At 39.0% G+C, this 144,179-nt stretch overlaps 1 pseudogene; it reads left to right on the top strand.

Annotated features, from left to right (window-relative positions):
• The first annotated feature begins 26,046 nt into the window (after positions 1–26,046).
• LOC149229317 (DNA replication licensing factor MCM7-like) lies at positions 26,047–127,942 on the top strand (annotated as a pseudogene).
• Positions 127,943–144,179: the final 16,237 nt, after the last annotated feature.

The raw sequence follows: 144,179 nt of genomic DNA, 5'->3' as shown, positions 1-144,179 counted from the left end.
TGGTTCATGTACCCCTATGAAAGAGGAACTTATCCCATCAAGAGAGGAGCTATCCCATCCAAAGAGGGGATTATCCCATTGATGGTGGACCTGATTAACTTCCTCTTGAGCACTATAAATACAGGCATTGGGCCAGAAGGAGGGGAGGTTGAAAGCTAAACATTTCTAAGGGTAGATGCTGCTGGAATTAGGACTCCCATTTAGAAGCTTGTGAGGAGAGATTCCCATCCTTTCTTGTTTCATTTGGAAGTGGGTGAGCTTTGTCAAAGTAAAGGAGAACTCTTGATGGACCCTGGGAGGGACTTGCACAACACCAAGGCTCAGGTTGTAATTGTTCCTTTTGTTTCCTATTAATGCAAATGAGTCCATTCTTCTCAATAACTGGTTATTTATGAGTTGTTTCATGTACTCCTTGGTCTATATGTTAAATATGTTTTATCTTATGAGATTATCAAGTGCTATTTAATCGTTTGATTGTTAGTGAATGCAGGTTTCGAAGTGAAGGAGGATCTCATCCAGATCGGTGAGGCTGGACTACTACAACAGCGTTGGACTACAGGTAGGATCTAAACACTTGATTTCTTGTATGGTAAATGCATGTTTAGAGAAGGATTGCTCTTGTTTGTCTTGTTTGTCACTAGAGAGTCTTAGACTCCTAGGGAGGTTGGTTGTGTCCGCACTATCGACTCTTTCCGCCTGACAATAGGAGTCTATGGAGTCACAATATAATCCAGCCGACCTAACAATAATAATATAAAGCCACAAAAATAACAATAGAGGGATTCTATGGGCACATTAATAACAATATGGGGGTAATGGGGGCACAACAATATAAATAAGGGGTATAACTACAATAGTAATGGGGTAATCACTAGTATTATAGGGACCCAACACAATCTATGTAAAATAATTTCTTCTTGGCACACTTATGACCTTTAGTGTCTTTGATATCACAACTGTAACAAAGCCCGTTTGCTCTTTTTTCTTCCAATTGTTGTGGTGTCAACCTTGTAGGTTGTGGATGGCTAGGGGTAGCAAAACTTCCATCTTTATGATTATGAGTGGTAGGATTCCTTGTTGCCATAATTTTGCTTTCCATTTTTCTTGCCAACCTGAATGCCTTCTCCAATGAATTTGGTTCCCAAAGGTGAACCTCATGTTGGATGTTATCTTTTGAAGTCCCTATGAACACATCAATCCTATGCTCCTCTGGAATATCTTTTACCCTTATATTCAATTTTTGGAAGTCCTCAATGTGCTCCATCATTGAACCCTTTTGTTTGAGATTGATCAATTGGCTAAAAAAAATGTTACTTTTTGTATCCTCATAATGTGTTATCATTTCATTAGTAAAAATAGCCTAAGTGACAATTTGTTTACAAAAGAAAAGACATCGATACCATACAAACTAATTTGGTTTCAAATATAAAGTTGCAATGCGTACCTTTTGTGTTTTTTTCACATTATGGAGATCGAAATATTGCTCCATCTGTAGTATCCATGTTCTGGGATCCTTGCCATCAAACTTTCTCATATCGATCTTTGGAACATGTTGGTTCTTCGATCCAACATTAGAGTCTATGAAATCATGATTAACATTTATTTTGTTCTCATCATGAGTTTGCTTTACTACCCTTTCGCCATTCGCAAGCATTTCTTGTAGAAACTTTGTCAAATTTGTCTTCAAATCTGTCTTCAAATCTTCCATGCCTTTCTTTAAATCATCCATCTTAGCTTCCACGCCATCCATCTTAGCTTCCACGTCATTCAACTTAGCTTCTATGCATTTCTTTAAACCATCCATCTTAGGTTCCACGCCATACATATTAGCTTCTATGTCTTTCTTTAAACCATCCATCTTAGCTTCTGTTACTTTTTGTGCGAGTGAAATTTGTTTCACTTGGTCTCGTAATTTTGATATATCATGTTGCATTTCTTCCTCTTCTTCATGAGTCATGCTAGAGCTTCCAGGTTGCTTACTAGGTGTTTCCATTTTCTTTCTTCAAGGCATCAATTACCGATAATAATGCTTCACTATGCCCTTTGAATTCCTTCAAACTAATTTTTCAAACCAAGCTTACTCAAAAAATAAAATAAAAAAACTACACACCTTTTTTCACTTTGTAGGAGCTCGATATTGAATCTGGTGTATCTCTGTAGTTTTGGATCTCCAAGGTCTGAAATTTCTTCTTACGGTAACCCTCTGAGTAGTCTTTCTAACCCCACAAGTCTGATCAATATTGGATTCTCCAATGAGGAGTTATTCCAAATCTCCCACGATGACCTGAGTGCAGACTAGTTCAGTAGAACGAACTTGTACGATGTTCAATGGGTCATTGTTTCAACCTTTGGTTCTGAACATGTTACCCAAAACACTACGGTCCGTCCTCTTTTTGTAAATTCTTACGAAAATTCAATATGATGCTCAAAGCGAAAGCTATGACAATTTTCCAAAGGTCACCTGTTTGGAATGTAATTCAGGGGTCTGCAAAAACCCTAACTTCCTCATATTATATCTCCAAAACTACAGCGAGACAAGATCTGAAATCTGGGCCCGAGTTTCAGAGCGATTTCGTCTCAAATGGGTTTTTGTTTTCACTTTTGAAACTTTGTAGCGAAAATGTTATAGTGAAAATTCCACAATGACCTTTTTTGGAGCAACGAAACCCTAGAATCCAAAGTTTTGATACCAAATGTTATGAAACCATCTCATAAAAAGATAGAAAAGATAGATCAACGCCTTAGAAATAAGCCTCTTCAAGGGGAAACCCCCTTTACATTACACAAATTAACAATTCTTAGATGATTCAAATGAAAAAACCTCCTTTCTATATATAGGAGTCTAAGGGGTCACAATATAACCAAAGCCGACCTAACAATAATAATATAAAGGCACAAAAATAACAATAGTGGGATTCTATGGGGTACAATAATAACAAAATGGGGACAACAGGGGTACAAAAATAAAAATAAGGGATACAACGACAATAGTAATGTGGGAATCACTACTATTATAGGGACCTAATAGCCCCATCAAAGTTTGACTAGGTTCTTGGTCCCGTCATCACCATCAGTATTACATATGGTTTCTACAAGTGCAAATCCTTGTACTTCAGGTGTGTTAATTAACCGTTTAGCCTAATTTGGAATATGAATTTTTATATTATTTTATTTATCTTACTTCAAATATATTTTCTTTTTATTGTGTTGTCATCTTATTATAGCTCAATTATCTCCCTTGTTACTACAATGTTTGGGGTATTGGTATCCTTATATTGATCGGAATGGGGAGAGATTGGAAACAAAGGTCCTAATGAATGATCAAAGGGGTGGAAAATTATGGGCCATAGAGAAGCATACCAAGATCATGCTATGTTATGAGGGTATTGAATTTCATATTGATGGTACATATAGACATATTCATTGCCAGAGGGCTTCTGAAAGAGGGATCCCATTTGATTCAATAACATGCAGATTTTGTAAGTTGGTTCTAGAATGTGATGACTTTAGGATTCGATCATTAGAGAACTTTTGAGGTCTAAAATGGGCCTCCTAAGAAAAATGTACAACCAAAAGAAACTTTGTAAGAACCAATAGGATTAAATATGATTATGTCAACCATGGGGGATGATTCACCATTTTTGGTGTAAAAAAGTAAAAATATTTAAAAATAATAAAATAATAAAACTACTTTTTCAACTTGTATTTTCAACTTATCTCCCTAAGGTTTTCCTCAAATTTCAATATGGAGTACTCATTGGATGTAAAATTTAATTCCTTATCCAAGGAGTACCCATGCTGCATACTTTCGATGGACCCTCTTACATGAAAAATGAGAAATACATGAAAAAATGTGATTACAATCACGTTTTTTATGTATTTTATATTTTTCATGTAGCAGGGTCCATAAAAAGTATGCAACATGGGTACTCCTTGGATGAGAAATCAAATTCTACATCCAACAAGTGTTACCGCTCAAAATTTGAGTAAACCAATGGGGAGATAAGTTGAAAATACAAGTTGAAAAAAGTAGTTTTTTTTTCCTTTTAAAATTTGATGATGTAATGTAATATGATTTTATTATTTCCACTATTATTTTATAATTTCCTTAGGAGGACCATTTTAGATCTCAAAGTTCCCCTAACTTATTGTGAATCAATGTGCACCAATAAAAGAAGTCAACAAGATACAGGAAAAGGTAGAAGACTGGACTATTTGACTCAAAATGAACTAAAGAATGTTGCAAGGGTTACAAATACTAACCATAGATCAACAATTCTAGCACTTTGGTGGGAGAGGAAAAAGGTTGCTACACTCTCTATTATAATGAGATCCATAAAGGAAAATATGTTTGAATCGACAAAAAGGAAGGATGTCTTTAGGTTTTGGAAGGATGTGTGTGAGGCACATAAGCAAGGAAAATTGCAAGGTAAAGATGAAGTTTGGGAATTTGTCAAGGATATCTTTCATAACTTGATGCATGCAAAATTAGGAAGAAGGTATAGTACATCCAAAATATCCCTTGATGATATGATAAAGTTATGGGGAGGTCCTAGATTACATAGCTTTATTATCTTGAATCTGGATGGTCCTTCAATATCTACGACTTTAAGGCAAGTTAGAAAGTCATTAGCATATATTCCAGGGGAGCACAAGCACATTTTTGGGGTAGTCAGAAAAGTTTATTCTTCTTATAAATCCAAGAATGGTATAGATGGCACAATTCCTGTATTCCTTGTTGAATATGAAACAATTGTGAAAAAATATGTTAGGTGGGTAACAAAAAGTGTGACATTGGTGGGGTTTTGTTGTATGAAAGAAGAACATGAATGCCATTCAAATTTCTTGGTGAGAGTTGGTGAGGGAGTTGTGGGCTATGATATTATAATAGATTCTTTTAAGAACAATGTTATTGGCAATTATGCACATGTTATTATTGCAATCCCTTTACATGAAAAGCTTAATATTTTGGTTGTGGTTGTTCATCCAACATGCAATGGGTTCAATACAAATTTTGTTTATCAACAATGGGAAAAGGTAGAATCTATGTGGAAGAAACACATGAAAAACAATTTCGGGCCTATTTTTTGTCATTCCTCGAATGGGGATAGTAGAAGTAGACAACTTATGTTCAAGGATGATTCTTCAACATTAGGTCTTCAGTATAAAATTCCTTGGGAAGGGTGGAGGCTAACTGGGTTGTACAATGGTTTCAATGTAATAGGATTGCATGACAGATATTATGTTATGAAACCAGCTCAAGAAAAGATAGAAAAGATAGATCAACGCCTTAGAATTCAGCCTCTTCGAGGGGGCAACCTCCTTTACATTACATAAATGAACAATTCTTTGATGATACAAATGAAAAGACCTCCTTTCTATATATAGGAGTCTAAGGGGTTATAACATAATCAGAGCCAACATAACAATAATAATGTAAGGGCACAATAATAACAATAGTGGGCTTCTATGGGGCACAATAGTAACAATATGGGCACTAAATGGGTACATCAATATAATAAGTGGGTTATACTAATCACAATAAGGGGTTACACTAGTAGTATAGGGGGCTAACATGCCCCTCTCCTTCAAAAAGCGTTGTCCTCAATGCTTGAGTAGTTCTTGATGCTTCTGTATAAAATTCTTGTCCTCCCATGTGGAATATTTAGTAGGTAAGTACTTCCGCTTGATGAGATACTCTGAAATTGATCGATTTCGTAGCTGTTGGGTTCTTGTTTCTGTGACTGCTCCAGGTTCCAATATGATTTTTCCTTCCTCTTCAATTTCTGGCAATATTGCTTGAATTGGGATCTTTTGCAACTTTTGAATTGAGATCTTTTGCAAATTTTGAATAAGTGGCCATACTTCTTCGTCCTTCTTCCATTCATACCTTGCTTCGTTTATCCAATCTGGTTGGATAATATAAATAACACAAAACAATGCTTCCACATCCTCATCCTTGAAGAGTCTTCCCATTCGGTAAGGTTGCCATTTTTTAAGTGCATGTAATATTGCCAACATTTCCTTCTCATAAATAGCTTGCTTGAGATGTAGCGGTAAAAATAACCAATCACCTACATCAAAACATTTTTCACTACGATGTTGATCTACCTGTTGTTTCGTTTGATTTTGCACCGAAGTGGCATTATCCTTTACAAGTTGGAGAACTTGTTGTTGATGCTCGATGTGATCTTTCACTGCTTGAACCTTTTTCTTCTTGATATGTCCTTCTATCTCTAGAGGTTGAGGAGTGGTAATTTCTTCCAATCCTTTACAAGATATGGTCGGATTCATTTCTTGATGCTCAATGTGATCTTTCACTTCTTGAACATTTTTCTTCTTGATATGTCCTTCTATCTTGATAGTTTGAGGAGTGGTAATTTCAAACAATGAATTACAAGAAATGGTTGGATTCATTTCTTCTTTCTCATTGTGATCTTTCACTTATTGCACATTTTTCTTCTTGATATGTCCTTCTATCTTGAGAGTTTGAGGAGTGGTAATTCTATGCATACTTATATAAATTCTTCCTTTCCTCTCCGATAGTGTATTTGCATATAACTAAGTCTTTCTTCCCTCGATAGTGTATATGAAATCAATGAGCTCTCTGATGGATCCGATGGCTCTGTCTGCTTCCTCCAATGGCTTTGTTTGCTTCCTCCGATGGCTCTGTTTGCTTCCTCTAGCTCCTCAAATATTGCCATATTGACATCAATGACAATCTGTGTCAACAGTGTGAAGATATAGATAGGATGGATTGAAAAAAATTGGGTTCCAAACAACACATTTCTTCAAGGCATGTTCAAAGGTGTTTGAAAGAGTTGATAAGTACAAAAAGTGGAAATTTAGAGAGGACACTAGCTACAGAGACTTATCTAATGATTGTTGTTGACTACATTGACATATTTTTGTCTCATAGTTTGAACCTTTGGGAAAGAGTGTGAAATTATTCACGAGTTCATCATTTCTTCTCATGATGGTTATGTTGGGTACAAAAAAAATCTCATACTAATATAAACATAAAATTCATTAGCAGAGAGACATATCAAGATGTGAAAATTTCTTTCCATTTTGCAGTTTTGTTGATCATATTGTTTCGAGATCAATACTCTAACTTTCCATGTGTTTTGCACCTGACTGGGTCAAATGTATGTGAGAAATTCTTTAGCAAAATTTGGTGGGATAGTTGGAATGGAGAGGGCCTATGATTTCACTGACTTGCTTCATGTTGTTAGAACCCTTAATAGAGTTTCTGAAGAAGAATAAAATCCCCAAGGGCTTCATTTTAATAAATCTCATAAGAAAGAAGAAATCATTTGGAATAGATTGCACCAAGAAACAAAATAAAACATTCACATATTGCAGTAGTATGATTTAATATCCACAGATGCTAAAATTGTAGAAGCCCTTAAGATTTGATTGAAGGATGCACAAGACATTTTATCAACTCTTGGAATGAAACCAGAAAATTACACTCAATCTTCTTGGTGGGTTAAACCATGTACAGAGGATCAAAATGATTCAACATTCCAAATTGTGGATGAAGTAGTTGATGATTCTCCGCTAAGTTGTTCCAACTCTATATTCAAATCTTCATCTTCATTGGTAGACAATTAAAGTGAATTTCAAATAATGGAAAGTGAGTGGGGACACGAGTTGCATGAAATTTTAGATTCCATTGATGAAAATGTAAGAAAATCTATAAAACCTGTGGTGGATCTTGATGGTAAGGATATGTTCAAAGCATGTTTGGTTAGTGAGTTGAATGGAAATCCGACATTATCCAAATATAGGTTGAAAAAAGTGAGAAATGGGGCCTACGTTAGGAGAGATGAGACGGCTCCACAAAAGGGTGTTTCAATTGGCTTTGGAATTGGATCAGATTGTGGGGTGTTGTTTGAAAGCAACTCAATTCCCTCCACTTAACATACTACAAGAAAAGGCGTTCCTCGAAGTACGAAACAAGGTATTTCTTGTGGAACATGGTACATTGGAAGGGTTCAAAGAATAAGGAAGAAGTATGGTAAATGGGTGTTTGACTACCATAATGACATCAAATTTTTGGATATATGAGAAGGCATTGAGCTTCAATTATGTTGGTATAGATGAATAAAGGGGAACACATGTATAAGTATGATTTTACAGATCATGCTTTTGTAGAACTTGAATCTATTATATCAATCACACACTTATCATATGCTGCTAGGCATGATACATACAAATTAGAATAAAGTGATTACAAAATTTTTTCCAGGTTTTGTGAGAAAATGAATAAGGTTAATTTTCAAAACATTCTACTTTCACTTTCCTTATGTACTTCCATATGTTGTATCATTTATAAATAATTATTGGTTTTATTTTTTTTATTTGTTTGTATGAATCTGATGTTAAATTTGTACTTTTTGGCTTTAGGTCTAGTGAATAGTTCAAATGGTGAATGTTCTGGATAACTCAACCTTTTTTTGCTACCTTGTTTTTGGTGTAAATTTCTTTCACTAATCATTCATATTTTTGTAGTTGTGTTTCATTCAAAAATTAATTTGTTATTTCCTCCATAAAAATAATATAATTAGATACCTATATAACTATATGTACCCCTTACCTCAACACATATATACAATTTGGAGATAAGGGTATTCCTTACCTCAACTCTTGTGTTGGATGCCTTCTAGTGTGGTTCCTATGGAGTTGGTCCATTTAATCATGAAAAGCAAGAAGAGGTGGTTCCTTTTTGGTGAATATATTTTGTGGATAAGTATGTGGTTCTTCTCACTAATGTTAATGTTTTCCTTTAATTTTTAGATTAATGCTTCACTTGCTAGAAAGGATATCAAAGATTTGATGGCACAAGCTTCAATTGGGATGGTTTTTTCTCACTCAAGTCAACAGATTTACACCAAAGCAACGTCTAACACATGAAGTGAATTTTATTTTTAATGTTTATGTGGTAGTTTCCTTTCCTATTTTTTAAATTGGACATATAAATCATAGTCTGTAGTTAAAATGTGCCATAAGAGTCCTTTTGGAAGTATTTATATTTTGGCCATACGCATGGGGTCTACAAGAGTTAAATTACACTTGGTTATTATTGACAATTGAGTCCTCAATCATATTTTGGGCATTTCCTTTCACTAAACGACATTAAAATTAATTAGTATCTGTAAATGCTTTTGGACATGTGAAGGTAGTTTGTTTTTAAATTGTTTGCAACTTGATTGAGATATGTGCTTTTGGTAGATTAGAACGGTGATGGCACTTTGCTTTCTTATTTTTTCCTATATTGATATATATCTGTTTGATGGTCCTTGAAACATGTGTGTCTAATCGAAGGGGTATTTTAAGGTGAATGGTATCTGATTTTTTGCATCTTTTGGATTGATAAGAATTTGATAGGGTGAAAGGTATGCAAATTTTAATTGATTTTATTTTTCCAAAGAAAGAATGCATAAGCTTCTATTTCATGGCTTGGAAAAGGAAATTACATAGCAAAGTGATTATAGCATGTCATATCACCCCGAGAAAGGAAATCAGGCCATCTTCTCGCACTTTTCACAAACTTTCATACAAAATATACTTATGATCTCTCCCGAGAACACAAATAGAAGAAAAAAATATGCTTTGATGAGTGAGGCAGGTTGTCAATGGGAGAAGAAGATGAGGAACAACCAAAGAACATAAAGTACTTCTAATTTAGTGTTGTCACATTTTCCATGTAGAAGAATGCTTTATTATTGTATGCAAATAGATTGTTGACAGGATTTGGAATGGGAGCCATATCTTTCACAACAAGTCTCCCACTCCCTCACATGCCCTTCCTCCTCCAAAACCTTTGATAAGGTAGCTACTGCAGTAATGTTGTCAAGCCTCTGATGTTATTCATGTGTTGTGGTAAATCAAGGTACCAATATATATAGTTGATGTTATCACCAAAAATTGATCATATAGCCATAAATTACTAGATGGATCGAAGTACACCATGTAGGGCCAATGTTACCTAGTGAAATTGCTTTCATTATAAGAAATTACTTAATAAACCACATTTGTTAAGTTATTTCTAGTTAAAACCATGAAGAATAATTAAACAAATAATTATTTGTTTAATTATCTTCTAGGAATAATTAAAAAAACCATTGTTTAACTAATATTCCTTATCATATTTGACCTAGTCATGATAAATAAATAGATAAATCATTATTTATCTTATTTTTCTCTAGGAATAATTAATTAACCATTATTTAGTTATTATTCCTTGTCAAGTTTGACTAAATTCCCTAGGAATATTTAAATAAATAATTATTTGTTTAGTATTCCTTAACCACATTCCTTGAGATGATAAATAAATCATTTATTTATTTATTATTTCTAAATAAAAGTATTTAACTAATATAAATACTTTTTCCCTCCAACCAAATATAATAAAATATTGCAAATGGTAAATTCTAGAATTTGGTTAATAATATTTTATTATTTTACATTATTTGAGAGTAACCTAAAATTTTGTTATAATAGAAGGGTTTTACATTCATTCTTCACTATTGATCATTTTCATTGTTGCACTCACTGTTGTAGCTCTGATTATTATCATTGTTGCACACCATTTTTCTTTTCCATTTGAGTTCTCATTGAGCTCAAACATTTTGTTTTCTAGGTTTTACACATTATAGAGGAGAGAGACTCTACAAAATCTGAATACATTGAGGATGGCCAAGAACCCATCCCATAGAGGGGGATTGGTAACATTATTTGTTCCCTTCACAGTTGCCATTTAATAAAGTATATTCTTTATATATTTGGTTTCCATTGGATTATTGGGGTTACTTACTCTTATTTGCTTATTTCATTTTGTTGTTTAACTATTTCTATTGCATAGATAAGGGCTTTCACAGGTTTTGTTTCTATCATTTGATGCAGATCCACACTGTTTAACAACCATTTTTACTATTAGGGTTGTTTTTCATCCAAAGCCTAAAGTGGTTTCTTTTCGTACACCTTCGAGAAGAATACTACTTAACAAATTGGCGACTCCACTGCGTTTTTAATTCTGATTCAAAAAACTGGGTGACCTTTAGTTTCCATCTTAGGTTTTTTCTTTTTCAGTCTCTTAATGTCATTTACTATCATTCTAACCCTAGATCAGTCAAATTTCTAATTTTTGTAAGTTTTTTGGTTATTTCCACAAGTCACAGGAACTAACAGTGATAGAGACAAAAAAATTTCCCGAGACTTGCCACCCGAGAACTAAGGAGCAGAAATCAAACTTTTCTGCCCCAAACCTACGATCTGTAGGTCAAGAACGCACTTTTTGGCCCAAAAAGTGCAATATCCCCCTAAACATGTAAGTACCTGTGATTTTAGGGTTTCTGGGATTTTTTCTGATCTTTTTCTGGGTTTTGCTGAGAGGAGTCTGCTGGGTTGGTTAACCACTCCCTTAACCCACTTAGGCCTTAATCTACTATGTTTCACTCGTTGAAGTGGAATTTAGCCCCTTTAGGATTCTAGTATGCTTCCACCTTTATAGGAGGAGTTTAGATGAGTAAGACATCTAAGTTTTTGTAGATATTTCAGCCATATTTTCCAAATTTGTACCTTCTTTCTTCAGATCTTCAAAGATAGGTTGTGTCCATACAAAGTTCCCTCTAAAACCTTGTTTGGTCATTTGCCTTAGGGTGCCACTGTTTGCCCTAGGTTTCACACCCATCGCCCTATCTTTTGCAGCGATTTTCCTCACTGGTTTTTGTTGTTGCTGCACCACTTTCCAGTAGCATAGTGTCATTTGATCCCAAACACATTGACGCTTAGATCTCTTGGCCTTTTTTGTGTGTTTTCAGTCGATTTCACCACCAACCAACATAGTGTTTGCAAACCCAGTTTGGGTAGGGTTTATATAGTTGATTTGCTATGTATTTTTTGTTTTTAATTTCATTTTATTTCAAGAATCTTTTTTCTTTTTCAAACAGGATCTAGGCTTAATTAATAAGCACACTTGCACACACAAGCACACCATGAGTGAAGGGTTGTTGGTTTACACCACCAAGCCAAGACTTAATTAATTTGTCTCCTCGAACAAAGACAAAGACATTTTGTTTATCTCCCTTCACCATTTATGTGCCACTTGTGTCTTACAATCATTGAGCCATCAAGGCGCTTGTCATGGAGACTCTTAGGCTTTCATCCCCAGTTTCTATTTAGGCATATTACTCCTCCCCGCAGGGTTCGAGTTCATCCTCCCCTGAGTCCCCATACTGAATCTTATTTTCGTTCATTTGATTCCTCATCTGATTCCGAGCCTCCTTCACCACATACTATCATCATGTCAGGACCCACTATAGGTACACAAAACCATCCTGGCGTTGGTTCTAGTTCTACCCCGGTAGTCACATCTAGCGGAACTGTTACATGAACCGTTTCGGAAGTTCCAATGCTACCTTTGATGGCTAGGTTAAGCCTCCCAGATTTTAGCCAGTTGATTAATGACCCTATACACCATGATGTTGTTTGGCCAGCTATGTCGACTAAGCTTCTCTCCGACATTCCCAAGTTTGAGGGTAATTCTGGAGAGAACCCCACCAATCACATCTGCTCCTTCCATATGTGGTGTTCATCCAATTCCATCACCGATGATTCCATTCGTCTTTGGTTGTTCCAATGCATGCTCAATGGAGATGTTGAAAAGTGGTATGTTAACCAACTCGCCACTTCTCATTCAACTGTCATGATGCTTGCTAAAGAGTTCCTTTCATATTTTCAGTTACCTCTCTGATACGAAAATAGTACGGAGCTCTTGAATGCATTTCGTCAGTCCTCTACCACCCGCCTTTCTGATCATGTTTAGGAATGGTGCAGAAGGAGGAAAATGTATCATGCTCCGCCTTTCGAAGACCATGTCTACCTCAATTGGTTTCTTAGGACTCTTTTAGTGCCTATTGCCAAAGATGTCGCATCTCACTTTCCTCAAACAAAGGAAGAGGCTCTCCAGATTGCTCTAAGATATGACTTGATTTATGCTCAATCTAATTATGGCTATTCCCTTATACCATACCTCCCTCATCTTGGTGGTGCCAATGCATCGGGGGAATCTCATGCCGCCGATGGTATTGTTGGAGCTACTTCACATCCTTCACCATATACTTAGCACAGTTATGACTATCTGCAGGGGGGCACTAGTTCCTCCAACACTAATCCCCTCCTGCTAGCAACATGTATTAAGGACAAAGAACATCTTATCCATTTACCCAACCAAATCAGTAGATGTTAGGGCCAACTATTACTCAACCTGTCTACCAAACCATTGCCCCCTCACCATCTTACACCAATACACCACAGAGCACTCGAGCCCCTCAGGCATTCGCACCACAGCCTCCCATGCATCCTCAGCCCTAGCAGCCACCGCCACCTCAAGGTCAAGTGTATGCATAGTAGAATGTGACCAATCCCAAAAATTCTAAGAAAAATAATAAGGGAAATGGTAACAAGGGTAACTAGGGTAACCAAGGTAATGAACCCCAGGGGAACCAGCCTAAGACCAACAACCAGCAATAGGGCGACCAGCCCAAGAATAACAAGGCTATTTGTACGAGCGAGTCTTATGCATGTTATGGTTTACATGGCCATTATACTCATGAGTGTCCCCTCTTCCCCAGATGCACCAAATGTGGGAAGCCCAAGCAACTTTTAGAGGTCAACTGCCTATGCAGGAATCGCCTCAGAATCATGCGCCATCTCAACTGGCCGCACTCACAAATCCTTTCGCTCAGCAAGGATTTGTTGCTACTCAACCTTAGGAAGGTCAAGTAGCCCATTGTCCCCAACCTTCTGGTCCTGGTGACTAATAGATCTTCATGATGAATTCTGACAAGGTCAATACCTTCGATATCAAATTGCAAACTCGGTTGCGTCAATATGACAAGCCATCATCTTCATTTGCAAATGAGACCAAAACCAAAGCATCTATGGAGCCTCTGACGACACCAAATGGTTTGTTGTAGATCCCTCAACCTAAAGTTGATTCAATTCCTAAGATCCCCAAGGGACCTTTACGCCATAACGTGGCTTCTAACTGAGCTGCCCATACATACAATATAGAAGGTGACTTGGCATAATCACCTGTTGCCATGTCGATGTTGGAGGTTCTCCATTCGTTCCCATCTCAAAATAAATCTCTACTAACTGCTTTGCGAGTAGTAGATCCTTCAGATGATCATTTGATTGTCTTTCCTATTGATATGTCAGAACATCCTCCATTACCTTGATATGTTGCTTTCCATATACCATTTCAAGTTCATAATTTCATCAACTCCTGATGAATTATTGAAAAAAGCACATCCACCTGCGTGATTGTCTGTTGTTGTTTGTAGAAACTCAAGTCAGCCGAACTGGCCCCATCCACCATCACCTTGTGTGCTTGGGACGGTCACCCCTCCCAGCCTCTCAACATGTATCGCAATTGTCTAGTGACTCTTGTGGGCAAGACTATTCATGTAGACATTGAGCTTATTGATGCCCCTCTAGATTACAACATTCTCTTGGGTTGTAGTTACACATACGCCATGTCAGTTATCGCATCTGTAGTTTTTCACAAGATTTTCTTCCTCCATGATGGGAATATCTTCACTATCGATCAGTTGACCTACTACAAGCCATCATCCTTAACCTCCCATGAGCCCTTTATCTCATCGTTGTCTGCCAAGCAGTCTGCCACCCCTCTCATTAGTTTTTCACCTAGAGCCTACAAGGATTCCACCTTGTTGGGTGCTTTCCCTGGTCCTCCCCCTCCCATCTCTGAGCCTAGCTCTTTGAACGTTTACATGTTACAAGTGTCACGGGCTGCTCAAAAGAAGTCTAGTACCTCTAGTCAAAATCCAACTACTTAGCACCCTGTTATTACCATCTCATCTGATCCGTTCGGATCCACCCCCCATGACCTCCTCCTTTTGTGGGTGCCTCCCTTTTGTTCCCACAAGGAACTATCCCTCCAAGTCTCAACCATCCAGGAGTTGTTCTGCTAGGAAATTACCCTGCATGATAGATACCTTTCTTGTTTCCTCCTCCTGGAATCCTTTTTGTCCCTGTCATGGCTTTATTGAGTCTCCCTAATATGACTTTGGGGATCCCAGTTTGGTACATTGATCCCCCAACGAACACTCTACCTAGTCAGCTTAGACCATATCATGCTTTGACCTCGGTTCAACCGGTTCCTACAACCTCTGCCACTGCTTCAGTTCCACGACAACCTCAATAGGAAACCACTCCTGTTGCAAAAGAATCCAAACAGGGGGGCAAAGCCAAGAAGAAGGAACATAAGAAAAAGGCTCCCCAAGCACCTCCAGCTCATAAGCCTCCAAAGTAAACACATCCATGTGCTTTGTATGATGTTGTTGGGCATGCCACCTATAATTTTCCCGAACTTCCTCATCTCAAACCTTTGGTTCATGAAATTTTTCCTGAGTTTAATATCCCTAAGGTCCAAGTTACCTTACCATATTCAGACAAGAGACTTAAAACGTTGCACACAAATTACTCTTGTGCCTTATGCAATCATTATGGTCATTATTCCCATTTTTTTCCTTGTCTCAATGAATTTCGTGATTGCCTCCATGTGCTTCGCGACTTTGAGGCCACTTGTAGTCGATCATCTACTCCTCTACCTATGGATTCTGGTACCACTAGTACACCAAAACAAGGGGACTTTAATCCCACCATCGTGATCCCTCCCCCCTATGTTGATATGACAGACACCACATCCCATATCCTTTACATGTCATCATTCTTGATTTCTTCGCAAGAAAACCTTTCTGAAGTTTCTGCATGCGCTTCTATCGAACCTCCTTCGTCAGAAACTCGGGTCTCAACATAGGTAGATTTTCCATCTACTATATCGTCATCTACCATTTCATATGATGTGTATGTGAACGTTATTTCTTAGGATGATGAATTAGGTACCATCACCGCATCATGTAGTGAATCTTCCTCCTGTCTGCCCATATTCCATTCTGATGAGGACATCATGGAAGCCATGAATACCCCTTATTACCCTTGGGATGATTATCACCATATTGAGTACTTCTTTCCATATTTTCGAACCCAAAAGTTTGCTACCCCTCTTACTCGTGCTGATCGACAATGTATCCAATACCAAGCCCCTCTTGGTACTGTAATTCATGTGAGTTTCCTATTCTTAAATTCTTTTGTTTTTCACCTTGGGAATATAGCTTCATCCTGGTTTTATAAGGAGCCATATTTTCATGGATGTAAGTTGTTGACACCTAATATTTGGGATTAGGAAATTCATTTAAAATAATGTAAATAGAAAATAAGGAGATTATGAATATGAAGAGACACTGGGAGGTGAAGCCCAAGAACCTGTCCCTCGATGTATATATCCATGAGAAATGTTAATGCAAAAACATAATTGAAAATGTGGAATTACCTCCTGGCCTGACATGGTATGAGATCGAACTCCATTTTAGCTTTTCTGCCCTTGTAACTCCCTCCTGTTCTACCCCTTTTGCATAATTAACACCTCTTATATTGCTCCATTGCTCAATTCTCTGCACCATGTATGCATTTGAATGTGTTTGTATGCATTTTGTTGCTCCTATACACCTTCACTTCCCTAGTGGTTGAAGGAGAATCATTCAACCATATTAAACACACACAACAAATTAACACACAATAATCAAACCAACAACACACAAAATACAAACTGGCGGAAAAGGCAACGAGCCATCATATGGTCTCTCATGCTCATTTAATTCTCTCTTATTCAAATAATTTAATAATACATTTAAATACATGAGAAATTGGTCTTAAGATAGTGCGTCTATCTTAGACTCACTTGGTTGAGACATTTTCTCAACTTACACACTAATTTAGGAGAGCTAGTTGGAGAGAATCTCTCATCCAAAAATAGACTCCTTAGTTTGAGGAGTTCTCATGATTTTATTAATTTAATTTGATATTTGGATTTATTAATTGATTATTAAGAGAGTGAGGCTAACATTCCCCCCCTCAATGATAAATCCAAAATGACCAAGGAACCTTATTCCAAGTTTTCAAGTCAATCCTCAAAAATCATTTGCCTGAAAAACCGCAAAAGTTGGATGCTGAAAAAAATCAAATCTTAAGAGAACATGAATCAGCTACATGTCTGATTCATCTCTGAATTTTTCTTGACAACTCCATCATGTGCAAAGCCACAAAAGGATCCAGCTTTCCTTTGCTTGAAAACAACATCTGATGTCCACTGACACAATTTGATGAATGCCCACTGGCGTGTTTGCTGATGATGATCACCCACTGGCTAATGAAGATGCCCATTGGCTGCTTCGCTGATGTTGTCGAAACGTTCAGTCTGACAACCACTTGTCAATTTCATTGACATTTCCCCCCTTTGTCAGCTGAAAGGAGAGACAATCATCTGCGTTTGATATCTTAAGTCCCCCCCTTTAGGTGTAGGAGAGTTTCATTGGTGTACTCCCTCCTTCAACTGCATGAGAGTGTCATCTTCATTTGACTATTGGCTACAATATGTGTGAGTGAATTCGATTGTAAAACTTGTACAATCTTCTGGTTGTGGATGACCATTCCCAGGGATCAATCCATGAATAATTTATCTTCGATCTGGCTGACTGTCGTTGGTTGCAACATTTCTCTGGCCACAAGGGTGAAAAGGATGGAAATCAAAACACTGATCTTCCAGATGACTCGTTCTTTGACAATGAGAACATTTCGGTTTGTCTCCAACTTGAGTTTGTGTGCATTTCTATTTGTCTGCAACTTCAGTTTGTGTGCATTGAAGTTGGTCTCCAACTTGTAGAGAACTTGCTGAGGTGATATGTTCAAGTAATCCGGCACTGACGAACTGAATGGGCTTTGAATAATCAGGGATATGTAAGTTGTCGTTATCTTCGACATATCTTAACTGTGTCAATTTCGATTACTTTGGATTTCTTCCCATGGCTTGATGATGGGCTTGGAAGAAAGTTGCACTGGAACAACTTCAACACTTGAAGCTGGTTGGATGAATGAGTTCGAATAATCAGTTGTATCTAGAAAAGACTTGGAAGCAACACGCTTCTCTTGCAACTCAATTCTCTGCAGTTGCGATTCTAGTTGAAGGAACTCAATTGCTTCATGTGCATGTTGAATATGCACTTGAATGTCGGCAAGAGTGGTTTTGTTGATGTGCACCATGTCATCGGCTGATGATATCATTAAATTGTGAATAATTTGGGACAACTAAATGTGTGTCGCCATGTTTCCTTGCTTACTTTGAAGTCAGACTCGCTTGTCATAGAAGTCGTGCTTGAAAAAATTGCTCACTTGAAGAATAGAATACTAGAATTCACATGCATTTGCTTTCACGCTCGCTTGATGTTGAGAGTTTTGCACTTGCTTGAACTTACACTCTTGATTGATCAAAATAAGGGTGTCGAATACTATCAAAAATGCACCCAAGAGAAATGCTTACAATGATTTGAATGACAGTTAAAAACAATGGATTCACTGGGTTTAATTGATTCTCTATCAATTCAAAGCTCGGGTGTTAGTTTCAACCGAGAATGCACCCTTAAAATTCAACTCAATTTGTCTTTGATTACAAGCCAACTTACAAATTCTGATTTGCAAGTTACAGTTTTGTATTGAGCTTATTAGAAATGGTGCAAGTGCAATTTCCAAAAATTTGTTGTTGAATTGCTGCAAAAATTGTTGATGGAGATGACAGCTTGATTGGATGTTGATGTAGAAATTTTGTTGACAACTGGATTATGTATTGTTGCTTCTTGATTGCTTGCAGTTTGCTTGATTACATAAGCTTGAATGGAATTGATTATGTGCATGCAAGTTGTTCATGTGTTGTATGGTACATGTGTACCATATTAGAAAGATACCACATGAAGGTTAGTGTCAAGCCTAGACACAAAACAAAAACAAGATCAAGAATCATGCGCCATCACAAACATACACATGGTGTACCTAAGATCCCCTTATTCAATTTTGGGCAGATCTAGGACACATCAACACCACAAAAATTATGTCTTTATTAAATATTGAAGTACATCAATCTTCACCTTCACAACATCATGAATGAAATTTCTCAAGAAATGAGAATCCAATCTCACAGCCCCTTGAAGCAACTTGTCTTCAAAAATAAATGTACACTGACTCAATCTGCTAAAAATAAAGCTTTCTTCAAAATACAACAATGATCTTCCCTTTTAAAAAATTTCACTTATCACTCCAAATTAAAAAAAAAAAACATCTTCTCTCTCCAAAAATCATCAACCTTATTCACCTTTATGACTCCCAAATAAAAATTATTTTATCCACTCAACCCTCACTTTGACTTTTAAAATTCTACTTCAATTTAAACTTTTCACTGACTTTGAAATGGACTTGATTGAGTCACTCAAAAAATTACAAACTAAAATCACTTCAAAAAATCTCTATTACATACTAACCTTCTCAAACTTCACTTATATCCAATAATCTCCACTTATATGTTTCTCCACTTTCTTAAAACTATCCAATTCATGTGTGATAAACTATCCAAATCACGTGTGAGAAAGTAAAAAATTATCTACTTCAGAAATTCACCTTTTTCACACAATCCAACCGATCATTAAAATTCACCTTTACACACAATCCACATGATCAGTCCTCATTAATACAAAAAACTCCACAAAACACCAACTATATATATGGAGACTGAATATTAACCAATAGAATATTACGTAACTTTTAAATCTTTCTCATCGTTGGTCTTTTATTTTTATTTTTTTCAGGGCAATGGAAAACTCTTCAGCAGTGAACTATGCAATCGCGCATGTTGGACTCATGAATCAAGTTGTTTCCAGTTGTGTGTAGATTGGTTTAATGAACCTTTTTTGCATGTGGACTGTTGTTAGATTTGTGAGGAATCCTTTGAGTGATCCACAAATTGCTGGCAGTAAATTGACATGTGAGTTGGCTATTGAAACATTTCCACATAGGTTTAAAGTTCCACGTTCCAGATTACGCTACTCTCTGTCAATTTCCAGTGTCTCCAGGCCATTGAAATGACATCGAATTGGGATATGCGGTAGGTGCAGAGGCCATCATGCTGTTGTTGCTCACAATGCCTGACCTGGATCACCTCAAGAAGGGACCAATAGTCGTTATTCGCAACGCATTGAAGCCGATGCTCTCTGTGGTGCCATTCTGTCTGTTTCTACTGATGGATATCTACTGGAAATATGAGACTAGTCCCAGTTGTGAAGGGCATCTGTGTAGTCCGAGCGAGCATCTGTGCCATCAAAAATCCATCATGAAGAGCCAACGTAACTTCATGCTTATTGCCTCAGCTCTCCTGCTCTACTAGCTTCTGGTTTGTGTCACGGGCATGAACGAGAAAATTGAAAAGCTGGAGCTCCTGGAAGACCGGGGATTAGTAAGTGGGAAATTTCTCTTTCACGACAGAGGCTTATATGAGCAGCCCATGACATAACACATTAAATTTTTTTTGATCTTGCAGAAAATACTAGATGTTAGATATGCCCAATCACTTGGCCATGCGAAATGTCCAGCCTTTTCATCCTCTAAGAATGTATTAGAGCGTTGTTTAGTGGTTGTGTATATGTTGCTCCACACATAGAGTAGCAAGCATTCCCTTCATAGCTCAGTCCAAGCCAAACACTTAACAACCACCATTGATAGCTCTATAGATCACGTTGCTCCAAAGCAACACATATCTCTCTTACAATAATATAATATTCATGAGATAAATCAACTGTAACCTTGTATGCATTCTCTATTGCAAAATACTCAATTTCAATAATAATACGCATGCAAAAATAATGTAACATAGTTTCCTATTGAATTGGTTTCACAATGAAACAAAAAATTTACATGGCTTGATATATGGGCACGCAGCCCTGGCCTCTGTGTCTTCTCACCACACTCGCTCCACTTCTGCAGCTTTCCAACATGCAGCCCTCATGCAATAAGCAAATAAATGGATCTGAACCTTGTTGGCTCTGATACCACATGAAGGAGAATCATTCAGCCATATTAAACACACACATCAAATTAATACACAATAATCAAAACAGCAACACACAAAAGACAAACTGACGGAAATGGTAGAGAGCCATCATGTGGTCTCTCATGCTCATGTAATTCTCTCTTATTCAAATAATTTAATAATACATTTAAATACATGAGCAAGTGGTCTTAAGATAGTGTTTCTATCTTAGACTCACTTGGTTGAGACATTTTCTCAACTTACACACTAATTTAGGAGAGCTAGTTGGAGAGAATCTCTCATCCAAAACTAGACTCCTTAGTTTGAGGAGTTCTCATGATGATATTAATTTAATTTAATATTTGGATTTATTAATTGATTATTAAGAGAGTGAGGCTAACAGTGGTTTCTAAGATTCAATCTCTTTTCATTCATATGTCGCTTCGTATCATAGTCTCGTTCGACTGTCATGCGATGTTCATCTCCTCCACATCACACTGAGTCGATAGCTCCCATCAGACTGTATCCTCATACTTTGCCACTGCCTCTCCTCTCACATCGGTACCCCATCCACCACAACAGTTGACTCCCCTCGCATATCTTGACACCTCTTCAAAGTTGACTCCTCCCACAAACAGTCGACCTGCACTATTGTCTTCAGCCCATACCATGCTCAAACTCTTGCGTTCGAGCCACAGTCCCATATTACCACTCTATTCCATACGTTAATTCTCCCCACCGTTAATACCTCTAGTTATTGTTGAAATACCACTCTTGGTTCTCACTGCGATCAATCGACCTCACTCACTCATTGCTGGCCTCACTGGTCCCTCTCCCCACTATGCAGTGGACGCAAATATGCCATACTAAATTTTTTGTGTGGTACATACCTCCAACACACTCTTGGTTATTCAACTCCACTGAACGCTACCACTGCACCACCGCTTCCCTCTGTATACGCAGCCCCTCCTCCACTTTCCATACAGTCAGTTTCTCCTCCCACTGGTCATGTGTTGACTCCCATCCCCATAAAACCCTTTCCTATATACACCCTCCCCCATAAAATATCTCCCCCATATGTTCCATTCCATATATAACCCTCCCCCATATAATACCTCTATCCCATATATATTAGATTGCCTTTTTACACTAGAACTGCATTTGTTTTGCCACCAAAAGTACATTTTTTTTTTTGCAGTATACATTTTTAAATTGCATTAATTGATATATATTGTTGGAATAGTTATCTCTGGGAAAGAGAACTATCCTGAATTATCATAGAAGATAAAACACACTATCATTTTCAATGAGTTGTGGAAAGGAGTTTATGTAGGAGAAGGAGATAATGGACCTGCAAATCCCACCTCATATAAGGAGATAGCCATTTGGGAAAATAAGAACATCAAGGCCTATGCCTTGATTGCAACATCTATAAATGAAGAGGTGAGTCACCATATTTCACCATTTTCAAATTCTTTTGAAGCCTTATAGAAGTTGAAGGAACTCTATGAATCACATTATGAACTTGTAGTTGTCCAATTGATGATTAAATTGTTTAGTATTGAATTGAAAAATGACAACCCTCTTGTTTTAGCATCAAAAGTAAGATCTATTATGCATGATATCAAAACCACTAGTTTTCAAATAGACATTCCTCTTATAGCTTATGTCAAGGCACTATATCTCACTTATTCAAATTATCTTGAGTCATTGCAAACAAGTGGAAACCACAAGGAGATTACCTTTGACTCCCTTGAGAATAAGTTTGTTGAGAGAGAGAAGGCTTTTGGGAAGAAGAAAACTACTTAGTGTTCTGAAGAAGATATGTATCTTACACATAGAGAGAAGAATCATGCTCAAGATTCTTCTAGAAGAATAGGTGGCCGAAGAGGAAGAGGAAGAAGAAATTTTAGAGGTATGGGGGGCAGATAGTTTCAAGGAGAAAACTCTGATCTTCATTGCATATGTTGCAATAGAGATGGACATGATGCATCCACATGTAAGTTTACTTTCGCCAAAATAGAGTAGGAAAGAAATGAAGCCAAAGGTAAAACCGATGATAAAGAGAAAGATAAAGCACCCAAATCCTCTCACTATGTTGTGGCACATTGTAATATTGGGGTAATTAAAGACTTATTTAATGATTCACTTGCTTCAGAAGCAACTTGCCACATGACCTTTAGAAGATATTTTTTTTTTAGAATTTACTAACAATGTTGATGGAGCAGTATACTTTGCAGACAAATCAAAACTCAAGACATTAGGGCTTGGCACCATCAGGCTCAAATTGCCTTGTCTTCCAAACTTTCTTATACATGTTGTTTTATACCTCCCAGAGTTGAGGACAAAATTTATATCCTTAATCCACATCCTCCAGTAATGACAATCCATTCATATGTTTGATGACAAGGTTGAGGTCAGAAAAGCATCAAATCGCTCACTTTTTATGACGGGGATAGAAGAAGAAATAATTATGAAGCTGCAAGGTACCTCTGTGCATGCACAAAACTTCTCATATAATTCTCATTGTGAGGAAGATAAATTTACATCAAGTATTTTATGGCATGCTAGATTTGGAAACTCGAATTATGAAAGCCTTCGTATGTTGAAGAAAATTGGTGTTATTGGTTTTCCTACAATTTCTACGAAACTTAAGCAATGTGATGCTTGTATTCTAGGAAAGCATAAAAAACAATATTTTCATGATTGACATTTGAGAGCACATAGAAAACTTGAACATATTCATTCATACTTATGTGGCCCAATGTCTATTCCTTTTGTAAATGGAAATAAACATATGATGACATTTATTGATGATTACACAAGAATGTGTTGGGTTTATTTATTGAAGAACAAGTATGATGCTTTTCAAACATTCAAGAACTTTCATGCATAGATTGATAATGATGCACAATATGATATTGGCTCTATTCACACTAATAATGGGAAAGAATACACTTCAAATGAATTTTAAAACTATCTTTGCCACCATGGTATCAAACATCAAACAACTGTGCCTTATAATCCCCAATATAATTGAGTAGCTGAAAGAATGAACATGAAAATCCTAAATATGGTACATTCTGTTATCTCTCAGAAGTCTTCCCTAGAAGTTATAAAAGAAGGAATAATATGAGGTAACCACAAACCTAATCTTTCAGACTTGGGTTCTAGCCAACCTAAGTCCAGAGAGGGCTCTCTCTTTATAATTTAACTTTGTTTTGGGTAGGATTTCAGGCTAGTTCTTAGTGCTCATGATGTTTTGTTTTGATTAGGTGGTGGAATTAAGAAAACAGATGGGTAGAAAAAATATTCAGGCCATTGGGCTATGGAGTCAATCAAAGAGTGGCTTAATTGGATCTGATCAATCACTAAAGTAAGAGTTCACAGGGCAGGCTAGCACAACAAAAATCAAATCTGCAGGTTCAAATGGATGAGGTAGTCCTAACCAGGGAAAAGTATAGTGAAGAATCCTTAATCGAGATTAAGATGAAGAAAGGAAGGATGATCAGTAGCAAAGGGCAATGAAGAATCCTTTACTATGGACCATAGGGCGGAAAACTATAGAAGTAAGGCATCAATTAAGAATTCCCAGACCAAGATAGTTTAGTAGAAAACATATAGAAAGTAAACAGTTAAAACAGAGAGCATTTAAGCTAATTCTGAGATATCATTCCTTGTTTACTTTTCAAATTTCATAAGAAAAAAATGTGAATATTTATAACATGAAGAGAAAACAATATTTAAACATGGAAAGATAATACTTATTTGTTCCAACTGTGCACAAGAATCCAGTGAAATGTCTTTAGCTTTATTTCATATCCAGCAAAACCAGTCCAGTCTTGAGTACAATAGCTCCTTGGCTCAATATAAAATGTCTACAGAAATGTATTTTAATCCACCCTAATTACTTCATTTTGTGAAGTGTTTATACAAAAATTGTTATAAAATATCTCATAACAATATGAGAATTATTCTAGGAAACCAAAAATATCTTCAAGCATGAAGATAGAGACAGATGGAGAACTGTCTTCATGCTATCCCTTTTATTGTGACTGTGTTGGTTGTTGTAATTCGGATTTGGCTCTGTCAGTTTCTTGATACTTATGTGCTAGATTCACTTTATATCTTCTACCTACTGATACTCTTTACATGTTCTGTTGTGACTCTGTCTTACCTGTTTTACCTGGCAGCCATGTTTTACCATATAGATTTACTACAATAACTTTATAGTAAATCTGTTAGTTTCATCCACCATTCACTATCAGGTAATTTCATCCTTATCATATTTCTATATATTTCGTCAGCTTCTGTATACTTGGCAAAATTTGCTCTACTGGAAAACAAGTGCTTTACCTCGTGCTCTATGAAAAACAGATTTTCCAAACTATCATATAATACCTTTCCAGTGATCAAAGATTTTACCCCTAAAATACTAGCTTGGCTTCTGGTCAGCTTATTTAGTCTTTCAATATAATCATCTTGGGTCATCAGCTTGTCATGTATTACCATGGGACTAGGGAGTCCTTTTCTCTTAAAATACCATACTTTGTCATAAATCTATAAATGTCTGCTTGGATACTCTGGCATTTTTTCTCAAGACTGAGCATAAGGTTCCTTTTAGTGAGAACCTTCTTGATTTCTATGATCATTCCTATTCTATCTTCTATTTCAAGTTCATCAAGATGATTCTTGTTTCTGTTGTTTAGGAATGTTATCAATTGGCCGGATTCTTTAGGCTTATTTCCCAATTCTTCCATTGTTTTGTGGATTGCTTATGTAGCCACTTTTACTAGCTCAGTTTGTTCAAAAATTACTTGAATAGAAGGCCAAACATCATTGATGGAATCAATGATGTTGGCCCAAAGAATTTCCTTCATGTCTCCTAGTGGTTGTTGCAATGTCAAGTCCTTTTCAAGGACTTTTATTCTTTCTCCCTTCTTTGATTCTTTTGAGTTTCTTCCTTCTATTGTATCTATGCAAGTTTGCAATTAGTTTCCAAACTTGACACTTGTTCTCTAAGTTTTTTGAGCTCAGTAGCCTGGATGGTCATTTCTTCCATGGCCTTTACCAATTCAGCTGTCTTTTCTGTTGATGTCCCTGTGCTTGTTGATGTACATGTAACTGGCAGAGCAGTAGCTGGTGGAACTGTTGGTGCTAATGAAGTAACCAATGTGGAGGGTACTACTATAGAAACTGTAGGAATTACAGTCTGAGGAGTTGTGGCCAACTCACTTTGTTTAGACTGTATCAAATTATCTAGTTCTTTCTCAGTTTATTTTAACTTTTCATTCAGCTTAAGGACTAAGTCCATAAGCTCTTCCTCTTTCTGAGTTTCCAATACTTCAGCTGTCTTAGGATGATGTAGAGGAGGAATTTTGAGCTGCTTCTTCAGTGCAGCTACGTCATCATTTTTATTTTTAATAAGCTTTTCTGTAGCTTTCACATCTTTGGGATCATGGCCCAGTTCTATTACTAAGTCCTCTAAGGACTTTATTCTGGTATCTTTGTCCTGGGAAGAGGCCTTCTCTAACTGGAATTGCATTGATATATTATTCAACGAATTTTGGAGTTAGTGAGCTGTAATAGCCTTACTGGTCAAAGTGGAATATACCATTTCCCCAGTTTGCTTATGTAATTCTATTTGGTCAATAGGATGGATATCCTTTGCCAATACTTTAAAGTCTGTTTTCAGGTAATCTACAATTGTCCTAGGCTGCTGTGTAGTAGGCTTCATAAAAGTCATCTGCATTTTTCCTTCTTTCACATCAAAGGCTGACATTAGCCTTGACTGATTAGTAGGAGCCATTCTTAGGTAATGTGCATAGCTTTGGGCCTTCAATTTCTCATTTCTGGCCTTTATTTTTTTATACTTCTCTCTAATGTCTTGACTCTAGCCACTTGGAGATCTGAAGGAGGATACTTCCATACTCTGTTGTCTCTCTAGCATTTGAGCATGTGAGGTGGAGGGTTCTTGTGTACCTCTTGGGGGAGTGGTCTGCCTTCTTTCTACTCTTTCTGTACCTGCAGTTCCTGTTGTTTCTTCATTAAACTCCTGTTCTAAAAATGGATTCAACCTTTGCCTCTTGACATAAGTTTGGGAAACAAGTTTGCTAGAAGGAGTGGTCTCCTCTCTATCTCTTTTAGGATACCTTTCCTCATTTAGAGGAGTCTGTAAAATAGGAGGATTTCTCAGATATGTTCTAGTTGAGCAAGTTCTTCTGATATCTCTGGCTGTTCTGATTCCTCTGGCTGCTCTGATGGTTCTGGCTGCTTTGATGGTCCTTATTCTATTGTTTGCCCACTGTGTCTCTTTGATTCCCTTTGAGATTGGGACTCTCCTGGCACCTGTACAAATGAATCTTCATCAAGTCTTCTTTCTAAATCAATCAATACATTATTGACAACAACTTCTGTGGTATCTCATTCTACCAAAGTTTTTTCCACCCATTCTAGTTGATTAGCATACTGTTCAATTTCAAGAATTCTGTGGTAGATGTAAGGAGATAATTTGTTCTTTTGTCTCCTATTGCAAATAAAATCTAAAGGGTCATATCTCCAGATAAAACTTTGTTTCAGTTTCAGCCTTTGGAGGATTTCCTCTAATTCCTTTCTTGCTTCCCTACTGTTACATATGAAGGGGCCAAGCTGATTTTTTATCCTAAGTTGAGCTTTCTTCTTGGCCTTCACAAAATGGACCTCATCTGAATTGATAATTTGCTTGTAGTACGCCAGAGCAAACAATCTCATAGGGAGGTATCTGGGCAGTGTGTAGGGAGCCAGCTCACATCCATATATTCTGATTTTAATGTGGTTTTGGTACAAGTACCAATCCCCCACTCTATATTGTTTGGACAATTGTAGGACCCTCCAGATATCTGCACTGATTCTGGGGGGAGGGCTTCCTAGTAACATAGTTGCCACTGGGTGCACATAGAGATCTATGAAATCAGTATAAGAATATTGAGAGTCATAGAGGTGGATTAATGAAATCTAGAAGACTACCGATCTAGGGTTGCCTCTGGTATCAAGCTTCTGGAGTGTGATTGGGAATTTGTCAGCTTGATAATATAGGAAAATATTATATAAAACTGAAGAATGTTTGAACACTCTTTCATTATCCATTCTCATGAATTGATCATGCATCTTATCAGCAATGAACTTAGCATAGTCAAACATGATGGTAGGGGGCTGTCTAGGAGAGTAAATGGACATAAAGGCTATGATAATATCATCAACAAATTAACTTGTAGTATGGCCTAAAACACTGGATATCATTTCTATGATGTCTCAACCAAGATCAGAAAATATAATCCACATGTAAGGGGGAGGGTCCTTTGGAATGTATTTCTCTTCCCTAATGAAGATCTGGAATAACCGAGAAAGTTTTATTAGGAAAGTGTAGGGTATCTGTTAAGAAAATCTCCAACAGAAAGAGGGGTCAAGCTTTGGCTTGGTTGTAATTGCAGCATTTCATTTATGGACTCAACAGTGATGGTAAACAATACAGAATGGTCGGGGGTCATAACTGCCCCTTGGCTGGGAATATAGTTCATACGGCAGTAATGGATAATATTTGGGAAGATATGAACTCTGGGGAATTGGTACTTGGGTAAACCTGACTCCCAAAGTCCTATGTAGTCTGCATGGTTCAGGTACTGGTCTCTGTACCTGTAGCATAGTTTCAAAGGGGATTCTTGGACATAGGTATCTTTAATCTAAAAATCTTTATCTGCCAGTGGGAGATGGTCTAAATCCCTGTGAGGAGTAGAAATTGATAGAATGTTTAATGCAATTGGAGCAGACATCCTTGGTTCTTATGGATTCAAGGATGGGGGTGAATGGTTTTCAGTGAAATTGGGGGAAATTGGTCTAATTCAGAGTATTTTGGAGTCATTGGGCAACTATTTCACTGAATTACTTAGTAATTTGAAGTAATTGAGTCCAGGTTTGGGAATAAAACAGGGTTTCTCAGGGAATTTGGGTAAATACCTAATTTTGGCTTTGAACGGAGTAATGGTGACTGTGCACGGTTTGCAGGAAGTGTATGCGACTGAAAGGTGGTCTGGAGTTTCAGCAGGTTGGCAGTTGGACGTGGGTTGACGGTTGCACGTACTCTGGTGCTTGCATGGAGGTCTGAGCAGTCTTTTTCACGATAAAACAAATAACAATAAGTTTTTTAGTTATATTCGTAAAGTCAACTATTTTGGCGGGTACACTGGGAAAATGACACTTGGTGTTAAGCGGGGGTTGCGACATTTTTTCATTTAGCGGGAGGCGGTAAGTGGGATTGTATCGCACTGCTTTTGGGCTAAAGTGGTTTTGGGGGGAGGCCGCCTGATGCCATTCATTGGGCGCCATGTAGTAGTAGGGTGAATAGTGAAACCACCCATATCAAGCATGTAAAGGTGGGCCTTTGGAGGCCACCCGATATCAGCGTCGACCACTAGATCAAAAGGGGTTAGATTGTACGGTGATCGGGGTGATGATTTGATATGAAGTTTAATGGAGGGGCTCGACGGGGTTTTAATGTGGCAGGATTTAATTAATGAAGGATTATGGAGGTTTAATGACGTCGGGAGTGATTTCATTGGCGGGGTCGATTATTAATTAACTGCAGATCGATTAATTAATCTCTTTTATTCGGCAGTGGGTCTTGGTTATTAATTACTTTTTGATCAACTTAATTAACCCATTAATTATTCACTAATAAAGTTTATGTTTCAAACTTAGGGGCGAGATATTAACATAGGGGTCTTTAATAAAGTATACGGGAAAGGGGTACTTTTGGGATTTAATAAATATAGTTAGAAGTTAATATGAAATGAAGGCGGAAAAAAGACGTGCGCTAAGTATAATGTGTTTTGAAATTTATTTATTTTTCACATAGAGCATTATAACTTAGACTAAATGCGCATTTGTGGGTTTTTGTGAAAAAGGGGTTTGCTTGGGGGTGATTACTTTCCCTAGGAAAATGGTGCTTTTACCTTAGGAAAAGGGATTTTTTAGGAGAAAATGAATTAATTGAAAGGGGTGAATATTTATGAGGGGATTTTTAGTACTTGGGACCTATAAGTTATTGGGCCAAGGGTCCGGTCCCTCCATAAGTCAGAGAAATGCTCTGAGCCCCTTTAACTTAAGGTTTTAGGTACTTTAGACTTTACTTACGGGAAATTAGTAAAATTAAGAGTGAAATGAATGGGGAAATTAATCACTTGACTTTGTGTAAATGCTCAATTATCATCCATACTTTAGAAATTTGATGACGAAGGTAAATGATATGATTTTATCTAATCAATCATCACAATTCAGCAACCATGCAACTACTTACCCATCTACTCATCCTACCATTTTTCCTACTCTTTATTAGGGTGCACTTAAGCTGGCAAAACCTTATCAAAACATTTTCTTTTCTTTTACAAAAGTAATCTATCTAAGTCTATCCTTATTACATCTAAGGGCTCAGATTAAATAGTTGAGCTTCTTTTATTTACTCTTCCTATCTACTTATCTGCCAAGATTAAACAGTTTGGTCAAATTTTATTCTCTATCTATAAATATGAAATTGAAAGCATGAAATAGCCAAGTTTAAACATTTTGACTATTCACGGATTGTGGCAAAGGTAACAAGCTGCATATAATCTTTTTATTTTGCATCAAAGTAAATGGTAGTGGCATTTTGACTTGCACACTTTCATGGTCTTTTTCCTTTTTTCTTGGGGTTCATTTTTCATCTTTTTTGACCTTTTTCATTCTTTTTGTCCTTTGATTTTTCTTTTAGGACATACCCTCTTTACATTTTTTTAAATTTTTTTTGATTTTTTGAATATGGAAAACATTTGCAGAAAGAAAAGGTATGTACATATTACAAATTTGACCTCAGCCATTCAAAAATTATGACTCCTATTGGTATAGGAACATAAAAGTGACTCCACTTGGGGATGGCATTTCTTGATGAAATGTCAAGAACTAGTAGATCATTGGCCTTCTGAATTACTGTGATTTTACTCTGCAATTTTTCCTTTGACTTTGCTGCTTTATTGATATTATGAAAGTGAAACTTATGAAGCTTAGGCCTTCTCTTCGGGCTTCAACTCCAAAATTTACCATCCTGTAGCACGGAATGTGTCGATCTTGCGGACAAGATAGACCTTCCTAGAATCTAAAGAAGACCTAACGACAAGCAAACCAACCAGACACTATCTTTCTCTAAATATGCTTTAATAAACAATAGCAAACAAGTGTTTTTAGGGCCTACCTTTGGTCCAACGCAAACTTGTGGATGCCCTCGATCCTTTGATCCAAATGAGCTCCTTTTCGCGAATCTGCAAACACAAACAAGGCAAACAAATTAAATAGCACCTGAAAAGCCAATTGCATAAAACATATTTAACATGAAAGTCAAGGAGTCCATGAAACAAATAACATAAGATACTTGTTGAGAAAAATGAGTTTGATTGTATTAATTCAAAAGAAGAAGAACCTTACAACCTTTGCCTTGACGCTGTACAAGCTCCTCCCAGGGTCCAACAAGATGTCTCCTCTACTTTGACAAGTTTCACTCACTCTCCAATGGAACCAAGAGGTATGTGATCTCTCCTCTCAAGCTCAACCAAAGAGTCTCAATTTCACCAGCATTTACCCTCAAAATGTTCAGCTTCTAACCTCCCTAGTCCTCACCCCAATGCCTATATTTATAGTGTAATGGATGGAAGTTACTAGGTCCTCCTTCAAAGGGATAAAGCCCTCCTTCAAAGGGATAGCTCCTTTAGTCAAGGGATTAACTCCTTCTCTTCTGGGATGCATGAACCACCTCAGAGTGAACAATCCACATCAAAAGTCCTTCTAGAAAACTCTAGAATTAACCCAAAGTGAGTTTTTTTTAAGATAAAACTTGCGCCTTTTGACTTTCACAGGGGTCCGCACCTACACCGTTAGGAACAGAGCGGGTAGGTACGCAGCTTTTGTACACAGAAGGTGCGGGACCACAGGTGACCATGAGAGAAAGTGCGGAACCAGAGTTACATTGATATTTAATGTCTTTCTCCCACTTCTAAAGCTTGATTTGAAGAGTTGAGGTCTTAGACTTGCTTAGGAGGACAATACAATATAGACCCATACTGACTGCAAATAATCAAGGTGACGATATTTTTGTGTAACAGATAGCCCCCTAAAGTGTGAAGTCTGTAATAGATGAGGATTTCATTTATCATATAGGAAGAGTGAAGTACTTTATCATTTCGAGGATTATCTTGTGGAGAGACCGGTTGGAACCTGTAAAAACATTCAATGCAAGATATATATATGAGATCATATCATCGCTGAGGTAGGCATTCCCATACTCAGATCAAAACTAACTAGAAACCTATCTACTGCTCTGATATAGGAATGATCTTGTAAAACATCATAAGTATAGACTCGTGTGAACACAGTATGGATGCAGCCATCTGTTTATGAATATTCCACAACATAATGAATACAAAATTCCTCGTAGCCTGGATGGTGGAAACTAGATCCAGGGTCTTCATTTCTACTTCCCGAAATAGTACGATTCTATCCATGTGAATAAATGTGTTGATGTTGAACATGGTAGAAACCACTTGATTACCAGTCAATGATGTAAACTGTTAACAAGTGTGAGAGAAACCACCAGTGATGTCAATGGCTCTCAAAGTACCCAGTACAATCCATGAGATGTGAGTAAATGTGTTGATGTCAAACATATCATGGAATCCTTCGATCGAAATTCAATGATGTAAACTGTCGTCAAAGGCAAGAAACCTACCATTGAGGCATGCAGATGTCAAGGTACTGATGATTTCTAGATCATCTTTCTAGATAATGAGCTGATGTCGATAGAAAGCGATCCGTCGTAGGCAAGCCCACAACACGAAATCATAGATCAAGTTGAAGAAATTTAGTTGCAAGGACTGACTCAGGGATGGTCAAGATGGATGACAGATATTTTGCAGATGAATGGCTTATTGGCAGTGACCTCTTGAACACATAACGACACGACAGATGGCTTGGTGAAAATTGACCCAAAGTTAATACCCAGAAACCGGCTGAAGACTTTCAATGTGGTTTGATCAACTGTTAGGCAAAGGATTTCCCAACCCAGGTGAATAAAAGTGTCGTGTTCAAGAGTGGTTATAAAGTATGACAAACAGACTTATTTTTCTCTCTTTTCCCCCACCATTTCTGGCAAGTACCTCTTTATTTTTGACAAGCTTGAGGAGGATAACATTTGCTTGATTATAAGCTCATCCTTCGGATGAGTCCAACTTAGTTTAGATTCGAACCCTAAGAAGGAGTGGTTCATTCCTGTTTGTGATTGAACAGGTCCTTTACTGTGAAATTTTAACGAGTCCAGTATAGGAGAAACTCGGCGTTTTTCAATTTTAGAGAGTCTGAAAAAACTTAAGAAGACTCCAGGGTTGACCTTTTTCGTAAATTTGTGTCTCCCAAGTCCGAAAAAGTATAAAATAATACTTGAGAGAACCGCTTGATGTTTTACGACCAAGGAGTACTTTTCGTTATTAGTGTCACTGATCCGAAAAAGTAAAAAAGCGATCAAAGACACGTCGTTTTATAACCAATATCGAATTTGAAACGACAAAAATCCGGCAATCTTTTCATGTTTTTACAGTTGGAAAAGAGCTGTAAGTGGACCGTCTTTTAATTCCATTTTAACGAGTGTAAAAGAAACGCTTGGCAATCTTTTCATATTTTAGGAGTCAGAAAAGGGCTTAAAGATGACTCTACTTGTTTTTTCGTTGAAAATGATAGATTTCGCCTAAATAATCCTTTATTCTGCACAGAAACACAAACATTACTCATACCTGTTTGAAATGGATAAAAGCGTTGCAAAATACCTTTTCAAAGTGAAACATAAACAAATTTTCGATTTATTTACTCAAAAAACTTATAAAAAGGGCCTTTGTCAATTCATTTTTACTGTTCGAGTTTGGGTGAGAAAATAGTGCTCTTGCTTAGAAAACTTCCTATGAAGATTGTGGAAAATCCAACTGTCGGAATCGAGCGCCGTCTTCTCCAGGTAATCCACATTATCCTACTCTTCATTTTCAACCGTTTAGTTTTTTGATTTAGTCCCTTATTTCATTTTTTGGGAGGGTTTCTAAGCGCAAAACCCGCGCGCGGGGGTCCGCAGGTTTACCATTGCGGACCCGCGGACCCTGACTTTTTCTCCATTGGGAAAAAGCTCGGTGTCTGCACCTTCCGTGTAGACAAAGTGTGGACCCACGCACTGTGTCTAACATGGAGGGTGCGCACCCTGCAGCAAGGGTTTTGAACCCAAAATTTCTCAAAAATGGACCAATCAAAATGTTTTCTAGCAATCTAATTAATCTTTGTCCTTGATGCAGAGAGTACATCATGCTAGATTGGCGTGAACGAGAGCATGAGGACGTGGATACTGCCGCATGGAACCATCAGCCTTCACTTGATGCTTTGAGGGCGTGCGGACTGTACAAATTCTGGACCATTCCTGGCATGAGGGCTCAGGTAGATTTTTTGCAGTGGCTGGTTGACAGATGGAGCATACAGGACCAGTGCTTTTTCATTGGCGGGCACCGGCTCCAAATCGAGCCGGAGGACATTTATTTCTTGACTGGTTTGCCTAAGAGAGGCGAGGACTTGACTCTATTCAGGACTAGGCCAGGTGGCCAGTCTGTCGATAGCCTCCGGTTAGAGTACTGCAACAGCCAGGCTAAAGACAAAGGGATAGACATAAAGACCATATGCCGTCCTGAGCTCATGGTGTTTGCGTTTACCATCACCAGACTTTGCGGAGCTGCCGCATTACATGTTGCCACCGAATCCTAGATGCGTATGGCAGTCGATTGCTTTCGAGGCACCATCTTTAGCTAGTGCAATGCTGTGCTGGCCAATGTGAAAGGCCAACTGACCAGGGCCAAGAGCGGACGACTAAAGACCTTTGGTTATGGGGCTTTGGTCGTGAGTTTTGGCCTAGAGAGGGTTCCTATGCTGATCCCACAGCATCTTACTGTTGGAGCTGGGCTTCCTCGAGAGCCCAAACTGATGCAATGGGTCGCAGTCATGGCCCGTCACCTGGACGAGAGGACAGAAGTTGCTCGGTTCAAACCTGAGTATTTCTAATGGTTGGAAAACCAGGTCTTTTGCATTCAGGATTTCCCTTACGCTGGGATAGATTTCCGTCGTGACCCAGACATGGCTCTTCCACCAGGAGAGCAGTGGGACGAATCAGGTAAAATCCTTTTCAACTTTTCCTATTTTAATATTTTTTTTATATATTTTTCATCGTCTCAAAACTGATAGTAAAAATTTCAAATGCAGATGTGGGTCCACAGTGACCAGCTGCTCTCTGGCCTTTCGAGAGGAGGCAACCAGTTGCACCCGCGCCAGCCCCATAGGATGAATCAGCAGAGGTTTTGGCCGAGTTGGAGGGTCATCTTGAGCGGTTGACAGGGGATATTCCTGAGACCACTATAGACGACATTCCTCGTCGACTTCAGCGCTATGTGATTGGAGTCCCGGGACCTTTTAGGAGGTTCCTTTGTAAGGTGGCCCGAGCAGTGGTTTCTTATAGAGATCATCACCAGTGATAGGATGATTTTTGTGGGCACATGTGACATTTTTGTTTTTTGTACTTATCATTTTTGCCGATCATAAGGTGTTTTTCAACCTATGATCGAAGACGATGTATTTTTTGACACACTCCTATATATATAACACTATTACTGGCTTATCTTGTAAATCATATTATGGAATGGTTTTAAATTTACATGTATGATTATTGCAAATGTCTATTTAACATTCGAGAAGCAATTGCATCTGCTAATGTATTTAAAGACCTTGGAATATGCTGATATTCAATGTAATCAAACTCACGTTCCAAGAGACGCACTCTCAAAAATAATCTTAATAACACTGGATTTCTAATGGCATACACTCTATTAAGCTGTAATACAACGAGTTCAGAATCCAACCTCACTATCAAACTCCGAATCCAAAATGAAATAGATTCAGATAATAACTCAATCACTGCACTATACTCTGCAATGTTGTTTGTTGTTTGACCAAGGCTTACCCCATGCATAGAAACTAACTCGTCAGAGGGCGAATAGATAACCCAAGCTGCGGAAGAGATGTTCTGTGTATTACGACAAGCACCATCAGCAAATCCAATGTATGTTTGGAGAGGCATCGAAATCTGCAATATCAAGAGTAAAACCAAGATAAGCAGGAATAATGACGGAAAAACACTCTCTAAACTAAGCACACTTTGTAAACTAAAACACACTAGCTAGAAAGAAAAACTATCCTAACTAAAAATCTCCATACCCCATTTGTTTAAGCATAGTACCTCTTCAAGTAAAGGCCATTTCTGGGTTTACCCAAAGAGTCCCCATCAAAGTCTACCAATTCATAGGCCCCTTTTGCTAGCTTTCGCTTAACAATATAGGGACCATGCCACATAGGAATGAATTTCCCAATGCCTAATTTATCATTAGCTTGATCATACAATAACACTAGGTCTCCTTCCGAAAAATTTCGAGGGGTCACATTCCGATCATACTGAGCTTTCATACGTTTTGCGTGAGTCTCGATCGCCAATGCAGCATCACGTCGATTCTCATCTAATTGAGCTAAGTATAACAAACGATTTTCCTCTTCGGAAGTAGCTGGAAGTAACTCGATGGCCATTTGCAGTGACGGGATTTCGCACTCAATGGGTAACATAGCTTCCAAACCATAGACTAGTTGGAAAGGAGTGAACCCTGTTGATGTTTTTACTGAAGTTCGGTACGCCCAAAGCGCTGAAAAATGCATTTTGTTCCAATTAAACTGATGAATCCCAATGATTCGTCGGATCATGATAACTAAAACTTTGTTGATGGACTCAACCAGACCATTCGCTTGTGGATAATAAGGAGTTGAACTATCGTGACGTAAACCAAATTGGCCTGTAAGTTCGGTCATCATAACGTTTCGAAAATGACGCCCATGATCAGTGATTATTGCTTGTGGGACACCAAACCTAGCAATTATATGATTGAACACGAAAATTGCAGCTGTCTTGCCATCTGCCTCGAATGTAGGCATCGCCTCGGCCCACTTAGTAAAATAATCTACTGCAAGGATGATATACGCATGCCCCCCGGCTGAGTGAGGGTTACATGTAATAAAATCGATACCCCATTTGGCAAAAGGACCAACGGCAATTATAGGGTGGAGAGGAGCAGGTGGAGCGCGCATCTTACGATAAAAAATCTGGCAGTTGTGGCATTTTCGGACCGCCGTAATACAATCTTTAAACAAGGACGGCCAGAAATAGCCAGCACGCAATATCTTTTGGGCTGTGGCATACCCAGACATATGACCGCCACATGCTCCAGAGTGACAGTCATTTAGAACCCTTTCAGCTTCTTCGTGAGTTAAGCAACGTCGAAAAATAGAGTCCGCCCCATGGCGATAAAGAGTATCTCCAATAATTTTGAATTGTTGGGACTGGAAGCGAATTTTCTGACGTTCCGACCTTGAAATTTCCGGCCGAAAGGATTGGGTTTGGAGATAGACGATGATATCCCCATACCACGGATCTAAAGTGCTGATTAGAAACAAAGATTCGTCCGCAATGGGCTCCTCTGCCACAGTTTCTGTGTCAGCACGTGGGAAGTCACACATTAACTCTGCAAAAACTAAAGATTTCTTAGACTTAGATTTCTCAAACTCCAAGTCGAACTCCTGCAGGATAACGATCCATTTAGAGTACTTGCCCCCTAGCAATTGTTTGATCAAAATGTAGATCATAGGGTTGCAATCCGAAATTACCGTAGTTTTACGTAGTAAAATGTAGTGACGAAAACGTTGGACAGCTTGAATGGCTGCCAATGCCAATTTCTCCACATGTGAGTATTTTAGCTCAGTTGGATTTAACGTGCGACTAAGGTAATATATCACATGTTCCGTTCCGAATTCATCTTCCTGAACTAATACCATTCCAATAGTGGAATGGGAGGCGGAAAGATACAAAAAGTAATCCTGGTTGTAGTTGGGAGGATGCAACAACGGTGCATGGGTCAACGCATGTTTGAGAGCATCAAAATATTTCTGAGCTATCTCATCCCAAGAGAATTGAGTGTTCTGTTTCAACAATCATGTAAAACCCTTTGTAACCTCGGCGTAGTTAGGAATGAATTGTCGTAAAAAGTTTGCTTTCCCGTGCAAACTTTGGAGTTGGCGAAGACTCGAAGGAGGATGCAAATTGATGATAGCTTCGACCTTCGAGGGATCAACGCGAATGTCGGCCTTCGAAACTACAAATCCTAGCAATCGACTCGTTTCTATACAGAAGACACATTTGTGTGGGTTCTGTTAGAGTCGGTCTAGTAGCCCTCCATCAGCGATCAAAGCTCTTTGCATTTGCATAAGTAGGTGTCTCATCAGTGTCATCTCATTGCATTCCATTAGGCATGCCATAACCCTGATGGAGGAGCTGGTGTCTTTATTCCCCTCTTGGCACTGCTGGATCAAGTTGTTTCAGTCAATAAACTCTTTTAAGGTTACTTGTCTTGTCTTGAGGTCAAAAGTCCTAGGTCTAGGGTTTGGGTCCAATTTGTCTCTAAGGTCAGGTCTTCAAAAGTCAATAAATGCCCAGCAGGCCAGAGGGATGACTATCAAAGTGTTTCTTCAAAAGATTTCATCTTGTACAGCTAATTTTTACCTTGGATTTAAAAACCCTGTTTTTAAAGCCCAAGGTCATTTTCTCAAAATTTTGTAAAAAATTGTAAAAATTCAAAATTCTTTGAAAGTCAGCATGCAGCCCTGGTCCCCTTTGCCAAGATTCCTCAGAAGCTATCCCTGCAAAAATTTTCAAGAAAAACATCAGTTCAACCAATTTCAGGACAAAAGGAAACCATAAAATCAGCAGTTTTCAAATTTTGAAAAAGTGTCATGATAAAAACATTTGAAAGAGGGTTTGAAAGGAAATTAATTTAAATCAAAACCTATAAAGCTCCTCTCTCCCTCCCTTTAGTCTTCATTGTGCCTCAAAGTAATAGTGAAGAGTGGAATTGGGCAAAATTGCATAGAGTACCCGCGCGCGACCCGTCCAAGCTTGCGCGTGACCTGTTGGGTGAGCGCGACCCGTCAGGCTGCCCATTGCAGTTCAAAAACAACACAGGCGCGACCCATTGAGCGCGCGCGACCCGTTGAGCCTTGCGCGCGACCTGTTGGGGATTCTTCCATCAAAATTCGCCTGCAAGCTACAAAACAACTCCGGATTGCTTCAAGGTTGCAGGTAGGCCTCCCATCATTAAAATACATTGTCTGCCAAAGCTTGAAAATCATGAGGATGTATTTTAAAGTCATCATTTTGAAATAATGAATCCAATGTATATTTGCTTAAGAAACTCAAAGTGTTAGTAAGGCTAGGGTTTGTCTTGCTGTTTTCAAGGTCATCCTCTTCACCCCCACTTTTTCCCTACATCCCATTTCCACCTCCCTCATTATTTTTACTCAATCTCTCTACCAAAAATACCAAAGGCCCTAAAACCCTACCCCTATTCCTAAAAATCAAGAATCTAATCCTAAACCCTGTTTCTCATAAAAACTTTGCAAATGATAATTGTGTGATGGGGTGTATCATGATTCCTACCCTTAAACTCCCTATTTCATATATTTTTCCCAATTTCCCTTAAAAGTCTCCCTTCCCTAACATTTCCCTTGTGCTATTTGTCCCCTTGAAACAACATTTCAACAATTAAACTAGCAGATTTTTTAGCAGAAGCAGCAGTACATTCCAGCCACTTTGCTCTCAAAACCATGTCAGAAACCAAGACTGACTATGAGCAGAGTGATGACCATGAGTCAACTCCAGAGGTTGAGGTACAAAGGAGGCCTCACAGGGGTGGTAAGAGTGGTCACCATAAGAGAGAGGAGCCCACCTCTTTGACCGATTTGCAGGCTTGTCCAATTGCAGTCACATGTTTCCGCTATCTGTCATGTTATGAATTTTGTGAGAGGATCTCTCAAATCCAGCATCACAGGGAATTGGTCCGCTTGTTTGTTTTGCATTTGCATGATGGGCATGTGAACCTGGTAGGGGTGGATTTTACATTGACACCTGAGATGATTGCCCAAGCAACAGGGATACCTAATATTGGAGAAGTATGGAACAAGCGCAAACTGTTGGATAGATTTCAGTATGAGCCCTACATTAAACCTGCCTTTATGAGACACATGACTGGTGTAGTTCCTTTCAGATTTTTGAGGGATGAGTATGTTCCCTTGATGAGGCTTATCATGCGCTATTTCACCTGTGAGGGCAGATTTGCATCTTTGTATTCGTACCATATTCGCTTGTTGATGCATTTCACACGGGTACGGATGATGAACATACCAGTTTTCATATGCCGGAATATTGAGAGGATGGTGCCCTTGGTGCAGAGAAGGAGTCCAGTACAGGAGCATCTATCATTATGGTTTGATCCAGCTTGTGGTCATACATCAGTTGGCTCAGCAGGGTATCCCATGGGAGGATTTTATCTCTCGGGATTTTTTCACAGCATCAGCACCATCACCCCCTGAGATAATTCATGAGGAGGGAGGGCCTTCACAGCAGCATGATATTCCTGAGACCCAACATGTTAGCTCTCCTCCATTGGTCACATACCAAAGAGGCCACAGGGCCTTATTTGCAACAGCTCGGCGAGTATTTTCTCCACATCAGGTGGAAGGGGTCTCGCCGTCTTCATCAGTTCAGCGAGTGTTATCTCCACACCAGGTGGAAGGGGCCTCGCCTTCTTCAGTAGCACAAGTACCAGAGAGAGGCAAACATCCCAAGATTGATGAGGGGCCATCAGGTATTCCAGGCATAGAGGTGATTGATCTTGACATCATTTCTCCTAGCCTAGAGTCAAAGGAGATCATTCAGCACCTTAGAGCTGAAAATGACTCATTGTAGCAAAGATTGGACATGGCAAATTGGACAATCACCTACTTGGAGCAGCGCAACAAGCAACTTGAGGAGGAGCACACTCTAGATGAGTTGCGGAGGATCCATGAGGACCGCAACTTGGCACGCAAGAGACCCGGTGACTTGGTACCCGTTGAGCGTGAGGCTATGCTTCTACGGGTCAACGCTCATTTAGAGATGTTGCTGGCCAAGGCCAATAAAGATAAGGACCTACTCCAGAACATGAAAAATCACTATTGGGCCCGAATGCATGTATGCAAGGCAAAAATGAAGGTGATCCAAGGGCGGTTGACCAAAGCATTAAAACGAAGGAAAAGGCCCGACCCCCTCCACATCTTGGCTAAGGCTTCTTTGAAGGAGCATGGTGTTAAATAATTCACTTCCAGCACAAAATTCTAGAAATTTTGATCATTTTTGGTCATTTATGATTTTTTGGGCAAAAAACAGGTTTTTTCCACCAACGGGTCGCGTGCCGCGCGCGACCTTTTCGTTGGGCAACTCTGTTTTGGGAAAACTTAGCATTTTTGGATTTTTCATGCAAATATACACTTGCTCAGCAATTTCCAAGAAATTTCACCAAGTTTTGGGCCTCTAGAAAGTCAAAAAACATGCAAAAAATGACTCGCTGCCACCTTTTTGACACACAGGAAGCAGTCTTGGGAGATTGCAATTTTGGAGGGGCAAATTACCACCAAATTCAGAAATTCCACTTGGGTGGGAAAGTAGACATCTAGACCTTTCCAACAAGCTCACGTTTGCCTCATTTGGACACCAGGAAGTACGTCAAAATCAGCCCCAAAGTAGCGCGACCCGTTCAGGAAAAGGGCGCGACCTGTTGGGCAGTTTTCACAGGATTTCATCTACAGCTCAGGAATTCGCCCAGTTTTGACCAGTTTTGACTTGTGATGGGATTTTTCACCATCTTTGATGTAATTTATGTATTTTCATGTTGACATGACACTTATTTACCTATTCTAGAAGATTCATTCATGAAATAGCAAACATTTAATGAATGAATTGTTTTCCTAGCTTATAGAGGCAAGTTGTTTTGACTGCCTAGATTGTAGTGCTTAGTTTAGAATTGGTTAAAACAGCTCCTAGGATGATGAGCTCGACCCCTAGAGGCAAGGGAAGAGGTTGGCTTGCCTATATTATGTAGTTTCTTAGTCATTTTCAAAGGTTGGAGAGGTTGGACTCTTGAGGGAGAAGCTCTATTGTACTACTCATTGTATCTCTGCAATTTTGGCAAAGGAAGAAAGACCAGGGTTTTGCAGTCTTTTTGGGATTCCTGTGGTTACATGTATTGATGGTGTGTATCTCTTTGTACTTGTGAATTTGTTATGTGATTCATCATCTTACTTTTCCTTCTGCAAATTAGGCGAATGAAGTGTTAAAGTAGAATTCATGATTGTCATGCTCTGCTTTTAAGTTTTCTTAATATTATATGTTTTCATCTGTCTAAAGAGAACTCTTGAAGGATTCTTGCTCTCTTTAGCTCCTCACCGGTCATTCCTATCCATCCATTTAATTTAAAGGCATCAGTACAGTCTCCTACCTTGCCCCAAAGAACCCCCTGCAAAAACTGTGTCCAATCCCCGCACCCAGAATTGCCTTTCCCCAACTTTCCACCAAAATCCTAAAAATCCCAAATTAAACCTTTTGATCAGTTTACTAGCCTAAAATCAGTGTTTCCTCATTGGCTATCTCGCCCGTTGAAGATCTTTACCGAGATAGACCGGAGAGAGCCCTCTCCTACCCCGTAGGGCTAGCTACGAGGCTAAGTGGTTTGATGTTGCCTTGGAGTTTACCTTTCTCAGCCTGAGGTGAAATTTCAAGCGCTAACATATTAGCGACCATACTGGGGAGAACACATTGTTTGTTGATTGATGTGTTGGTTTCATAAGTCTTAGACGGAGCCTGATGTTATGCCAGGTAGCCTTCGAAATGCTTTTGCTTTGCATTAGCGAAAGTAGATAAACGCTGCTTCAGTCAATCTCCATGAGCTTGTGAATACAGCACTTCATTTGCATTTCACCCCAGTACATGTATCAAGTTCAGATTTGATTGTTGATAGTGGAAAACGATCAGACACTGACAAGGCTGAAATCATTCACTGGCGACTCCTTCACTGAAAACTCCAGAGATCAATGCTTCATGGTGACTTCACTGCAGAGAGATCAGTAGCTTTGAGATTTTCAAGATGGATCGGATTGCAAGAAGATATGCTCCTTTGAGTCGAGATCACATTCCAGGTTTTCCGAATAAAATTCCGAAGGTAGATTGGTCAAGGAATTTGCCTACATTTAATGATGATGGTAAGAAGGATGCTGCTCTTCATCTAGTTAGATTTCATATGCATATTCGCAAGTTGAAGGTGGATTTTCCTGAAGATTGCTTGATGAAGATATTCCTGGCCACTCTGGAAGGTAAAGCCCAATCATGGTATGAAAGTTTGCCGCCTGCTTGTATTTACTGTTTAAAGGATTTTCATGCTATGTTCATTGAACGATATAAGGACTCTTATCCATCATTAAATTTAGTTCAAGACTGTTGCAAGCATGCTTATAGTTTTATTGAAAGCCTTGAGAAATATTATGAAGATGATAATTTTATGGACGTTGAGATTATGGAGGCTCTGAATGAGAATCCATTTTGGCAGCACACAGAAATCTTAGAGGATATTTGTCAAGATCAGCAGGCTGAAGATTTTCATATGGTTGAAAATGAGGAAAGAGCAAATGTTGTTTCAGATCGGTCCATAGAAGAAGACATCATGCAGGTAATGCAGGAAAGTAATGTTCCAATCTCAGGAAGTGATGATGATAAATCAGATCGAGAGATAAATTGTGATGAGGTAAAACATGTTGTTCCGGATCTCATAAAAGAAAGTTGTATTGTCGCGGCTGCCTCAAATGAAGAAAATGGAGTAGCAGACCTAAATGCTCTCATTTCACCAATACTAGATCTTCATGAGGAGGTAGTTAATTGCCTCTATGAAAAACAAGACAAGATCTTCGTTCAAGTAAGTGAAAAGGTTTCTCTGGATGAATCTATGATAGCTGATAGAAATGTTAGTGTTGGGTTTTACGAAACATCTGAAAATTCTTTTCTCATGATTGATGAATGTAATGAGAATCTGGTTGTCATATCCTATGAGGATGACCTATCATATTGTCAGACTACCGAAGATCATAGCATACAGGATTACCTTTCAGATTCTTCATATGTTTCATGTGCTGAAATGTTTTTCCAAGAAGAGATCTACTCATCCATTTGTTCGGAGTTTTTTGAAGCTTATGAGCATACTTTTACTCAAGCACATGATGAAGGCAGATCAGAATTTGAAACAAAGGATACCTTGTTCTTTCAACAGGAGGTGGCAATGTCAAGTCTTCATGTTTTCCAGGATCCAATGGCAGATTTGTTACAGTCAGCAGTGAAAGTGATTATTGTTGTGTTCAGTGATGAAGGAGATCATGGTCAGCTATGTTTTTGGATGCCCAGTTACCAGTATCTATTGTTGATCATGAGATCTGATAAAAAGAATCAGTCAAGAAGGCATCTGCTTGATTGGTTGCATTGGCATTTTGATATAGTTTGATGTATATTGTCTTGTAAGAAACATAGGTGGTTGTCATCATGATTTCAAATCTTGATGGACTGCTGCCTTTCAAAAAGCTTTGTAAGTTCTTGTTTTAGTTAAGTCAGTCATGAGTCATTTGTGAATCATTTTTCAGTCATGTAGGTTTCATAATTGAGTCGGTTTGAATCAAGTTTCAGTCAATAAATGAGTCAAAGTCTTGTATCGTTTGCCGAAATAATGACTCCATTGCCCAATGATTATAAAGCACTGGTCTGCTCTCCCAGAGGTCTAAGGTTCTTGGTACCTCCAAGGAGCTACCATCCCCATTGGAGCCAATGTTAGAGTCGGTCTAGTATCCCTCCATCAGCGATCAAAGCTCTTTGCATTTGCATAAGTAGGTGTCTCATCAGTGTCATCTCATTGCATTCCATTAGGCATGCCATAACCCTGATGGAGGAGCTGGTGTCTTTATTCCCCTCTTGGCACTGCTGGATCAAGTTGTTTCAGTCAATAAACTCTTTTAAGGTTACTTGTCTTGTCTTGAGGTCAAAAGTCCTAGGTCTAGGGTTTGGGTCCAATTTGTCTCTAAGGTCAGGTCTTCAAAAGTCAATAAATGCCCAGCAGGCCAGAGGGATGACTATCAAAGTGTTTCTTCAAAAGATTTCATCTTGTACAGCTAATTTTTACCTTGGATTTAAAAACCCTGTTTTTAAAGCCCAAGGTCATTTTCTCAAAATTTTGTAAAAAATTGTAAAAATTCAAAATTCTTTGAAAGTCAGCATGCAACCCTGGTCCCCTTTGCCAAGATTCCTTAGAAGCTATCCCTACAAAATTTTTCAAGAAAAACATCAGTTCAACCAATTTCAGGACAAAAGGAAACCATAAAATCAGCAGTTTTCAAATTTTGAAAAAGTGTCATGATAAAAACATTTGAAAGAGGGTTTGAAAGGAAATTAATTTAAATCAAAACCTATAAAGCTCCTCTCTCCCTCCCTTTAGTCTTCATTGTGCCTCAAAGTAATAGTGAAGAGTGATTGAAGAGGAATTGGGCAAAATTGCATAGAGTACCCGCGCGCGACCCGTCCAAGCTTGCGCGCGACCTGTTGGGTGAGCGCGACCCGTCAGGCTGCCCATTGCAGTTCAAAAACAACACAGGCGCGACCCATTGAGCGCGCGCGACCCGTTGAGCCTTGCGCACGACCTGTTGGGGATTCTTCCATCAAAATTCGCCTGCAAGCTGCAAAACAACTCCGGATTGCTTCAAGGTTGCAGGTAGGCCTCCCATCATTAAAATACATTGTTTGCCAAAGCTTGAAAAGCATTAGGATGTATTTTAAAGTCATCATTTTGAAATAATGAATCCAATGTATGTTTGCTTAAGAAACTCAAAGTGTTAGTAAGGCTAGGGTTTGTCTTGCTGTTTTCAAGGTCATCCTCTTCACCCCCACTTTTTCCCTACATCCCATTTCCACCTCCCTCATTATTTTTACTCAATCTCTCTACCAAAAATACCAAAGGCCCTAAAACCCTACCCCTATTTCTAAAAATCAAGAATCTAATCCTTAACCCTGTTTCTCATAAAAACTTTGCAAATGATAATTGTGTGATGGGGTGTATCATGATTCCTACCCTTAAACTCCCTATTTCATATATTTTTCCCAATTTCCCTTAAAAGTCTCCCTTCCCTAACATTTCCCTTTTGCTATTTGTCCCCTTGAAACAGCATTTCAACAATTAAACTAGCAGATTTTTTAGCAGAAGCAGCAGTACATTCTAGCCACTTTGCTCTCAAAACCATGTCAGAAACCGAGACTAACTATGAGCAGAGTGATGACCGTGAGTCAACTCCGGAGGTTGAGGTACAAAGGAGGCCTCACAGGGGTGGTAAGAGTGGTCACTGTTGGAAATAATACTGAGAGGGGGGGTGAATCAGTATTATCAGAACTATAAAACTTTTTCAATGCTCAGAAACATATACGCTACTTTCGTTAAGTGAACCAGCGTGTACACGCAACTGTGTCTAAATAAAACAGCGTATAACCAGAAATCTTATAATTCAGTTAGTTTATCTCCAGTTAAGTGCATAAGGACATTATTCACCATATTAAGAGTAAACAGATGCAGTAGAACAGATCACACAAAAACCACACACATGAACACCATGATATAAGGTGGAAACCCAATGTGGGTGAAAACCACCTGCTGCAAGTCGTCTCTATCTTTATTTAATATGAAACTTAAATTTACAATCTTTTTGTACTGGTGCAGCCTTATACCAGTACGCAAGCTACAACCTGCAGAAGGCTACAACCTTCTCTCGTTCTCCAAACTTCCTTGGAAGGGAGCTCCAACCCCCTTTGCTCTTGTACTAGCCAAGATACTAGTACGTAGGTGTAGGCCTACAATCTTCTTTCTTTCAGGTACCACCTTTCATACATTTTCAGACTGGATATTCCTGAAGCATAACATTACAATCTGAAGACCACAATTCATTCAACTTTCACAATAGATCATTGAAGCACAAAACATCCAATACTAGCATCATCAATCACTGAACCACTGAAACCCTGTCAATCACCTGTTACCAGAACACAGAGCAGACTACAGAACTCTGCAATAACAGTCAGACCCAACTGTAAACCCAAAAATAAAAGATATACGCTACTTCAATGAGAGAAAACCGTGTCTACACGCGCTTTTACCAAAGCCAACCTGCGTACAGATCTAAAAATAAATTCTCTCAACTTGCAGCTGTACCAGACATCAGTTAGACCCAGAACATAACATTGCGTCAGTATGCAGATCTAGAAATACGCATAATCAACCATATCATAATAGTGCATTTCAAATCATTAGATCCCGATCTATCCTTAGATCTAGTCTTCCATCAACCGAAGTGATCTCTCCTTAGCTTAGATCAAGCAACCCAGAACCTGCATAACAGATCTCTTTCCTTTTCAGATATTCAAGCCTTTTAAAAAGATGTCTTTGCCTAATGATCTTCTTCTCCTTATATAGCCTTAGGCCTTGCTCAATACCAAGGGCCAAACCATAGAAATCCAATACCATCAACTTAGAAACTAGGGATCAACACGCCTGACGAGGTACTTTGGTCCAAATACATAGGCTCAAGTACCGAGGACTAACTACCACGGACCAAAGGGAAGCTTCCCGACATATACGCCCTTTTCTGTTCATATATCTGCGTGTATACGCGCCTTCGTATATATTTAACCTGCGTATACGCGGATTTGTATCCAAATAGACGGCGTGTATACGCAACTTGGACTTAATTAACCTGCGTATATGAGATTTCTCTTCATTCTGTAGTCTGAACGGAGATCTGTCATCAAAGAGAGTTGCCATCAAGGACAACACCTGTATCATAGCGCCACACCTGTGCCAAAATGCCAACAATCTCCCCCTTTGGACTTGATGGCAACCTCAAGATCCTTAGAATCATTCTCCCCCTTTGTCATCAAGGGCAAAGGGCTGTGCTCCCCCTGAGTACATGCTGATACCTCTGCTTGGCTGTGCTGAATCATGCTCCCCCTGACTGTAGGCCAGATCTGCAAGAGATGTTCTTCAACAAGAACCAAGAGTTATACACCATAAGGGACCTTCCTATCACCAAAAGACTCAATACATACATCCATACTCCCTACCAAGAGGGGACACATCAGAAACAACCAATTATATTACATCATTCATCCCAGGCATAGTGGGGAAACCAACATAGGCCGTTACATGACCTTGACACCATAAAAGAGATATCACAAAAGAGATACATGACATAGAGACAACAGATCTAGACCAAGACTTATGAAAGTCACCAGCAGCATCTGATAAACATCTTTTTAGATCAGCAACCAGGATTTCTTTCTGAGCTCCTTCTCCTGAAACCAACAACCAAAACATCTAAATGCCAACAATGCTTTATGAGACTTTTAAGCTACTCCCCCTGAACCTGTGCCTGCTGCACCCCCTGAAACTGTGTCTGAAGAATTCTGACATACCCATCTTAGACCTTTTCAAACCAGAGTTTGCCCTTGCTGTTCAGAACTCCATATACGCGATTTATCCTGCATAAACCAGCGTATGCACGCGGATATACTTCTGCAACAAGCGTACAACATACACGCGACTTACCCCGCAAAAATCGGCGTATATACGCGGATATCCCTTACGTAACATGCGTATACCAACTTTTCTATAGAACAGACAAGCTTTAACAGCAGGATGAAGCATCAACTACTCCCAGCTTTTGTCTGAGATATTCAAAAGTTTCCCTGGGCAGTGGTTTTGTGAGAATATCAGCAACTTGTTCCTTAGAAGGAACATACTCCAACTTGACCTTCTGCTCAAGCACTTGTTCCCGAAGAAAATGGTACTTGATTGGTATGTGCTTGGTCTTTGAGTGCATGACTGGATTCTTTGAAATGCTGATTGCACTTGTATTATCACATAAGATAGAGACTGGTGGAGTGCAAGTGATTTGAAAGTCCTGCAAGGTCTGCATCATCCAAAGAAGTTGTGTGCAACAAGATGCCGCAGCCACATATTCTGCTTCAGCTGTAGATAAGGCAATCGAACTCTGTTTCTTGCTGAACCAAGATACTAATCTGGAACCCATGAAGAAAGCACCACCACTTGTGCTTTTCCTATCATCCACACTTCCAGCCCAATCTGCATCTGTGTAAGCATGAAGAGTGAGATCTGTATTTCTAGGATACCATAAGCCATAGTTTTGGGTCCCTTGAAGATACTTGAAGATTCTTTTGACTGCCTGAAGATGAGTTTCCTTTGGGTTGGCTTGAAATCTTCCAACAATTCCTACTGCATGTGTAATATCTGGTCGGGTACCTGTCAAATAAAGCAAACTCCCAATCATGGATCTATAAGTGGGTTGGTGAACTGCTGCTGATTCATCATTTGCACTGAGGCTGCATCCTGTAACCATGGGTGTACATACTGGCTTTGACTCTTCCATGCCATACTTCTTCAAGATCTGCTTGAGGTATTTGGTTTGAGACAAGAAGATACCTCCTTCATTTTGTTGGATTTGCAATCCAAGAAAATATGTCAATTCTCCAAGTAGTGACATTTCGAATTCTTTCTGCATAATCAAGGAAAAGTCTTGACTCATAGTCTCTTCATTGCTGCCAAAGATAATATCATCTACATAAACAACAAGAATTAGCAATTTGTTATTTTCAACTTTTATATAGAGATTGCTATCTGCTGATCCTTTTGAAAAGCCTTGTTGGTGAAGATATTTGTCCAACCGATAGTACCAAGCCCTTGGAGCTTGTTTGAGACCATAGAGAGCCTTTTTCAATCTGCATACAAGGTTTGGATCATTCCCAAGAATGAAACCATCTGGCTGCTCAATATATACTTCTTCTTCTAAGTCTCCATTCAGAAAGGCTGATTTCACGTCCATTTGAAATACCTTGAAGTTTTGAAAGCTTGAGAGAGCAAGGAACATTCGGATGGCCTCAAGTCTTGCCACAGGAGCAAAGGTCTCTTCAAAATCTATTCCTTCTTGCTGCGCATACCCTTTACAAACAAGTCTGGCCTTGTTCCTAATTACTTCTCCATTTTCATTCAATTTATTCTTGAAGACCCATTTTGTTCCTATTACATTCTTATCTTTTGGTCTAGGAACTAATTCCCAAGTGTTGTTCTTTTCGATCTGCTCAAGTTCTTCATCCATTGCTTTGACCCAACATTCATCTTTGCATGCCTCTTTCACATTTTGTGGTTCAGTGGAGGAGAGTAATGCCAAATAGCTTGAAGCTTCTGCAAGTGTCCTTCTTGTTTGTACTCCTGCTTCTTTCTGCCCCACAATCTGAGATTCTGGATGATTCTTTTGAACATATCTGGATGGAGTCTTCTCTTCTATTCTTGTCTGCTCCTCTGGTTCTTCTTGAGGTTCTTCTTCATCGTTCCGTCTTTGAGGGTAGCCTTCATCTTCTTCAATGTCTTCATGATGAACTTGCCTAGGAATATATCCCTTCTCATCAACCACTACATCAATGCTGTCAACAATTCTGCCAAGTCTTTTATTGTAGCACTTGTATGCTTTGCTATGTGGAGAATAACCAAGAAGAATTCCCTCATCTGCTCTTGGTTCAAGTTTTCCAAGTTGCTCATCAGTATTCTTAATATAACATTTGCTCCCAAAGATTTTGAAGTGCTTCACCGAAGGAGTCTCACCACTCCAGAGCTCATGAGGTGTTTGAGTGTTGTTTACTCGGACATTTGTTTTATTAAGAATAATAACCGCAGCATGTGCAGCTTCACCCCAGAAAGTTGCGGGAGTACTTGATTCATCAAGCATAGCACGAGCCATTTGTTGGATTGTTCTGTTCATTCTTTCCGCAACCCCATTTTGCTGAGGAGTTCTAGCTGTAGAGAATTCTCTTCTTATCCCATGTTCTTCACAGAAATCGAAAAATTCGTTTGAGGTAAACTCCCCACCTCTGTCAGATCTGAGGCACTTAATTTTGTGTCCTGATTCATTTTCAACCAAGGCTTTGAAGGATTTGAATTTTTCGAATGCTTCATCTTTGTGCTTCATGAGCCCTAACCAAACAAATCTGGAGAAATCATCAATGAATAATATCAGATATTCTTCTCCTCGAGGTGTCCTCTTCCTAAATGGACCACATACATCTGTATGGACTAGCTCGAGAGGCATGCTAGCTGATCCTTCCTTCTCTGGAAAGTTAGTTCTGGTTTGTTTTCCAAACTGACAAGATTTGCATATGGTATTGTCTGGAATTTTGATATCTGGAAGACCACGAACTGCCTGATATTTGCATGCTTTCCTTATTTGTGAAAAGCTTAGATGCCCCAACCTCCGATGCCATAGCCAATGTTCATCATCCTTGCTTAAGTAGCATTGTTGTCTTTCCTCAAAGATATATAGATTATTTGGAGTCCTTCTTCCTTTGATCACTGTTTCACCTGTATCAAGATCGCGAACACAACATCCATTTGATCTAAATATTACCTCAGTTCCTTGATCGCACATCTGACTAACACTCAGAAGATTATGCTTCAATCCATCAACATATAAAACATTTCCTGCTTTGACCTTCTCTTTCAACGGAGCAACACCTTTTCCTTTTATGGCTGCAGAGATATCGTTCCCAAAAGAAACTTTCTTCCCCTTTTCTAATGTGGTATATGACTCAAGCTTTTCTTTGTCCCCTGTCATATGCTTCGAACATCTGCTGTCAATGTACCATAGACTTTCTTGACCTTCTGCATAAAAGGCTATCCCACATCTTTTTGGTTGTGATTCTTTTATTCTCCATGTTCTAACATTTGAGGTTTGTTCCTTCTGAGTTGTCTTCCGGAACCTGCTCCTGCATTCAGAGTCTTCATGACCAAAGTTATTACAAATAGAGCATTCAACTTCATTTTCAAGAACCGAAAAGTTGTTATAAGTCCTTTTCATGGTTCCAGTCATTCTCCCTTGCTTTTGAGCTTCTCTAGTCATGATTGTTTTGTAGGCAACACATTGAGCTGCTTTGTGACCGAAGTTATGGCAAGAAAAGCATTGGCCATTAAAGAAACTTCTGCGATAATCAGATCTATCATCCAACCGATTGTAGCTTCTATTCATTCTTGGAGCAAATTGGGAAGATTTTACCTGTGGCTGATTGTAGCTTCTGTTTTTCCTTAAGGCAGTTTGTCCCCGAATTTCTTGATGGTCTTTATTTGTTCTTGAGGTAAACTGTCCTTGATTCACTTGATGACTTTTATTTGGCCTTTGCTCGCTTCTCCTTACTGCATCAAGATAACTTTTAGAGGTAGAGGCTTGAGATGTTTCTCCATTATATCCAAGACCTGTCTTGATCAGAGGAGATCGTTGTACATTGATAATCTCATCCAAGGTTTCAGATCCTTTAACAAACTTAAGATTAATTGCTTTGGTTTTCTCAATCTCCTTTCTAAGACAAACAATCTCACATTCCAAATTTTCAAGATGTTTTTCCTTTTCAGCTAGTTGACCTTATAGAGAATCAATAATAGCACTCTTCTCTTCTAAACTAACTTTGAGATCATTCATTTCTTCATAAAAGCCTTCTACATCTATAGCATCCATGTAGTCATCATCTTCAAAAGCCATTAAAAGTTTATATCTATTACCTTGTTCATCTTCATCACTATTTGAAAGTCCATCACTATCTTCATGAGTGTAATAGCTTTTCTTCTTTTCATATTGTTTCTTGTTCCATTTAACAGGTTCCTTTCCCTTGTCATTCTTATCTTTGTGAGGACATTTGGCAGCATAATGACCTACTCTTCCACAAGCAAAGCATTTAAAAGGTAACTTACCTCTGAACCTTCCAGAACCCCTTTGAAGATTTCTGACAAAATTTGATTCCTCTTCTTCATCTTCTGGCAGGTGACTTGCTTCATAATAATCTTCTTTGCCTGAAGCCTTGAAGGCAGCTTCTCTTCTGTCTGATGGACCTCCCTTTCTCATTTCATAAGCGGTTAGAATTCCGTGAAGCTGAGACATAGTAAGAATTTGCAAATTTTCTTTTTCTTCTATGGAAGACACTTTAGATTCAAACTTGGGGGACAAAGATCTTAGAACCTTTTCAACCACAATAGCCTCTTTTATTTCTTCACCCAAGTTTTGCATACAATTGACAATCTCATCTACCCTAAGGAAGTAGTTAGCCACACTTTCATCATTATACATTTTGAGAGTCTCATACTTAATCCTGAGAGTTTGAAGTTTAGCACGCTTTACCTGATCGTCTCCTTCATAGCTCGTGACCATTTTGTCCCATATTTCTTTTGCAGATTTATAGTGCATTACCTTCATGAATTCTGATTGAGAGATGCATCCCAAAAGAGTATTGACTGCTTTCGCATTTGTTTCATATTTCTTTTTCTCGGCTGCATCTGTGGGAGTAGCTGAAGGAAAAGTGTAGCCTGTCTCTACGATGTTCCAAACTTCTGTACCAAGAAACTGAAGATATGCAGTAACTCTTACCTTCCAATAATTGAAGTTTGTCCCATCAAAAACTGGTGGCCTGATTGATGCTTCTTTCTCGTAGTTGCTCATGATGAACGATCTACCTTCAAGCGGTCAAGCTTCTCTGAAGGACCTTCTCTGATACCAATTGTTGGAAATAATACTGAGAGGGGGGTGAATCAGTATTATCAGAACTATAAAACTTTTTCAATGCTCAGAAACATATACGCTACTTTCGTTAAGTGAACCAGCGTGTACACGCAACTGTGTCTAAATAAAACAGCGTATAACCAGAAATCTTATAATTCAGTTAGTTTATCTCCAGTTAAGTGCATAAGGACATTATTCACCATATTAAGAGTAAACAGATGCAGTAGAACAGATCACACAAAAACCACACACATGAACACCATGATATAAGGTGGAAACCCAATGTGGGTGAAAACCACCTGCTGCAAGTCGTCTCTATCTTTCTTTAATATGAAACTTCAGTTTACAATCTTTTTGTACTGGTGCAGCCTTATACCAGTACGCAAGCTACAACCTGCAGAAGGCTACAACCTTCTCTCGTTCTCCAAACTTCCTTGGAAGGGAGCTCCAACCCCCTTTGCTCTTGTACTAGCCAAGATACTAGTACGTAGGTGCAGGCCTACAATCTTCTTTCTTTCAGGTACCACCTTTCATACATTTTCAGACTGGATATTCCTGAAGCATAACATTACAATCTGAAGACAACAATTCATTCAACTTTCACAACAGATCATTGAAGCACAAAACATCCAATACTAGCATCATCAATCACTGAACCACTGAAACCCTGTCAATCACCTGTTACCAGAACACAGAGCAGACTACAGAACTCTGCAATAACAGTCAGACCCAACTGTAAACCCAAAAATAAAAGATATACACTACTTCAATGAGAGAAAACTGCGTATACACGCGCTTTTACCGAAGCCAACCTGCGTACAGATCTAAAAATAAATTCTCTCAACTTGCAGTTGTACCAGACATCAGTTAGACCCAGAACATAACATTGCGTCAGTATGCAGATCTAGAAATACGCATAATCAACCATATCATAATAGTGCATTTCAAATCATTAGATCCCGATCTATCCTTAGATCTAGTCTTCCATCAACCGAAGTGATCTCTCCTTAGCTTAGATCAAGCAACCCAGAACTTGCATAACAGATCTCTTTCCTTTTGAGATATTCAAGCCTTTTAAAAAGATGTCTTTGCCTAATGATCTTCTTCTCCTTATATAGCCTTAGGCCTTGCTCAATACCAAGGGCCAAACCATAGAAATCCAATACCATCAACTTAGAAACTAGGAATCAACACGGCTGACGAGGTACTTTGGTCCAAATACATAGGCTCAAGTACCGAGGACTAACTACCACGGACCAAAGGGAAGCTTCCCGACATATACGCCCTTTTCTGTTCATATATCTGCGTGTATACGCGCCTTCGTATATATTTAACCTGCGTATACGCGGATTTGTATCCAGATAGATGACGTGTATACGCAACTTGGACTTAATTAACCTGCGTATATGAGATTTCTCTTCATTCTGTAGTCTGAACGGAGATCTGTCATCAAAGAGAGTTGCCATCAAGGACAACACCTGTATCATAGCACCACACCTGTGCCAAAATGCCAACAGTCACCATAAGAGAGAGGAGCCCACCTCTTTGACCGATTTGCAGGCTTGTCCAATTGCAGTCACATATTTCTGCTATCTGTCATGTTATGAATTTTGTGAGAGGATCTCTCAAATCCAGCATCACAGGGAATTGGTCCGCTTGTTTGTTTTGCATTTGCATGATGGGCATGTGAACCTGGCAGGGGTGGATTTTACATTGACACCTGAGATGATTGCCCAAGCAACAGGGATACCTAATATTGGAGAAGTATGGAACAAGCGCAAACTGTTGGATAGATTTCAGTATGAGCCCTACATTAAACCTGCCTTTATGAGACACATGACTGGTGTAGTTCCTTTCAGATTTTTGAGGGATGAGTATGTTCCCTTGATGAGGCTTATCATGCGCTATTTCACCTGTGAGGGCAGATTTGCATCTTTGTATTCGTACCATATTTGCTTGTTGATGCATTTCATACGGGTACGGATGATGAACATACCAGTTTTCATATGCCGGAATATTGAGAGGATGGTGCCCTTGGTGCAGAGAAGGAGTCCAGTACAGGAGCATCTATCATTATGGTTTGATCCAGCTTGTGGTCATACATCAGTTGGCTCAGCAGGGTATCCCATGGGAGGATTTTATCTCTCGGGATATTTTCACAGCATCAGCACCATCACCGCCTGAGATCATTCATGAGGAGGGAGGGCCTTCACAGCAACATGATATTCCTGAGACCCGACATGTTAGCTCTCCTCCATTGGTCACATACCAAAGAGGCCACAGGGCCTTATTTGCAGCAGCTCGGCGAGTATTTTCTCCACATCAGGTGGAAGGGGTCTCGCCGTCTTCATCAGTTCAGCGAGTGTTATCTCCACACCAGGTGGAAGGGGCCTCACCTTCTTCAGCAGCACAGGTACCAGAGAGAGGCAAACAGCCCAAGATTGATGAGGGGCCATCAGGTATTCCAGGCATAGAGGTGGTTGATCTTGACATCATTTCTCCTAGCCTAGAGTCAAAGGAGATCATTCAGCACCTTAGAGCTGAAAATGACTCATTGCAGCAAAGATTGGACATGGAAAATTGGACAATCACCTACTTGGAGTAGCGCAACAAGCAACTTGAGGAGGAGCACACTCTAGATGAGTTGCGGAGGATCCATGAGGACCGTAACTTGGCACGCAAGAGACCCGGTGACTTGGTACCCGTTGAGCATGAGGCTATGCTTCTATGGGTCAATGCTCATTTAGAGAGGTTGCTGGCCAAGGCCAATAAAGATAAGGACCTGCTCCAGAACATGAAAAATCACTATTGGGCCCGAATGCATGTATGCAAGGCAAAAATGAAGGTGATCCAAGGGCGGTTGACCAAAGCATTAAAATGAAGGAAAAGGCCCGACCCCCTCCACATCTTGGCTGAGGCTTCTTTGAAGGAGCATGGTGTTAATAATTCACTTCCAGCACAAAATTCTAAAAATTTTGAGCATTTTTGGTCATTTATGATTTTTTGGGCAAAAAACAGGTTTTTTCCACCAACGGGTCGCGTGCCGCGCGCGACCTTTTCGTTGGGCAACTCTGTTTTGGGAAAACTCAGCTTTTTTGGATTTTTCATGCAAAGATACACTTGCTCAGCAATTGCCAAGAAATTTCACTAAGTTTTGGGCCTCCAAAAAGTCAAAAAACATGCAAAAAATGACTTGCTGCCACCTTTTTGACACACAGGTAGCAGTCTTGGGAGATTGCAATTTTGGAGGGGCAAATGACCACCAAATTCAGAAATTCCACTTGGGTTGGAAAGTAGACATCTAGACCTTTCCAACACGCCCACTTTTGCCTCATTTGAACACCAGGAAGCACCTCAAAATCAGCCCCAAAGTAGTGCGACCCGTTCAGGAAAAGGGCGCGACCTGTTGGGCAGTTGTCACAGGATTTCATCTACAGCTCAGGAATTCGCCCAGTTTTGACCAGTTTTGACTTGTGATGGTATTTTTCACCCTCTTTGATGTAATTTATGTATTTTCATGTTGACATGACACTTATTTACCTATTCTAGAAGATTCATTCATGAAATAGCAAACATTTAATGAATGAATTGTTTTCCTAGCTTATAGAGGCAAGTTGTTTTGACTGCCTAGATTGTAGTGCTTTGTTTAGAATTGGTTAAAACAACTCCTAGGATGATGAGCTCGACCCTAGAGGCAAGGGAAGAGGTTGGCTTGCCCATATTATGTATTTTCTTAGTCATTTTCAAAGGTTGGAGAGGTTGGACTCTTGAGGGAGAAGCTCTATTGTATTACTCATTGTATCTCTGCAATTTTGGCAAAGGAAGAAAGACCAGGGTTTTGCAATCTTTTTGGGATTCATGTGGTTACATGTATTGATGGTGTGTATCTCTTTGTACTTGTGAATTTGTTATGTGATTCATCATCTTACTTTTCCTTCTGCAAATTAGGCGAATGAAGTGTTAAAGTAGAATTCATGATTGTCATGCTCTGCTTTTAAGTTTGCTTAATATTATATGTTTTCATCTATCTAAAGAGAACTCTTGAAGGATTCTTGCTCTCTTTAGCTCCTCACCGGTCATTCCTATCCATCCATTTAATTTAAAGGCATCAGTACAGTCTCCTACCTTGCCCCAAAGAACCCCCTGCAAAAACTGTGTCCAATCCCCGCACCCAGAATTGCCTTTCCCCAACTTTCCACCAAAATCCTAAAAATCCCAAATTAAACCTTTTGATCAGTTTACTAGCCTAAAATCAGTGTTTCCTCATTGGCTATCTCACCCGTTGAAGATCTTTACTGAGATAGACCGGAGAGAGCCCTCTCCTGCCCTGTAGGGCTAGCTACGAGGCTAAGTGGTTTGATGTTGCCTTGGAGTTTACCTTTCTCAGCCTGAGGTGAAATTTCAAGCGCTAACAGGTTCAACCGAATACGATAATGCCTACACCTCATAAAGATTGCTCGTAAATGGATGAGGTGATCAGCTTGATGTAATGAATGAGCAGGCAAATCATCGAGATAGGGTTGCACAATGTGCTTGATGTCATGAAACGCATAAGACATCGCCGTCTGAAAAGTTGCTCCGGAATTCTTAAGCCCAAAAGGTAATTTGCAATAAGCAAACGTCCCCCATGGACAAATGAAAGCCGTTTTTGGTTGATCGGCAGGTAGAATGTTTATTTGATTGTATCCGGAAAAACCGTCCATAAAGGAAAATATTTTGCTGCCGGCACAATCATCAATGATTTGATCGATATAGGGAGTTGGATAATTGTCCTTTGGACAGGCTCGATTAATGTCCCTATAATCGATGCATATTCTTATTGTCCCCTGTTTTTTGTTAACCGGAACATTATTCGATACCCAATCCGTTAACGGGATCGGATAAATGAAACCTGCTTTCAACAGTTTTTCAACTTCTGCTTTGATTGCAGCAGCTTTTTGTGGGTGAATTTGACGCAAACGTTGCCGGACGGGTTTAGCGTCTGGGTAAGTCTTGATCTCATGAACAACAATCGTGGGATCAATTCCTGGCATTTCCTTATAGGACCAGGCAAACACGTCGCGGAATTCTTGAAATAAGGCCTTATATAATTGAATTTCGTCAACTGTACATGAGGCACCTATATGAATGTTCTCAACAATTCCGGGCTTAACCGAAATGTCAATGGGAATAGTTCGAGAGATGTTTCCCAAATTTAACTCTGAATCGGGATGTTTCATTGGATTCTGAGGTTCCTTGACATATTTAGTCGTAAAGATTGATGAGAAATCATTTTCAAAACGATCATCCTCAGGTAAAAACGAAGATCTGTGATGGAGATCTTCCCATGGTAAATCATCTACACATAGGATTTCACGAATTTGCTTATCAGAGTGAACAAGTTCAGAAAACGTAGTTAAATCCGAGGTTGATGTGAAAAGTGATTCCTCATGGACCACATTCATTAAGTCATTTTCGGTTGAACACAGGTCGGCAAAAGACTGCACGGCTTCATAGGCAATTTCATATGGACTCAAAGGCATGGAATTACCAACTGAGTCTATTTCAGATTCAGAAGGAACGATCCAAGGATCGTCATAAAAAATAGTGTCTGAGGTAATCATATGAATGGTTGCAAATGAAGATGATGCATTGATTGGAGGAAAAGGAAAAGTTCCCAGTAAACCGGAATCTTTAACTAATCCTACTCCAACATCCTTATATGGGATAGTCGTTTTACCGACATGCTGAATACTCTCCGAAGAGGCTGGGTTGGATGAAAAGTAAGCCAGCTGGTCTATTGTTATGATCTTTCCATTATGTGGAAACTTTATGACTCTAAAGATCGATGAAACGACCGCTGTCATAGCGTATGACCAACTTCGACCCAAGAGAAGGTTGTAGTCTAGAGGGGCATCAACCACCTCCACATCTAGACTAACGGTTTTTCCTTCAACCCCTATAGGCAAATCCTGTAGAATGCCAAAAGGATGAAACCCATGGCCATCAAAGGCCTTAAGAATTGTCAGGGATTGATTTAGTGAAGGAGAACCAAGCGATCTCCAACACTGTATCGACATAATACATGTTGAGGCTCCCTCATCAATTACAGTCCGATGAATAGGCCTGTTTTTTACTATCACTGGGATCTGGAAAGCCATTTGATGAGGCAAACACGGTGTACTATTTTCTAGATCAAATATTATTAGGTTCGGGTCCTGAACATCAACAGCTCCTATAGTCGACAAAAGTAATTTACATTGTGCTGGGCATGATTGCAGCACTTCCAAAGCCGACATTGTTGAGGGTGAAACCGCTAAATCCTCAACAATGTTATAATTCTAAGCCGCTCTCGCATGTGGATTGAAAGCTGACTTTCGAAGTATAGCCTTGGCAGGCGGTTTGATTACTAAGTCTGGATTAGGTTTCTCGATCTGTAGTGGATCGGAACCGGGAGCTGAGGTTGATGGATTAGAATGAGAAGATTCTGCGTCTTTACCATCAATAGGACTTTTACTGCCATAATCTTGCGATCGAGTCGCAATCCTTACATGGGACATCATCAATATGGGTTCTTCATTGGCACTCAAGGAAGAACCTATCATCTTACTGTCTTGACTTGGAAATGGATCCTTCAATACAGTAGGAGTTTGGGAACCTTTGACGATCTTCGCAACCTCTACTCGATGAGGGCAGTCTCTTGTAAAATGTTCTTCGTCACAAATGAGACATGGATAACGAGGTTTGCGCTTTTCATCATTGGATTCTGCCTTTTCAGGTTTCTCCTTTGAACTTTTGTCCGTTTTATTCTTCCTCTTTCCTTTCTTCTTCCCACCGGATTTTGATTTAGCCGTAGATGACTCTACAACGTGGATATCAGTGGAAACCTCTGCAGAAGAATCTCCTATCGGGGTATCAGGCAAGGTTATGATAGGAGAAGAATTCTTGGAAGACTTCTTCTTAGTTTTAGTGTTAACCGTACCAATCATACCGTCAGCGGCATGAGATCCCGAAGGAACTGCAGTGATTTGATTTGACTTGGGAAGATCGGGGATCTTTTCGTGTAACGTACCTGACTGAGTATAGACCAAGTCAAGGTACTGTGCTTGAGCAATCACTTGCTCCTCAGTAACAACTCCGGCTTTAGCAACATCTTCAGTGATCCTTGGCAACAAAGATTTTACAAACCACTCAGCCAAGATTTGATCCGGAATAAATACCTTCACTAAACTTCGTTGACGTCTCCACTCATGAATATGATCTGAAATATACGTGGATGTTGATTGTTTTAGTGAAGTTAACAATTCCGTGCCATTGTCATATCGGACTGGCAACTGGAAATGAGTTAAAAACGAGGTAGATAACTGACTAAAATTATAAAAAGTGCCTCGCGGTAACTCAATGTACCACTTGGCCGCGAGACCAATTAAAGTGCGCTGGAAAAGTCTAAGACTGATCGAATCATCTGTGATGGAGTTAGACGCACACCAGAGGTGGTAAGTCATCACGTGGTTCGACGAGTGCTCTCCAGATTTACCTTCGAACTTGGGAATGTCACTGGGCAACTTATTCGGCATTGGCGACCAAAACGGAAGATAATTAATTGGATCGTTCGTTAGGCGCAACAAGTCTGGTAAGTCCAAAGTTGCAATAAATGGTAACTGCTGATCAGGATCCCTAAAACTCTGGGTCATGAGACCAGCCCCAGGAGGAGGATATCCAGGATAACTAGGAATAGGAATCGCGTTCGGGATATTGTATCCTCCCGGAAAACCAGGATTAACCGGACCGTACCGGGGTTGTTGAGGTTGTTGATAAGTGTACCCAGGATACGGTTGATACTGATAAACTGGCTGCTGGACAGCAGGACCGAATTGGTACTGTCCCTGGTACGGTTGATAGGTGAATTGTGGTTGACATGTGACAACCGTACTTAAACCAGGTTGTCCTACAGGCATCTGAACTGTAGTTTGATTCGTGGATCTAGACGGTGGTAAAGATGTCTGAGGAGTAGATACAAGAACAATAGAAACCGGAGTTGTCGATACTCCAGAAGTAGATGGGGTAGATTGAACAGACGTTGCGGCAGTTGCAGCAGTCGTTTGAGATGGAGTTCGAGGCGCAGTAGGCCCAGACTGAGAAACTATTGAAGGTATAGAAGTTTGAATATTAGACTGGACTAGTTGCTGGGGTGAACCAGAAACTAAGGGTTGTCCAGTTTGAGATGACAACTGTACACTTGGCTGCAACACTTGTTGAGTTTGCGATGGATCCCACACTATGTTCATTCCGGGGTACTGACCCATAAAAGGTTGAGAATATTGAGGACCATAACCAGGTTGAAGGTAGGATTGATAATTGAAAGGTACATTTCCCGTTCCTTGAACATAAGATTGACCTTGGGGTGGTTGGAAACCTTGGTTCGAGTACTGACCTTGGGGTAGATACCCCTGAGGCACGTACTGATACTGGGGTTGACCTTGAGGTATAAATCGATACTGGGGTTGACCTTGTGGTACATATTGAGTCTGGGGTTGACCTTGAGGAACGTATTGTGCCGTAGGCACGTACAATCCTTGAGGTTGCCCCCTAGATGCAAATTGTGTACCTTGAGGTTGCCCCCCAGGCGTTAATTGAGGCTGCCCCCCAGGCGATAACTGGCCACCTTGAGGTTGAGAATTGGGAATAGAACCTGACATCATAAGAATGTCTTCTACGCTCAACGGCTTTGCACCATTGTTTCCAATGAATAACCCTTGTTCAATGGGTTGAGGAGATGCTCCCGAAAAATTACCAGAAAGTGACTGATACCCAGAGGGAACAGAAGGACCGCCGTACATAAAAGATTCAGGCGATTGAGTAAACATGGACGACTGACCTGACATATTTACGGGAGTATAAAAACCTCTAGGGTGATAAGGAGCACGAGGTGGTGAAAAACTTAACACTGGGTTTTCCAAATAATTAGTCAAAGAAAGATACCAAGTAGTACTTCTAGGTGGACTGTAAAAAATTGATTCACGCTCCCTTAGATCAATAACCAGTTGATTTTCAGGGATAGGGATGCCTACTTCTTCTTCTGGAGCAAGTTCTTCAATAGGTATCAAACCAGAAGGAAGATTTTCGGTGATTACTCTTTCTACCCTAGGTGAATTAGGAGCACTAGAAGTTGGAGAGACAAACCCCGATGTTGGAGTAATAGGTTCAGATATCTCAGGTTCTTCACCTATATCACTAGTAGATGAAAAGCTACTAGCAAGTTCGGAAACCGAAATAGATTCAGGATTATAACCTGTTTCTAGAGTTTGGTAATCAGGATGTACAACCAACGAAGACTCTCCTTCTTCAGGTGACCCAACTTTACTGCCACTAGGAGTTACGAGGACTTTCAAGCCTTCAAGATGGCTTGGGACTTCTTCAGGAGGTTGGTCCCGAAGTCTATGGGACTTCCTCAATAAATTAGCCACGGTTACAAACTCAGGAGACTGGCCCCGAAGTCTACGGGACTGTCTTGGTAATTCAGCCACAATTAAAAACTTTTAACTACTTCACACGCAAACAAAGTAAAATCTCAATGAAAAACACCTAAAGCCTCTAAAGAACCAAACAAATTTGATTCACACGCCTAAAGAATCTAGACATCAAACGCACACAAACAATAACTTTCCGGACCGAAAACACTAGTTGGTGATGAAATCCAACGTCACAGAATTCAGTACAGAAATGGCGGTTGGAACAGTTACCCCGGAAACCTGCTTAATGAATAGACTGGACCAAGTTCCTCCACTTAACCGTCTCGAGTGAAGTGAACCCCCCAGAAAATCCAAGTGAGTCTAGCCAATGTCTGCTCCAGGTACAGTGGGATCTTCCCACCACTATCACCTTAGGAAGAATCCTAAAGAATATGGTCACTAAGGCTACCAACTGAGACAAATACACCCGGGGGAACAGTCTACAATCCGATACGCACGCAAGGGAAGAGTAGCAAGCTCAATCCCCTTGAAGGCTCCTTGACATAATCCAAGGTTTACCAACAAGTGACCCCAGGCTCCTCGACAATGGTTAATCCGAGGTTTACCATTTTTAATACGTGAATATCTGGCGTCGTTCCCAATGAGGAAGGATTGATTCCCACACTGGTTCAGACACGATCTCGTGCTTCTCCTTTAAGAGGAGCTTTCCCAGAGCATAAATGCAACAATTGGATTTCTTCCTACCACAAGATACAACTACTTGTTTGTTTTTACTGTCTTTGAGAGTTAATTACTCTCCTACTCCAAGACACTAGTCTAAGCTAAGTTGGTGTATCAGAGCCCTAGAAATAAAATGTTAATAGGTGAATTTTACTTTAAGCGTTAATTTTAGTGGTTGTTGTTTAAGTCAAGAGGTGGCGGAGATGAAACTCGTGGTGTAAAGACTCAACTCGAAATCACTAAAAAGATGCACCTAAGATGATTTAAACAATCTTTTCTCTTCGATGAACTTATAAACTAAGAAAGAGTTTGAGAATGCAAATACTTTGTAAACACAAATCTTTCTCAATTAAACAAATTAAAAGAAGATCTTTTCCTTTCCAAAGCACTCAAAACGAGACAACTAGCTATTTCACACAAATTTCCCTTTTCTTTTCAAAGCACTCAATCACTACAAAAAACAAACTTTTCCAAAAGAGATTTTTTTTATATTTTGTAAATAAAACACTCAAAACTAACGAAAACGACTAACTTTGAGAGCTACAAACTATATAAAAAGCTACTTGAAGTCAAAGCCTACTAAGAGTCTTTTTGAGGATGTTTTACTTAGCTAAATGTGAGCTAAGGACTAATTTATGCAGAATCACAATTAGTCAAAAAACAACCAATCTTTCGTTTTCTTTTTTAAAAATTGAAAATTCCAAACTTTCAACTACAAGCTTTTTGAAATTTTGAAATGAGAAAACTCAAAGCGAATTCCTCAACAAAGGGAGATTTCATCAATGGTCAGACTCATAAGAAGACTGGTAGACACCAAGGTAATCTGAGGTCCCTACGACTTCTAAGTTCAGAGCCACTACACAACCAAAAACGAAAAACAAACCCAACAAGCAAAATTCCTAGGAATTCCACCTAAAACCCAAATGCTAATGAAATTAAACCAAGGAAAATTTTTGACAGGGAACAAGCAGGTCTGGGCAATGGCTAAAACCTATAAACAAATTCTAAACTGATAAAAAGAGAAAAATTTAAAATTTTTCAAATTTTTGACAGGGTACGCAGGCAACCTGTTTACACAAGTGCGTCCACGCTCTGTGCACAAAGCAAAAGTGCGTACTAGTACGCACTGTGCTTAACTCAGAGGGTGCGTACCTCTCCCAAAATTATGAAAAATGAAAACTAACTCAAAATTAACTAAATTCACCCAATCCCACAATCATCAAGTCAAAAACAGAAACAGAAAATACAGTTTCTCAGGTCAAAGTATAGACAAAGAAAACAATCAAGTCCCCAGTGGAGTCGCCATTTTGTCGCACGGAATGTGTCAATCTTGAGGACAAGATAGACCTTCCTAGAATCTAAAGAATACCTAACGACAAGCAAACCAACCAGACACTATCTTTCTCTAAATATGCTTTAATAAACAATAGAAAACAAGTGTTTTTAGGGCCTACCTTTGGTCCAACGCAAGCTTGTGGATGCCCTCGCTCCTTTGATCCAAATGATCTCCTTTTCGCGAATCTGAAAACACAAACAAGGCAAACAAATTAAATAGCACCTGAAAAGACAATTGCATAAAACATATTTAACATGAAAGTCAAGGAGTCCATGAAACAAATAACATAAGATACTTGTTGAGAAAAATGACTTTGATTGTATTAATTCAAAAGAAGAAGAACCTTACAACCTTTGCCTTGACGTTGTACAAGCTCCTCCCAGGGTCCAACAAGATGTCTCCTCTACTTTGACAAGTTTCACTCACTCTCCAATGGAACCAAGAGGTATGTGATCTCTCCTCTCAAGCTCAACCAAAGAGTCTCAATTTCACCAGCATTTACCCTCAAAATGTTCAGCTTCTAACCTCCCTAGTCCTCACCCCAATGCCTGTATTTATAGTGCAATGGAGGGAAGTTACTAGGTCCTCCTTCAAAGGGATAAAGCCCTCCTTCAAAGGGATAGCTCCTTTAGTCAAGGGATTAGCTCCTTCTCTTTTGGGATGCATGAACCACCTCAGAGCGAACAATCCACGTCAAAATTCCTTCTAGAAAACTCTAGAATTAACCCAAAGTGAGTTTTTTTAAGATAAAACTTGTGCCTTTTGACTTTCACAGGGGTTCGCACCTACACCGTTAGGAACAGAGCGAGTAGTACGCAGCTTTTGTACACAGAAGGTGCGGGACCGCAAGTGACCATGAGAGAAAGTGCGGAACGAGAGTTACATTGATATTTAATGTCTTTCTCCCACTTCTAAAGCTTGATTTGAAGAGCTGAGGTCTTAGACTTGCTTAGGAGGACAGTACAAGTGATGATAGACCCATACTGACTGCAAATAATCATGGTGACGATATTTTTGTGTAACACATCCAATCAACACTAAGCTTTGTGAAAAATAGAATATGTACAAGTGATTAGTGAAATCAGTGACTGGGGTCTATATAGTGCTTAAGCATTCGACCATTAACTAGTCCTCCTTCTACTTCTACACCATCCAATTCCTTGAGGAAATAAGCATTATTACCTCTGAAAGCATAAATGATGTAAGGGCCTTTCCATAGGGAGTCAAACTTCCCATGTTTACCTTTTCCCTCGCTTCTTGAGTCCCATTTCAAAACTTTATCTCCTAGATAGAAATCTTCTGCCTTGGTCCTTTTGTCAAAAGCCTTTTTTATTCTTTCCTGCACAATTTGGGATCTGATATACACTTCTTCCCTGGTCTGTTGCAAGTGAATTGTCTAGTTGATCCTCCTTTGAATGTCATTTGGGTCAACCTGTGCTTCTTGGAGCAATTTCATTACTGGTGTTCCCAAGGAAGATGGGAAAATAGCCTCCATTCCATAGACTACCTAGTAAGGACTGGTACCAATGGATTTCTTAGTGGTCATCCTATCTTCCCACAAGGAATTTACTAGCTTCTTATTCCAGGTTTTCTTGTTATCTTCCAACAGTTTTTTGATGATATTCACTAAGCTTTTGTTGGAAGACTCTGGTAATCCATTTCCTTGGGGATAGTAGGTTGTGGAGTGACCCAAGGTTATATGATATTTATTGCAGAAATCAATCATCCTCTTTGATTTAAAGCTGTTGCGTTGTCTATGATGATTTTCGTGGGGCAACCAAATCTGGACAGAATGTTGGCCTCAAAGAAACCTATTATGACAGTATTAGTAGCTTGTCTTGAGGGTATGGCTTCTATCCATTTTTTAAAATAATCTGTGGCAGTCAAGATCCATCTACGTTGGGTAGAGGAAGGGGGATGAATTTCACCAATGAAGTCAAGACCCCACTGTTTAAATGGTGCTTCAATAGATATTGGTTTCAAAGGTAATGGTAATAGTTTCCTTTTTGCTTCAAAAATATGACATTTGTGGCATGAAGTTACAAATTTATTTACATTAGAAAACAGAGTGGGCCAGTAAAAACCAACTCTTAAGATCTTATTAGCTGTGGTATTCCGGTAAATATGTCCCCCATAGTCACCTGCATGAAGCTCTTGTAAAAAATTTTCAGATTCTTCCTTTAACAAACAATTAAGAAGGATGGCTTCATGATTTTTCGAAAATAAAGCATTGTCAATTATGCAAAACTTCAAAGACTTCATTTTTAAGAACCTAATTTTAGTTTTGGACAACTCAGGAGGAGGTTGAAGATTTTGTAGAACGTATATAATGTCAGCATACCATGGTGAGTCTATAAAGGCCTAGCTGATCTGTGGAGTTGCCATCTCCTCTTCGTTATCCAATTCTGCAATGAAATATATGTCTAGGGCCTGACATTTTGATTCAGCCATGAGCTTGGCTAAACCTTGGCCTTTGATCAATTTTGTAGGTTTAATTTCTAAGTCATATTCTAATGTGGTAGCTATCCAGTTCCCTCTCTTTCCATCAGGTCCATCCTGTGTTAGAATGTCTTTGACTATAGCATTAGGAACATAAGCTACTATATGAGAGTAAAAGATATAAACTCTGAAATATTTAATAGCTTTAACTAGAATTAAAAGCTTGCTTTTCCATTATATTATACTTTAAAGGTGCATCTCTCCGGGCTTTACTAAAGAAGGCTATTGGTTGTTCAAAACCCTGATCATTTTTCTGCAGTAGGACTGAAGCAATTATATGTTCTGAGGCAAAAGAAAAAATGATGAAATCCCTATCAAACATTAGACTGATGAGAACTGGTGTTTGTGTTAAGGATAACTTTATGTCTTCAAAAGACCTTTTAGCCTCTAGAGTCCATCTAATAGTCGAATATTTTTTTAACATGTTGTTTAGTAATCTAATTAGTTCAGCTAAGTTAGAGATAAATCTTCTCAGAAATTTTATTTTACCTAAAAATGCTTGTAGTTCTTTGACATTCCTAGGATGTGGTATCTGCAAAATGACTTCAATTCTTGTTGGGTCGATTCAGATACCATCTTTGGAGATTATGTGGCCTAGTAGTTTTCCCTCTTCCAACCCAAATAAATATTTTTTAGGATTCAGATAAATTCCATACTTCCTACACTTAGTGAAGACCTTCCTGAGATGATCCAGGTGTTGCTGATCTGATTTAGAGAATACTGTGATATCACCTAGGTATATGACCAAGAAGTCATGGATTTCCTTAGCAAAGGCTATGTACATTGCTCTTTGAAAGGTGGCCCTTGCGTTTTTAACCCAAAGGCATTTTCACATACATGAAAGTGCCCCATGGAGTGGTGAATGCAATTTTTGCCTGATCATCTGGGTTGACTAGGATCTAGTTATAACAAGAAAACCCATCTAGCAGTGACATTCTGGTTGAACCTACTACCCTATATAATATGTGATCCATTTTAGGAAGAGGGTAGTTATCCTTGAGTGAAACTTTATTTAAATTCCTAAGGTCAACACACAGTCTAATTTCGCCAGTTTTTTTTCTTGTAGGTACCAAATTAGAGACCCAATCTGAGAATCTAATTGGTGCGATAATCTTAGCTTCATACATTCTTTTGATCTCTTTTTCGATGGAAGGTAATATAACGGGGTTAATCCTTCTAAGATTCTGTTTGAAAGGCTTATGGTTTTCTTTTAGGGGAATGGTGTGTTGTATTATGCTGGTATCATAGGACTTAAGGTCCTCATAATTCCAGGCAAAAAAATCTTGGAATTCCTTTAGTAGTTCTATGTATTTTACTTTTTCATTGGAAGGTAAAGACTTTGAAAATTTTATCACTTTGGGATCTTCTTCAGAGCCTATGTTACATTCCTCAATGTCTGATTTTAAGGGTTCCATTTTAGGATTTTTAGGAACATTGTTTGAATCAAATAAATCCTCCAAAGGAGTTAATCCTTTGGGCAAAAAATTGTCTTTAAGATTGATGACTTCAGATTCTTCATCGATTACTTCATCAATTTCCATTTGTTTTAGGTTTTGAATATCTGATTTTGTAAACTTTGTGGGATGGAAATTATCTATATTTTCATCTTCTACTTTGTTAATCTCTACTTCATCAGTGTAATCAAAATCTAATGTTATGTCTGTGTCTATGTTTCTATTTACATATTCATCATCTAAAGTTAGAAAATTGTTAATTTGTTGATGATTATTGAACAATTGCGAGTTCTTTAAGTTGTCAGGAATAGCAGGTCTATGCCTAACCTCAACAGTGTACTGATGGTTGGGTTGAAAGGGAAACTTGCAAGTAGTAGCAAACATCGCTAAACTGTGAACTTGCATATTGTGTTTTCTTGGAATAACAGCAAGCTTGGTTTCTAAAAAAGTATTTAGTATTTCTACAACTGTTCCTCTATAAAATCCTAACCTAGGATCCCTAGTCATATAAACAACATTAATTTGTTTTATTACCAACTCATAATCTCCCATAATAGAGACTCTTATGGCTCCTAACATGTTGACCAATTTCAGACCTAACAGAAGTGCTTCATATTCGGCCATGTTGTTTGTACATTTAAAGTTCAATTTGTAGGCATGACCCTCCGAATGATCATTTTCTAAGTTGTAAATCCATACTCCTGCTCCTGCACCTAGTTTGTTTACTGACCCATCGAATTCAAGATGCCAAAGAATTTCATGTTCATAATTCTTACTGCCTGGGGGAATAAAATCTTCTTTGACTAGGTCATCTTTATTATCCAAAATCTCATCAATTTGGAAACTTTGATTTTCTTCTGTTACTGTAATTTCTTTTGGTTATGCCATGATGCTATCTAAAGTGTTTTCTTGGTTAGATTCAACATTGTAACATACCATACTTAGGTGGTATATCGGCAACAACTATGTCCATAAGAATGGTCTTGGTAGGGTACTGCACTAGGGAAACACACAGGTCTTTTATAAGTCCTAGGCACTTAACTTTGCTTGAATCGAAGGAAAATAGGTCTTTGTAGGGTCTAGTGATATCCAAGTTTAGCTTCTCCATAACGGATTTATGCATAAGATTGTGTGAAGCCCTAGAGTCTAGCATGGCATTATGTAGGATTTTATCGTGGATGTTAAGGCTGATGTAGAAGGGTGGTATCCCTCCTTCCACTGGTTTTCCATTAACATTAGGACCGAAAATTAGCTTAGGTTGATCATCAAATAGGTTAACAGAGTCTTCATTCTCAATGGAGTTTAAAGATTTTCTTATTTGAGATCTGCAAGTTTCATGTTTAACCAGTTCTGTTAAAGGAACTGAGATTTTAAGTTTGGCCACCTCTGCTCCCAAATTGAAAGGCAGAGGGGATTTGTCTATTTGAACATTTGAAGTCTTAGTAGCAGGGTTCTGAGTAGTTTCATCTTCTTTTTCAGTGATTGGAGTCTTTTTGATTGGATTTTCTAATATAATTTTTGGAGGTTGTTCCACAGTTCCCTTAAGGGGGACTGAAGTGGAAGGTTTCTCATTAGAAGGTGGGTCATTGGTTACATCTTCAATGGTGTGACTGGGAGGGTTCTGATTTGTTCTAGAATGATTTGTAGAGTCTTTGTAATTGGAGGATTTTGATTTGTAGCTTTTACTTTCTTAGGCTGATTAGGTACTGCTTTCTTGTTTTGGTCCAGAACATCAATGTTCTTTTTGCTCCTCAAATTGTATTGTTTATGCACTTCGAAGATAGCAGAATCATACCCTTGCTTGTAGTCGAAAGATTCTCTAGTTTGGGTCTGTAACTGTTGAAGCATGTATAATTCCTGATCATCCTGAGTCAGAAAGACAGTTTCTTCTTCATCTAACCCCATTAGGTTGATTTGGGTGTCTAGCTCAGGGTCTTCTTGGTGGGAAGTTTCAGCATAAGTTTCTTGGAAAGGTGGTCTAATGTTGTGATCAGGCCCATTGTTACTAGTGTTTTGGTTCTAGTTCTTCCTAAAGTTCGGATTCCTTACTGGAGGGGCCTGTTGGCTATCCCAGTGAGGTTTCCTTTCAATGAATTCTATCATATCCATCAATCTTTCCATTCCTTTAGCTAAAGCATCCATTTTTTTATCAAAGGGTGTAGTTTCATCTTTCAGTGGTGCTCTCCTTTCATTTCTAACCCTAGCTCTTTTGGATAGCAGAGTAGATTATACACTAATTGCTACACTTTTCATATCTTCTAGGGTTGGGGGATTTCTTTCTCTAAGTTGAAAAGCCATGTCAGTGTCAAACCCACCTGGAAACTTTATTAGGGCTAAGCTAGGTGGAGGTCTAAGGTCCAGTGGTATTGCATTATATACATTGTTAAACCTAGTACAGTAGTCCTAAATGGTTTCGTTTGGTCCCCTCTTGAGGTTTTCATATTCAGAAAGAATTTGAAGAGGGTTCTTTTTCTTCTCCCACCTATTTAAAAATTGCTGGTAAAGAACTTCTAAACTATCTATACTATTAGGAGGCAAAGATATAAACCATGTTCTCACATCTCCAGTTAGAGTTTGGACAAAGATTCTCATTTGGACATCTCCTATGTCAATTTCATGCAGTTCAAAATAATCTGTCATCTTTTTTATTTGCTGTTGTGCTATGAAAGATCCAGTGCCATCAAATAGGGTAATTTTACTCTGATAGTCTGGTGGAAAAACACCTTGGGGAGTAGGCATCACAAGGGGGCATATATGAGTGTCATAGCTCTAAGTTGGATAGGATTGAGAATAGGAGTTGTGGTAATAGGAGGATTTGGGACAACAGGGGAACTTGGGGTAACAGGGGTAATGGGTATTTGATGGGTAGTGATAGGTTGATGGGGAAGTGAAGGTATAAATGGAGATGAGAAATGAACTTCGGAAATGTGAGGAAATGATGATGAACTGAAAGATGTTGAAGTTGTTTCAGAAAGTTCAGGGATTCTATCAGTTGTAAGGGATGACTGAGGGGAATTCAAAAGGTACTGATCAATTGACAAGTTTTCCCTTTGGACTTCAACTTCCGCTGTAAATTATGGATATAGAACTGTGTCCTCAAGTGCACTTCCAGACTTGGTTCTAAATAGGGATAGGTCAAAATACTCGTCAAAAGGGAGGTCTTCAATGAACAACCACTCACTAGGGCAGGAATTGGATCTAAATATAGGTCTTGGGCTTACTGAACTTTCTTGTCTTCTGATTATTCTTGGAATAAGGTTGGGATTGTCAAATACAGTGGGAGGATTTGGATCAGGGTTGGCCCTGGTATAGTGAGTTCTCCCTAAAGCTAGATTTCGATTTTTTTTTTTCTTTTTTCTTTTTTCTAAGAATTTTTGAAATAACTTCTAATAAACCCTTTAAGATGCTTAAAAATAAAAATTTGAATTTCTCAAAGGTTTATTAAGACTGGGGGTTTGGATCCCCAGTATGATTGCCACTATGTTATCTCTTAGAAGTCTTCCCTAGAAGTTATAAAAGAAGGAATAATCTGAGGTAACCACAAACCTAATCTTTTATACTTGGGTTCTAGCCAACATAAGTCTAGAGAGGGCTCTCTCTTTATAATTTAACTTTGTTTTGGGTAGGATTTCAGGGTAGTTCTTAGTGCTCATGATGTTTTGTTTTGATTGGGTGGTGGAATTAAGAAAACAGATGGGCAGAACAAATATTCAGGTCATTGGGATATGGAGTCAATCAAATACTAGATTAACTGGATCTGTTCAATCATTAAAGTAAGAGTTCACAGGGTAGGCTAGCACAGCAAAAAGAAAATCTACAGGTTCAAATGGATGAGGTAGTCCTAACTAGGGCAAAGGGTAATGAAGAATCCTTAACCGGGATTAAGATGAAGAAAGGAAGGATGATCAGTAGCAAAGGGCAATGAAGAATCCTTTACTATGGACCAAAGGAGGGAAAACTATGGAAGTAAGGGAGCAATTAAGAATTCCCAGACCAGGATAGTTTAGTAGAAAACATATAGAAAGTAAACAGTTAAAACAGAGAGCATTTAAGCTAATTCTGAGATATCATTCCTTGTTTACTTTTTAGATTTCATAAGAAACACATTTGAATATATATAACATGAAGAGAAAACAATATTTAAACATGGAAAGATAATACTTATTTGTTCCAACTGTGCACAAGAATCAAGTGAAATGTATTTAGCTTTATTTCATATCTAGCAAAACCAGTCCAGTCTTGAGTACAGTAGCTCCTTGGCTCAATATAAAATGTCTACAGAAATGTATTTTAATCCACCCTAATTACTTCATTTTGTGAAGTATTTATACAAAAATTGTTACAAATATCTCATAAAAATATGAGAAGTATTCTAGGAAACCGAAAATATCTTCAAGCAGGAAGATAGAGACAGATGGAGAATTGTCTTCTTGTTGTCCCTTTTATTGTGGTTGTGCTGGCTGTTGTAATTCAGATTTGGCTCTGTCAGTTTCTTGATATTTATGTGATGGATTCACTTTATATCTTCTACCTACTAATAATCTTTACCTGTTCTGCTTTGACTCTGTCTTACCTGTTTTACATGGCAACCATGTTTTACCATATAGATTTACTGCAGTAACTTTATAGTAAATCTGTTAGTTTCATCCACCATTCACTGTTAGGTAATTTCATCCTTATCATCTTTCTATATATTTCGTTAGCTTCTGTATACTTGGCAAAGTTTTCTCTACTGGCAAACAAGTGCTTTACCTCGTGCTCTATGAAAAACAGATTTTCCATACTATCATATAATACCTTTCCAGTGGGCAAAGATTTTACCCCTGAAGTACTAGCTTGGCTTTTGGCTAGCTTATTTAGTATTTCAATATAATCATCTTGGGTTATCAGCTTGTCATGTATTACCATGGGACTGGGGAGTCCTTTTTCTCTTAAAATACCATACTTTCTCATAAATCTATCAATGTCTACTTGGATACTCTGGCATTTTTTCTCAAGACTGAGCATAAGGTTCCTTTTAGTGAGAACCTTCTTGATTTCTATGATCATTCCTATTTTGTATTCTATTTCAAGTTCATTAAGCTGATACCTATTTCTGTTGTTCAAGAATGTTATCAATTGGTTGGCTTCTTCATGCTTATTTCCTAATTCTTCCATTGTTTTGCGGATTGCTTTTGTAGCCACTTTTACCAGTTCAGTTTGTTCAAAAATTACTTGAATAGAAGGCCAAACATCATTGATGGAATCAATGATGTTGGCCCAAAGAATTTCCTTCATGTCTCCCAGTGGTTGTTGCAATGTCAAGTCCTTTTCAAGGACTTTTATTCTTTCTCCCATTCTTTGATTCTTTTGAGCTTCTTCTTTCTATTGTATCTGTGCAAGTTTGCAATTAGTTTCCAAACTTGACACTTGTTCTCTAAGTTTTTTGAGCTCAGTAGCCTGGATGGTCATTTCCTCCATGGCCTTTACTAATTCAGCTGTCTTTTTTGTTGATGTCCCTGTGCTTGTTGATGTACCTGTAACTGGCAGAGCAGTAGTTGGTGGAACTATTGGTGCTAATGAAGTAGCCAATGTGGAGGGTACTACTGTAGAAACTGTAGGAATTACAGTATTAGGAGTGGTGGCCAACTCACTCTGTTTAGACTGTGTCAAATTATCCAGTTCTTTCTATGTTTCTTTTAACTATTCATTCAAATTATAGCTCTTCCTCCTTCTAAGTTTCCAATACTTCAGCTATCTTAGGATGATGTAGAGGAGGAATTTTGAGCTGCTTCTTCAGTGCAACTATGTCATCATTTTTCTTTTTAATAAGCTTTTCTGCAGCTTTCACATCTTTGGGTTCATGGCCCAGTTCTATGACTAAGTCCTATAAGGACTTTATTCTGGTATCTTTGGCCTGGGAAGAGGCCTTCTCTAACTGGAATTGCGTTAATATATTATTCAGCGAATTTTGGAGTTGGTGAGCTATAATAGCCTTACTGGTCAAGGTGGAATATACCATTTCCCCAGTCTACTTATGTAATTCTATTTGGTCAATAGGATGGATATCCATTGCCAATAATTCAAAGTTTGTTTTCAGGTAATCTGCAATTGTCCTAGGCTACTATGTAGTAGGCTTCATAAAAGTCATCTGCATTTTTCCTTCTTTCACATCAAAGGCTGACATTAGCCTTATCTGATTAGTAGGAGCCATTCTTAGGTAATGTGCATAGCTTTGGGCCTTCAATTTCTCATTTCTGGCCTTTATTTCTTTATACTTCTCTCTAATGTCTTGGCTCTAGCCACTTGGAGCTCTGAAGGAGGATACTTCCACGCTTTGTTGTCTCTCTAGAATTTGAGCATGTGAGGTGGAAGGTTATTGTGTACCTCCTGAGGGAGTGGTTTACCTGCTTTCTACTCTTTCTGTACCTGCAGTTCCTGCTATTTCTTCAGTAAAATCCTGTTCTGAAAATGGGTTCAACCTTTTCCTCTTGACATAAGTTTGGGCAATAGGTCTACTAGAAGGAGTGGCCTCTTCTCTATCTCTTTTAGGATTTATTTCCTCATTTAGAGGAGTCTGTAAAATAGGAGGATTGCTCATGATATGTTCTGGCTAAGCAAGTTCTTTTGATATCTCTGGCTGTTCTGATTCCTCTGGCTGCTCTGATGGTTCTGGCTGCTCTAATGGTCCTTCTTTTGCTATTTTCTCACTGTGTCTCTGTGATTCCCTTTGAGATTGGGACTCTCCTGGCACCTGTACAAATGAATCTTCATCAAGTCTTCTTTCTAAATCAATCAATACATTATTGACAACAACTTTTGTGCTATCTCGGTCTACCAAAGTGTTTTCCACCCATTCTAGTTGATTAGCATACTGTTCAATTTCAGGAATTCTGTGGTGGATGTAAGGAGATAATTTGTTCTTTTGTCTCCTATTGCAAATAAACTCTAAAGGGTCATATCTCTAGATAAAACTTTGTTTTAGTTTTAGCCTTTGGAGGATCTCCTCTGCTTCCTTTCCTGCTTCCCTACTATTACATATGAAGTGGCCAAGCTGATATTTTATCCTAAGTTGAGCTTTCTTCTTTGCCTTCACAAAATGTACCTCATCTAAATTGATCATTTACATGTATTACTCCAGAGCAAACAATATCATAGGGAGGTATCTGGGCAGTTTGTAGGGAGCCAACTCACATCCATATATTTTGATTTCAGTGTGGTTTTGGTACAAGTACCGATACCCCGCTCTATATTGTTTGGAAAACTATAGGACCCTCCTGATATCTGCACTAATTCTAGGGGGAGGGCTTCCTAGTAACATAGTTGCCACTAGGTGCACATAGATATCTATGAAATCAATATAAGAATATTGAGAGTCATATAGGTGGATTAATGAAGTCCAGAAGACTACCGATCTAGGGTTGCCTCTGGTGTCAAGCTTCTGGAGTGTGATTGGAAATTTGTCAGCTTGATAATACAGGAAAGGATGATATAAAACTGAAGAATATTTGAGCACTCTTTCATTATGCATCCTCATGAATTGATCATGAAGAGTAAATGGACATAAAGGCTATGATAATCTCATCAAAAAATTCACTTGTAGTATGGCCTAACACAATGGATATCATTTCTATGATGTCTCGGCCAAGATCAAAAAATATAGTCCACATGTAAGGAGGAGGGTCCTTTGGGATGTATTGCTCTTCCCTAATGAAGGTTTGGAATAATCAAGCAATTTTGACTGAGGAAAGTGTAGGGTATCTGTTAAGAAAATCTCCAACAGAAAGAGGTGTCAGGCTTTGGCTTGGTTGTAACTGCAGCATTTCATTTATGGACTTAGCAGTGATGGTAAACAATACAGAATGGTCAGGGGTCATCACTACCCTTTGGCTGGGACTATAGTTTATACACCAGTAATGGATAATATTTGGGAAGATATGAGCTCTGGGGAATTGGTACTTGGGTAAACCTGACTCCCAAAGTCCTATGTAGTCTGCATGGTTCAAGTACCGGTCTCTATACCTGTAGTATAGTTTCAAAGGGGGTTCTTGGACCGAGGTATCTTTAATCTGAAAATCTTTATCTACCAGTGGGGGATGGTCTAAATCCATGTGAGGAGTAGAAATTGGTAGAATGTTTAATGCAATTTGAGTAGACATCCTTGGTTCTTATGGATTCAAGGATGGGGGCGAAGGGCTTTCAGTGAAATTTGGGAAAATTGGTCTAATTCAGAGTATTTTGGAGTCAAATCAACTGAGTGCAGGTTTGGGAATAAAACTAGTTTCTCAGTGAATTTAGGTAAATACTTGGTTTCAGCTTTGAACGGAGTAATGGAAACTGTGCGTGGTTTGCAGGAAGCATATGTGACTAAAAGGTGGTCTGGAGTTTCAGCAGCTTCAACAGGTTGGCAGTTGGACATGGGTTGATGGTTGCATGTACTCTGGTGCTTGCATGGAGGTCTGAGTGGTCTTTTTCATGATAAAACAAAAACAATGAGTTTTTTAGTTTTATTCGTAAAGTCAACTATTTTGGTGGGTACACTGGGAAAAGGTCACTTGGCGTTAAGCGGGTGATGCGACGTTTTGTGATTTAGCAGGAGGCAGTAAGTGGGATTGTATCGCATTGCTTTTGGCATAAAGTGGTTTTGGGGGGAGGCTACCTGATGCCATTCATCGGGCGCCACGTAGCAGCGGGGTGAATAGTGAAACCACCCATAGCAGGCAGGTAAAGGTCGGCCTTCGGAGGCTGTTCGATATGAGCATCAACCATTGGATCAAAAGGGGTCAGATCGTACGGTGATTGGGGTCATGATTTGATATGAAGTTTAATGGAGGGGCCCGATGGGGTTTTAATGCGGTGGGACTTAATTAATGAAGGATTATGGAGGTTTAATGACATTGGGAGTGATTTCATTGGTGGGGTCGATTATTAATTAACCGCAGATCGGTTAATTAATCTCTTTTATTCGGCGGTGGGTCTTGGTTATTAATTAGTTGTTGATCGACTTAATTAACCCATTAATTATTCACTAATAAAGTTTATATTTCAAACTTAGGGGCGGGATATTAACATAGGGGTATTTAATAAAGTATACAGGAAAGTAGTATTTTTGGGATTTAATAAATATAGTTAGAAGTTAATATGAAATGAAGGCGGAAAAAAGACGTGCGCTAAGTATAATGTGTTTTGAAATTTATTTATTTTTCACATAGAGCATTATAACTTAGACTAAATGCGCATTTGTGGGTTTTTGTGAAAAAGGGGTTTGCTTGGGGGTGATTACTTTCCCTAAGGAAAATGGTGCTTTTACCTTAGGAAAAGGGATTTTTTAGGAGAAAATGAATTAATTGAAAGAGGTGAATATTTATGAGGGGATTTTTAGTACTTGGGACCTATAAGTTATTGGGCCGAGGGTCCGGTCCCTCTAGAAGTCAGAGAAATGCTCTGAGCCCCTTTAACTTAAGGTTTTAGGTACTTTAGACTTTACTTATGAGAAATTAGTAAAATTAAGGGTGAAATGAATGGGGAAATTAATCACTTGACTTTGTGTAAATGCTCAATTATCATCCATACTTTAGAAATTTGATGACGAAGGTAAATGGTATTATTTTATCTAATCAATCATCACAATTCTGCAACCATGCAACTACTTACCCATCTACTCATCCTACCATTTTTTCTACTCTTTATTAGGGTGCACTTAAGCTGGCAAACCCTTATCAAAACATTTTCTTTTCTTTTACAAAAGTAATCTATCTAAGTCTATTTTTATTACATCCAAGGGCTCAAATTAAACAGTTGAGCTTCTTTTATTTACTCTACCTATCTACTTATCTTCCAAGATTAAATAGTTTGGTCAGATTTTATTCTCTATCTATAAACATGAAATTGAAAGCATGAAATAGCCAAGTTTCAACATTTTGACTATTCACAGATTGTGGCAAAGGTAACAAGTTGCACACAATCTTTTTATTTTGCATAAAAGTAAATGGTAGTGGCATTTTGACTTGCACACTTTCATGGTCTTTTTCCTTTTTTCTTGGGGTTCCTTTTTCATCTTTTTTGACCTTTTTCATTCTTTTTGTCCTTTGATTTTTCTTTCTGGACACACCCTCTTTACATTTTTTTTAAAAAAATTTTGATTTTTTAAATATGGAAAACATTTGCAGAAAGAAAAGGTATGTACATATTATAGATTTGACCTTAGCCATTCAAAAATTATGACTCCTATTGGTATAGGAACATAACATGTTCCATGATGTTTTTCAAGAATGTAAACTTGATATTTCGGGTTGATGCAGTTCTACATGCCATTTATGTAAAGAATAGATGTCCATCTAATGCTATTAGAAACAAGACTCCTTATGAAATGTGGTATGGTCACATTCCTTCGGTAAAGCATCTCAGGGTCTTTGGTTGCGCCTGTTATGCCTTGATACGAAAGGATCAAAGAAATAAACTTGGTGCAAGGAGTAATATGTGTATCTTCTTGGGGTATTCAAATACCTCAAAAGCATGTTGTCTATATGATGAAGTTAATAAGAAGTTTGTTGTATCTAGAGATGTGATCTTTATTGAATCTTCTGAAGTTGACAATGTTGTTGAGAATCATCTTGATCACTTGGATAGATTCATACATGAAAATTCATTTCAAGAATTTGATAATCAAATTCCACATCTTTAAGGGGGGATTCCTATACTGGATCAATCTGTGGAATATTCTTTTGAAGCACTCTCCCCCACATGAATTTCCAACCACTCATGACAATTTGAGTGATGTGATTGAAATATTTGGGAGTCTCAATCTTGATTCAGTCCCAACTTAGTCAATTGTGCAACCTGGGACATCTCAGAAAGGTCCTCCAAAATGGTTGACAAAGACACTTGTAAGTGTTCATCTCGATGAGGTTGAAAAGACAGGAACAATAAATTCAATCAGGGAAAATGTAGGTGATGTAGATGATTCTGATTCACTTGTTGATGTGGATATTTCTTATGATTATGACTTGAATTTTTCTACATATTTCGAACCATCTCCCTTCAAAGAAGCCTCTTCTCATTATGAATGGAAATAAGTGATTCAAAAAGATTATGATGGCTTGATAAAAATTGGCACTTGGAAGCCGGTTGATCCTCCATTGGGAACCAAACCAATTGGCTGCAAGTGGGTCTACAAGAAGAAGTATAAAGCTGATGGCTCACTTGACAAGAACAAAGCCATGCTTATGGAAAAAGGTTTTGCATAGAATCAAGGGGTTGATTATGAGGATATTTTTGCCCCCATAGAAAAATGGGCTACCATACGATCACTCTTTTCCTTGGCATCTCAGAATGGTTGGAAAGTCCATCAAATGGATGTAAAAACTTCTTTGTTGAATTGAGATCTGAAAGAGAATGTTTTTATGTCCCAACTAGAAGCATTTGATGTGAAGGGCCAAGAACACAAAGTATGCAAGATTGTGAAATCCTTGTATGGCCTCAAGCAAGCACCATGAGCTTGGTATGATAAGTTAACGAAGCATCTTATGAAAATGAACTTCAAACATTATGATCTTGAGGATGCAAATGTGTTTGTCAATCAAGTTTGAAAAACAATTGTATATATTGTGGTGTATGTATATGATCTTTTGATAACAGGGAACAGTGAGAGCTACATTGCATCCATAAAGAAGGAATTGAGTAAAGGTTTTGAAATGAATGACTTCGGATATGTTCACTACTATCTTGGTACTGAAGTAACTCAACATCCAAATTTTATATTCCTCTCTCAGAAGAACTACATTGGAGATTTGTTGAACAGGTTTTGCATGGCTGAGTGAAATCCTTTTACTACTCCAATGGAACAAAACTTGAAGCTCACATCCATTGAAGAAAAATAAGTTGAGGATGCAACAAAGTATAGAAAGCTTGTAGGAAGTCTCAACTACTTGACTACTACCAGAATAGACATTTCATTTGCTATTGGAATCCTCTTTAGGTTTATGAAAAATCATTTTGAGGGACATTGGTCTGCTGCAAAAAGAGTTCTGAAGTACTTGAAGGGAATTCAATACTCTGGACTCAAGTATACACAAGTGGGCGACTTTAGCTTGATTGGATAATCTGATTCAAACTTCGATGGAAACAATGAAACTAGTGTATCTACTTCAGGTTATGCTATGAGTCTTGGATCACAAGCTGTCTCCTGTAGATCATGCAAACAATTAGTTCCAGTAGATTCCACAACTAAGGCATACTATGCGGCAATAGCTGAAGCAACAAAGGAAATTGTGTGACTCGGGAAAATTCTAGAAGATTTGCAAGAGAAACAAATGCATTAAACTCCTCTCATGATTGAAAACACTTCTACAATAAAGTTGGCCAAGAACCCAAAGTTCCATGATCAAACAAAGCACATCAATAGAAAATACCATTTGATTTGACATCATGTTGAGGCCAAGACAATCCATCTACGCCATTGTTCCATAAATGAACAAATTGCAGACATCTTCACCAAAGCATTTGGAAGAGAAAAGTTCGAAATATTCAAAATGATGCTTAGACTCACCAACATCCCTTCAGATTACGGGGGGGAACATTGACACCTAATCTTTGGGATTAGTAAATTTATGTAAAATAATGTAAATAGAAAATAAGGAGATTAGGAATATGAAGATACACTGGGAGGTGAATCCAAAGGGCCTCTACCTCCATGTATATGTCCATGAGCAATCTTAATTCAAAAACACAATTCACATTGTGGAGTTACCTCTTGGTCTGAAATAAGTGACTTTTAAAGCCTTATAAATCTTAGCTGTAGCTTACCAAAGTCTCTTTTATGTTGAACAACTTTCAATTGATATTGGCATAATGTTGACATATTTATTTGGGTTTATTTCATGGAGGCTTCTAGAAGTTATAGGTATGTGATTAGTAAGAAGGGTTTACAAATTTATTGTCTTTTATTGTATTTTTCTCAAAATATTAAAACCAACATCTCCTGTGAGGTGTTGCAGAGCTAGTTCCCAGTGTTCTACTACTTATTGGTCTCTCCATTATCCCAAAATCTCCGAGATGGCTGGTAAGATTTTAGAATGCTTGAATTATTGTAGTAAATGATATGAACTACATAAGCTAGAGAAATTATGTGTGCTATGTTATGTAAAAGGAAAATATTATCTAACATCTATTCATGCTTGGAGCAGGCTAAAATAGGCAAGAAGTCAGATTTTGAAGCTTCATTATAGGCTCTTCGTGGCCCTGATGTTGATATTTCAGTTGAAGAAGATGAAATTAAGGTACAGGGCCTCTGGTATTTTAGCATTGTGATCCTTTTGTTTCTTTCTTCTCATAATCTGACTATGTATTAATGCTCATTTAGGAATTTTGTTTTCCTTATTCTAGTGTTGTTTCCATTTGTTACCACTATTCAACAAATTTTCTAGATTTCTTGTGCCCTTGGTCAATATTTCTCGTGTGTTACCTTGTGAGTTCATCATACACACATGTAGTTTGTATATTGGTGGAATATTCCTTCCAACAAATATTTTAGAGTAAACATTTGCAGTGGTTGTGATGTATTGCTTATGTATTATTTTAGCTTAAAAGATGCAATGATAATACATATACCAGTAGGAAATGTTAGGTGCATTAAATTTAAAGGCTTCATTTTTATCAATAGATTTGAATGCAGAAATTGTACTAACATTGTCCAATTTCATTGTACATTGCAAGTAATGGCATTCATGATGTTGAAACATCATAATAAAAATAAATGTGACTAGTGAATTTGTGAGGTGTCATTACCTCTAAAAGATATTATCAAGTGTATACAATCACAAAGTACCTTGTACTTTGAAGTGATTGAAATGGCTAAAATGTTTGTCTTCAAGTCATGATATTCAAGAAGTAGCTTAAAATATCAGAAATGATTTAAAATTCATATTTTATAATTGGTGAACTATTGACATTTTTGAAATAGTTATGCTTAGCATTTCTCAAATTTATGCATAGTTAATTGTGATTTGAAGCATTGGCATCATAGATACATTCATACTGTAATAGAACGTTATGGATATGTCTGACTAGGTAAATCTTTGTACGAAATTCATGAAGGGTTGGATTTATCTATGTATGAAGAACAATGCTAATTTGGGCTTTTCTGCATTAACTGTTCAACACATGGATGAGAACTTGCTGCTATCAACAATGACAAATCTGTACATGTTTATGATATAGAAATGAACATGTGTTCTTTAAACATAGAAGCTCATGAGGTGTTGTATAATTTTTCTTGATATACATCCACAAGCTTAGTAATTTATAATTTTGTCAAGGTTGTTCTTATGCTAGATATCCATTAGATATTTTGCCAAGAACCTTAGAAATGCCAATTTCAACATCTTTAACAAATGCATCTGGTTTTTATATTTAGGGGATTGTAATTGTTGAGGGTTTTGTATAACAAGATTTCAGTTTCTTTGCAGGTCTAGTGGTTGATGATATGTTTATGTGGCAAGACAAAATTATGGGACCTCCTGATAGTATATGCAGGGGAAGTGTTTTTGGTTACTATTCATTTGCCTCCTAATTATCCATTCAAGCATCCAAAGGTATGTTAATCAGCCATGAAGTATCTAGATTTGTGGATTTTTTTATTTTGGATCTGACAGGTGATATGTTTATTTTTCCATTACTTCTATGTCTGCAACCATTCTTTTTTATTTTTCTTGTATTGAAGAGTTCATATATGAGATTGAATTTGATAGTGGCCTTAAAATATATCCTTTCTAATGTGAGCATGTGACAATAAAATTGGATGTTTTAAAGCATATTAAGGCTCTCTATTCTACAAGAAAGTGTAACATCCCTAATTCAATGACTTGTCCATTTTTTGGTGGATTTCATTGTTGAGATGATCGATGGTAGAACCTTTTTATTGAACGTGGGAAATAATAATCATATTAATTACAAAATGGTTCAAAACTATCCTGTAATTTTATACATGAAATAGAATTGAATGTTGCATTTTGTGATGCCTAGGTGCTCTAATAACTTGTTAGAGAATTAAATGTAGTCATAAGTAACCCGCCCTATTAAAAATCCTTCTAAATTTTTGTAGAAGGAATAACATTTATACCGTTAAAGTTCATTCCTTGGATTTCAAATTCTATTCCTAAATTCTTTTCAAGAGCTATCTAGTTAGCACACAATTGAGCCATCATTCAATATCATTTCCTTCTTCTATCTAAAGTTGTAAGCTGAGGAATTATCTTCATGATGAAACACCTTTGCACTTGTGGATTACTATTATCCTTATTGCTAAGCCCCCTCTCCCCACTGTTATACATCATCATGGTTGAATATCTTAGTTGGAAATTGGAAGTGAATCAAAGATCCAACTCTCTTCTTGGGATAAAAATAGTTCATGATGTAAAAAGAATCAATCACTCTCACATCACAGATAATGCCATTTTATTTGGGTGAGTCTCTCAAATCATTGATGGTCGGTTTAATGTTATCCTGGATCTTTTGCTCCAACCTTTTGGAGGGAAAATAAATGAGCACAAATTTTAGATTTGTGTTTAAGAATGTTCCCCAATCTTCAGTAAATCTTATTTCTCGTGCACTATCCTTTCCTTACAAACCCAACTGGAAATATTTCTCCTATATTGATATGCCTATCCGCCTTTATTCTCTCTTGTCTCGTTTATGGTAGAGCATTATAGATAAGATCAAATTGAAATTATCTCAATAGGGTGCTCGCTAGATAAATGTGGTTGGTAGAATGATTCTTCTCAAGTTTTTCCTCTCAACTTTACCAATATTTCAATTTACTGGCCTTCTAGCTCCTTTGCAAGTTCTTATGGCAAGGAGGTACACCACCAAGAAATATCATTTGGTTAAGTGGGGTATTTTTTGTACCTAGAAGTAAAGTGGAGATTTAGGAATCAAATACCCCTCCCTAAAGAATCTAGCATTAGGTCCAAAGGTCTTGTGGGAATTGGTCATAGGAAGAAAGTTATTCAACAAAAATACTTCAGCGGGTCCTCTTCATTCTCAAAATGGATCCTGTTAGTGTCAGTCTTTCCAGCCTTCCTCCAATGATCAAACATGCTCTTACAAAATGATTTTAAGGTGTCAAGGTCAAATTTTATCATTTCAGTGAGTCTTCAAGCAGAATTTGGTCACTAGGTATTAGGTCTAGGGTTTGCTTTTACTCCTTCCAAAGTTGTCCCAATGTCGGTCCATGTCACCATTCAGCTGAAGTGTACCATCATTCAGAGGTTGTCATCATCATGTCAAGTTCCACTGGGTCATTTGCTTCAGTTGTGCCTAGGTAAGGTCCATTTCCCTCTCCTAGGGTTTTGGAGGTAATTTCTCTTGGATGGCCAAATCATTAGAAAAACTTGTATCCTAATGTTCATACACCTTCCCCTATCATTCATGTACCTTCTTACACACTTCCCATCACTGAGATCCCCCAAATTCCTCATTTTCACACAAACCCTAGTTTCTTGCTACAAACCCTATTTTTCTAGGCATGGCCTGTGTTTTTCCCTTTTGGACTCCTTGCCCTCACTCAATTTCTAAAATTCCACTTTCCCCTACTTCCTAACATCCCTCCCTACTTCCAAGAATTTTCCCAAGAATTAAGAATCTCCCTATCCCCTTCATTTCGCTTCATTTCGACAAATCTCTTATTCCACACATCGGGGTAGGTTTTACTCAAATGATATTTCTGAGCAAGGAAAGATGAATTTGGAACAACTGAGAGATTTTTTTCTCCAAAACAGGCCAAGGAAGAAAAACCTCATTCACTTTTTACACAGGTGTCATGGTTTTAGATAAACGTCAAAAATACCGTTGCCTCAGGAGAATTGAATGAACCTTTGAAGTGACCTTGGGAAAATCAAGTTTTCTCCTAGCTTGGTTGGGAAAATGAATTTTTTGATGACTCAAATGATAACTAGACACAAAGCGCTTTCCAATGAGATATCATGAGCTCAATTTGGAGTTGAGGAAGGCATTCAAATGTTGACTGCAACAACACTCTGCCTTTAGGCAACCTCATTTGGCACATTTTGACCAGTCTTGGGAGATTTGATTTTTGATAGGGAAAATGAACTCCAAATTGGAAAATTATAGCTGGGTTGGAAATTAGACTCAAAGTCCTTTCCAACGAGGTATCCTGCGCTGAATTTTGACACCAGAAAGGCTTCCAAAAATCTCCTGCAAAAAGTGCTACACACAGGCTCTATGCGCCGTGCCTCAAACCCAGTGCGCCGTGCTTTCCATATGCACCACGCCAGTGTAATTTTGCACTGAGAAATGCAGCCCAATGCGTCGTGCCTTCCCTATGTGCCACGCTAGTTGCCCAGTGTGTCGCGCCACCAAAAACTTCAAAAACGTGCTCCAAGTCGCCCTAATCTCGTGGATCATCACTTGAACAAGTAAGTTGGGCTTCCATCATTGCTTTTCATCCAAGTTTGGTGCCATGTCATGGTGGTTTATGGCTGCTAATGGTTGCAACAAAAACTCTCAAACCCTACCTCTAAAAGTCCCCAAACCAATTGCTGTTAGGGTTGCAAATCCATTGTTTTGGTACCAAGGTTCCCCCTCCATTCCATTTTTCCCTTCTTTCCATCATTCCCTTCTCCCTTATTCCATTTTTCCTTAATCTCATCCTTCCCTATCTCCAAAAAATCACTAAATCCCTATCCCCAATTCTCTTCCATACATTTCCAAACGTAAAACCCCAAACCCTACCCTATACAAAATTCCCAAACCCTCCTAAACAAATTTGTCCCAATAGTCCCTAAACCCCTACTAATTCCCCTCTTCCTAACAATCCCTTGTTGCATTTTTCCCTTTGGTGGCAGAATTCAATCACACAACAAAAGAGCAGTCCAACACAGTCCTTTCACTGGCATCTATTTCTCCAAGGCAATGGTGCAACAACAGTTATGTCATCCAGTCATTCATCCGATTATGAATTGGAAACCCAAAGTGACTCACCCTTGGGAGGACATGCACCCATGAGGCTTCATAGAGGTGGCAGACATATCATTACTTGTCCCGGAACTTGGTGTACAAAGCGAGAATCGGGAGTTTGAAAGAAAAGGTAAAGAGAGCATCAAGGAGGCAAAAAGTGGATGAAGGACTCCAGATATTGGCCGAGGCATCCTTGGCCCACCATTGCCCTTGATGAAGAACCTTCAGTCCAAATATCAAGAAATTTGGAGCAATTTTTGACATTTTGGAATTTTTGCACTAAAAAACAGGGTTTTTCTCCCTGTGTGCTGCGCCACGTGGCGCGCGCTTATGATTGGAAGCTCCAAATGCAAAAAACCTTATATTTTTGTATTTTTCATGAAAAATCATGACTGTTGGTGCATGGCCAAGAAGTTTGGGTAATTTTTGAGTCCTCAGGAGGTCAAAAACACCCTAAAAATGACCTCTCTACCCCTATTTTGACACATAGGAAGAAGTCTTGGGAGATCGAGGTTTTGGAGGAGAAAATGGGCACCAAATTCTGAAATTCCACTTGAGGTGGAAAGTAGACATGCAGGGCTTTCCAACAAGCACACTTGGGCTCAATTGGGACTTCAGGAAGTGCCTCAAAATCAGCTCCAAAGTGGCGCGATGCATACAGATTTTGGCGCGGCACACAGAGGATTTTTGCTTGTTTTTCACTGTTCAGCTCAGCAATTCGCCCAGTTTTTACCAGTTTTTCTTCTTGAATTTATTCTTGATTTTTCATGATGTAATTTGACAACCATGATGTAATATTGGCACATTTTTACTTGTTATAGAAGATTCATTCACCAAACGGTGAAATGTGAATGAATGAATCAGTTTCCTAGCATATAGGGGTAAGTTGTTTGACTACCTAGTTTTCAGTTCCTTGTTTAGAATTGGTTCAAACAGCTCCTAGAATGATGAGCTCGACGCCTAGAGGAAAGGGAATAGATTTTTCTTGTCTATATTATGTAATTTCTAATTCATTATCAGGGTTGGACTCTTGGGAAAAGTTTGGCACTCTATTGTACATTCACTTCTGCATTTTTGGCTAAGGAAAGACCAGGGTTTTGCAACACTATTTGGGATCCATGTGGCTTTATGTTTTGATGGTGTGCTTCTCTGAGTAATTGTAAGTTTATCTAGTGTTATATGTATCATTTTCTTTCTTCTTCTTCTGAGTTTGAAACAAATGAGTGATTAAGGTGGAATTCATAACTGTTATGCTCTGCCTTTGAATTTGTTTAAATTTCCATGTTTTCATCTATTTAAGGAGAATTCTTGAGACTCTCTTGCTCTCCTTATCTCCTCACCAGTTTGATATATCCATCTCACTTGCTTTAAAGCGTCAAAATGATTGCCTTCCTTGCCCCAATCAGAACTCTGCAGAAACTGTGCCTCATCCCCGAGCCCAAATTTGCTTTTCCCATTTTTTCAACAAAACCCTCAAAAAACCAAATCAAATCCCTACACTTAATACCTAGCCTAAGATCAGTTAAAAATTTAGTCATCTCAAGCCTCATTGATTACCTTTTGCCGAGATTGACACAGAGAGAGCCCTCTCTTGTCCTCGTAGGGCTAGCTATGAGGCTGAGCGTGGTTTGATGTGGACCTAGAACCTTGCCTTTTCAGCCTGAGACAAATCTAGGCTCTAACGTAGTGGCGACCATACTGGGGAAGAAAATGGTTTGATTGTTGATGTCATTGGTTTCCTAAGCTACAGACGAAGCCTGAAGTTATGCCAGGTAGCCTTTGAAACGCTTTTGCATTGCATTAGCGCAAGTAGTTAAACACTGCTTCAGTCAATCTCCGATCTAGCTTGTAATCGTGACACTTGACTTGTGAATCACCCCAGTACATGAATCAAGTTCAAATCTGATTGTTGATGGTGAACAACTATCAGACACAGCAAGGCTAAAATCATTCACCTGGCGATTCCAAATCATTTTCGACATCAGATCCAAAGACTCCACTGGAGGATGATCCTGACCAGCGAAAACATGAAAGGACAATATGGACAGATCAGGTATTCAAGTTGGAATGTCATCCAAGACATTTTGTTCTTTTTTATAAAATATTTCTTCTCTTTTCCTGAGAATTTCAAGAAGGCTTTGCAAAGTATATTGTATTTGAGAAGAGATCCTAGGCCTACAGTTGATTCTTTCCCTTTTAAGATTGTGAATACCAAAGATTTGCATGCCATTGAGCTTGATCAAGACCCTTCTTCTGAATCTTGTTATGACCCTCTTTAGAGTGATGAACCTCAAGAAAAAAAAATTGATCCCGTAGCTCTTGTATATACTCCTACACCTTTTATAATCCCAGATAGGTATAAGCCTCTTGTTTTACCTTCTGTTCTTCATGCTTTCCCCCAAAACTATGATCTATACTTGCTGAGGTTTGATGGTGAATGTAAGAATGTCAATGATGAGAAACATGTGCAGAATTTTGAGTCCTTTCTTGACCTTTTTGAAGTTGATGAAGAAGATGTTAGTATAAGGCTTTTTGCTCTTTCTTTGCAATGCAAAGTCAAGAGTTGGTTCAAAACCTTGCCTGATGCGAGCATCTCATATTTCCAGCAGTTCGTCAAAGTTTTTTTTCAACAGGTGGATGATCGGACAGAACCTTTTCTTGATTATAGAAGAGTATAACCAGCCAAAAAGATTGCCACGAGAGACAGTACAACAGTTTTCTACCAGATTTAACCAAGTTTATTATTCGATGCAGGTTGATATAAGGCCTCCTCCTAGATCTGATCTCTTGCACTATCCGGGTGCCTTTGATCAGGAAATGGAGTTTCAGCTGAGAGAAAGGAATCTTGCAACACTTGAAGAGATACAAAACACTGCAGTAAATGTAGAGGCTCACTCGCTGATCCGAAGGGCAAGGTTGAAAGAAGAAGAGACGAAAAATATAGATCTGCAGGAATCGACATCTTTAGAAGTAAAACTTGACATTTTGGTAAGTGCAGTGGAAGAGATGATGCAAAATATCACCGCAAGGAATGATTATTATGTTTAAGACCATGGCTCGCTGATTGAAGAAGAACAAGTTGCTGATCCAAAACATTTTGTTCCTTATCCCAGTTGTCATAGATCTGAAAATGATTGTTTTGTATACCATCTCGGAGAAGAGAGATCTGTTGATATGACATGTATGCTTGATGATGTCTTTTATACTGATGATTTGCCTCAGTTTGATCAGTATGATGATAATTATGTTCTCCAAACAAAAGCTAATCTTGCAGATAAATCAACAGCTAGTTTGTGGGAGGAAGAGGTCCACTTTCAGCAGCTCGAATACAATGATCAACTAATGCATATCAGCTATGACAATGACGAGGAAAGTGCAGCAAATTTTGAAGTAAGTGAAGGATCTTTGCCTTTTTGTTTTGATTCATGTCAGTTCATCAGAGACAACTTCCGTGCAATTAGAAATCAGCTGTCAACAAGTCTTGATTTGGACCATCTTGAGGGCAATGAAAACCTTGTTCAAGACTTTTCATATCCAAATTTGCAGCCCCCAAATGCCTTTGATTGTCAAGTTGCAAATAAATACTTGGAAGCTGGAACATATGCTCAGATGATGCAAGATGATTCCATACCATTTTGTTTCTAATCATTTCAGTTTTTGAAGGGAAAATTTCATAGTACATCTTCAATAAAGAATGAGCAGCATGTAGGCAATCATGTAATCACATTGGAACCAATAGAAAATGGGTTGCAGCAGTCTTTTCAAGTTTTACATGATCCACTAGCTAATATTTTGGATGAGGTTTGTAGTCAAAGTCCTTCTCCATTGACTACCTGTGAGCCTGAAACGTGTACTGATATAAACTTGACCCGGCAGCTAGTTTCTTTGTCATTTTCAGTAGGAGTCTCGTTACAAAGCTCAGATCAAAGTTTGCATTCATGGTATGAGGAAAAGAGAAGTAATCCATTGGATAAGCTAAGTTCCAGTGTGCTTGAATTTCAAGATCCTTATGGAGTGTTTTTGGAGGCGGATAGAGAATCCATATCATTCAATGGATCTGTTTCTAAGTTGTCATGGGAGTTGCCTTTCAGTAGTTCTCTCTTGTTGTTCATAAGCAAGCACTTTCGGAGGATTCAAACAACAGCCGAAATGCTTACTTGGTTACATTGGTTGTTTCATTTCACTTGATCAGGTGATGAATGAAACTATTAAAGTAGGGTTTGATGAATAAGCTCCATTTTGAGCATATTTTCCAGTTTTTCGGTTGTGTTTAAGTATCGAGTCAGCTTTTAGTTGAGTGAGAGTTAGTTTCTGTCGGTTTGAGTCAGGTTTCAGTCAATAAATGAGTCAAAGTCTTGTGTTTTTTGCCAAAATAATGGACTCCATAGCCCAATGGACAAAGGCACTGTCTAGCTCTTCCAGAGATCTGTCGTTCTTGGCACCTCCAAGGAGCTACCATCCCCATTGGAGCCAATGTTAGTGTCAGTATTTCCAGCCTTCCTCCAGTGATCAAACATGCTCTTACAAAATGATTTTAAGGTGTCAAGGTCAAATTTTATCATTTCAGTGAGTCTTCAAGCAAAATTTGGTCACTAGGTATTAGGTCTAGGGTTTGCTTTTAATCCTTCCAAAGTTGTCCCAATGTCAGTCCATGTCACCATTCAGCTGAAGTGTACCATCATTCAGAGGTTTTCATCATCATGTCAAGTTCCACTGGGTCATTTTACACCTTGTTCATGCTTCATTTGTGCCTAGGTAAGGTCCATTTCCCTCTCCTAGGGTTTTGGAAGTAATTTCTCTTGGATGGCCAAATCATCAGCAAAACTTGTATCCTGATGTTCAAACACCTTCCCTTATCCTTCATGTACCTTATTACACACTTCCCATCACTGAGATCCCCTAAATTCCTCGTTTTCACACAAACCCTAGTTTCTTGCTACAAGCCCTATTTTCTAGGCTAGGCCTGTGTTTTGCCCTTTTTGACCCCTTCCCCTCACTCAATTTCTAAAATTCCATGTTCCCCTACTTCCTAATATCCCTACCTACTTCTAATAATTTTCCCAAGAATTTAGAAGCTCCGTATCCCCTTCATTTCGCTTCATTTCAACAAATCTCTTGTTCCACACATCGGGGTAGGTTTTACTCAAAGGATGTTTCTGAGCAAGGAAAGATGAATTTGGAAAAGCTGAGAGAGGTTTTTGTCCACAATATGCCAAGGAAGAAAAACCTCCTTCACTTTTTACACAGGTGTCATGGCTTTAGATAAACGTCAAAAATATCGTTGCCTCAGGAGAATCGAATGCACCTCTGAAGTGACCTTGGGAAAATCAAGTTTTCTCCTAGCGTGGTTGGCCAAATGACTATTTTGATGATTCAAATGATAACTAGACACAAATAGCTTTCCAATTAGCTATCATGAGCTCAATTTGGAGTTAAGGAGGGCATTCAAAAGTTGACTAAAACAACACTCTACCTTTAGGCAGCCTCATTTGGCACATTTTTAACAGTCTTGGTAGATTTGATTTTTGATAGGGAAAATGAACTAAAAATCAGAAAATTATAGTTGGGTTGAAAATTATACTAAAATACCTTTCCAACTAGCTATCCTGCGCCCAATTTTGACATCGGGAAGACTTCCAAAAGTCTCCTGCAAAACGTGCTACACATAGGATCTATGCGTCATGCCTTAAACCCAGTGCGTCGCGCCTTCCCTATGCGCTGCGCCAGTGTATTTTTGCACTGAGAAATACAACCCAATGCACCGCACCTTCCCTACGCGCCACACCAGTTGCCTAGGGCGCTGTGCCACCAAAAACTTCAAAAACTTTCTCCAAGTCACCCTAATCTCGTGGATCATCACTTGTACAAGTAAGTTGGGCTTCCATCATTGCTTTTCATCCAAGTTTGGTGCCATGTCATGGTGGTTTATGGCTGCTAATGGTTGCAACAAAAACTCTCAAAGCCTACCTCTAAAAGTCCTCAAACCAATTGCTGTTAGGGTTGCAAATCCATTGTTTTGGTACCAAGGTTCCCCCTCCATTCCATTTTTCCCTTCTTTCCATCATTCCCTTCTCCCTTATTCCATTTTTCCTTAATCTCATTCTTCCCTATCTCCAAAAATTCACTAAATCCCTATCCTCAATTCCCTTCCATAGATTTCCAAATGTAAAACACCAAACCCTACCCTATACAAAATTCCCAAACCTTCCTAGGCAAATTTTTCCCAATAGTCCCTAAACCCCTACTAATTCCCCTCTTCCTAACAATCCCTTGTTGCATTTGTCCCTTTGGTGGCAGAATTCAATCACACTACAAAAGAGCAGTCCAACACAGTTCTCTCACCGGCATCTATTTCTCCAAGGCAGTGGTGCAACAATAGTTATGTCATCCGTTCATTCATCCGATTATGAAGTGGAAACCCAAAGTGACTCAGCCTTGGAAGGACATGCACCCATGAGGCTTCATAGAGGTGGTAGACATATCATTACTTGTCCCGGAACTTGGTGTACAAAGCGAGAATCGGGAGTTTGAAAGCAAAGGTAAAGAGAGCATCAAGGAGGAAAAAAGTGGATGAAGGACTCTAGATATTGGCTGAGGCATCCTTGGCCCACCATTTCCCTTGATGAAGAACCTTCAGTCCAAATTTCAAGAAATTTGGAGCAATTTTTGACATTTTGGAATTTTTGCACTAAAAAACAGGGTTTTTCTCCCTGTGCGCCGCGCCACGTGGCGCGCGCTTATGATTGGAAGCTCCAAATGCAAAAAAAATTATATTTTTGGATTTTTCATGAAAAATCATGACTGTTGGTGCATGGCCAAGAAGTTTGGGTAAGTTTTGAGTCCTCAGGAGGTCAAAAACACCCTAAAAATGACGTCTCTACCCCTATTTTGACACACAGGAAGCAGTCTTGGGAGATTGAGGTTTTGGAGGGGAAAATAGGCACCAAATTATGAAATTCCACTTGAGTTGGAAAGTAGACAGGCAGGGCTTTCCAACAAGCACACTTGGGCTCAATTGGGACTTCAGGAAGTGCCTCAAAATCAGCTCCAAAGTGGCGCGATGCATACAGATTTTGGCGCGGCACACAGAGGATTTTTGCTTGTTTTTCACTGTTCAGCTTAGCAATTCGCCCAGTTTTTACCAGTTTTGCTTCTTGAATTTATTCTTGATTTTTCATGATGTAATTTGACAACCATGATGTAATATTGGCACATTTTTACTTGTTCTAGAAGATTCATTCACCAAAAGGTGAAATGTGAGTGAATGAATCAGTTTCCTAGCATATAGGAGTAAGTTGTTTGACTACCTACTTTTCAGTTCCTTGTTTAGAATTGGTTCAAATAGCTCCTAGAATGATGAGCTCGACCCTTAGAGGCAAGAGAATAGGTTTGGCTTGTCTATATTATGTAATTTCTAAGTCATTCTCAAGGTTGGACTCTTGGGAAAAGTTTGGCACTCTATTGTACATTCACTTCTGCATTTTTGGCTAAGGAAAGACCAAGGTTTTGTAGCACTGTTTGGGATCCATGTGGCTTTATGTTTTGATGGTGTGCCTCTCTGAGTAATTGTAAGTTTATCTAGTGTTATGTGTATCATTTTCTTGCTTCCTCTTCTGAATTTGAAACAAATGAGTGATTAAGGTGGAATTCATAACTGTTATGCTCTGCCTTTGAATTTGTTTAAATTTCCATGTTTTCATCTATTTAAGGAGAATTCTTGAGACTCTCTTGATCTCCTTAGCTCCTCACCAGTCTGATCTATCCATATTACTTGCTTTAAAGCATCAAAATGATTGCCTTCCTTGCCCCAATCGGAACTCTGCAGAAACTGTGCCTCATCCCCGAGCCCAAATTTGCTTTTCCCATTTTTTCAACAAAACCCTCAAAAAACCAAATCAAATCCCTGCACTTAATACCTAGCCTAAGATCAATTGCAAATTTAGTCATCTCAAGCCTCATTGATTACCTTTTGCCGAGATTGACCCAGAGAGAGCCCTCTCCTATCCTCGTAGGGCTAGCTACGAGGCTGAACGTGGTTTGATGTGGACCTAAAACCTTGTCTTTTCAGCCTGAGACAAATCTAGGCTCTAACAGAGCCCAGATATTGATATTACTTAAGACAACTTGACCCCTTCTCCTTAAGAAGCTCACTTGGGTACCTAGAAATAGAAGACAAATTTTCTTTTCCATTGATAGTATTTTGGGAAATCCACCTCTACAATTTGATCTCGTTGATTCATGAATTTTGTGATTGGCTATATCAACACTCTTTGATTACCCTCTATGATATTTCTACATGGAATGAAGCAGGGTAATGGGTTGACTAGAAATTTAGTTTAGTCCCAGAACACTCTCTTCTGAGATTGACCCTTTTCGGATGTGCACCTATCTCTAGATCCAAGAGCAACTGCAAGGGCTAGGGGGCATCTTCTTACACTATTAAGCAAGGGTATCTCCATCAGCTATCGTCCCTTACTATTTCGGGAATAAGTACCTTAGGTCTTTGGGTTAGAACCCCAACAAAGTAGAAGCAAACTACAATAAGAAACACTCATACATCTCAAGAAAAATGCTTATATTATCGAACTACGTAAGAGCGACCATACCCGGATTTCCTTCGTTCGAGTAGGTCTCGCAGGGTTCAGACCCTCTGCAACTCCCGATGTTCTTCAAACCTGAAAATCATTCAATTCGAACATACATAGCAGTATAGAAGTAAAGCATATTCATGAAATTGACTTTGTATCATATAAACAAATGATTGATCATACATCAAAACAACATTCATATATGAATTACAACACAATTTGATGCATAAACATAGTTCATTTCGTGAATATGCTTTACTTCTATACTGTTATGTATGTTCAAATTGAATGATTTTCAAGTTTGAAGAACATCGGGAGTTGCAGAGGGTCTAAACCTTGCGGGACCTACTCGAACGAAGGAAATCTGGGTACGGTCGCACTTACGTAGTCTGATTATATAAGCATTTTGCCTGAGTTGTATGAGTTTTTCTTGTTGTAGTTTGCTTCTGCTCTGTTGGGGTTCTAACCCAAAGCTCTAGGTTACTTATTTCCAAAACAGAATTGGCGACTCCATTGCGGAAGTGCATGAGGTACAGGGATCCATCAGAATCAGTCAGGGATAATCTCATTATAATAACTCTATCTCTTCTCCCTTAAGGCCTTCCCATAGAGGTGTATTTATACCTCTCCCAATTAGTTTTTTAGTTGGGAAACAGTTGGGCTAGGGGCAGTAGGAGGTAATCAACAGGTAAAACCTGTGAACTCCACCCATAATTAAGGAAATTTAATTTTTTTAAGTGTTTTAATACATATACGCGGGTTGGGTATTGACTGACCCGCGTGTACATGCCTTTATCTCAGGGAAAAGTAGTGTACAGGGAATAAAACATTATTTTTTATATTTTTGTGCCAAGTCTAGAAGGAGGGGTTTCCCTAGGCCATAAACCAAGCATCACAGATACCAAGAATGGTAAATGGTGTTATAACAGATGCCGCCTAATATATGAGGTCAGAAGGGGTACATGATGGCTGAAATGTATTAAGTGTATGGAAAGAATCTTGTCGAGACTAAGAAGGACTTCACTAGAATTTAGCTTGCAAAGCCATCTGTTATCACTTAGATTGGACCTCAGGCTGAAGGAAGGTGATGCCAGGGTAACCACAAACCACGCTTAGCCAAGTAGCTAGCCCTACTAGGCTGGGAGAGTGCTCTCTCCGTAAGGATCTCAGCCAAGATGACTGGATCAGAAAAAGGATTTTAGGCTAGGTATAGTAGCATGAAATTTTGATTGAATTTTGAAGGGGTTTTGTTGGATCAGGAGGAGCTGGATAGTTTAGGTCTAGGGAATTAGGTCAAAATTGCAGGGTGTTCAATGGGGCAAGGTAGGCATAACGTTTAGCACTCTAGGGCTTGATGGGTGAGAAGTTTTAAGACTGGTGAGAGGCTAGGAAGAGCATGTGATTACCATGGATCCTTCCCAACCTATAGAAAACATGAAATGGTGAATATTTTCCCAAAGCAGAGCACGGATCTAATGCATTATGCCTATCAACTTGAAATAATTCACTTAGAATCAATGAAATGATTAAAAAAATACATGAAACACATTAACATATGATCACAAAAGAAGAAACCGTACTAAAACTCCATACCACATGGATCCCATAAAAATAGCTGCAATTCTTATTAATCTTGTACTAAACTGCTACAAAATGATGTACAATCAAGGCCTGAGCATCCAGCTAAGTCCAACCCTTTACAATGAGAAAGAAGAAGAAGATATAGACATTGTTTCAACCTCCTCCCATCCTTAGGGGTCGAATACCTAAGATGAGGAGCTAATCTAACCAATACTGAACAAGAAACATGAATCTACCCTCTATTACTAATTATCCATCATATTTACAAGCCAAGTCATCATTTACAATGGTAAAACATCCTCCATGAGAGAAAATCCATGAACACAATCAAAAAATGGAAAAATAGCCATCCTATGCAAAATCTGCCCTACACGTAGCGCCATTGGCCCAACGCATAACACCAATTTTAGGTCCCTTTTGGAGGCCTTCCCGCCATCCAAATTGAGCTCATGATAGCTCATTGGAAAGGTCAGCAAGTCTACTTTCCAAAAAAACCTAGAATTTATACATTTGAAGCTCATTTGATCCCTCAAACCTGGATTCTCCCAAGACTGCATCTGTGTGTCCAAAAAGTGGTAGAAAGGTCATTTTTAGGGTGTTTTTTGACCTTTTGGTGGACCAGTTCTGCCCCAAAAACTTAGAAAATCAATAGGATGCATGTACTCATCACTCTGAATCCAAAAATGTAAACCATTTGTGCATTGGGTGCCCCTAGGAAAAGTGCAGCGCTAGTGGCGCTGCGCGTTGAGCCCGATTTTCCGTGTTTAAAATTTCAAAATTTGCAAATGACAAAAACTCTTCCAAAATTACCCAAAATTGGTGAGAAGCACCATCATCAAGTATCCTGATGAGCCAAGGAAGCTTCAGCAAGCAACCTAAGCTTATCCTCCTTTTTTTTTCCCTTTTGAGCCTGCCTTAGCCTAGCTTTCACCTTTTTGATCCTCATGTTGCAAATTTTGTTTCAGGTCCTGTAATGGTAGGCCATGTGCCTGATCATCTAGTTGTCCCTGTTGGCCTTATGCAATAGATTCTCTAGCTGAAAATTGACTCTCTCAAGCCAAGTCTCTCTATCATCCTCAATTTCCCTCTCAGTAGGAGACAAAGTGACTGGTGCCTCCTTGTCACCTTGTCATTTTATCTTGAGAACTTGCAGCTCCATGAGGACCTACTTGTCACTCAACTGCTTGTTCTCTTGTTCCAGATATGTGATGACATACTTGGCTCTCTCCAAATTGTCCATCAATGCTTGGACTTGAGCCTCCTTTTCCTATATGATGATGTCCCTTATTGTTTCTTCATCCTGAGCCTCTAAGTCAATTTTTTCCATGCCATGATGAGTATAATGCTGCTCCGCATCATAATGTTTTTTCAAATGAAAGTCTCTTTACTCCTCATCATCAAGATCTTCCACCTACATCTTTTCCTTCCCTTTGTGCAGCTGTTGCACCTGTTCCTATTGTGTTGATGAAGAAGGCAAAGCCCCTTCCACATACCGTGGAGCTAGAATTTTCCTATGGGTTGACAAAGAAGGCAAGGTCACTTCCACATCCTTTGTAGAAAACACTTGCATATCAGCTACAAACAATCTCCTTGTGCCCCTCTAATATGTCATGTAAGTCCTGGGCACCTCAGTATCTCTAGTCTCTTTGGCCTCCTCATTTGTTTTCACTTGAGCATTGTTAGAAGGCCCCCCTGCTTCATGAGACACTAGTGGATGAATTTGAGGACCCCTGAAGATGTCATGAGAAATAAATGTCTCCCAAGAGATGTTGAGGAGGCTAAGATGATGAAGCACAATTATCTTGATCAGGGAATAATGATAGAGATTGCTCATCTACTGAGGGTATGGCTTCTTCTGCACAAAGTGGGCCATCTTCTCAATATTCCTGAACAAGAAATAAGGGAGGTTTAACATCTTCACCCTGGTAAAATGCATGAGAAGCCTGATGTGATAAGTGTACAGCCTGGAAAATCTACCCTCACAAGTGAAATATTTCATGATGATTTTCATCATGGGGACATACTTGTCTTCAAGAAATCTAAAAGGAAAAAGTATTTTCACCTCATTTTTGTACCGGGGTTTGATATAAGGCTCATAATAATGTTCATCCAAGTCCTGTGCCTTGTACCACTTCTCCCCTACATTTGGAATCCTGGTGGCATCCACAATAATGGAAGGTGAGACTGTGAATGTCACCCCAGCAAGAGTCACCTTGTTGTCCTGAAGATGAGCTACAAAAATTCTGGTGAGCTCAGGGTGGTGTTGAACTCTCTCTACCTGCTCACAGAACTCATAGCACCCTAGATATCTGAAAAAAGTGACAACTAATTGAGAGGCCTGCAATTCTCTGAGGTTTGATGGCTCTTCCCTGATAATTCTGCCTCCCTTGTGTGGTTTTCTCTGATGCCTAGGTCTATTTGTTGAACTATCACTACCTGTGTTTTCCTCCTCCTCATAGTCTCGGTCCTCTCTGTCCATGTTTGCAAGGCTTGAGGTTGTATGAAGGGAATGAGTGAAAGTGTTTTAGGAGTGAGGGGATGGGAGATGACCTTATGGGCTAGAAAATGAATGAGGGAGTAGGAATCATAAAAATGAGAGGGAGGGCTTGGTTTGTTTGAGATATTTATTTTTGGGAAGAGGGATAAAGGGATGTGGATGTTCTAGAATGTAATAGGGAAAGAGTTTAGAGTTTTAGTGATAGGTGATAGGAAGGATAATTGGGGTTTAGGGTTTAGGCATAACCAAGGGAGAATTTTAGGGTTTCACACTTGCCATGGGGAATGATGTTTAAAAGTTTGAAATGAAAACCAACAATGTAGTATGGGAGGACAACTTACTTGTATGAAGGGACGAGAGGGCAATTTTGAAGTTTTTTGAAGTTTTGAGGCCTGTCTGGCCCTTTTGCTCAACACGCAACGCCATCGCACAGACACATAACGCCACCTATAGAAGTGCAGTGCAGTGTAAATTTACACTGTCAAAATTCCTAGATACGCAGCACTGGGCCCAGATGTGCAGCTCCAAACTCTCAATGCACAGCGCCACTCCTCCTGCCTGAAACGCGCAGTGCCACTTCACCACTGCTCCAAACGTGCATCGCCACCCTCCAGAAGCACATTACCACTTCCCCTTTGCCCAAAACTCACTCAACCTTTCCTCTTCTACTCACTTTTTGACTCCTTGCTTGCCAAATGAGAATGATGAACTTGAAAATGAAATGTGAGACCTTATATGGGAGTAAATTTTGATTTTTCACTTGAAAAACCCACTTTCTACTGTTTCTTGACCTTCTTCAAAACTCTGTTTTTAATGCCTTTTCTTCTTTGTTTATTTTCAGGTGGATAATGCTTAACTTGAACTGATTTTTGCAGTGTTTCTTTGTCTTGTAGCAAGAAGAGATGCTTTGGTGTAGCTGGGATCATTTATTACATAAAGTGACTTAAAATTACATAAGAAATACAAATTAACTCAAAATACTCTGTTTTCGCCTCAAAAACATGTTTTTGAGTTGAAAATTACATTAGTTTAAAAGATAATTATATAGTGACTATGACCTACAAGCCATCATGCTTGACTTATTTATCATCCTCATACCCTTGCTGCCCTTTATTTACAATTTTAAATCATGCTCTTGACCTTGGTAATGAAACCCTAAGACCTAATGAAAACATGCCCTAAGACCTAATGAAAGCATGATTGCAAATTGACCATGAAACCATAACTGAAGACAACTTGAAGAAGGGTCAGCAAGTATACTCTATGAGGGAGAAATTAGATTTTCTAAAGAGAAGACAGCAATCAGTGGATTAGTTTGACATGACCTAATGAAATGATGTAAAAATTTCAGTATGGGACCTCTAAAATCAAAATGCAAAGAGAAAATTTTGATCCCTGATGGAAGTATGCAGATACTGACACTAACATTGGCCTTATTAGGAATGGCAAGTGCTTGGAGGTGTTAAGAACATCTTAGACCAAGTGCCTCATCCATTGGGCAATACGGTCAAACAAACAAAAAAATGAAAAATGACTCAATACAAACTGAAAATTGACTCACAACCAACTCTAAACTTGACTATAAACCAAATCAACCAAAATTGACACAAATCATTCAAACTTTATAGCCTTTACTTCGGGCCCCAAGCTCAGATGATAGTGTACTTGAAACCTTGCAAGAAAAAGAAAACTAGTATATACAATGAAGGTGAAGTAACTTCAGGGAACAACCTCGAAAGTAAAAGTGCTTCAAGAGCCTACCATTTACTTGCCCTCCTGAACATTCCTAACCATCCATTTCATTTAACAAAAATGCATTTTCTCCTCGATAAGATGAGATTTTATACAGTCCTTTCCATAAATTGTCAAACTTACCATGTTTTCTCTTTTCCTCATTTTGTGCATCCCACTGCAGCACTACATCTTGCAGCTGAAACTTTTTTGCTTTGGTTTTGCGATCATAAATTTTCTTTATCTTCTCACCGGAAAGTGTTTTGGGAAACCTCTTCCCTTGTTTTCTGAAGGTGAATCATTTGATTAATTCTGTGATGAATATCATCCTCTTCACTGCCAGCTTCCTGTAATAATTTCATGATCGGGACTGCAAGGAATGTAGGAAATACTGTATCAGTACCATAAACCAACTGGAAAGGTGACATACCTATTGATTTCTTGCTACTCACTCTGTTGGCCCACAAGGAATTAACAATCTTTCGATGCCAATTTTTCTTGTTTTCCTCCAACATTTTCTTGATAATGTTCACCAAGGATTTATTTGATGATTCAGCCAATCCATTGCCCTGTGGGTAGTATGTCGTGGAATGACCCAATGTAATATTGTACTTGTTGCAAAACTCAACCATCTTCTTGGACTTAAATGCTGCTGCATTATCTATTATAATCTTGTGAGGGCAACCAAAACGAGACAAGATATTAGATTCTAAAAATTGGATAATTACTGTGTCCGTGGCTTGCCTTGTCGGAATGGCCTCAATCCACTTGGTGAAGTAATCGATAGCTGTCAAAATCCATCTGTGTTGTGCTAATGATGTGGGATGGATTTCTCCTATGAAATCAAGTCCCCACTACTAGAAAGGTGCATTTATTTCAACTGGATTCAAAGGAAGAGGAAGCAACTTCCTTTTTCCTTGAAAAACTTGGCATTCATGGCAGCCCATCACTGTCTTATATAAATCTGAAAACAAAGTTGGCCAATAATATCCCGCTCTCAACACTTTGTTAGATGTTGTTTTCCAAAACAAATGATTGCCACAATCACCTCTATGAAAATCATTCATTACCTGCCGAGATTCATATTCAACCAAACAATTAAGAAGAATTTGTCCTGGATCTTTCTAATAGAAAGCACTATTTAAAATGTAGAATTTTGCAGACTTTAGTTTTAGTGATCTACCTTTAGTTCTTGACATTCCAGGAGGTGGCGAAAGATGCTGAAGAACATAAACTATATCAGAATACCAAGGTGATTTGAGAAAAATTTCTGATACTTGAATGAGTGAGCCACCATCTTCGTCCTTTGACATTGCTGCAATGAGATTTATGTCTAGAGCATGTAGATTTGATTCAGCCATCAGTTTTGCCAAGCCTTGTCCTTTGATCAGTTTGGTAGGTTTAATCTCAAGATCATACTCCAACATTGCTTCTATACACTTACCTCTTCTCCCCTCTGGATAAGTTTGCATGAGAACATCCTTGACGGTTGCATTAGGAACATATGCTATAGTATGTGAATGCAGAATGTATACTCTAAAATCCTTCAATGATTTTATAAGAGCCAACGCTTGTTTTTCAATGATATTATAATGCAAGGCAACATCTCGAATAGTCCTACTGAAAAAAGCAATGGGTTGCTCCACCTGATCACTCTTTTGCATCAACACCGCAACCATGGTGTGCTCGGAAGCAAATGAAATATAATAAAATCATGAGTATAATCAGGACTGATCAAGATTGGGGCTGTGGTCAAAGCGAACTTTACCAAGTTGAACGATTTCATGGAATCCTCGGTCCATTTCACAGTGCTTTCCTTTTTCAACATATTAGTTATTTCACATAAATGCTCAACCAAATTTGGTATAAATCTGCGTAAGAAATTCATCTTACCATTGAAAGCCTGAATCTCCTTTTTGTTGCGTGGAAAGTCTATATGCTGGATTGCCTCCACCCTTGAAGGATCAATGCAAATACCATCTTTAGAAATTATATGACCAAGGAGTTTACCCTCGTCCATGGAAAAAAGACTATTTTTCGGGTTTAGAGAAATCCCAAAATTCCTACATTTCTGACATATAATCCTTAAGTGGTGCAAATGCTCATCATCAGAACGAGAAAATACCATTAGATCATCTAAATAAACTACCAAGAAAACATCCTTCTCATTAGCAAAAGCTATGTCCATCGCCCACTGAAAAGTGGCTCCGGAATTCTTCAATCCAAATGGCATTTTGGCATATTGAAAAGTTCCCCATGGTGTTGTGAAGGCAGTTTTGTCTTGGTCTTTTTCATGCACCAATATCTGATTATAGCCTGAGTAGCCATCTAGTAGTGACATCCGTGATGCTCCAACTACTCTTTGTAGAATATGGTCCATTTTAGGAAGTGGGTAATTATCCTTTAAGGATACTTTGTTGAGGTTCTAGAAATCTATGCACAACCTTATTTCTCTGGGCTTCTTTTGTACTGAGGCCAAATTTGAAATCCAATCAGAAAATCTAATTAGAACAATGATGCTAGCTTTAAACAATCTATTTACCTCTTTCTCGATAGATGGCAGCAGCTTTGGATTGATTCTTCTCAACTTCTGTCTAAAAGGTTTTTGATCCGGCTTTATAGGAATAGTATGTTGAATGATATCCTTGTCATACAATTTCAAATCTAAATAATCCCATGCAAAAACATTAGAAAATTTAGAAAGTAATCTAACATACTTAGCCTTTACTTTGGGAGATAATGCTTTTGATAAATTTACAAGCTTGGTATGGTCATTTGTTCCAAGATTTACATCTTCAACTCCTTTGTCCGTAGGAACCAAGGTCAGTTTTCTTGCCACATCATCCTAATCAAAAAGCTCCTCTAAAGGTATGAGACCTCTAGGAATAATATCATCCTTCAGCTATAAAACCTCCATCTAATTTACCTCAATATCTTGTTCGTTAGAATCACAAACATCATCAATGAAAGCATTCTTAAATTTTCCTTCATTCTGCAAAAAGGCATTAACTTCATTGTCATCCCAAAAAATTTGTCAATATCTCAAATTATCAGGAACAACAGGTTTATGTTTGACATGAATTTCAAATTTGTTGCTAGAATTCATTGGAATCTTCAAATTGTTGGCCGCAGTGGCGAGTGAATCTGCAATGATGTTTTGAGTCCGGGGTACTATTGTCAAGGTATATTCTGGAAACATCCTCAAAATATCCAGAACTGCATTTCTATAGGCTCTCATCCACAAATGTTTTGCTTGATATTCTCCTTTTACTTGTTTAATCACTAGCTCTAAATCACCATAAATAGAAATCCTTTTCGCATCCAGTTTCTTCAAAATTTTAAGACCTGTAATCAAAGCCTCATACTCCGCTTCATTATTAGAGCAATCAAAAGCTAACTTGTAGGAACATACTCTAACATTACTTGGGACTTTGGTAGGCTGGAAAGCAGGGCTTCGAATCCAAAATCCAATACCAGCACTATCTTTACCCACAACGCCTTCGAAGTCCATGCTCCAAAGTTCAGCTTCATCTTATAGATGATGGAATTTTGTTTCTTTCCCAACCTTACCTTTGCTGATTACTTCATTTTTCTAATCTTCACTGACCTTTTGCTACTGTGTAGGTTGCTCGAAAGAAATTGCTATTTTTTCTTTTTCTTGATTAAGAATTTCTCTAAAATTCTCAAAAATTTCTGGTACAACATCTACTTCTACAAGCTGAATATCTACATCATTCAATACACTATAAGAGTACAAAACAAAGGACTCTAAATCAGTATGTACAAAATTTATCAGATGATTCATAGGCTTCTCTTTACTAGTGATCAAATACTTCATTTTCTTTTCCCAGTACAACTTCCTCAATTGACCAAAAACAGGGATGGTAGCATAAGAGAAGTCAAGTTGTAAAGTGCCTTTGAGTTTAGCACCCCACGATCTAGATAAGAGCATACCAAATCGAGGTGGTATATCAGCAACTACCACATCCATAAAGACATTTTTGGCTAGCATTTTATCTAAAGAAACCACAAAATCTTTGATGAGACCAATGTACGAACTCTACCAGAGTCAAAGGAGTAGAAATCATGATATTTCTAGGTGATATCAAGGCCCAAATTTTCCATAATGGCTTTAGGCATCAAACTGTGAGAAGCTCTGGAATCTAACATAGCATTATGAATAATGTACTCATGCAGTCTAAGACTCAAATAAAAGGGAGGGACTTCGCTATCCTCAGGCTGACCTTCTATGGTTGGACCAAAAATGAGTTTAGGATGATTATCCTAAGCATTCACCATGTCTAACAAGGGATCTATTTGCAATATTTTGGATACATGGTGTTTATAATTGCTATTCTTAACAAGCTCAGTCAAAAAAATGGACACTTTCAATTTAGAAATTTCACTTTCTAAATTAAAGGATGAAACTTTTTCTACCTCTTTGACACCAATGTCCTTCTTATCTACTTGCTTTTTCATTACACTTTCCTTTTGTTGATTGTTCTTCTCATTTGCAGTGATACTTGTTGATGGTACCTTGCTAGGATTCAGATTAGCAAGCTCTTTCCCTTTCTTCTGAATGTTTGAGGAATCATTCTTGGATTGCATATCCTTTCTTTTTTGAAAGGGATTGACCGATACATCTCTGCTCCTTAAAGAGTACTGCCTCTATTGTGTAGTCAAAGCATTCATATAGCCATGGTGATAATCATCAGATTCAACCTCCAAAACCATATCATTTGCTAAGATGTAATCCTCATCCCTTTGAATGTCTGGAACTTCTGCGTATTCTTCATCTTCGGTCAAAAATATAGGCATACCATAAGCAGTGAAAAAGTGATTTGTTTCAATTACCAGATCTTCCTCATATTCTTCTTCCATTCCTTGAACATAGTTCTGCTGTAAGGGAGTTCTGATCTGCTGTTGTTGCGTTGGTTTCTCTGGTGCTTTTTGTTCTCTCTGCTTGATTTGAAATTGGGGCTGCTGCTATCCTCTAAAATTTGGATTTCGAATTGGTGGTTTAGGTCTATCTGTGATGGATAACCGGTCAACCATCCTCTCCACTATTCGAATAAATGTATCCATCTTCACATCTGAATTAGATGCTTCTTCTTTCATGGTCACTCTTTTCTCAGTTCTCATTCTTGCTCTTTTGGCCAGCAAGTTTGCTTCTACACTTACAACATTCTTTTGGATGTCTTCTAGTGTGGTAGGATCACGTTCCTGCAACTGATATGCCATATCAGCATCGAAACCATCTGGAAATTTGAGGAAAGGAAATCCCTGCAGTGTTTTAATATTGGCAGGAATAGCATTGTATACTGCATTAAACCTCACACAATAGTCTTGCACACTCTTGCCGACATTTCTTTTGATGTTCTCATACTCAGAAAAAATCTGAAGTGGATTCTTCTTGACCTCCCATCGATCCAGGAATTTCCTATGGAGGATTGGTAAGGTGGTGATAGAAGCTATTGGTAAAGCTCTGAACCATTTTTGAACTTCACCTCCAAAGCTTTGTACAAACAATCTCATCATCACATCTTCAATCTCTACTTCATGGAGGTCAAAGAAATCATTCATTTTATCAACATGTTGCTGAGCTGTAATGGTTTGAGTGGCATCAAAGAAAGGTATTTTGGTTTGATAATCAGTGGGCATGGCACCAAGATTCTAAGGTAAAACAAGGGGTGCATACTGGGCAACCATAACTCGAGGTGGATTTAAAGCAAGGATTGGGCTACTAGGAGTTGATGCAGTAGTTGATGGAGAACTGGGAGTAATAGGTGATTGATGGGGAATGATAGGTTGATAGGGAAGTGAAGGTATAAATGGAGGTAGGGAATGAACTTCAGAGGTTGAAGGGAATAATGATGAACTGAGGGTAGTGGACACTAGTTTAGAAAGCTCGGGGATCTTAGCAGTAGTAAGGGATGATTGAGGGGAATTTAGAATATACTCATCAATTGGCCGGTTTGCCTTTTGGACTTCGAGATCTGCAATAAACTTTGGATCTAGAACTCTATCATCAAGTGCACTTTTAGACTTGGTTCTAAATAGGAAAAGGTCAAATGATAGATCAAAGGGAAGGTCTTCTAAAAACAACCACTCATCAGGGTAGGAATCTACTTTTATTGAAGGTGTTGGACTGACTGAACTTTCTTGTCTTTTGAGTCTTCTTGAAATCAAGTTAGGATTATCCACTACTGGGGCAGGCTTTGCATCTAGATTGTCCCTAGTGTACTTTCTCGAAGCGAGAGTGCTCAAATTTCGAAGTTTTATATATTGCTTTACAACTTTCCAATTCAGCCTAGTAAATTCTAGAACTCATCATCCATAAGCTTAACAATTCAAATGAAAGATACTACCAGGATGATTAGTCTTTCGTTCCCCAATATGGTCACCACTATGTTATCACCTGGATTGGACTTCAAGATGAAGGAAGGCAATGCCAAGGTAACCACAAACCACGCTTAGCCAAGTAGCTAGCCCTACTAGGCTAGGAGAGGGCTCTCTCCGTAAGGATCTCAGCCAAGATGACTGGATCAGGAAAAGGATTTTAGGCTAGGTATAGTAGCACGAAGTTATGATTGGATTTTGAAGGGGTTTCGATGGATCAGGAGGAGCTGGACAGTTTAGCTCTAGGGAATTAGGTCAAAATTGCAGGGTGCTCAATGGCGCAAGATAGGCATAAGGTTTAGCACTCTAGGGCTTAATGGGTGAGAAGTTTTAAGACTGGTGAGAGGCTAGGAAGAGCATTTGATTACCATGTATCCTTCCCAAATTGTAGAAAACATGAAATGGTGAATATTTTCCCAAATCAGAGCACTGATGTAATGAATTCTGCCTATCAACTTGAAAGAATTCACTTAGAAGCAATGAAATGATTAATGGAATACATGACACACATTAAAATATGATCACAGAAGAAGAAATTATACTAAAACTCCATACCACATGGATCCCATAAAAATAGTTGCAATTCTTATTAATCTCCTGCTAAACTGCTACAAAATGATGTACAATCAAGGTCTGAGCATCTAGCTGAGTCCAACCCTTTACAATGAGAAAGAAGAAGAATATATAGGCATTGTTTCAACCTCCTCCCATCCTCAGGGGTCAAATCCCTAAGATGAGGAGCTCATCTAACCAATACTGAACAAGAAACAGGAATATAGGCATCTTAACACTTGCCTCTAAAAGTGAAAAACTGATTCATTTGAGCTCACTTTCAATCTAATGAATCTATCCTCTACTACTAATTATCCATCATATTTACAAGCCAAGTCATCATTTACAATGGTAAAACATCCTCCATGAGAGAAAATCCATGAACACAGTCAAAAAATGGAAAAATAGCCATCCTGTGCAAAATCTGCCCTATGCGCAGCACCACTGGCCCAACGCGCAGTCCCACTTTCAGGTCCCTTTTGGAGGCCTTCCCGGCATCCAAATTGAGCTCATGATATCTCATTCGAAAGGCCTTCAAGGATACTTTCCAAAACACCTATAATTTCTTCATTTGAAGCTCATTTGACCCCTAAAAGCTTGATTCTCCCAAGACTGCTTCTGTGTGTCCAAAAAGTGGCAGAAATGTCATTTTTAGGGTGTTTTTTGACCTTTTGGTGGACCAGTTCTACCCCAAAAACTTAGAAAATCCATAGGGTGCATGTACTCATCACTCTGAATCCAAAAATTCAAACCATTTGTGCATTGGGTGCCCCTAGGAAAAGTGCAGCGCCAGTGGCGCTGCGCGTTGAGCCTGATTTTCTGTGTTTAAAATTTCAAAATTTGCAAATGACAAAAACTCTTCCAAACTTGACCAAAATTGGTGAGAAGCACCATCATCAAGTATCTTGATGAGCCAAGGAAGCTTCAGCCAGAAACTTAGGCCTATCCTCCTCTTTTTTTCCCTTTTGAGCCCGCCTTAGCCTAACTTTCATCTTTTTGATCCTCATGTTGCAAATTTTGTTTCAGGTCCTGTAATGGTAGGCCATGTGCCTGATCATCTAGTTGTCCCTATTAGCCTTCTGCAACAGATTCTCTAGCTGAAAATTGACTCTCTCAAGCCAAGTCTCTCTATCATCCTCAATTTCCTTCTCAGTAGGAGACAAAGTGACCAGTGCCTCCTTGTCACCTTGTCGTTTTATCTTGAGAAGTTCTAGCTCCATGAGGACCTGCTTGTCACTCAACTGCTTGTTCTCTTGTTCTAGATATGTGGTGACATACTTGGCTCTCTCCAAATTGTCCATCAATGCTTGGAATTGAGCCTCCATTTCCTGTATGATGATGTCCTTTATTGTTTCTTCATCTTGAGCCTCTAAGTCAATTTTTTCCATACCATGATGAGTATAATGTTGCTCCGCATCATCATGTTCTGTAAAATCAAAGTCTCTTTCCTCCTCATCATCAAGATCTTCCACCTAAATCTTTTCCTTCCCTTTGTGCAGTTTTTGCAACTATTCCTGTTGTGTTGATGAAGAAGGCAAAGCCCCTTCCACATCCTTTGGAGCTAGCATTTTCCTATGGGTTGACGAAGAAGGCAGCTTCCCTTCCACATCCTATGGAGTAAACACTTTCCTATCGGTTGCAAACAATCTCCTTGTGCCCCTCTGATATGTCATGTAAGTCTTGGGCACCTCAGTAGCTCTAGTCTCTTTGGCCTCCTCATTTGTTTTGACCTGAGCACTGTTAGAAGGCCCCCCTACTTCTTGAGACACTGGTGGAGGAATTTGAGGACCCATGAAGATGTTATGAGCAATAAATGTCTCCCAAAAGATGTTGAGGAGGCTAATATGATGAAGCACAATCATCTTGATCAGGGAATAATGATAGAGATTGCTCATCTACTGAGGGTATCGCTTCTTCTGCACAGAATGGGCCATCTTCTCAATATTCCTGAACAAGAAATAAGGGAGGTTTAACATCTTGACCCTGGTAAAATTCATGAGAGGCCTGATGTGCTAGGTGTACAATCTAGAAAATCTGCCCTCACAAGTGAAATATTTCATGATGATTTTCATCATGGGGACATACTTGTCTTCAAGAAATTTGAAAGGAAAAAGTCTTTTCACCTCATTTATTTACCTAAGTTTGATATAAGGCTCATTATAATGTTCATCCGGGTCTTGTGCCTTGTACCACTTCTCCCCTACATTTGGAATCCTAGTGGCATCCACAATAATGGAAGGTGAGATTGTGAATGTCAACCCAGCAAGAGTCACCCTGTTGTCCTAAAGATGAGCTACAAAAAGTTTGGTGAGCTCAGGGTGGTGTTGAACTCTCTCTACCTTGTCACAAAACTCATAGCACCCTAGATATCTTAAGCAAGTGATAGCTAACTGAGAGGCCTACAATTCTCTGATGTTTGATGGCGCTTCCTTGATAATCCTACCTCCCTTGTGTGGTTTTCTCTGATTCCTAGGTCTATCTGTTGAACTGTCACTACCTGTGTTTTCCTCCTCCTCATAGTCTTGGTCCTCTCTGTCCATGTTTTCAAGGCTTGAGGTTGTATGAAGGGAATGAGTGAAAGTGTTTTAGGAGTGAGGGGATGGGAGATGAAATTATGGGCTACAAAATGAATGAAGGAGTAGGAATCACAAAAATGAGAGGGAGGGCTTGGTTTGTTTGAGATATTACTTTTTGGGAAGAGGGATAAAGGGATGTGGATGTTATGGAATGTAATAGGGAAAGAGTTTATAGTTTTAGTGATAGGTGATAGGAAGGATAATTGGGGTTTAGGGTTTAGGCATAACCAAGGGAGAATTTTAGGGTTTCACACTTTCCATGGGGAATGATGTTTAAAAGTTTGAAATGCAAACCAACAATGTAGTATGGGAGGAAAACTTACTTGTATGAAGGGAAGAGAGGGAAATTTTGAAGTTTTTTGAAGTTTTGAGGCCTTTCTGGTTCTTTTGCTCAACGCACACCACCACCGCACAGACACACAGCGACACCTCCAGAAGCGTAACGCAATGTAAATTTACACTGTGAAAATTCCTAGATGCGCAGCACCGGGCCCAGACGTGCAGTGCGAAACTCTCAATGCACATCACCACTTCTTCTACCTGAAACGTGCAGTGCCAGTCTGCCTATATGCAAGGCCACTTGACCACTTCTCCAAACACGCAGCGCCACCCTCCAGGAGCACAACGCCACTTCTCCTTTGCCCAAAACTCACTCAACCTTTCCTCTTCTCCTCACTTTTTAACTCCTTTCTTTTCAAATGGGAATGATGAACTTGAAAATGAAATGTGAGACCTTATATAGGAGTAAATTTTGATTTTTCACTTGAAAAACCCACTTTCTAATGTTTCTTGACCTTCTTCAAAACTCTGTTTTTAATGCCTTTTCTTCTTTGATTCTTTTCAAGTGGATAATGCTTAAATTGAACTAATTTTTGTAGTGCTTCTTTGTCTTGCAGCAAGGAGAGATGATTTGGTGCAGCTGGGATCATTTATTACATAAAGTGACTTAAAATTACATAAGAAATACAAATTAACTCAAAATACTATGTTTTCGCCTCAAAAACATGTTTTTGAGGTGAAAACTACATTAGTTTAAAAGATAATTATATAGTGACTATGACCTACAAGCCATCATGCTTGACTTATTTATCATCCTCGTACCCTTGCTACCCTTTATTTACAATTTTAAATCATGCTCTTGACCTTGGTAATGAAACCCTAAGACCTAATGAAAACATGCCCTAAGACATAATGAAAGCATGATTGCAAATTGACCATGAAACCATAATTGAAGACAACCTGAAGAAGGGTCAGCAAGTATACTCTATGAGGGAGAAATTAGATTTTCTGAAGAGAAGACAACTATGAGTGGATCAGTTTGACATGACATAATGAAATGATGTAAAAATTTCAGTATGGGACTCCTAAAATGAAAATGCAAAGAGAAAATTTTGATCCCTGATGGAAGTATGCAGATACTGACACTAACACCATCAAAAGAGATCAGAAAGAACCTGTTTTCTGAGGCGGGCATACCCATGCTCAGAGAAAGTAAAGCATGTCCGCATATCAAGTAGAAGTGGATCCAATATGTATACAAGTACAAAGGAACTGAAAGTACATAATGGATCATCTGGTCGTGATTAAAAAAGTAGATATCTGAATATCACACATAAGAAGACGATCAATGATGATGAAGGATGAAGCTGATCACTGATGTCAAAAACTGATCCCAATAGTACCAAATGAACATGATGGAATAAAATGATACTACATTGCAACTCTGATGCCAGCATATAATATGTCGCTGTGAAGAACTGCAACATATAAGGTGGATGGTGTCAACTAGCAGTAACGAGAGCAACTGACAAGTGAACCAAAACATGCTGATGCAACCCGAGGTATTCACCGACCACCGCGGTACATTTCTACACAATGGAAATGAATGATCTGAGGTCGACCATGTGAGAAATTGTTTGATTACCGGTCATTGATGTATACTGTTAACAAACATGAGACTACTCACCGATAATGATAATGAGAGTCAAGGTACCTAGTACAATCTAACAAGTGCGAATGAATGAGCTGAAGTCGAACACCTGGAAGAATCTATCAATCAGGGGACAATGATGGTTTCCCACTATCGATAGTGAAGGAATCTGCCACTGATGACTGCAAACCCCAAGGTACTGCCAAATGGACTCTACATCTTTTTCCCAGAGAAAATGAGTTGTAGTCGATAGGAAAATATCCGCTAGAAGGAAGGCATTAAGGAATCCTTCATCAATCTAGTGTGAGTGTAACCTATAGGCCAATAATGTGGAAGAAATCGGATGAAAAAGATGTAGTAACCCAATCGAAGCACATTTCTAGCATACACAAGATGTAGCTAGCATACGATAGAAACCTTCTGAACCAACCAATAATGAAAGCTGACACAGAGGCGAGGAATCCACCAATAGGGTCAAATGGAAACCAAGGCACTGCATGAATCCCAATGTGTGATAATGAAAGCTGATGTCGAACACAAGGGAAACCACTCAATCAAAGACCCATGATACTGATCAATGTTGAGCACAAGGTGACCTATCAATAATGAAAATAGGGCCAAGGTGTGGCTCTAGATCTGCCCTCATAGCAATATGTCGTAGTCAATAAGGACAAGACCCGCTAGCAAGAAGGCAATGGAGACCTTCTCAAACCGGCACAAACAAAGGAAAAATATAGCTGATGTGATGAAAAACATGACATTGACAACCAGGGATGGCCAACTGAAAAATAGGTCAAGAGACACCACAGAGATGCCGACTCAAGTTTACTTCCCTTGAACAAAAGCACGACTCAATGAAAACTATATGGCAGCATATGATAACTCTGTATAAGTTTTTCATTCAAGAGGCATGAGAAAACTCTCCATATGATTGGAAGAGGTAACCAATCGGAGGAGTACTGACTCAATAACAAGGTTAAGGTGCACCTAAGTCAAACTAAATCCCGCCCAAATGGAGGAGAGACTTTTTTTTGAGTGCTTTGTTGAAGGGCGACACAACTGACTCTAGCTGCCAACAAAATATGGAAATGTTGTCCCGTTCTTACTCTTTTTTGGAATATATAATTTTTTTGTCTTTTTCTTTAAGCTGGAAAAAGAATAAAAGAATGCTATATTACAGTGGAAAGAACGAGTGTCAGAGAAATAATGATCTAGTTCCTGGGAAGGGAACATTCCTATGCTCAATGTAGGGAGGCGAAACTAGTCAAGGACACTCAATGGGATGCTCTTTCCATGGGTAAAAGGATGCGTCAAGCTGCAGAAGCTAAGTGATTGCATGGTTGATTTTGCAAAAGACATGGTCAAATAAGTGGCTTAAACATGAGTCCAAGTGAAGCCGACTCAAGGCCAAAAGGTGGAAATAGTCAAAATGCAGCAGTACAACTTAACACAAAGGAGCCTCTAGGGTATAAGGCCCGAAATTAGCGCAGAAGAAAGGAGAATGTGTCTTCAATGCATCAGTCATGGCAGGACTAAAGAGGACTCTCGAGCCTACTCAGTATAGCAGCATGGGCAACCAATGTCAGCGAGGTTTCAACTAAGATTCCCATGTAAAGGATGGCTATACCATTGAACCATGATTTCAAAATCGGCGAGTGAAAATGGTTTGCTAACCAAGATACGATGGGGTCGGCCTTATGGCTAATGTATCGCTGAATGGAGGCTAGTATGCAAGATGTAGTGGAAAATGGTTTTCCCTAACCTAAATGCTAGTGAGTGAACGATACCTACCATGATGGGTTAGTTGTCATGGGACCGAAACAATATCTCGAAGAAGTCTCCAAAATTTCCTTAAAAAACAACCCAAACTCAACAATCCAAGCCCACAGGTCAAAAAATCCATGAGACAAAAATCAATTTTTGAAAAAATATTTTTCAATTTCAAAGCTAAGTAATGACTTTTGGACTCATAGTTTTTCATTTCTGTTTGGAGAAAAAAGCTGTGGAGCAAAACAAAGCAAGCTTTCCTTTGAACAATTGGACTGTTCAAATCACCCCAAAGTCATTAGGTAATCCTAAAATCATACTTGTAATGTTTTATGATAGTTTTTAGAAGTTTTCTCAAAGTTTTGACCGTGGGAAACTATGCCCAAAAATCCAACTCTGCGTACATGTGGGTTGGATGTGATCAACCCGCGTATATGACATCCCTACACACGACTGTGTGTAAAGTGAATGCGCGTGTATGCGAGTTAAAGTTTTAACATAAAAACTAACGGTTGAAACTTCAATTTTTTGCAAGATGACTATCACTTGGAGGGAAAGAGAGCAAACCACTATTGATAATGAGGTAATGAATGACCAAACTACATTAGACGCTCTGAGAGGCTATGGCTTACTGAAATTATTCAAAATTCCAAATATGAAAGCCAATATGCGCTTGCTCAAACTATTGATACACTATTGGAGCGCAGAGGATGATGCTTTCATGATAGACTAGATGCCTCTACGGATTGAGGTCAAAGACATCTACTTTATTAGCGGTCCCTCCCAAAGAGGGGAGGTCGTGCATTCGACTGGCAGGATGAGAAGTAGTCTTTCAGTAGAAGACTATGTCCATATATACTGTCCTGGACATCCAGAGAAGATTGGAAGTCAAATTCCAATCAAACATGTGGAAAGTTTATCCCTGAGGATTTTGCTATTTACCATCGCATGGGTAAATGGGTTAGCTTCCTTGCATCAGGCATCACGAGTATCTATGAGCCTGGCAATGGAATGTCTTACCACTGTATTTGACTGGTGCATGCCTCTTCTAACTAACATGAAGAGTCAATTGACCTCTATACAGAAGGGACAATCTTGTGCTCATTCTTCTTCAAGAAGGTACCTGGGCTACGTCCCAAAGTATCAGTGTCCATTAGCAGCCCTAGAGATCCACAAATGGGTAGATGGGCAAACTTTATGAAACACCTTGGAGGAGGGAACGTGTTTAGAATGACTTTTGATGATGAGTTTTTCACCTGGTGGGATCAACATATCATCGCAGTCGACGACTAACCATATGCCAGTATGGATTTCCAAGGACATCTAGACTTAGTGTTACCACCAAATGCAGCATGGGGAGACATAGGTAACAATATTTTAAGTTTTTGTGAAGTTTTAAGATTTTGAAGATTTTTTTAATATGAAATGAACTTAGAAAAAATATTTTTGATGAGACAAAATGACCATGTTCCAGATGTGGGTCCAGTGAGACCAGATGGATTTCCGAGGCACAAGCATCGCGGAAGAGGGGTCAAAGAAGCAGCGGCGGAGATAGAGAGAGTCCTCTATGCGGTTCAGAGAAACTTGGTGAGACTAACTCACCAGGTACCTATGACAGCCATAGGGTATCTACCTGAGGAGATGCAATGCCACATGGTAGGGGTACCATGGGACTAGGTCCAGATACTTCAGCGTGTAGCCAACGCTGTGGTTAACTTTTTAGCCATTCATCCTGAGCCAGTTCGATAGATAGACCTATACATGACTGGACATGATTATGGGCATAAGCCCAAATTTTGAGGGCGTCTTGTCCCAATTTTGTATATCATTTTTTGAACACTCTATCTATATAGAGGTGATTTTATGATATATATACAGATTCAAATTTTTTGATGTTATTTAGTTATATGAATGATTAATGTGCCAATCTAATGCTTGATTAGCAATAGAGTCTGCTAATGAATTCTCACATTGTGGAATTTGAACATATGTGATATAAATAAATGATCGTTGCAACACTCTCACTCTCAAAAATTAGTGATATAAATAAGGATCACGAACCCGATAAATGTTATTTAAATGCGACACCACCAGCTGTGAGTCTAGATAAACTACCAACGAATCAATCCCATAAGATATTTCTTCGGATAGTAAATTAAGAACGACAGTATATTCGGAAATGTTATTCGAAGCAGGGCCAATACATACTCCCCTCGACACCATCAACTGGCCAGATGGATAATAAATCACCCAAGCTGCGGAAGCAAGATTTCGAGTGTGCCGACTTGCACCATTGACGAATCTGAAATATATCGAATCATCCATCAATACCTGTCAAAGATATCAAAAAGTGTTGATATCACAAAATGCCAGACAAATATGTACAAAGATACAGTATATACAAACAAGAAATTTCTCAGCCGAAGCCTAAGCAAAATACTTCTTAAGGTAGAGCCCATTTCAGGGTTTTGCCAGCTTGTTCCCTTCAAAATCAATTAATTCATAAGCCCCTTTTTCAAAAACTCGCTTGACTATAAAGGGACCATACCACATAGACTTGAATTTGCCTACCCCCGAGGCATCTTTGTCTTGGTCATAGACTAAAACAAGTTCGCCTTCAGAAAAAACCCGAGGACGGACAACTTTATCATATTAAGTTTTAATCCTCTTCTTATAGGCTTCATTTATTATGGCTGCATCTCGACACTGCTCATCAAGATGTCCCAAGTGAACGAGGCGTTCTTCGAGACTAGACATCTCTGAAAGAAGTTCTACAGCTAGCTTAAGGGACAAAATTTCACATTCAATAGGGAAAATAGATTCCAGCCCGTAAACTAGTTGAAAAGGAGTAAAACCAATGGCAGTATTAACTGAGGTTCGATATGCCTAGAATGCCGGGTACAACATGATGTGCCAATTGGATCGATTTTTATCAATTGTCCTTTGTAGGATAGTCTTAAGGGACTTATTCATGGCTTCGACTTGCCCATTGGCCTAAGGATAATATGGAGATGAATTTTCTTGTTGGAAGCCCAACTTGAGAGCCAATTCAGTCATCATTTGATTTTGGAAGTCACTGCCATGTTCAGTAACAGTCTCTCTTGGGATACCAAATCATGAAATAACCTGTTTAAAGAGGAACAAGGCTGTTATTTCGCTGTTGTTTTTGTAAGTAGGCATGGCTTCAACCCACTTCGTAAAGTAGTCTACAGCTACAATGATGTACCTGTGATTCGCCGCCGAAGGTGGATTACAAGTAGTAAAATCAATGCCTCACTTTGTAAATGGACCGATAGTGATAATAGGAAAAAGTGGAGCTAGATGCACGCACATTTTCCTAGTATAAATTTGACAAGGGTGGCAACATTTGACCACATCAATACAGTCTTTGAAAATTGAAGGCCAAAAGTAGCCTGCACGTAAAATTTTTAGGGTTGTTGCAAGCCCTGATAGATGACAACCACAAGCTTAGCTACTCCACTATGGCAATCATTAAGCACAAACTCAGCTTCTTCCAAAGTTAAGCAACGCCTAAGGATTGAGTCAACCCCTCTGCGATATAATGTGTCACCAATGATAACATAGTTTTTGGCAAGGTGACGTAACTTTCAACGCTCATCTTTGGAGAAAGAAGGTGGAAACTTCAAATTCTGGAGATATATAATGGTATCTCTGTACCAAGGATCTTGTGAAGAAATGAGGAATAAATGTTCGTTGGGAAAATTTTCCTCATAAACAATAGCTTCCTCACAAGGCAGTTCCAAAATCAATTCCGCAAAAACTAATGACTTCTTAGATTTAGCTGACAATACTTTGAGATCGAACTCTTGCAAAATGAAAATCCATCGATTATACTTGCCCCCAATCACTTGCCTACTGAGGACAAACTGAAAAGGATTGACAGCTGTTAAGACGAACGTTTCGCAAAGCAAAATGTAATGACGAAGCCATTGGACAACATGGATAGCTGCTAAGGCCAATTTCTCGATGGGAGAATAGCATAGTTTAGATCCTACTAAGCCTCGACTCAAGTAGTAGATCACATGCTCACTGAGAGCATCATCCTCCTGAACCAGAACCATACCGATGGTTGATTCTGTCGCAGCGAGGTACAAAAGGAAATCTCTGCCATAATCTGGTGGACTCAACAATGGAGCAGAGGCTAATGCTTTTTTCAAAGCATCAAAATATTGTTGCGTGAAGTCTTCCCATAAGAATGGAACTCCTTTCTTAAGCAAACACATAAATCCTTTGGTAATCTCGGCATAATTTGCTATAAATCTCCTCAAGAAACTTTCCTTTCGTTGGAGACTTTTAAGTTGACGAATGGAAGACGGGGGAGGCAACTGAATTATTGCCTCAACCTTGAAAGGATCAACACAAATCCCTTCAGTCGATACGATGAATCCTAACAGCCAACTAGATATCACTGCAAAAACACACTTATTCGGATTCAACCAGATTTTTATAAAAACGACATCTCTCAAAAAATAACAGAAGGTGGCTGGGATGATCAATTGCCTTGCGAGAAAAAGTAGCTAAGTCATCCAAGTATGCTTTGATGACATGTTTGATGTCGTGGAAAGCATAAGACATGGCCCGCTAAAAAGTAGCTCCAACATTTTAAAGGCCAAAAGGCATCTTCTTGTATGCAAACATGCCCCAAGGACAAATAAAGGCTGTCTTGTGCTGATCCTTTGGACGGATAGTAATTTGATTGTAACCAAAGAATTTGTCCATGAATGAAAAAATTTCATTACCCGCACATTCATCAATAGTTTGATCAATAAAGGGCATTGAGTAATTGTCTTTTGGACAAGATTTATTTAAATCCCTAAAGTCGATACATACTTGGATAGTTCCTTTCTTCTTATCTACCAGGATTGGATTGGAAACTCATTCAGTTAGAGGAACGGGGCATATGAAACCCGCCTTAAGCAGCTTTTCAACTTCAACCTTAATATCTCCTACTTTCCGAGGATTGACCGGTTGAATTTTTTGATGAATAGGTTTGGCGTTTTCGTACGTCTTGATCTCATGCTAGACTATAGATGGATCAATTCCATGCATTTCCTCATAAGACCAAGCGAACACATCTTGAAATTCTTTAAATAGGTCGGTGTATATTTGAATTTCTTCAGGGGAACAATCAGCTCCGATGAAGAAATTTTCGATTACGTTAGGATTCCTAGAGATGTTTATAGGTACAGTTCATGAGATAACCAACATGTTACCTTCAACAGAAAATTGTGTTGGAGCTAAAGGATTTGAAACTGTACAAACATCACTAGTAGACAGATTAGACATTCAACATATCAAAAGTGAGCACTAAAGAATTCTTTGGATCTACTGCACTGATTGCTGAAAGCAAAGCACTTCTCTGAGTAGGGCACGACTGGAGTACCTCCAATGCAGACATAGCACAAGGACTTTGAGCCAGATCTTCTACAATCGAGTAGTTATGGGCTACCCTAGCATTAGGGTTAATAGTCGAGCACTTTGCGGCACCTTTCGATATCGAGTTATAGACTCAACAAGGGGTCGCTTAATATGAAGCGGCTCTATGGCTTCAGGAATAGATTTAGCCTTAGATGTTTCTGATTCACAATAATCACATGCTCGTGTAGCGACATCAATATGAGAGCTAATCATATAAACATTTGAGGAATTTTCCCCTTCCTGGTTACCCCCTGCGAAGGTACCAGCATTTAAATTCGTGCCACCTAGTAATTGTTGCCCTTGGGGAAAAGGGTTAGTCAGAATAGCTTGGGAGCTAGAGGACCCTTGCTGTACTAATAAGTGCTAAACATCTTGCATCTTAGGGCAGAGGTGAGTCAGATGATCTCCATTGCATAACTTTCATGGAAATTTTACCTTTTTCTTAGACTCTTTCATACCCTCATCGACACCATTGCCATGTTTGTTTGCAAAGCCCTTCCCTTCCTGGTTCTTCTTCTTACCTCGTCCCTTCTTCTCCCCATCAGATTGTTGATTTCCTTTGGGGTTAGAGGTCTGGACAACGTTTATAAAGGTAGGTTGGGAAGGTTTAGGTACAAACGGTGTTGCCTGGTTAGAAGAAGCAGTTTGTAAAGACAGTTGTTGTAATTGATTGAAAAGGTTCACCGCGTTAATATCAATCAATCCGACTATACCATCAGTGTGGGGGGCTAGTTTCAGTTCGACTAAATCAACCTTAGATCTAGGAGCATTAGGTCGAATCTTCTGAAGATTCCCAGACTAAGAATATATCAGTTCCAATTGCTGGGCTCAGAAAATGGCCTGCTCTTTCGAATAAACGTTGGAAAGAGACACATCCTTTGAGATCTTAGGTTGTAATGATTTGAGAAACCATTCGAGAAGGAACTCTTGTGGGATTTCAGATTTGATAAGCCTTTTTCTCCTTCTCCATTCCTAGATGTTATATGAAATGTGAGTTGTGGTGTCTTGCTAAAAGTTAGCCAGAAGTTCAGTTCCAGCTTCATATCGGACAGGCAACTGAAAATGGTTCACAGAAAGAGGTATAGGTGCCCCCTGGAAACTCTATATACCATTTGGCCACATTTCTGGTTAGGGTTCACTGAAATAACCTCAACCTGATCGAATCATCTATCAGGGAGTTGGATGAGCACCATAAGTGAAATGTGGTCACAAGGTCTCCCGGATCTTCACCACTCTTCCTTTCAAACTTTGGGATATCTGAGGGAAGTTTAGTTGGGACCAGAGGCCAAGCTAGATTGTACCGAATAGGATCATTTGTCAATTTAGTTAAGTTTGGCAAGTTTAGTGTGGCTAGAAAAGGGAGTCGTGGCGGGCCTTGGGAATTCCATCCAATGCGGGCGGGAATCCCAAGGGTCTAAAAAGAATGACCTAGATTTTGAAAAACACCAGATTGCTCAAATTAACTCGTAGAGCCTACTGAACCAAAAGGTGCTCCTTGTAGTCCAGCAAAATTCGATGTTTGACCAACTCTTGCCAAAAATCCTCCATAACCAGTGAATTTGCTCCCTAATGAAGTGTTGAAGGGAGTTGATAGCCCCTAATACAGATTCCATGCATTAGAAAAGGCTGGAAAATTCTGAAATGAATTAACTGAAAAATATTACACATTCCCTTGTTGGCCGAAAAATTGGTTCCCAGCTCCTATCCCACTAACTGCAGGGTTTGTCCAACTTTGGAAGGGGTTATTACCTTGACGTGTAAAAGAAAAAGGCATTGAATCTACTGTTGGATTGGAATGTGGTATATGACTACTTCCAAATGGGAAACCCTGAAAAGAAGCTGATCCACTCATCATGGATGTAGAGGCGGTCTATGGTATGTTCAAAGGAACTGAAGGAATCTCATGAGATGGCATTCCAAAAGGGATAAATCCAAAACTAGATGCAGTAACCTGAGAACTTCCACTCATTGATAGAATGGAAGTAGACCCAAATATAGTCATGTTGGGAGTAATATAAGGGATGGAAATATTTCCTCTTCCTTGTACAGATATGGGAGTCTACATGCTCGCGACACTCGTCATAGATGCCATGCTTCCAGTAGTGGTCATCAAAGGAATAGATGGATGTAAACCTGGGCTCGAAGGCCTATGAGTTGGGGTTCCAACGTATAACAGAACATCTGGATGATTAGGTGGAAGAGGAGAATTCGGAGCCGCAACTGACTCTGAAAGCTCTTCAACTTCGATATTATCTTTCGACTGAAAGAGTACTCGAGAAAGAACTGGTGTGTTCCTCTATAACTCTGTACTGGTGCTAGGTCTATCTTGTGAACTAATGACCCCAATCGAAGGATCAATCTCTAATGCACCTACTACCACCAGTTAATAACCACCAGCAGAATCACTCCTACGCCTTCTAGGAGAAGGCTTAGGACTCATAGGTGATAGCCCACGAAGTCTCCTAGACTGTCGAGATGGTCAATCAACCACTTTGAATTATTTAAAAGATCTACTTAAAGACTCAAAAAAATTATAAATCTAGGCTGACTAGGAGCAAAGAACACTCACTAAAAGTCCCTAAATATATCAGCAATCAAACAACTCTAGAGTATTTCCGCTCTGGGTGATTAGGACCGAACACCAAAATACAAGAAAGTTAATAACAAGGGCCTTCTGAAAGTAGACTGGGGTAATTACACCCCAGGCCTACTAGTGAAGGTATCAGAGGTAGTTACGTTGACCTCCAGACAAGATCCTTTGCTGGTGCAAGCACCCAAGCTTCACAAGGGTACCCTCCAAAATTACTGTTGAACATTTTACAACATCAACCTCAGGTGCCACGGGATTCCCCTCCGCAGCCACCTATGTGGTCCCTAAGATAGGAAATATGGTCACCAACTCATATCAGAAGCCGGGCGCAACAGTCATGAGGTGGGATCTGACAAGTAAGAGAGGGGGTATCTCTCATCCTTATCTTCACTTTCCCTCGTTCTTTACTCCCAGTTATGGAGCTTTCCCGATCTCCCTTACGCTATTGGATTTTGCTCATTAATCAGACTTATATGTTTTGTAATTTTGAGTGGCCTTGGAGAGTTAACTCTCCTCTCCCTAATCCAAGGCCCTAATAAACCTAAAATTGTTGGTGTATTCTGATGACAATACAAAAGTTCTAGTTTATTTTAAATAATCACTTGATTTTAATGGTTGTTCTTTAAGTCAAGGGTATTGATGGAAGTGAAACCAATGATGTTTGTATGACGCAACAGAAATCAATGAAAAACTAACTACATGAATGCAATCATTTTTTCTTCGATGAAAATAGATCTCTATATGGGTTCTACAAAATATCTATATAAGAAAAGTATATTTCTCTTCTTTTCTTGAAACACACTTCACACACCCAAAAATTAAAAGGCTATGAATGCTTTAAGAATGCAAACTACCCTAATGAAAGATATAATGGAGATGCAAGATCCTAAATTACTCAAAAAGCAAAAGCAATTGTTTATAACCATCAATGAGCCAACTTAAGTACTGAAGATGATACAAATTTTGAACACAAAATTCTCTCCAAACAAGAAGGACAAATTGTAAAAGATCGCAATTCATTTTCAAAAAACAAAAGAAACCAAAATCCAAACTTGGCAAAAGAAAACAAAAACAAAGTTTTTTGAGGTCTTTTTTTTTAGAGAAACAACTAAAACAACTTTTTGAAATCACCAAAAATGCTACCACTACTCCAAAGATCGAAAAAAGAGCACAAGGAGTCTTTGCAAGTTACAAACTTGAAAATGAATGAAAACTTAAGGAAAAAGACTTCAACTTGTACCAAACGACCCAAATAGCAGCAAAATGTTTGACAAACTGACCAAGAAGCCCGGAAAGAAATACTTCCAAATTTGTCAAAAATACTTTCAGAAATCAAGAAAAGCTATAAGGCCACAAAACGAAGGAAAGAAAAGCAAGTAGATCCAAAATCCGAGCTTGACACTGAAACTGAAAACAATTTTGTGTTCTGGAGGACCAAAACAATCAAGAACTTCTGAATGAAGTCTTGTGTGCAAAAACACCAATTACAAACTCGCTCAAAAAGCAAACATAGGCCAAATCTTTTCACCGAGGAAGAGACTTCAAAATAGTAAGCTTGCAGAATAATTAAATTCTTCAGACAAAAATTAACCACACAGAGACTAAAAAGACCAGGCAACAAATCTATCTGGGCAGAGAGATTTGAAAAAACAATGCAAAAATTTGCATACGCGACTGTGTTCAAACACAGAAGCGTGCACACGCACTTCTTATATAGGAAACTCGTGTATACGTGGTTTCACTTTATAGAAACAAGCATGTATACGCTACTGTAAACAAAGTAAAGAGCATATACAAAGCTTTGCAAGAAAAAATAAAAAACAAAGCCTGATCCAAAATATCAGACTTAAGGTTTGAGACTCTAGTAGACCAAATAAGATTGTAATAGCAAGCAAACCAAATACTGAGCATTGATCGACACTGAACAACCCAAACTAGGAATAACAAGATTGTTATCCCCAATGGAGTCGCCAATTGCCTAAGGGAAATTCCTTATGCTAGCTATTAGCGCATAAGAAGCTCATAAGTCCCTACTTCAAATAATTTAATGAAGCATGTGACAACTGGTCCCACTCATTGTGTATTATGCTATAAAGCAGAAGAAACAGAGAAACATCTCTTTCTCTAATGTGACTTCACAAGGCAAGTTTGGCAGTTCCTTCCACAGGGCATTAATCATCGATACATTTAGACCACATCATGCATGTAGTTGTTTAATAAGTGGGTTTACCAATATGATGGATCCTTCCACCAAATTCTAGTATTCAAATTTAATATACCATTAGGTATTCATTATATAGATATGTAAATTTCAATATGTAAATTTACACATCTGATGCAGGTAGATTAGCAATTTTTCTTTGGTTGCCCATGTCTAGCATATGAAGTTTTTTAAAATGTGCCATTTAGTGATTTTTTTATTTGATCCATGTTTTCTCTATATTTCTTATTTTATTCATTAATTTCAAACACCTATAGGTACATTTTACAAGGTGATGAACAAGAACAAATAGAACTGCTTGCTAAGGATGGGGACATCTACAACAAGCTTGCGCATTCTTTAGCTCTAGAAATATTTGGACACGAGGATGTAAAAAAAACCTTGCTTTTGCTTCTTGTTGGTGCCCCAACTAGAAAACACAAGGATGGAATGAAGGTATAATTATTTTACTAAAGAGTTGTTACAAAGAAACTTGATTATCCTGTTGGTGACTGTCTAAGAAAAATGCCTTGTTATTCTTGCTTATCTAGTCTCTAGAGTTTGTCTACAAAGGAAAATTTATATTTATTGCTCACATTTATATTTTACTTGCAAATAAGAGGTGATTTTCATGTCTGTTTGATGGGAGATCTTGGAGTTGCAAAGAGTCAGTTGTTGAAACACATGATTAGTGTGGAACCTCAAGGAGTTTACACCACAGGTCAAGGAAGCAGTGGTGTTGGTCTGACAACTATTTTTCAAAGGGATCTGGTCACCCAATGAAATGGTCCTTGAAGGCAGGGCCTTGGTATGTTTATGAGCTTTATTCTTTCCAATGTTTAAGTTGTTGGTTTCTTTGGAGTTGGAAATTATTTTATTTTAGATTGAATGCATTAGAGGTTTCACCAACATATATCTTTCAACACCTTCGAAGCAGTGACAGAAATAATGGATCTTGTATGTAATGAATATGATGCTATGGACGAGACAGACCGTACTATTATTCATGAAGTGATGGAGCAACAAACTGTCAACATTGCAAAGGTGGGCATAACAACATCTCTAAATGCATGGATGATTGTTCTAGTTGCTGCTACTGCTATTATCATTCAGTTTGAAGGTAGATTCATATGAGGTCCTACCATGAATATGAGTTTGTGAATGTCATGAATTCTAGAGATAGATCTCATGGAATTGCATCAACCTAGTGGGATGCACGGAAGGTGTCCTATATAGAAGAAAAGGATTTTGTTTTATCAATGTTTTTTATAGAAGAGATATGTAATTGGAATGTTGTGCTTATTGGGGGATTCATTCATCTTCTTTTTTTTGAAACTAAATCTTTTGTGTGTCTTTTCTTCTGACTTTTCCTTGTTAAAATTGTTATGTGCTCTTTAGTTATGGATCTTTGATCGAAAGTATGAGGTACATTTTCATTTTTGGAGTTGTAAACCATTAGGATACATTGGAGGATGGAGAAATTTGAAACCTCTTTAAACTCCTATATTGACTTGTACAAAGATCCTAGTGCCCTTAATTTTTCTCCTATTTAGGAACTCGAATTGGTAAAAAAGGATTAATCTATTTTTACCATGATTTTGTTTCCTTGCTCTTAGATAATTTTTGTTTTACATTACTTGTTTTCAATTAGTAGTTTTTTATTTAAGCTTTAACTATATATAGTGTTCTCAAATTTCTTTTCCTTCTTTTATTTCCATAGCTAATTAACAGTTCCTTATATACTCTTCACTTGAAAGGAGAGTATGGCTCACGTTTTCTACTTCTCAAATGTATGAGTTTCATTTTATACTATGTTTTCCATTATCACGAGTTTTGTTTTATACTATGTTTTTCATTATCACAAGGGTCAGTATGATCTATGAAGAACACCTATAGAGAATATCAAACTTCCTCCAAAATTTCTTTCTCAGTTTGAATTTTTGTGGATGAAACTTGATAAAGTTGATATGGATAGTGATCTAGAAATGGAAAGTCACTTGTTATACATGAATCAAAAGTGTGAGCCACTAGCTTTAGGATTTACGCTTCTTGAGTCTTCCATCCTGAGTTGTGTTGTTGTCACCTCTTCTTTAGATATTGGTTCTTGATTTTTCATACTCTAATGTTGAGTAGTTTTTAATCTATGATGGTTAATCTTTTCTAGGGCTTATATAGCAGAGGAAAGAAGGGTATCACTTTGCGTGCCTAAAGACCTTACTGAATATATTTCCAGTGCTTATTATTTCATGAGAAAAGAGGAAGCACAAAGTGATGCACCACATTCTTACACCATTGCCAAAACACTAAGCATTTTTCACATCTCAATGGTAATTTATCTGTTCCTTTGTGTAATTACCTAGTGTTACGTGCGAGTTCTAGGAGAAGTGACTTTTCAAGTTCTCATATTTTCAACACTAGAGTGGAGTTGGGACTAAGAAACAATAATAATCTAAATTTGGCCTTTTAATCTCATAAACCTGTTTATTGATAAAATCTTATGTTTGTTTCTTTTGATTGAATTTATTGTTCATAGGCCCTAAGTCGACTTAGATTCTTAGAAACAATGGCTCAAAGTGATGTAGATGAAGCCCTCAGGCTTATGCAAATGTCAAATTTCTCCTTATATGCTGACGAAAGAAAGAAAATTGGTCTGGATGCCATATCTAACATCTATTCAATCATAAGGGATGAAGCTTTGAGAATGAATACTATGGATGTCTGCTATGCTAATTCCCTAAAATAGATTTCTTGAAAGGTACTCTCCACAAAATGTATAGATCATGATAAATATCATTAGTTAAAATTTCCTAATCAAGGTTGGTTTAAATGCATCTAATTGGGTCTCTCACATGAAAGATTACATTGAGGCTCAACTAAAGGAGTGTTGGGAAGAGTATGCAACATTGAACGTGTGGAAAATTGATCCTAATAAATTTGATATTCGTTTTATTGATGCTTAAAATGTCCAAGAAGCGAATAATGTATCATATAGTTGTAAAGTAAATATTCTCATTGTTCAACTCTTTTACCAAAGAGATTTTTGTTTTTTAGATGTCCTTGAACTAATATGAAATTCAAGGCCAAGTTTCCTCTTGGAAAAATCATGAGGTTAGACGTGTCAAGAATTTTATCCCAAATAATGATTTCATGTGGACTTCCATGAACAGGACACTAGGACAATGATCAAGAGTTCTTTCATGAAGTGTCATTGTATGTACTTATGTAAAAAATATGTGTTTCTAGATAAACTCCATATGATTTCTATTGTACACAGTTTCCTGTCTTTCTTTCTTTCAATCTTAACCTTTGGCTATTTCTTAAGCTTTAATTTAAAGAAAATTGGTGGAAAGTTCTCATCAGTGTTGGGATGAGGTCCCTCAGGTCAATTTTGGGGTTAGTTAACCCAAAAATTTTTTATAAAATTTTGTAAAAGATGTGAAGCCTCTGCGAAATGTGGATGCGAGCATGCAGATAGATAGGAGTCAAAGGGGTCTTATCCCCTTGTTTGGATAGGTAGATAAGTCGGTTTTGAGACTCACCCATGGTCTGCGGACCATGGTATTATATTGAGAATAGAATAGATAACTTAGAAATAAGTAAGCTAAGTCAAGGTAGAGACTGTTTTGGGTAAGTGCTAAGGCAAGAAGTCTCTGCTTCCTGTACTTAGGCGAGAAGGGGCAGGATCCTACAATTGAGTGTGTAGGAGGCCTTGGCAAGTATGCATATGAGTTCGCAGACCCCTGCAGTTGAGTGCAGAGGGCAGAAGAGTCTGTAATATGGACATTGAAGATAAATAAAAACTGATTTTGATAATTACCGTGCAATCTGAGCGTTTTTGTTGATTATTTTTATGTTAGATTCTGTCGCTCAATGATATGTTTTCATGAAATAATGTATAAATTCTACACGAAACTACTGAATCTATCTTATTTATGTATGCTTTAAGTAATTATCTGTGTTCAAAAAGTTAAGGGTTCATTCTGCTATGTTTTCTAACGAATTGAATAGATCTGCATGAAATCAGATCTAGGGATATTTATTGATGCATGAAAGTAGATAATTTTCATGTTCTTTATGGTGCTAGACCCACCAACATGTCAGGTCATCTCCCCGGTAAGAAGTCCCAATTAGAACTCAAATCATTTGGTGTAGGAGTCCCAACAGTGGGTCGTACGGTAATGCCTTGACCGCAATTTCACAGAGAGGCAAGTAAGATAACTCTATTGGTAGCAAGGGTGTGACAGCTGCAGAGAGTCAAGAAAGGTGCATGAGAGGTCCTAAGACATGGGGGTTGAGATGATTCTGCCCTTTGGAAACCTGTGATAGCACTCGGCTTGGAAGGGAACACATGAGAAAAGATACATCACAACATGGAAGGCAAGTTAGCGAGCAATCCAAAGTGATGGTTAAACCACAACACATTTCAGAAAGATTCGTACATACTTATACGGAATATTCTATACATGCATGCATAGGAAAGAAAATACATATATCATTTAGAGTAAACTAGATAGCATAAAATACAATACAACATATGCATGAAATGTGTTGGCTCTTGTTATATTAAGAAGTGTAAGTTCCAGTCATACAATACATCCATGTCCAACCACTAGTCCCGATAGCGGAATGTTATAGCCACAACCTCCTACTCCTCCAAAGATATGTACTAGCTCTGTGCAGTGAAGAAGCCAAGGCTCATTATAATACTGTCCAAGCTCTCTCCAAGATATTCTTATTAGCAGCTTGGCTAACCAAAAGCCTTTACAATGAGTTATGAGATTCCATTTATAGCAAAGTGTGGGGTGACCCTTGACATTCCCCTTTGTGACAATTCATCTACCCTCATGACTCTTCATATAATCTATGTCTGTTACATCCAACTATTGACACTTGAACTTCCACTTGACATGACATTACATTACAATGCACATGTGATCATTTGAGACAAAATGGCTTGAGCAAGCCATGCAAGACATCACTGACACTCGGTCCATTGTGGTGAGACCAAATCCTTGACCTGCTTGTGATGGTGAAGGTGGTGAGATGATGCCAGGCTTGGTCGTCTGTGATGGTGTGCATGCACCCCATGGTGACATCTTACTGAAGAGAACTCTTACCTTCATTGCATCCAAGTGCATTGGTGTGGCCCCTTCATCCAACTTGTCTGCTAGCATGTGCATGGTATTCTTGGTGCAACTGAACCAGCAACACACTAATGCATAGTGTTTGTGTTGATCTTCCAGTGTGTGCTGGTGGTCATGCGCATCAACTGTCAACCTCATGCTCAACTCCAGTTAGGACTTTCTTCTTGTCTTCGCCTCGGTGAGTGTGCTGAATGGGTTGGATCGCATGCATGTGCACAATGACATGCATGCTGCTGAATCCCTTTCATGCCATCAACAACACTCCTCACCATGTCTACTCTGTGCCAGCTGCTGGGATGAATCTATAACTTATACGAGAACATTTTCATCCGTGAGTGCATTTTGCGCCCCCTGATGTTCATATTCCTGCTGCATTCTCTTGTCTATGCAGCTCATGTTCTTCCTTGAGTTATTGCTTCAGCACATGCAACTCCTTCTTTGTTCCATTCTATGTCTTCACATGATCACATCGTCACCTCATAGCCCAAGTCTCCAAAGTTTCTCTCATCATCAATGGATCTACTTGAGCTTGCAACTTTGTTTTGCCTTCGTGTTGTCAACAACCTTCCTCTTGCATTCATTACATCTAGTGTGATGCCTTCAGCTATTGTTCATGATGTTGTTTGTTGTGATGTTGTTGCTGTCATATCTTGATGTACTTGTCTATGAACAACTTGATCTCTTCATGAGTAGGAAAGCTCATAGACACTTGTTCAACTCCATCACCAAGTGTGCTCTGACCGGTGTCTTCAACCTTTCTCTCCTGAAAACCATTGTACTTATGTTGTTGAGAGGCATATGAACACCTGTGATAACTCGAAACATGGCAACACTCATTGCAAGAAATTTGTCAGTCGAAAATCAAAATGAACTTGAGAACTGACTTGCAACATACTTGTGTGACTGATCATGAAGGTTGCATAATTTCCACTGGCAGGTCGGGAGAATGATTGCCAAGACTGCGCAAGGCATAGTCTGTGCTACTAGGAGGCTGACTAATTGTTGGAACTATGCAATTCACAGTTTATTCTGGCTGTTGACTACTGGAAATGTGCAATGCACAATCTCAGTTGGCAATGGTTGCAGGCTCAATGAATGCATTGCACAATTTTCTGGGCCAATAGTCACTGTCTCTCAGAATTGCGGAATGTAAGAATGGAGGACAGTTACTGGGCAGAAATGCACATTTCCTGAGAGGAAGAGAGAGCCTTCCCTCTGAGGATTGCACATTGCTGTCTTGGTGAGGTAGAGTCTGGGCTAAGGCTTCCCAGACTCATTGATGGGCAATTGAAAGCGAAAGTGAATGTGAATGCATTGAAATGCTGAGTGTAATCAAAAGTGAATGATCGTGCATGCAAACTATGAATGATAGTTTCAGAAAACGGAACATCATGCATGTGAGTGAGGCGAGTCATCGAATTGGTGACTGTTCATGAAAAATAGTTTCATGCATGTGATAGCAGCGAGATGTTAATGATAATTGAAATGGTTCTTGTACAAGCTAGTATGTATCAAAATGACAAAAAGCACTCACTAAAATCCAACAGACGACATTCATACAAAGCGAAACACAAAAAGCACCAGAAATGCAACACAAGACATGGAAAGTGGGCATACCCCAAAAAAACTGAGTTGAATGTGCCGATAGCTCCTAGATGTGATGTGGGATGTCAGAGCTACAAGGTTGATGTGAGGAATGAGCTCTACAGCAGCCGGTTGATGAGTTTTGATAAAATCAAGGTTGTGATGCGCATGCCACAAATCTAGGGAAAGTGACACTTGGTGGGAGGTTTGAAATGATCCTTGCATGTAACCTCCAATTGCAAAAAATAGATCCCTAAAACAAGGGATTCCTTTGCATGCTACCTTGGGAGAAGCAACCCATGTATGCAAGTCTATTTTTCTCGGTCCTAGGGGGAACCGGTTAACTCAGCTGCACATGTAAGAGGCTTCTCAATTGCTAGGAGAAAATGCACATTTCTGGCTGGGAGTTGGGCTGGCTGCTTAGAATATTTGTGCAAGTTTTGGGTAGAGCAACTAACTAGTGCCTAAATTTATGCAAATGTTGGGCTGAGCAACCCAGCTGGGAAGGATTGCACAATTTTTTGGGTTAAGCTTGCTCAGCAAAATTGTGCAATTCTGGGGCCCAATAGGCTTCCAGTCAGGATTGTGCAATTTATGGAGGGACGGTTGGTTTCCCTCTAGATTTGTCCAAATTCTTGAAGGAGCTACTCAACCTACTGCTAGACCAAGTTTGGATGAATAGCCTATGAGGGGAATGCATCAAGGTTTGATCGACAAGTTGTCTTTCTACAAGAAAAACACTGGAGCTTGTGTACTTGATGAAGCAAGAGATGCTTCTATGAAGGCTGGTAGGGAGGCTCCAAAACGAAGCTATGGAAAAAATTTGGAGGGTGGTTGTAGCTACTATAACACTTGGCGACACACTGGTATAACTCTAGCTCTCTGAATGGACCTTGTTCATGAAAAGAAAGTCTAACACCTTCGGAAGTATTGTTCAGTTCTCAGCTTGTCTTGGTTTCACACTATCTTGATTGTAAGATGTAGCGTCCACCAAGCTCTTGGTTGATTGACACACATTCCAATCCAAGTCAACACAGTTGTTTCGATTGGGTTTGAGGGGTATATTGATGCACAAGCATTATAGTCATCAGAGTCTTAGTTTCATCTCTAGTGTTGCTCCGCTTCTGGTAGGCCTAGATAGTACCCCGACAGAGTAAAATAGGAACACAACTATGGCTTTGCTACCAGTGAGCTTGGTCAGCACCCCGGTGGAGTTAATTGCATCACCTCTCTACGTAGGAAGCGTTTCTCTTCTTTCACCTTATTCATTTTCATTGTTTCAAGATTTTTTTTTACTTTTTTCAAAAAAAAATTTGTAACTGTGCATAACACTTATTCATTTCAGAGGCGAAAGAGGGATCAAGACTTATTGAGAGTAGAAGAGTTTGTTCCAACAGAGAAGTAGTTTATTATACCTCTGATGTGCCTGTTAAGGTTTTCCCCCTCACCTTACTCTACTTGACTGAGCTGACAAGGGTTAACCCAAAAAAAACCGACTAGAGTAGGTGATACTAGTTAGAATGCAAGTGTTGTGTTTTCACCAAGGCTCACTTAGAATAGTACATATTTTCCATCGATGTATCATGGAATGAAAGTAACAAGTTCTTCATACAGAGGTAGGATGATAGATAACCAAGTAGTGATAGCTGCACAAGGTGTCTTGTACTTTACCCAGCTTGTTTCAAGAGTCGTGCATGGTTTCATGTGAAACTAACCTACGAACAAAACAAGAAAACTAACAAAAAATGAAGCAAAGCAAGAGAAAAAGCAAAGAAGCAAGCAAGAAAACAAACAAACAAGGAAAGTAAGTAAACGAGCATGCAAGAAAACAACTGAAAGCAAACATTACTCCTACTCCTAAGCTAACGATGCATGGGCCTGATCATGTGAAGTGATATTTCCAATGCAGCCACTGGCGCATTGGTTGACCCATGTTGGTGAAGGCTTGGTCCATGAGCAACCCATTTGTGTGAACTAGCAAGCAAGAAATATACAACAATAAAGACAACCACACTTCGTGTTTCAAAGTGCCCACAGAACATAAGTGAGTGAAAGTGCATGACGAGCAATCGTGGACTTATCACAAATGTGACACTACATGTAGCTTTGAAGCATAAGCACATTCCTGAATGTGAGATTCAAGAAAACGAAAGAAACAAAGACAACTTGCATCGTGCACATGTTATTGCAATGTAAGATTCCTCCAATGCATGAGCGATAGGATTGTGTAGTTCGAGTGGAGGAAGCATGATCCGTGTGTGAGATTGATCTTCAATGCATACAGATGAGTGATGAGGAGCCTCGAGTGATTGAATAGTTTCCTGATCAGAAGTGAGACTAACCCCAAGAGAGTGAGGTCCTGACATAACCATCAGCTTAGGCTGAAGTACCTCGACAATCTTGGGTGTTTTAGCTTCATCGTCAGATAGATCATCATAAACCGGTGGCTTAAAAAGATCAATCACAATAGAGACATGGTCAAGATCAAATATGGGAGTAAATGGATCACGACAACCATGATCAGAAAAAACAATGAGCTCAAAACATCCTCATGATCAGATGAATCAAATAGAGGGGTATATGGAAAATGAACAAACTCATCCTCTGTGTTTCTGGAAAAGGCAGATGAAAAATCAAGTGGATTTTCAATGAATAACATATCCTCTCCATTGTCAAATGATGGAACAACATCTAGTGTATCCTGTGAGTGATCAATAATGGGTGCATCCACGGATGGAGATACACATGAAAAATCATGGATGGCAAGTTCACCAAAGATGTCAGGAAAGAATGAAGGAGGCTTGGACGGAAGGGAGTCATCCTTCACTGAGTGTTGATGTTGAACACTCATGATCTTCATGAATGATAGCACATGTTGGTTGTGCAACACCAACTCCATGAAAGGCTTGTTCCTCATTCACAACAAGTGAAGAGTCTGAAATGGAAGAACATAAGACAGTATCATCCGGAGGAATAGTTGAGTGTGAAGATGGAGGTTGCGGAACATAATGCATATGACAACTCGATGGACTCACAACAAAATTTGCATGAAAATTGAGCGAAGTGATGTTGGGAGGATGTGAAAGTTGAACAATGTGTGAGCATGATCCTCAACATCACTCGACAGTGGTGGAGCTGTTTGATGAGGGGATGCCGAACAATCACTTGTGATAGTAACTGCATCCTACTAAGACAGCGCAGCTTCTTCACTGAAGAATGTCGAGTGAGGCTTGATTTTAAAATTCTTCTTGGGACGAGTAGATTTCTTAATGCAATACTCGAATCAGTCCCAAAGATAGAGAAATTTCATCTGGCTCCTCAGAGCTTGAACTACATGTCACGGAATCACTGCCAAAAATGCATAATCGATTCACGTGGAGCCTTCTGTTGCTTTAGTAGTTTTTGGTCAAGATGGTCTGGATCAAAATGATATAAAATGTCTTCAATGAGATCATATAAGTGCTCAAGTGAGTGCACACTATCAGCCAGTAGGCTTAACAACCATCGAAGTGGAGATTTACGAACTGTGTATGCAAGCAGCAAGCTGGCCTGTACGTCAAAACACCCATCTTCCTCATGAAGCATGGAAAGAAAGCCATGTAAGTACTCAGGCCAGGCCACTTCACCTTCACCATCATACGTGTAAGTGGACAAGTGATCGAAAAACTCCCTCGTGATGGTGACATCTTCGTGGTTCGAAAAACATCGTGGAGGGAGAAGAGTTCAAGAATCCATGTTAGATATGCAAAGGTTCAAAACCGGATGAGAGGACACAGCTTGTCATCTGGCCCTCCTTCTAGAGCCAGAAATGTTGACGGTGTTGGCCCTGCCAACATGTCATGGGATTTCCCCTATAAGAAGTCCCAATTAGACCTAAAATCGTTTGGTGTAGTAGTCCCAGCAGCAGGTCATACGTTAATGCCTTGATGGTGATTTCACACATAGACAAGTAAGATAACTCTGTTTGTAGCAAGGGTGTGACAGCTGCAGTGAGTCAAGGAAGGTGCATGAGAGGTCCTAACACATGGGGGTTGAGATGAGTGCGCCCCTTGGAAAGTTGTGATAGCACTCATCTTGGAAGGGAACACACAAGAAAAGATACATCACAACATGGAAGCCAAGTTAGTGAGCAATATAAAGTGATGGTTAAACCAACAACACATTTCAGAAATATTCATACATACTTATACAAAATAGTCTATACATGTGTGTGTAGGAAAGAAAATACATATATCATTTAGAGTAAACCAAATAGCATAGAATACAATACAACATATGCATGAAACGTGCTGGATCTTTTTATATTAAGAAGTGTAACTTCCAGTCATATAATACATCCATGTCCAACCACTAGTCTTGATAGCGGAACGTTACAACCACAACCTTCTACTCCTCCAAAGAGATGTACTAGCTCTGCACAGTGGAGAAGCCAAGGCTCATTACAATACTGTCCAAGCTCTCTCCAAGATAGTCTTATCGGAAGCTTGGCTAACCAAAATCCTTTACAATGAGTTATGAGGTTCTATTTATAGAAAAGGGTGGGGTGACCCTTGACATTCCCCTTTGTGATAGTTCATCTACCCTCATGACTCTTCATCTACTCTATGACTGTTACATCCAACTATTAACACTTAAACTTCCACTTGACATGACGTTACATTACAATGCACATATGCTCATGTGAGAGAAAATGGCTTGAGAAAGCCATGAAAGACGTCACTGACACTCAGTCCATTGTGGTGAGACCAACTCCTTGAAATTCTTGTGATGGTGAAGGTGGTGAGTTGATGCCAAGATTGATCGTCCATGATGGTGTGCATGCACTCCATGGTGACATCTTGTTGAAGCGAACTCTTGCCTCCATTGCATCCGAGTGCATTGGTGTGGCTCCTTCATCCAACTCATCTACTAGCATGCACATGGTCTTCTTGGTGCAACCGAACCAGCAACACACTGATGCATAATGTCCATGTTGATCTTCCAGTGTGTGCTAGTGGTCATGTGCATCAACTGTCAACTACATGCTCAGCTCTAGTCAGACTTGCTTCTTGTCTTTGCTTTAGTCAGTGTCCTGAATGGGTTGGATCGCATGCATGCACACAATGACATGCATGTTGTTGAATCCCTTGCATGCAATCAACAACATTGCTCACCATGACTTCTCCGTGTTAGCTGCTGAGATGGATCTATAACTTGTACGGGCGCAATTCCATCTGTGAGTGCATGTTGCGCCTCTTGCTATTCTTGTTCCTGCTACAACTCATTCGCTTGTCTATGCGACTCATGTTCTGCCTTGAGTTGCTTCTTCAGCACATGCAACTCCTTCTTTGTTCTATTCTTTGTCTTCACACAATCGCGTCGTCACCTCATAGCATGAGTCTCCAAAGTTTCTTTCATCATCAATGGATCTGCTTGAGCTTGCAACTTTGTTTCGCCTCCGTGTTGTCAACAACCTTCCTCTTGCATTCATTGCATCGGGTATGCTTCCTTCAGTAGATGTTCATGATGCTACCTACTGTCATCATATCTTGATGTCCTTGTATACGAACAAATTGATGTCTTCATGAGTAGGCAAGCACATAGATACTTGATCAGCTGCATCCCCAAGTGTGCTATGATTAGTGTCTTCGACTCTGCTTTCCTAGAAACCATTGTACCTATGCTGCTGAGAGGCAAATGAACACCTATGATACTTGGAGACATGGAAACACTCATGGCAAGGATTCTGTCAGTTGAAAACCAAAATGAACATGAGAAATGACTTGCAACATACCTGTGTGACTGATCATGAAGGTTGCACAATGTCCACTAGGAGGTCAAGAGACTAACCGCCAAGACTGCGCAAGGCATAGTCTGGGATGCTGAGAGGCTGACTGATTGTTGGAATTGCGAAATGCACAGTCCAGTCTGGCTGCTGACTGCTAGAAATGCGCAATGCATAATCTTAGCTGGCAATGGTTGCAGGCTCAGTGACTGGATGGTGCAATTTTTTGGGCCAACAGACATTGTCTCTCAAAATTGTGCAATGCAAGACTAGAGGACAATCACTGGGCAGAAATGTGCATTTCCTGAGAGGAAGACAGAGCCTTCCCTCTCAAGATTGTGCAATGTTGTCTTGGTGAGGCGAAGTCCAAGTCAAGGCTAGCCAAACTCACTGACGGGCAACTAAAAGCGCAAGTGAACGCAGATGCATGGTGATTTTGAGTGTAAGCATAAGTGAATGATCCTGCATGCAAAAGGTGAATGACAATTTTAGAAAATGGAACATCATGCATGTGAGTGAGGTGAGTCGTCGAATCGGCGACCGTTCATGAAAAATAGTTTCATGCATGTGACAGCAGTGAGATGTTAATGATAACTGAAATGATGCTTGTAAAAGCTAGTATGTATCAAAACGATAACAAGCGCTCAATGAAATGAAGCAGACGACATTCATACGAAGCGAAGCACAAAAAAGCCATAAATGCAACACACGACATGGAAAGCAATCTTACCCCAAAAAAACTGAGCGAAATGTGTCGAAAGCTCCTAGATGCGATGTGGGATGTCAGAGCTACAAGGTTGATGTGAGGAATGAGCTTTGCAGTGTCCAGTTGATGAGTTTTGATAAAATCGAGGTTGTGAGGTGCATGCCACAAATCTAGGGAAAGCAACACTTGGTGGGAGGTTTTTGAAATGATCCTTGCATGTAACCGCCAACTACCAAAAATAGATCCATGAAACAAGCGATGCCTTTGTATGCTGCCTTGGGAGAAGCATCCCATGAATGCAAGTCTTCTTTTCTTGGTCCCAAGGGGATCTGGTCAGCTCAGCTGCACATGCAAGAGCCTGCTCAACTGTTGGGAGAAAATGTGCATTTCTGGTTGGGAGCTAGGCTGTCTGCTCAGAAGATTTGCATAATTTCTGGGCAGAGCAGCTGACTACTGCCTAGATTTGCGCTAATTTTGGGTTGAGCAGACTAGTTGGTGAAGCTTGCTCAGTAGAATTGCACAATTCTGGGGCCCAGCAGGCTACCAATCAGGATTGTGAAATTTCTGGAGGGGAATATTGGTTTCCCTCCAAATTTGCGCAAATTCTTGAAGGATCTTATCAGCCTACTGCTAGACCAAGTCTGGATGAACAACCTGTGAGGGGAATGCATCAAGGTTGGATCAACATGTTGTCTTTCTACAAGAAAATCACTGGAGCTTGTGTACTTGACGAAGCAAGACATGCTACTGTGAAGGTTGGTAGGGAGGCTCCAAAACGAAGCTAAGGAAAAATTTTGGAGGGTGGTTGTAGCCGCTACAACAACTGTTAAAGGTCCACAAAGACTAGTCGCAAACAAGGATAATTTTAGGGGCAAATGTTCGCCCTTTGGTGAAATTAAGGGGTTTTAAATTTTTAGTGGGCGAATATTTTGTATCATAGTATATTTTTACAAATCACCTCAAATAGCCCACCTTATTTTAAGGGAGAGGGTAAAACAGGTAAATTTAGCCCTTGAAATTAGGACTTACAACCTTCCATTCGCCCGTTTTCAAGAATAGGTTTTATTTAAGTGAATCCTATGGGCCAAATACCATATTTATAAAAGAGGTATGGTAAATTAATAAAAATATAAATAAATGAGAGGTATGGTAAATAAATAAAAATATAAATAAACTAGACGTATCGTAAGTAAATAAAACCTCTTTTTATATTTAGTCCATAACCCTCGTTCTATTTATGAAGGCTCAAGAAAGAGGTTTTATTTAAGTGAATCCTATGGGCCAAATACCATATTTGTAAAAGAGGTATGGTAAATTAATAAAAATATAAATAAATGAGAGGTATGGTAAACAAATAAAACATTTTTTTATATTTACTCCATAAGTCACCTTATATTTACGAACACTCAAAAAATGGGTTATATTTAGGTGAAACCTATGGCCAAAATACTATGGGACAAATACCATGGACTAGATTGTTATTAATACCATGCAAAAAAGCATTATTAACCCTAATATTAGAATTAATAAAAATAAAAATGGCACATGGTATTGACCCATGGTATTCACCTGGAATGTAGCCTATTTAAATGGGGGAATTAAACCAACATGTAGCCTATGCTAAGATTCACTAGGACTTTACAAAGTTTTATTATTTAGTGAAAGACTCGCCAAGATCTTACAAGGTTTTATAATTGAGTAAAATATTCGCCATGCCTGGTGAGAGATTCGCCAAAAAATTATATATACATATTATATTATTGATAAAATCGCCTTCCATTTTTCCTATATACCATGGAGATTTGCCCATTTATTATATTTATAAATTTAGGGGGGGTTCTTAAAATTTTCCCTGGTCGCAGACCTTCGCGAAGGTCTTGAACCTAGTTTAACTGAGTTATATTAACAAGCCCTAGAAGGATTCCAGTTTGCACGAAGGTAGATTTGAGTTATAGGAGCTTAAGGACCACTTATCACATGTCCTTGGATGCAGAAACCTGGTTCTAGCATCCCATAATACTGATTCAGGTGAGAATATAGTCTGTGCTATGCAGGTTGTTGCTGAAAGGGCCAACAATTAGGGTTTTGTTTTTTGGCGTGAATAACTCTGAACTTGGGTCAGGACCCATTAAGCCAACAAATGGTTCCATTTCCGGGACTAGGATCTATCTGAGAGATGTGTGATAAATGGTTTCTAACAAAGAAAGAGCTTGATAAGTAGATTGATCGAAAATCGCATGCATTCGCGGCTCAGGAGAACGAGATCCCTAAATTATCCAAGGAGCAATGGTTACAGAAATTTTTGTATACAGATGAGACTAATGCGTTCTTCTTTTTCTTCCTTGAAGAACTATACTAGTGGTTCTCTAAATTAGCTGATATTCAGGGGATGTGGAGGCTCAAAGGCCCTAAAGTGTGGACTCCTAAACTTTTGTGACATCTAGAAGAATCAAAAAGACATATCGTGTGGGTTGTGGATGACTGGGTTGATCACACATTGGGCAGTTTTGTGACTTATTTCGCAATCGATAGAAATATCAGCTATAGCGAAGTGGAGTGAAGGATCTTTAAAGGACCATGAGGTAAGTATTTAAACTCACTAAAGACTTGTATTAAAATTTTCTTATCTAAAAGGAGGGTTATGCAGTTAGCTTGATGTTTGGGGCTACATAAAGTGGGAGATTCTTTAGAAGAAATGGAGGATCTAGCCCAGAATATAGTCCGCTCATTGAACCCCCTTCAAGCGACGATGAAGGGGTAGTGATGACTATGCTGTGAAGTGCATTTTAGTTAATAATGCAAGGTATCATGAGGATACCTCATCCATCCACTCCACCTTTGCCTCCACCTCTGCCTCATGCACCTTCACCTACGCCTCCGCCTCCACCCTAACCATTCAATATGGTAAACACGATGAAGATGCCGATTTTTAAAGGAACAAGAACCAAAGATCCTGAATAGTTTTGGTTTGTCATAGATGTTGTTTGGATAGCGCAACATATTACGAATGATAATATTAAGAAAGAACAGTTGGTTACAGCCTTACAGGACCACACATTAAAATGGTATATCAAGTATTGCATTGATAACCCCAACGCGACATTGGAAAATACTCAGCTAGATTTGAACAAGGAGTTCAGTAAGCCTAAGTCAGAGGTGCAGTTAGTAATTGAATTTAAGGAAATCTGATAGAAGGTCGATGAGGGCTTTGATCATAGGTTGAAATGCCTGATCAGGTAGGCTAATATGAAAATCTCATATACCCAGCATTGTGACTGGTTTATAACATCACTCTTGCCACATTTAAGAATACCTCTCTCACAGTCGAAAATAGTAATGCAAGCGGAAGATTTGGAGATTGCGATGAGACTAGATGCATTGCCTATTCAGGATATGAACCTTGGGGTACAACAGATTCATTTGCAGTTGGAAATTCTACACTTGGAGTTGCAGAGCTTGAAGAAAGGAAGGGACGCTTAGCCAGAGGTGCACGCTCAGATCTGGTGTCTGAAATGTAAGAGCCATGGACATGATAAGTACCATTGCCCGGTATTTAAGAATTATATTATAGGAGGAGGGTTTGTGACCCTGAAGCTAGAAGATAATGTTGGGATGAGCATGGGAGCTATGCTATGGTGCGGTGTTTGTCAGGTTATAGGACAACATGCTACCAATAACTGTCATCTATTGTAGAAGTTTGTACAGAGCCAACAGTAATTATTTTGCATTTTCTATAAGTTTGTAGGGCATGATGAACGCCATTGTAGAATTTATGAACTGATGATGGATAGGACCCCTACTTACAAAATGCAAGTAGAGAACCTGCCTCGGGATCAAGTAGCAGGAGCAGTGCATGTAGGATTCCAAGGCAAAGGACAAGGAAGAGGTGCTGGACTAGGGCGAGGGTATGGGCAGATAATCTATTATAATTGTGGTGAAGCAAGGCACTTCGCACAAGATTGTACAAACCCCACACATCCCTCATGTCAGTATTGTAGATAGTTTGACCATGTCATAGAGGAATGTTTGGTCCTTATGGAAAATATGCAAGAGAAGAAGGCACAACCCCAAAAACCTACAAAAAACCTTCAGATGATGAGGGTTGAGCCCTGCGAAGAGGATCAGAGCATAAATATTACGTTGTGAAGTGGTATGACGACTAGTGCAGTTAAGGGTAAACAACCTGAGGAAGACAGATGGGTATGCAAGGATACTGAGAAGGAGGTAGACTTTGATCTAAATCGTGTTAAAGAGACTTTATTGGAAGCAAAGAAGAACTTCGATGAGGCCTCTACCTTAGGAAGTCAGGAGAAAATGATAGACACTAATATAACTTAAGAATTACATCCTTCAATATTAGCAACCTTTCTGATGACTTGTATGAAGTTATTGCGTGATCAAAAAGCAGTCAAAGGCTTGCAAGACTTAATAGACAAGTGTTCCAATAAGGAAAAGACTCCTACTAAAAAGTGCATGGTACAAACAATTGGTAAGCATAAGGCACAAACGGGGTGCAAGATGAGGCTAACCACACAGATAGGTGAATATGAAATGGACTAGGTAATCTTAGGTCTGGGGACTGATGCGAATGTATTGCCTAAGCAGACATGGGAAAGGATGGGGAGACCTGTGCTATAGTGGTCTCCTATTCAGTTGCACATGGAATATCAGTAGAAGATTATTCTATTGGGGCTCTTATATGGGGTAACAGTGGACATTGAGCGAGTGCACTAGCTGATTTTGAGGTCATCGAGATAGTGGATGATAGTAACCCATACCTCGTGTTGCTCGGAATTGACTGGGCTATTGATATGAACGGGGTAATTAATTTGAAGAAGCGGAAGATGTCATTTGAGAAGAAGTCGCTCAGGGTTGTAGTGCCACTAGACCCTGTAGAAGGAGTGTGTTATACTGAACCTGTGTGCGACTATGTAGAAAGTGACAATAATCTAGATTAGATAGACAAGATAACAATGCAAGATGAGGATTGGATCAATCCTACAGCCAATGGATGAATTACATGGGATAGGGATAGCTCCTGCACCTCAAATTCAGATGAAGAGCTTGAACATTGGTAGAATCAACTACATGAAGTATCTACGCTCCACTGCAATATGATGACCAAGTCGATGAGGTGTGTCATGACTAAGGTAAGAAATCATACACATTATGATGGTTTAACTGATGTGGAACTATTTTTAGATGAATTCGAAGGATGTAATTCTTGAGTTACATTAGTGTCTATCATTTTCTCCTGACTTCCTAAGGTAGAGGCCTCATCGAAGTTCTTCTATGCTTCCAATAAAGTCTCTTTAGCATGATTTAGATCAAATTCTATCTCCTTCTCAGTAGCCTTGCGCACCCATCTGTCTTCCTCGGGTTGTTTACCCTTACCTGCACCAGTCGTCATACCACTTTGCAACGTAATATTTATGCTCTGATCCTCTTTGTAGGGCTCAACCCTCATCATCTGAAGGTTTTGTGTAGGTTGTTGGGGCTGTGCCTTCTTGTCTTGCATATTTTCCATAAGTACCAAACATTCCTCTATGACATGGTCAAACTGTCTACAATATTGACATGAGGGATGTGTGGGGTTTGTATAATCTTGCGTGAAGTGCCTTGCTTCACCACAATTATAACAGATTATCTACCCATACCCTCACCCTAGTCCAGTGCCTCTTCCTCATCCTCTGCCTTGGAATCCTACACGCACTACTCCTGCTACTTGATCCTGAGGCAGGTCCTCTACCTTCATTCTATAAGTAGGGGTCCTATCCATCATCAGCTCATAAATTCTACAATGGCGTTCATTGTGCCCTACAAATTTGTAGACTGTAATATCTATGCTCCACCCGCTCATTTTCATCCTCTTATCATCGTTGGTCATTTTTCTAAATGGGGCATTGATTTCATGACATGTAACCCTCACTCGGTCGGGGGGCATGGATATATTATCGTAGTGGTTGACTATTTTACCAAATGGGTAACACGATGCCTAC

Source organism: Pinus tabuliformis, chromosome J (assembly GCF_031772625.1).
Source record: "Pinus tabuliformis cultivar Carrire ecotype Pingquan chromosome J, CPIR1, whole genome shotgun sequence".
In the NCBI taxonomy this organism is placed as follows: domain Eukaryota; kingdom Viridiplantae; phylum Streptophyta; class Pinopsida; order Pinales; family Pinaceae; genus Pinus; species Pinus tabuliformis.
This window is presented reverse-complemented; position numbering and strand designations above follow the sequence as displayed.